Here is a 144,179-nt window from a genome sequence, read left to right as displayed (position 1 = left end):
ACTGAGTTCAAAGAAGCGTGGGATGAACACAGAGGATCTAGAATCAGAAAATAATATTAAATATTGAACTAAGGCCAGTACTGGGCAGACTTGCACGGTCTGTGTCTGTATATGGCCATTTGGGGGAGGATGGGCTGGAGAGGGCTTCAATGGCTGGGAGGGTGTAGATGGGCTGGAGTAGGTTTTAACGGAGATTTCGGCAATTGGAACCCAAGCACAGTACCGGGTAGAGCTCTGGATTCTTGCCCAGAAATAGCTAAGAAGAAAAAATTAAAAAAATTTAAATTGAATCAGGTTGGGCAGACTGGATGGAGCATTCGGGTCTTTATCTGCCATCATCTACTATGTTACTATTTCAACGTCATGGTAGCGATGCTGCTGCGATAAATGCACCAAAGCCCATAGGAATTGAACGGGCTTAAGTGCGTCTACTGTAGCAGCATTGCTACCATAGCTTCGTAAAAAGGGCCTCAATAGGACTGACGTTTATGCAGTCCTATTTACATGGTTAACCTGGCCACCAAAACAGCCAGTTTTCAGTACCTGAACTCTTGTTTCCTGCTTTTCCCTTTTCCCTTTTGTTATTCATTCTCTCTGTTTGCCTGTGTCCTGAGTTCAGTGTGATTGCTACTATCCTAGCCGAAAATTAAGAACATAAGAAGTTGCCTCCACTGGGTCAGACCAGAGGTCCATCTCGCCCAGCGGTCCGCACCCGCGGCGGCCCATCAGGTCCACGACCTGTGAAGTGGTTTCTGAACACCTCTACAACCTACCTCAAGTTCTATCTGTACCCCTCTATCCCCTTTTCCTCCAGGAACCTATCCAAACCTTTCTTGAACCCCTGTAAAGAGTTCTGGCTTATCACCTCCTCCGGAAGCTTGTTCCATGTGTCCACCACCCTCTGGGTAAAAAAGAACTTCCTAGCATTTGTTCTAAACCTGTCCCCTTTCAATTTCTTCGAGTGACCCCTAGTGTTTGTGGCCCCCCACAGTTTGAAGAATCTGTCCTTATTTACTCTCTCTATACCCTTAAGGATTTTGAAGGTTTCTATCATGTCCCCTCTAAGTCTCCTCTTCTCCTCTTCTCCTGTTTCTGCTAGTAGACTATGCACCCCCTTCCTCTGCCGTCAAAGTTAAAGACAGTATAATAATTGTTAGTGTCGGCCGGGACAGGAGACAGGAGGGATCCCTCCTGTCCCGGCCTAATGGCAGGCCTGCAGGAAGTCTGGGAGGGTTTTAGGTGGTCACTGGGGGATGACCCGAATATAGGACGAGACCCCCTTTTGGGGTCATTTTTTTGGCCCCCAAATCTCATCCTATATTCGAGTATATATGGTAAGATCAAGGATTGGATAGGATTTCAGTATTGAAATCTTACAGATCGTTACTTGATACTATTTAACCAGACAGAAATGGCCCTCGTAGGCTTAATCACCTAGCTGGGGGCTAACCACTCATTTTCAGTGTTATGTAACCAGTTAGTACTGCAGAAAATAACTTCCTGCAGGCCTGCCATTAGGCCGGGACAGGAGGGATCCCTCCTGTCTCCTGTCCCGGCCGACACTAACAATTACCACCCTCGCTCTCTCGCATACCTTTTCCCTGGTGGTCCAGTGGTGTATCCCAAGCTGAACCCCTCCTGCTGATTTCGAAGCTAGTAGCCAGCGGTGCACCTGGGCCGTCATGCAGGAGCAAATTTTTCGTGCTCCCGGCTAGCCCTGCACTGCTCCTTAATAGGCTGCCGCCAGTTCTCGTGAGATTTGTGGTTCTTGCGATTCTCACGGCAGCCTATCAAGGAGCGGTGCAGGGCTGGCCGGGAGCATGAAAAGCTTGCTCCTGCGTGATAGCCCTCCTGTCCCGACCTACCACCAGGTGGTTTCAGTTAAGTGGAAGGGTTAATCTGCTGGCTGGGTTGGAGGGCAGCGGGGAATACAGAACAATCAAGCCATTGTGACATCACTGATGAGGTTGGCTTTTTTTGGTGGGAAGAGGGTACAGGGAAGGAAGGTGGGACAGGGTATAGAGCCTGGCAGGGAGGGGGGACAGTGTTCAGTGCCTGGCAGGGAAGGAGGCTTGGTTCAGAGCCTGGTAGAAATTGGGACTGAGTGCAGAGCCTTGCAGGGCAGGGAGGGAAATGGGCTGGGTGCAGAATCTGGCAGGGAAGGGTGTGAGGGAGGGGACACTGAGTGCAAATCCTGGCAGGGCATGGTACTTGAATATTAAGTCCCCATCTTATATTCGAATCAACCATTTTTCCTCCTTTTTGAAGGGAAAAATTGGGGTCTTGACTTATATTCAAGTATATACCGATTCTTCCCATCAATAGAGCTCGATTCGGTTTACAAAAAATTATATAACACAAGGAAAAACAAGATATTAAGGCACAGGAATCCTTAATTGTTATCCAATTTATATTGAAGAGTCTTAAAAATTCTGAATTGGAAATGTTTTTAAAGTTTTTTGAAAAATTGGTAAAAAGGGGAGAAATCTAACTTCAGCAGGAAGATAATTCCAAATTTTAGCAAAAGAAAAAGCAAAAAATCGACAAATGTTACCTTTAGTTCCCTAAATAGAAGAGAAGGCAAGTTTATACTTATGGATTTCCCTGGAATACAGAGGTTGCTGAGAATTAAATGAAAGAATAACCAATGGAGAACAAATCCCATATTCAATTTTAAATATTATTCTGGCACATTTCAATTGGATTCTCCAATAAACTGGAAGCCAGTGCAAGGCTTTCAACAGAGGAGTAACATGCTCATATCAGTTTGGCCGCTTTATTTTGAATGAGTTGAAGCCTTTTCATATTACACTTGCTTAAGCTGATATAAAGAAAATTTACATGATCCAAATGAACCAGTATAATTGCCTGAACCAAAACAGCAAAATGTTGATGAAACAAATGAGGAACCCTTCTCAACATCCAAAGATTATTTATTTTAGTATTTATAGACCACTTATAGTCTAAGGGGTTTACATTCAGGTACTCAAGTATTTCTTCCTATATGTCCCAGTGTGCTCACAATCTATCTAACGTACTTGGAAAAATGGAGTGTTAAGTGACTTGCCTGGGGTAACAAGGAGGAGTGCTGGGATTGAACCTTCAACCTCAAGGTGCTAAGACTGCACCCCTAACCACTAGGCTACTCCTCCATTCCAGATCCATCTATGCAACATGAAAATCTTCCTGACATTCCATGTGAAATAGAATGCATCTCATTGATCTATGTGTCAAATACATAAGTCAATAGGAAATAAGAACATGAAGTATGAAAATATATGTAGGAATAAATATCACCTATAGCATTACTTGTTAACCCAGTCTTTGGGGCACACGCAGCCAGTCATATTTTCAGGATATTCACAATGAATATATACATGACATAAATTTGCATTCCAATTAGACAGTGCTTGAAAATTTATTTCATGCATATTCACTGTGTATAAAACAAAAAAAACGGCAGGTCAAAGCCGGCAAAGTGGAGTTGATGGACTTGAAACTCCCAGGTCTATTAATAACATAAAATCAAATACATAAAACAATCAATAACAATAAAAACAATGAAACAAATACAGCTGGCAGTAATAGCAAATAGTCCCAGGTTTATACCAGTCTGTAAAGAGAAATCACCATCTGTGTGCAGATGATTTCACCTTGGTGAGCACTAAAAAAAGAGTCCTTCAACTCATCTGATGAATACAAACAGAATTCTACTGTTCAACGACTCCCCCTTCTGCTTCTATTCCTTTCTCTCCTCTCTTCTACCTTCCAAAGTATTTAGATCAATGCTGTCTTGTTAAAATGTTTATTTTATTTTTATTTTTCCTCTAACTCTACTTTTCACTTCTCTATTATCCTCCAGGTACTTTAGTTAGATTGTGAGCCTTCGGGACAGTAAGGGAACTTTTCAAGTACCTTTCTTATTTCTAATCTTAATGTATATTTTCTGTAAACCGCTTAGAACCTAACGGATGTAGCGGTATATAAGAAATAAATTACATTACATTACATTACATTACATATACAAGATATTGAACCAATAAAGATATTTGTATTCATCAGATGAGTTGAAGGACACTTTTTTTAGTGCTCACCATTCTGATTGGGACAATTCCACTTTGTCTTTTTGCGTTTGAGTTTGTGGTTTTGTTTCCCCTGTTTTATTTGATGATCTCACCTTGTCATATGCAACTGAAACAGTCAATAAATCCCACACGCTGAGCAAGGAAAATCAGCTGACAAATGGTGTAGCAAAATGGTAAGAAAGTGGATGAATAGGACACTACAAGGTCTGTGTTTTGACGTGTAGAAATGTCTTCATCAGGGGTCCTATTGAGTATACAGAATGGAAAAATGAAAGCCATAAATAATGATGTAAAGTGAATTTTTGATTCTGAATAAATGTGATACCATAACACGTTTATGAGAGAGACCATGGGCTCCTTTTACTAAGGTGCACTAGCGTTTTTAGCGCATGGAGCAGATTAGCGCATACTAACCCCGTGCTACACAGTTAGAACTAATGCCAGCTCAATGCTGGTGTTACCATCTAGCATGCACGGCATTGTAGCGTGCGCTATTCCACGCGTTAAAGCCCTAACACAGCTTAGTACAAGAAGCCCCATATGTAAACCTATGTGACTGTGGGTGTAGGAAAACATGAGGATTGCCCATAGAAAGTGAAAAAAGAGAAAAAAAATAAAGTGGGGATGCTAAGAATGCATATAAATGTCTGTGGCTGTGAATGTTGCAGAAGAATAAAATAAAATAACTGCATATCCAGAAAACCCAACTGGCTGGATATGTCAAGAACCACCAATCTATAGAAAATGTGTTTTTATAAGAAGTGTGATGATATGTACAGTGGCCAAGGAAGCAAGAAATTTCAAACCATTTTTCCGATATGTGAAAGGGAAAAAGCCAGCGAGGGAGGAGGTGGGACCCCTGGATGAGGGTGACCGGAAGGGAGTGGTGAAAGAGGAAAATGAGGTGGCTGATAGGCTAAACGAGTTCTTCTCGTCGGTCTTTACAATAGAAGACACATCCAGTGTGCCAGAACCAGAAAAAATCTTCAGGGGAGATCAAGAGGGGAAATTATCATGCATGGAGGTAAGCGTCGAAGACATTCTCAGGCAGATAGATAGATTAAAAACTGACAAAGCTCCAGGCCCAGACGGGATCCACCCGAGAATACTGAAAGAGCTCAGAGATGAAACAGCAGAGTTACTGCGGCATATTTGCAACCTGTCATTGAGAACAGGGGTAATCCCGGAGGACTGGAAGATAGCGAATGTTACACCGATCTTCAAAAAAGGATCGAGAGGCGACCCGGGAAACTACAGACCGGTGAGCTTAACCTCTATTCCGGGGAAGATGGCCAAATCACTGATCAGGGAAGGTATCAATAAGCATATAGAAAAAAATAATCTGATAAGATCAAGCCAGCATGGTTTCTGTAAAGGCCGATCATGCCAGACAAATCTACTGCATTTCTTTGAGGGGATAAGTAAACAATTGGACCAAGGTGACCCCGTTGACATCGTATATCTAGATTTCCAAAAAGCCTTCGACAAGGTGCCCCATGAACGCCTACTGAAGAAACTGTGGAGTCACGGGGTGGAAGGGGACGTGCATAGATGGATCAAAAATTGGCTGGCGGACAGGAAGCAGAGGGTAGGAGTAAAGGGGCACTACTCTGACTGGATAGGGGTCACAAGTGGTGTTCCGCAAGGGTCAGTGCTGGGACCACTGTTGTTCAATATATTTATTAATGATCTAGAAATGGGGACGAAGTGCAAAGTTATCAAGTTCGCGGATGACACAAAACTCTCCAGCAGGGTCAGAACTGTTGAGGAATGCAAAGAACTGCAGAGCGACCTGAACAAACTGAGTGAGTGGGCAAAAAAATGGCAGATGAGCTTCAATGTGGAGAAATGTAAGGTCTTGCACATAGGGAAGGGGAACTCCATGTACAGCTATACGATGGGAGGGAGGGTACTCGAGTAAGGCAGCCAAGAAAAAGATCTGGGGGTATTGGTGGATAACACAATGAAGCCGGCGGCACAATGTGCAGCAGCCACAAAAAAAGCGAGCAGAATGTTGGGCATTATCAAAAAAGGTATCACTACCAGAACGAAGGAAGTTATCCTGCCACTGTATCGAGCAATGGTGCGCCCACATCTGGAATACTGCGTCCAATACTGGTCGCCATACCTCAAGAAGGACATGGCAATACTCAAGAGGGTCCAGAGGAGAGCAACGAGGATGATAAAGGGTATGGAGAACCTTTCATATGCCGAACGGTTACACAGGCTGGGGCTCTTTACCCTGGAAAAGCGGAGACTGAGAGGGGACATGATACAGACTTATAAAATCATGAAGGGCATAGAGAAGGTGGAGAGGGGCAGATTCTTTAGACTAGCAGGGACAACTAAAACAAGAGGTCATTCAGAAAAACTGAGAGGAGACAGATTCATAACAAATTCAAGGAAGTTCTTCTTCACTCAGCGGGTGGTAGACACCTGGAACGCGCTTCCCGGAGAGGTGATAAGACAGAGTACAATTCTGGGGTTCAAAAAGGGACTGGATGACTTCCTGGAAGCGAAGGGGATAACAGGGTACAGATAGAAGTTTACCTTACAGGACATTGAGCGAATAGAGTATGGACATTTTAGGTTAGGTAGGGAACACTTTCAGGTCATGGACCTGGAGGGCCGCCACGGGAGCGGACTGCCGGGCACGATGGACCCCTGGTCTGACCCGGCAGAGGCAATGCTTATGTTCTTATGTACTGTTTTAGAAGTGAAAAAGGGGGTCAACAATTATGAGGGCTCAGTGATTTACAGTCGGCGATTCGCAGTCCCAGTCATTTGCAGTATTTTCCGACCGCGAATGACCGTACAGGAGAGGGCAACCAGAGAGGCAGGAGAGGGCAGCTGGAGCGCCGGCAGGTGAAGGAAATCACTCGCAGTATACTCCGACCTCCTCTTCCTGCACTAAAGTTGGGTCTCACCAATCAGGAGCTGCTTTGATACACAGCTCCTGATTGGTGAGACCCGACTTTAGTGCAGGAAGAGGTGGTTGGAGCATACTGCGAGTGATTTCCTTCACTCGCTGGCACTCCAGGTACCCTCTCCTGCCTCTCCGGCTGCCCTCTCCTGTCTTCCCTGCTAAAACCTGTATTTGCGTTTTTTCAACATTCGCGGGGGTTCCTAGAATGGAACCCTTGCGAATATCAGGGGAGTACTGCATAGGAAAATGAGAAAAACTGTGAATTTCAGCGGGATGCAGTAAGTTCTACCTGATGGGAGAATTAGGATAAGAAATTTAATCAGTAGTTCTAAACCTGGTTATCAAATACTTATTAGCTAGTTTGGTTCCCAGATACCACAATTAGAATGCACAATGTCCACTGTGTGTAAATAAATTCCATGATATGTAGTAGATATCCAGAAATTGACTCAAGGTATTTTAGACCTAGTTGAGTATCACTGTTATAGATTATGTGAATCTAGGATTACCATATGGCTCCAGAAAAAAAGACAGATTGAAACATCCTGGTTTTACTTCCACTGAAAGAAATTGAAGTAAAAACCTTTTTCTAGAGCCATATGGTAAAGATAATCAATCTCTGATGAAGACTGAGGACTGTATTTTATATGAATTTTATATATATATATAAAGAAGAACACTTGCTTGGTTTCTTTGTAAAATATAAAGGTTTCCAAAGAATTTCTTGGAAAATACACATCTAATGTTACTTGCTCTATGAGTATATTCAGAGGTTCTCAAGGAACAGATGGATAGGCAGAGCAGATATATGAATAGGTCAAGACATTTACAGTAGGCAATTTCAGGTTACCAAACTGGGAAGTTTGATCTTCTGTTAGTTACAAACCAATACATTTCATAGGCAGGTAGGTCCAGCCCTGGCTAATAGCTGTGCCTCAAGGCCTAAAATTCCAGGGCAAGAAATTTGGCAGACTTCAAATTGTTGAGAACACTCCCAGCTGAAAGGTAGGCTGAGGCCTTTCACTGTGTTGTAATGACCAGACAACTGAAGCACAGATGCTTTTTCATATAAATGTTTAATTAATAAAACAAAGTCAGCTTACATGATTTGGCATCAAAAGTGATTACACAGCAGTGTGCCAAGTGAAAAAGTCAGTCAGAGGCTAGCTTGTCTGATAATGACCCTCACTCTGGTTTGGATACGTTAAGCTTGATCTTTTATAGAGTACTAGCTGATGCCCCGGCGTTGCACGGGTATTTAATTATAGCAGTAACACTGTAAATGGATTCAAATAAAGATACTTTATAGTGGTGAATGAAATTATTTTTTTACAGCTTAATAAAAAGTACAATATTCAAATTATAATGTGAAATATTTGACAAAATGAATACAATACAACTAACGCAAAACGTGATTATAAACAACAATTTTAGTTTCACCTCCTGGAGCAAGAACATATAAATTATTGGGTGAACCCACCCTTGAGCAAGCAACATAGAGTTGTGGGCCGCGAGACCCCCAGAACATATCACCCCAGGTAGTGAGGGATCTACATATCAAGTTTCGTTCAAATCGGTCAAGCCGTTTTTGAATTACTGTGAGAATGGCAGCTTTTTACATATTTTCCATTGACATGAATGGGTGAAATCTGATTTTCTATTTGTAGCTCCACCCACATGTGCAGGTGGGCCGCGAGACCCCCAGAACATATCACCCCAGGTAGTGAGGGATCTGCATACCAAGTTTCGTTCAAATCGGTCAAGCCGTTTTTGAATTACAGTGAGAATGGCAGCTTTTTACATTTTTTCCATTGACATGAATGGGTGAAATCTGATTTTCTGTTTGTAGCTCCGCCCACGTGTGCAGGTGGGCCGCGAGACCCCCAGAACATATCATCCCAGGTAGTGAGGGATCTGCATACCAAGTTTCGTTCAAATCGGTCAAGCCGTTTTTGCGTGATCGCGGCACATACACACACACATACATACACACATACATACCTCCGATTTTATATATATAGATTACATGGTTACTTTGATTGGTGAATACATAGTTGGTCTGATTGATTATTACACTATCAAATTACTGATTGGTTGTCCTGTCAGGTATCTTTGGGTCATTCCAAGGTTTGGGTTGTGTCACAAATGACTTCCCTATCTTCCATGACAGGGTGTTTTTGATGCTTTTTCTGAGACCATCTGGACATGTGCCCCTCCCATCCTAGTGGCCATTCTTGCTTCTGCTTCTTGGATATTATAGTTATTAGTTCCTTCAGCTTATTGTGTTCTTAGGTCATATGAGTTATTTTCAGCCTCCGCCCTGTAAAAATCTGTACAGGGCAGGTCACGTTGACCTGTTGTAGTAACTTAATTTTGTGACCAGTGTTTTTTCTTGGAATTTTCCACAGCAACTGTCTGCATGCTGTTCATAGTTTATGTAGGTTTGTGTGTCAGAGATGAAGTCTTTAGAATCCATTTTGTTCTTGGCCTGTTTTTCCAGTTAGGCCTAGTTTCTTAGTCATGTGTGTCAGGGGTCTCATGAGGGGTCATCTCTCACATCCTCACTGATAAAAAATAATGACAATAGCAAATCTAACGTGACTTCCTTGCCTTCCTCTCACTGGATTTTTGTTCCAGGCCTTCTCACTTGCAAATAATACAGACTTCATTGTTCAGGTTTGAATTCACAAAAACAGCACATCTCTCTTACCTTACCCACACTTGCATTATGCCCAGCATTGACCCACTCAGACCAACATAGACAGGTAAATGGAATTGGCTCTATGTCACATTGGACAGGCAAATTCCATCCAGTTTTTACCCTACAGCATACTGTTAGGGTTACCATATTGAAAACAATGGAAGTAAGGAGGACTGAGATATCTGGGTTTTAGGGATTTGTAATTTTGATTTCTTTGGGAAACTCAATGTGATAGTCTGACCTTCAAGTCCAATCATGGCATAGCATAAAACTGAAACTGAATTAATCTGTTCCTAATCACATGGTGACAGGTGGCATCTGTTTTCAGATAATGCACAGCTCTGGCAAACCTGCAGAGTCCTATCTATACTATAACTTCACTAACCCCTCCCCCCATTTACTAGTTTGCTGTAGAGGTTTCTACCAAGGCCCGGTGTGCTAAATGCTCCAATGTTCATAGAATTTCTATGAGCGTCAGAGCGCTCCAGGCCGCGGTAGAAACCTCTACCACAGCTTAGTAAAAGAGGACCTTTTATATTCACTGCTTTCCTTTCCACTTGCAGACTCACTGAGGAAACATGGTGCTCCTTCTCTCCCCACCCACAAGGAGGCTCCAAATTTTTAAAATTGAGGCTACTTAAGATCTTTTGAATAGTTTTTTTGGTTTATAGTTTATTATTTATATTCTGCCTTTAAACGAGACAGATTACAACCAAACATACACAAATACAAAATAACAAAACAAACGTCAAAAAACCATCAGAATTGCCAATTCATATAAAAGGCATCACCCATCATACTTCAACTTACATAAAAGATGATACGTAAAAAATTTTTAAAATGTACACAAATCTTTTTGTTGCTTGATGTATTCTGGCAGCTTGTTCCACTCAGCAGGTCATAGAAACATAGAATTAGACGGCAGATAAGGGCCACGGCCCATCCAGTCTGCCCACCTTAATGACCCTCCCCTACCTTTCTCTGTGAAGAGAACCCACAAGACGATCCCATTTTGTCTTAAAATCAGGTACGCTGCTGGCCTCAATCACCTGAAGTGGAAGACTATTCCAACGATCTACCACTCTCTCGGTGAAAAAGTACTTTCTGGTGTCACCGTGCAGCTTCCCTCCCCTGATTTTCCACGGATGCCCTCTTGTAGCCGTGGGACCTTTGAAAAAGAAGATATCTTCTTCCACCTTGATACGGCCCGTGAGATATTTGAACGTCTCGATCATGTCTCCCCTCTCTCTGCGTTCCTCGAGTGAGTATAGCCGCAACTTATCTAGCCGTTCCTCGTACGGGAGGTCCTTGAGTCCTGAGACCATCCGGGTGGCCATTCGCTGGACCGACTCCAGTCTCAGCACATCTTTGCGGTAATGAGGCCTCCAGAATTGTACACAGTATTCCAGATGGGGTCTCACCATGGATCTATACAATGGCATTATGACTTCAGGCTTATGATTGACGAAACCCCTATGTATACACCCTATGATTTGTCTAGCCTTAGATGAAGCCTGCTCCACTTCATTGGCAGTCTTCATGTCTTTACTGATGATCACCCCTAAGTCCCGTTCTGCTACAGTCCTTGCTAGGATCTCGCCATTAAGGGTGTAACTTTTGCATGGATTTTGGCTGCCAAGGTGCATGACTTTGCATTTTTTGGCATTGAAACCTAGTTTCCAGATCCTAGACCAGCGCTCCAGTAGGAGTAGGTCGTGCGTCATATTGTCGGACATTGAGTTTTTGACATTGCACTCCTTTCTACTACATTGCATAGTTTGGCATCATCTGCGAATAATGTTATTTTACCTCGAAGCCCTTCAGCCAAGTCTCTTATAAAGATGTTGAACAGGATCGGGCCCAAGACCGAGCCCTGCGGCACTCCACTGATCACCTCCGTCATTTCAGAGGGGGTGCCGTTCACCACCACCCGCTGAAGCCTACCTCCAAGCCAGTTCTCAACCCATTTTGTCAAAGTGTCACCCAATCCTATAGAACTCATTTTGCTCAACAGCCTGCGGTGTGGTACGCTATCAAAAGCTTTGCTGAAGTCTAAGTATACGATGTCCAGGGGCTCCCAACATCTAGCTTCCTCGTCACCCAGTCAAAGAAGCTGATCAGGTTGGATTGGCAGGATCTCCCCATAGTAAATCCATGTTGACGGGGATCCCGTAGATTCTCCTCATTCAGGATCGTATCCAATTGACGTTTGATTAGAGTTTCCATCAGTTTGCTCACTATTGATGTGAGACTCACCGGTCTATAGTTTGCAGCCTCCATTCTGCAACCTTTTTTGTGGAGTGGAATGACCTTAGCCGTTTTCCAGTCCAACGGGACTATACCCGTACTAAGGGTGAGATTGAAGAGCGAGGATAGTGGTTCCGCCAAGACATCCCTTAACTCCCTGAGCACCCTGGGGTGTAGGTTGTCAGGCCCCATCGCTTTGTTAACCTTGAGTTTAGACAGCTCACAGTAGACACTGCTTGGCATAAACTCGAAGCTACTAAATGGGTCTACTGAGCTATCCCTTGTCTGTAGCTGAGGGCCGGATCCCGGCTCCTCGCGGGTGAAGACCGAACAGAAGTATTCGTTTAAAAGTTTATCCTTTTCCGAGTCCGCTTCTACATAGTTCCCGTCTGGTTTCCTAAGGCGTACTATCTCGCATTTGTTTCTGTTTCTGTCGCTAATATACCTGAAGAAGGATTTATCGCCCTTCTTGATGTTCTTCGCTAACGTCTCCTTGTTTCGGAATTTGGCCTCTCTAACTGCTGTTTTGATGGCTCTTGCCTTGGCCAGGTAGTCTTCTCTCGAGTCCTGATTCCCTGATTGTTTGTAAGAAATGAGCGCTCTTTTCTTCTCTTTTATGAGGCCCAAGATCTCCGCAGAGAACGGCCTATTGTTCCTTCGCCGTTTACTTACTGATTTTATATATCGGTTGGTTGCCTCCTGTATGGTATCTTTCAGAGCTGACCACATTTCTTCTATGTTATCTGTTGCTGCTTGGTTTTGTAGCGCTTGATGGATGAATTCCCCCATGCCCTCGAAGTTGATGTCCTTGAAGCTTAGGACCTTGGTCAATGTGTTAGATTTGGCGAACCCCTTTTTGAGATTGAACCATACCATGTTGTGGTCACTGGAGGCCAACGTTTCGCCCACTGAGACCTCTGTGACACTTTCGCCATTGGTAAGTAACAGGTCCAGTATTGCCTGCTCCCTTGGCTCCAGTACCAGTTGTTTCAGTCTTGCTCCCTTCATAGAGTTCAATAGCCTCCTGCTGCTGCTGGATGCAGAGGAAAGTGTGTTCCAATCCACACCAGGCATATTGAAGTCACCTAACAGTACTGTATCCCCACGAAAGGTGATATTCTCTATGTCTCCGATCAATTCCATATCCAGGTCCTCCTGTTGTCTTGGGGGTCTGTATATTACGCCAAGATATAGGCATTTGTCTTTCCCCCTGGCCAAATTTATCCAAAGGGATTCCCCTGTGTACCTGACATCTGCGATTCTGGTGACTTTAATGTCATCTTTAGTATATAGTGCTACACCTCCTCCCATAGGAAATGCTAGATCTTTTAGTCTGTAAACATAGAGGTCCTTTTACTAAGGTGTGCTGGCCATTTTAATGCGAGCTAAATGCTAACATGTCCATAGACTATGGGCTCCTTTTACAAAGGCGCGCTAGGGCCTTAACGCGCGCAATAGCGCATGCTAAATTCCCGAGCGTGCAAGCCACTACCGCACTCTATAGTGTGCGGTAATTTTGTGCGTGCGCTAAAAACCCTAGCGCACCTTCGTAAAAGGAGCCCTATAATAGACGCATTAGCATTTAGCGTGTGCTATAACGGCTAGTGTGCCTTAGTAAAAAAAAACCATAATTTCTTATGAATTGGAATAACTAAATTACAGTGTGTAGCAGAATGCAATGGTTGAGAGGCCATATAGGGCGTCACATAATCCTGTATATATTTTGGTGATAAATGATGTACACTTAAATAAACCATCAATAACAATTTACACTTCACTCTGTACTCCATAGTCAGCCAATACGATGATAGGAAATATGAAGTAATATGCTGAACCAGAACGTACGCAGGTAGGGCTAGTCTCAGTTAGGGCACTGGTCTTTGACCAAGGGCCGCCATGTGAGCGGACTGCTGGGCACGATGGACCACTGGTCTGATCCAACAGCGGCAATTCTTATGTTCTTAGACTTCCCAATCCCAAACAAAGTTTGAATAATGGAATTTTGAACAACTTGTAACACACACATATCGGAAGATGTCATTCCTAAATACACAATGTTACAGTAGTCAAACCAGCTAACACAACAGATAGAAGAATTAGTTGAAAATCACAGCCTGATAAATACATTTGAAGTTTACTCAAAACCGCAACTTAAAATAAATCTTTTTAATCACATTCTGTAGATGTAACGTAAAGGTTAATTGGGGATCCAAAATCACACCTAAATAACGAACCTCCGGGGAAAAATGCATAACTGTGTTCAGTACATTTAATGCAACTTTAAAATCTGGATCAAGATATCTTTGTTTTAGAGATATTCAACATTAACTTAATGGCATCCATCCAGTTCTTAATATTGCTCATTACATCATTCAATCTCTGCATTGCAGTCAGTAATGAACCTTTAATAAAGAAAAAAAAATGAATATCATCAGCGTACAATCTATATGAAACATTATGCTTTCCCAGAAGTCTGCATAACAGAAGAAGGTAGAGATTAAGCAAGACTGCCAAAAGAGCAGAGCCCTGCGGCACCTCTGTCTTAACATCCCTACATTTTGAGGCACTACCTCTTACATAGACCTCCTGTTTTCGGTCAGTCAAAAATGACTGAAATCAGTGAAAGACATTCCAACAAAGTCCAGAATCAAAAAGTCTATCCAGCAATATATTATGGTCTAACACATCAAAAGCAGCTGTGATGTCAAGAAATACCATCAAAAAACTACCTACTGGCTGGTATCCTTTATTCAAAGATCTATCATTTCCTTTTCCACTGTTCCTCCATCAGATGTAATTCATTTCATTTCTTTGCATAATCCATTCTCTACTGCAGACCTCCTTATTTCTTCCTCCTTTAGTTCTGTTTTCCCCAGGAAAACAACAGCTTCCACTTCTGTTTTTAACAGTCATACTTCAGTTTTCAGTACAGATGTCCTTCCAAATCTCTGAAGTTCTAACTCAGGGGTGTCCAACCTGCGGCCCAGTGAAGTATTTTGTGCGGCCCCGGTCTTGGGCGATGCAGTGTTTTCTTCTGCTGCCCCCCGGGTGTTTACCGTCTTGCCGGCTCCCTCCTCTGTCATGCTGCAGCGTTTGCGCATTTGTGCGGCCCCCCAAAAATATTTCTAGCCAATCCGGCCCAGGGAAGCCAAAAGGATTGGACACCCCTGTTCTAACTCAACTCCACTCCCCGGCATTCTTTCAGTTGTAGGATTTCCCATGGCTGAAAATAGATTGAGTTCTGCACCCTACATCACTGCAGTGGAAACTTTCTTGCTTTGTGTACAGAATTCCATCTACTCCAATTCCAGAATAGGAAGTGGTCTTTTGTGCTGCCAGGGATCTCTTATCTAATGCCAGGTGACTACTGATTACTAACACAATGTTGTATAGATAAACTGTGTTGCACAAACTTACCTACTTTGTGCAAAATAATTTCTGCCAAATGCTGTTGAATACATGAGGCTATATTTTGAAAAGGAACAAAAAAGCACAGTGCAAGCTGCTGGAAGTCATTGGACAAGCCTATTTAATAAAATCAAATAGGTTACTATTGAGTCATGAGCCTTCCAGAAGCAGAGCTTTTCATCCACAAAAGTTCAGGCCTCAGTAAGTTGGTTGCTCTATAAGGTTTGCAAACTATATCTCCACAACACTCATTATTCAAAAAAATATATATAAATGTGTTATAACATTTACAAACAAGTGTATTATAAATATAAGTGCTCAGTCACCAACCATACAGTGTCAAATAAAATGCCAGCTATGGTTGAAAAGAGGGACCATCATCGCACTCTGAGAGTCCCTCTACCCGCCCTCATTGCAATGCTTATATGATAATGCTGAATATGCTGGTATCCTCTGAGTTGCAGGGATTCTTTAGGCCGCTGCCCCCTTCCTGACGACGCTTCGAGCGAAACTCGAGTCGAAGGGAGGCCTTTAGCTTTCTGAACAGAGTTTTCACGGGTTTCTCAGCACTTGAAATGGACTAATTGATTATCTAGTTAATTTTCTGCCAAGCTCCTGCCCTCCTTTGCAATGAATCTAATGACAGATAAGTTACTGTTTTATAACTACTAGATAATAATCATTTGCATATTCAGCATTATCACATAAGCATTGTAATGAGGGCGGGTAGAGGGACTCTCAGAGTGCGATGATGGTCCCTCTTTTCAATCATAGCTGGCATTTTATACGGCACTGTATGGTTGATGACTGAGCACTTATATTTATAATACACTTGTTTGTAAGTGTTTTAACACATTTATATATTTTTTAGAATAATGAGTCTTGTGGAAATATAGTTTGCAAGTATTGTTGTTTAACACAAGCAATTTATAGATTAGCTCCTTGCTTGATTTAGTATTGCTCTATAAGGTGCCACCTGCTTCTGTCAAGTTTTCTTATACCAGACTTAAATGGTGACCCCTTTAGGTGTTTTGTATCATAGGGTACTGTGTTGCAGTATATTGACTTTCCCCCTAGGGTACCATATTATGAATGTTATGAAATTGTCTCTATTTCTACAATAGTTAGAGCCTGCTTAAGAGATAGTGGCACCCTGAGCCAACTTGTTTTGTCAGTGCTCCCCTCATTCCATCGCTTCTGACATCCCCTCCTTCCACCCCAGTTTTGTCATCTCTCCCCTTCCCCCCATCCACCTCCTCAGTCCAGTCTCTCTTTCCCTCTCCCCATGAGTCCAGCACTGCTCCCTCACTCTCTCACTTCCCTGTGGTCCTATAAAATTTACATCGATTGCCAGCTGTCTTCAGCTAGCCCCTGAAATCTACCCTCTGCCACATCCTGTCCATAGGAAACCATCAGAGGAAGCAGGACATGGTAGTCGGAAGACCTAGAGTCTGGTTGAAGGCAGCCTGTCAAACTGCTGCTGTTGCTGCTACTACTGCCTCCAACAACTGACATAGACTTTACAAGACCATAGGAGAATGAGAAAGGTGAAGAAGCAGTGCCAGACCTGGAGGAGGGGGAAGAGAGAAAGGGAGATACAAGGGGGTGGGAGGGAGTGGGGGGGGGGGCGAAAAGGTTTAACCTATAGACCAGATGAAGGCAGAGGTTGGGTATTTGGGCACCCTTAATCACTGGTGCCCTGGGCCAGAGCTTCTCCTGATCCAATGGTTAAGCCAGCCCTGACTAGTTTTATTATTTCCCAATTTAAAATTTAGCTTTGCCATATTTTTTTGACCTGGTAATTTCTCCTTTTCTCAATCAGAACTACATCAAAGATCGTATCACCATGTGCCTTAATTCACAATCATACAGATTTTTTTTGTACTCCTATTTTAATACAGTCTCCCGCTCACCATTCCAGATTTTGTCATTCGATTAATGCTCCTCAGGCTGGAAGCCATGATTCTGGGCTCCTTCTGGAACTCTGCATTATGGGCTTTTACTCTGACCCCAGGAGTCATTTTATTGATGACATTCTCTCTCTCTATTCAGGGACTGTTAATGTGACTTTTGCAACATCTCCAGCTACTACAGATCTAAACATACAGCAGACAAGATCCAGGAATCAATCCAGGGACCCCAATCTGTGAATTAGACTAAATGACGTTTCAAACATCTACAGTAACTCTTTTCTGAATATTGTTTCTCAAATTGGTTTTTTTTTTCTTTCTCAACAGAAAAGGCGGTCTAAATTATTCCAGAACATAATTCATCAGGTAGGAAAATATGTTTCAGTTTTTCACATTATACCTATGCATTTGATATAGCAAAGCATGTTGCATTCTAAATTTTAAGGATGGATATAGTTGGTGTGTTCAAAAGCTCTTTCTTTCATCCTACAGTACAGTATAATGGTCAATCTACGGCTTTGGAAATTCTTAAAAAAAAAAGTGAAGGATTTTCTGCTCACAAATATGCTATTAATTTAGGTGGATGTGCTTTCACGCCTGGTGTGAACATAGAGGCGCAAATGTTCAGCAGGTTTTAACTGGGTAGGCAAGTGCCTACTTAATTTTATCCCACTTGCTAGATTTGCCACTGATATTAAACAATATTTAATCATTAGTGCTGCTGAAAATCAGTTCAGACTGCTGCAGGCCCATCCAGTTATTGCCTAGGCAGTGGTGTAGCAAAGATGAGCAGTGCCCGGGGCGGTGGCACCTCTCTCCTGCCTTCTATTCCACCCCTCATGCCCTGCACATCCTTAAATGCTCCATCATACTCATCCTGTGCTCATCCCCAACAAAGTATGACAGAGTATTTAAGGATACCGATGTGAAAGTATGGATCAGAAGATTTTGCATGACCTTCCACGTTATCACTCTTTTGCTTATGTGGCAGTGTATAATGATACCAATGTGGAAGTATGGACTGGAAGATTACGTATGACCTCCTGTGTTATCAGATAAGTCACTCTGCTGCGTATGAGGTGGGGTGTTGTGGTATTTTTTTTCCTTTTAAGATTTTTCAAGCAAATCAGGGTGAAGTGTTTTATGCTCGTGATAGTAACATAGAAACATGATGGCAGATAAAGGCCAAATGGCCCATCCAGTCTGCCCATCCACAGTAACCATCATCTCTTTCTCTCTCCAAGAGATCCCATTTGCCTATCCCAGACTCTTTTGAATATGGACAGCTTTTTTTTAACCATTTGTGTATAACACTGTTGGATGTGTTTTGAGGCTTTGTCTCCACCTGATAATTTAAAAAAACTATTTGAAGTCTCTAATGATTTACCCCTCCATTGACACAAACATATGAACCCTGATGCAACCTGCTCTGGCAAAATGTGGCCATGTTGGGCTCTTCCTGTATTAAGGGTGGTCCCTTTTTAATAAACTTATCTACCTGATAATGAGACCGCTACCTCCTGTGTCCACAGCGATCATGGATCGTCAATGCCGGGGCTGTATCCAAACACTGGCATTGAATATCCAAGTCAAGGATCACCGCCTCACTTAGTCAACATTCAGTGGCTGGCCAGCTAAGGCCTAGCAACCAAAGATAAATCTGCCTTTTAGATGGGTCTATCTAGCTACTAGCCTTAACCGACCAGCCACTGAATATTAGAGGGACTGGCTATGTCGTGCAACAGAGCCGGTCACCGGCCAGTCTGGGCAATGGGAGTGGGAGATACCTGGCTTGGCTGTCTCCCATTGAATATCAGCTGGTGAAAGAAAGCCAGGAGGGTTTAAGAGGAAGGCAGAGTAAAAGACTCAAATTTTCCCTGTCTTCTCACCAGCCTGTAGTTGCAAGGAAAAAACACAATTTGAAGTGTCTGTATGCGAATGCTAGAAGCCTAAAAAATAAAAGAGGAGGGTTAGAATATATAGCACTAAATGATGAGATAGATAAAATAGGCATCTTGGAGACCTGGTGGAAGGAAGACAATCAATGGGATACTGTGTTACCTGGGTACAAATTATATCGCAAAGATAGATTGGATCAAATTGGAGGGGGGGGGGGGTTGCGCTATATGTTAAAGAGAGAATTGAATCATATCAAATAAACATTCTGCATGACATAGATAACAGTGTGGAATCCTTATGGATAGAAATTCCATGTGTGAAGGGAAGGAATATAAAGGTTGGGTTATACTATGTAGTATAATATAGGATGAGAGAGAAACACAGTATTTTACACTAAGCTAAACACAGCATATTAATATATGGAGAAAAAGCCTCAGTTAATGCTTCATGGGCTCAAAATATCTCCACAGCAGTGTATACTGCAGTTCTGTTACAATGTCCATATAGTGTTTCATCCACAGGATCCGTCAGCATCAATATCAAAAAGCAAACACTACAGTGTACTAAGCAGGAAAAACTTATCTGTATTTTCATTCAGGCACAACACTATTGCTTGTTTCTTCCACACACCAATACCCCGACAGGGAGTCCCCGTTTCACCGGTCAGGGCTGCGTCAGGGGATAACAACACTCCAGCTGCAACGCTCACACACGCTGCAGCAAGCTTCGGCTAATCCACACCCAATTTCAGGAAAAATGGCTCTGGTGCTCAGAGACGCTCAGGCAAAGCCTCAAATTGAGGTACAAACTCCTCCCACTCAGGGGAATTCACCAATGGGCTAGTTGAGGCAGGGCAGACTAAAAATATAATCGTATCCTTAAAAAAATTAATCTTCCAAAAAGGAAACCACTCCCCCTTATACCAGAAATCCAATCAGATCGCTGAAGATAATGTTCAGGGCTCTCAAAGTCCCTCCTTGAGGGCCGCAATCCAGTCAGGTTTTCAGGATTTCCACAATGAATATGCATGAAATCTTTGTGCATACACTGCTTTCAACGCATATTCATTGGGGAAATCCTGAAAACCCGACTGGATTGCGTCCCTCAAGGAGGGACTTTGAGATCCCTGTTAAGTCGATTGCATGGGCATGTCTACAGAGATGAAAAACACTCCCACTTATAGTAGGAGTATCCAATCAGGATTAGAAGGGGAGGGACCCAGCATGTAAGGGATTATAAACACATCTTCCTAAAGAAATAGCTGAAAAGGGCTGAAGTTCTTATCTTAATTTTATTAAAATAACTCTGACCACTCAACCCTGTTATTTAGTCCATTCGGTATGATAGCATTTAAATTATAGATCCAGCACTGTTCTCGCTGGCTCAAGAATCTTCTCCAGTTACCTCCTCTTGCTGATTGTGTACCTTTCTCCAACACTGTACATTTAAGCATATTGAAATCATGTCTAGCCTGTTTACAATGAATCACCAAAGGTTTATCAAACCTATCAGTCTGTATACAGGATTTATGTTCCTGCAATCGAGTCTTCAAGACTCTCGATGTATGTCCAATGTACAATAATCAGGGGCATTGTATGCAATAAATGACCCTACTAGTTCTACAGGTCGAATCAAAATCCAGTTCATATTTCCTTCCAGAGGGAGCGATAGAACAGAGTATGCTATTGGGTTTCAAGAAGGGATAAGATGATTTTCTGAAGGAAAAGGGGATTGAAGAGTATAGATAGAGAATTACTATACAGGTCCTAGACCTGATAGGCGACCACATGAGCAGACTGCTGGGCACGATGGACCTTTGGTCTGCCCAGTAGAGGCATTGTTTATGTTCTTATGTACTCAAATACTTTCCCTTTCATCATGTTGGTAAACATAGAGCAATTCCCACATTTCAACTGTTCTGTAAAATTATTGCATGTTTTATCTGGAATTGCAGATAAGCAATTAGGGCTCAGAATGTCCCCAAAGTTACTGTTTCTATGAAATGCAAACAAGAATGTGGAGGAATTAAAACACGGATGAAGTCGCAACACAGAAAGATGAGGGCGTATTGCCCATTGCAGCTGGACCAATGAATCAGAATATTTCATCACAAAGGGAAACAGATCTTTGTCACATTTCTTCTCACGGTATTGTAGCAAAACCCCAACATTGACTGGTTAAATGTTACATCAGGGAGTGCTAGGGAGGTAAAATTCCTAGATGTCATAAACGACTGCTTCTTGGAGCAACTGGTACAGGAACCGACAAGAGGGGGTGCTATTTTCGATTTGGTCCTTAAGTTTCAAGTTTAATACAATTTTGATTTGATCGCAAAATCTTACTTCAATGCGATTTACAAAAAGTGTTGCAAATTAGGGTAACATAAAAACGAATAACATTTTACTTGGACAATGATTTACATAACTATATACCAACCAAACAAGAGGAAAAAATAAAATGGATTAAATACAATTTATAAAGTAAATATAACTGGGTAGGAATTTGAAACAAAAGGAAGGGTAAAAGATTACCTGCTCGATTTTACTTATAACTCTTTCTAAAGAAAAGAAAGGGGGAATTTAAAATGTATATAGCTTAATTAAAAGCTTCCTTAAAAAGCCAACATCAGTTCTTACAAGACTCATGATGATTGAGGAAGCAGCACAGGGCCAGACTGGATGCTGGAAAAATCACCCCTTCCCTGCACTGCTGGCTGCAACATTGGAGGAGGCAGCTGGCAGCCATCTAGCGATGAGCCATGGTATTTTAAAAAAGTACGGGGGACTCCACTAGTGCCACGGCTGATCTACTAATGGGGCGGCTTATCTACGATGTCTTTAGATAGGTCGCCCCATATAAGGAAGCTGCACCCACTTCATCAGTTTGTAAAATCCATGTATAGGCTATGGCTTTACATTGGAAATACGGTAATGTTTTTAATTTTTGAAATTAAATCTTGGATGTCTCATTTCAGCAAGAGGATTATGTTATATTTATATGCTGAGCTAATCGGGCATTGGTTTGAATATTGTTTATCGCTTATAGCTGCAACACAATTCAAAGTGGTTTACAATAAAAGGTATCATTAAAATTGAAATATAACACTATTAAAAAAAGTAGGATAGCATACTTCCTTCATACAAAAAAAACATTAAAAACATTCATTCAAAGACCAACACTGCAAACATGTGCTCTCCACTAGTTTTTTTTTCCAATTAAGCTAAAGCTCATTTGAAAAAGGTTAGTTTCCAAAAGTACACAAAATCGAGTATATGAAGATTCTAAACTTAAATTTGCAGGTAAAGAATTCCATAGTGATGGCGCAACAGCAAAAAACAAAAACAAAAGAAAACAGCTGATGCCCAATTAATTTTGGAGTGACCACAGATACCCAGATATTCAAAGCCAGAGCCTAGACATGGTCTTGCATTGAAAATCCAGATGTAATTCAGTAAGGGACTGATAGCAACTTAAAAAACTGCTGACCAGTACTCAATGCTATTTAGATGGCCGGGAACAGTTCCCAGCCATCTAAATAGCACTTAGCCGGCTATCCACTGATATGCTGTGGGAGATAACTGGTTATCTCACACTAAATATCCTGGTCTCTGGATTGACCAGTGACTGGCTATGTCACGTGACATAGCCAGTCATTGCTAATATTAAGTAGTTCTCTGGCTAAATTCAATAGCCAAAGACAACTACCTAAAAGGGTTGAATATCTTTGGCCATTGAAACTTAGCTAATTAGATGCTCAATATTGGCATAGCCAGCTATGTCTTGGCCAGTCAAAAATAGACTGGAAATTTGATGTCAGTGATCTCCCATGGTTTGAATATGAGCTTGTAAGTGTCTACATGAGCGTGCAAAATGCTTTCACTTTGAGTGGATACATGAGATTATTGCCAGTATAGCGATCAGGCTTCTAACAGTGTCAATTGATTGATTTTTTAGATGAGACATATGCGATAAGTTGCACTTCATTAGAAAAAAGACCCCTAAGGCAGGCCTTATGGCTGAAACACATACGTGTCGGGTCTTAGCAGTGAATAAAAAGATTGAGCATCACAGGTCGCCTCTTTTGTCTACTTGCTTCTTAGGAATAATACCACCTTAAAATGGCTGTCTCCCTTCAAAAGCTGAATGGTTTCTTTTTTTTCTGAAAATGGCACTGTTGTATTGACGTCTGCTGGCTTTCCATGTGACTGACCAGAAAAGAGAGAATCTGATTCTGTTTTGCTAAACAGTTTGCTAAAAAATAAAAATCACACTCTACCATCTGGTCCTTCAGTTATATTTAGTTATTGATGTGATTTTTTTGTGTAGACAGTGCCAGCAAATATACACCCTTTTACAGAGTTTCTTTTCTTTTCTTTTTTTATTATTTATTTATTTATTTACTTAAACTTAATAAGATCCATTAGAAGATTGCAGATTTTAGAATCTGGAAAAGGCATCATGGTTTTTGTCTAAAAAGACTCTCAAATTGTTAATGGGAGTTATTTGATCATGCAAACTGCATTAGGAAATCTGCTGAGGCTTTTAAAATGTATTTCAGCTTGACTCCTGTAATTGCTGCAAAATAAACAATTAACATTCATTCTGCTCCTTGCCAGACCTGATCTTGATCCAAGAAGTGAATTGAAAGTAATCTGATCTACTATTTATTTCACTAACAGTTAAACAAATATTAGAGCATTTATAATGACATTTAATTCAACTGTTTGCTGTTTAAAAACACATTAAATGCTGCAGAGCATCATTTTAGATGATTTTACAATGAAGCAGATGAGAAGTTTCTTATGACATTCCATAAGGATATCTTAAATCAGGTAGTTTTTATACATGGTTGAATACTGAAACTTTGCACGGATTTAGCAAAAAAACAGTACATTATATACAATCTGACCTATATTTAGCGCAGGTTAACTGGTGAGCGACCAATTAACTTTTGTCTTGGTGAATAACCAAGCATTTTCAGTGGCATTTAACTGATTATAACCACTGAAAATGCCTGGTTTGTGCCAAAAAATAAGCCAATGATGTTCCGAGAGCGTGACCACTTAAGTCCCAATATTCGGAACTTAACCAGTCAGGCTTAGCCCACAAATAAGGCTACATAAAAATCAAGCTTATCTTTTCCCACTAAGCTCTGGCAGATTAAGTCTGAATATTGCCTTAACTGGCTTTGTGCTAACCGGCACTGAAAACTCCAGATATTCCAAGTTGGTCACAGGAAATGGCCACCACTGGCTGAATAGAGGGCAGAATGTTTCCTTCAAACTATGTGAGTGTTCCCAATTCTACATTTCTGCCATTGGGGGTGCTGTTTCAACATCACATTTTTTAGTTTAGAGTGCATGTGTTTTAGTGGTGGATTATCAAAACAGCTTACCATGGTCTTTTCCGAGTTTCCCAGCAGTCTCCAACTCAGTCATGTAAATGTACTACAATGAGATCATTAATATTAAAATGAGCAATTCTCTATCATCGCCAAGTGATTCTCTAACCTCATTGTGCCACATTTGCGTCCAAAATTTGTCGACACATCTGAGCTGTTGTAACATTACTTTATAATTAGTGCCTGAGCATTGATTGGCTCAGGCTCTGACAGGAAAGTAATGTTTGACAGCTCAGACCCCCCATTCAAATAAAATAAAAAAATCCAACCAAAGAAACCCCAAATCGAACCAATCAAACCCCACTCTCTTCCGCCATGTCATTGCCAGAGTGGGACATAAGACTCTGATTGGCCCAGGAGTTTAAGGCCCTTCTTAGGAGGGGCTTTTAGAACCTGGGCCAATCAGAGCCTTAGGTCCAGGATTCACTGGGAAGGGGCAGGACTGCCATTTTGTAAGAGGTGGGCCTGCCCGCAGGTTGGATTTCATCAACAAGGTAAGGAGAGGCAGGGGGATCATTGGGGCAAAGGGGGAGTTGTCAGGGGTGTTGGTGAATATAATTGGGACCAGAAGAGCAACCATTTTTTCAGTACTAGCCCCTCAACAGTGGAAAAATTTGCCAATCTATTTACGTAACGAATCATCATTAGACAAATTTAAATGTGGTTTAAAGAGTTTCCTTTTAAAAGATGCATTTAATATAGACAGAACAATCTAATAAACATAACATCTAGTCCCCAAAGAATTAAACAAATAGGACGTCAATTTGAAATTATAAGCGTTTTTCTAATCTTACTCTTCTTATTTTTCTTTTCCTTTAAAAGGCCATTAATATTTAAACTGATTAACCAATCTAAACATTATCTTCATATTCTGAAAGATTTCAAAAATAATTAAAGTATTTTTAATCAATTTTTATTATATTCTTTCTTAGATGACCCCTTCCTTGTGTGCAAACCTTAAATGTTTCTTTTTTTTCTATAAATTGTAATTCTACCCATTACCCAATTGTTCCAGTTTGTATTCATTTGTAATAGAACAAAATGATTAGTATGTATTATTTTATCTTATTTGTATTTGTCATTCCTGACTTTTTTCTATATATTAGAAATATGTAATACGCATTAAAATGTTGGATATTGCGTAAAAATCAAAATTTATTAAACTTGAAACTTGAACTTGAAACTTGGTCATTGCCAGGAGGGAGTGGGTATCTCTCCTGCTGCAGAGTAGGGAGTGGATAGTGAGCTTACATGAATGTCTGCAAACCTCATTTGCATGCGGAGTCTTTTGAGAATGACTCACCTTTTTGAAATTGTTACAATAGTGACCTTGGTAGCAGCCTGTTGGATTTTACCATTAAGTTTTGAGAATCTTCCCCCTAGTAAGGTTTGAGGCTGTTGTAATTCTATTTGAGGTGCACTAAGTGAACCAATGCTATAGAGCATGGCTTTGATGCTCCTGGATGAGCTGTAAATGAAGAGATGCCACTCTTTCAAGCTACAGGTGATTCCAATTGCCTCATACTGGTCACATTGTGGCAAAAGTAAAACTCATCTTAATGGGTGAAGGTGGAAAAAGCTGGAAGAACAAGCATGTATCTGTGCTGTTTTACTGTGCTTTTAATATGAGCCTTTCAAAATTTGTTTGCAGTCTACATTTTTGAAATTTTAAATTTAAGTGCAGAAAAACAGGGGCTGATTTGTGCTTCCACTTTCAGTTTTGATCAAACATGCATGTGTGTTTGTTTCACACTATCTAAACTTCAAGCTTCCAGTGGTGCACCAAGGGGTGGGGGTGGGGATTGGGGGTGGTCTGCCCCCAGGTGCAGACCATAATGGGTTGATCCCATAGTTGGCATCATGGTCCAGAAACTTCGCTGCTTTGCTGGCATTGGGCTTTCTTCTTTTCTGGGTCCTGCCTTCATGGAAGCAGGAAGTAGGCAGAACCAGCAGAGAGGAAGGCCTGACACTGGCAAAGCAGCAAGTTAATGCTGCTGATAAAGAGAGAACTCGCATATCTACGGGCCTGCCTGATGATGCGACAGAGGGAATCCTTAGTGGAGCAGGCCACAAACTGCCCTGGGTGTCACATATGCTAGGTATGTAAACCAACACTTTCAATTGGTGACTACTATAGTTGTAGGGCAAAGTAGTAATAAAGTTTTGCAGAAAAATGTATGTGAGACAAGTGTTAACTCTAGATTTACTCAAAAAGAAGGAAAAAGCCTCAGAAAAAGGCCCTCCCACCGCCACAAAGGTGGATATCAAGGTGGTTAGACGGTAACCTCACAGGCAAAACCTTCATTGATATGAGTTATTTGAGCAAAAAACTTGTGCTTCACATATATAAATTTATAGATAGAGGAAAAACCACTTATCTTCAACTGATCGGCACACCGACGGAGGCCAGCGTTTCACCGACAAGCTGCAACAGGGTGTGACTCGACCGATCAGTCTTGAGAGAGCGGAAACTACCGCTTCAAAAGAGTCCAAAAAGAAGCCATCTTTTTGGACTCTTTTGAAGCTGTAGTTTCCGCTCTCTCAAGACTGATCGGTCGGGTCACACCCTGATGCAGCTTGTCGGTGAAACGCTGGCCTCCGTCGGTGTGCCGATCAGTTGAAGATAAGTGGTTTTTCCTCTATCTATAAATTTATATATGTGAAGCACAAGTTTTTTGCTCAAATAACTCATATCAATGAAGGTTTTGCCTGTGAGGTTACCGTCTAACCACCTTGATATCCACCTTTGTGGCGGTGGGAGGGCCTTTTTCTGAGGCTTTTTCCTTCTTTTTGAGTAAATCTAGAGTTAACACTTGTCTCACATACATTTTTCTGCAAAACTTTATTACTACTTTGTCCTACAACTATAGTAGTCACCAATTGAAAGTGTTGGTTTACATACATTGGTTTTCAATATATCTGTGTTTCTATAGCTATTACATATGCTAGGTATGCCACTGGGGCACGGTAATGTATTTAAACTGCTTTGGGGCCCTTGACATTTTATATTACCTCACTATAGTAGTATTTGTTTATTTTTGTACACATCCTGGGAAAGGTGGGAGGAGGGGGGTTACTTCTGTCCTTATTTGATCTTTAAATATTTACACTTGAGGTGGGTGGGAAGATGGGAGGATATTATTAATTTGAATAGGTTATTGGGAAAATCTATGCTTCTGTGTTTTATTGAATAAACATTAGGTGGGTGGGAGAAAATGGTTGATTATGTATATTGGTAAGTTGAATGTGCTTTTATTGACTTATTGTATGTGATATATTTGTGCATTGTACTTCTGAAGTTTGGAAAATCAATAAAGAACTTTAAAAAAAAGTTTTTGGCATATAGGCCATCATTTGCTTCTGCACACTGCAGCACTTCTCTCTGAGCATTGGGAGAAAATACCTACTGACCTCATTAGCATCCATTTAAATACATACTATATTAGAATGCCATTTGCAGCCATCTTTGGTGCATACATTAGTTCTGACACTTGAGCCATCTTGAACATATGACAGAGTCATTTACATATCTCTAAGGCATTAAGATACAGGAGGTGAGTCTTTTTCAAATGAAGGAAAATTCCAGAAGGAGAGGGCATAGGATAAAGTTAAGAGACAACAGGCTCAGGAGTAATGCAAGAAAATACTGTACAGAAAGGGTGGTGGATGCATGGAATAAGTTCCCGATGGAGGTGGTGGAAATGAAGACTGTATCTGAATTCAAGATAGCATGGGACAGGTTTGTGGCATCTCTTAGGGAAAGGAGGAGATAGCAGATGTTGTGGATGGGCAGACTGGATGGGCCATTTGGCCTTTATCTATAGTTAAGAGTTATATTCTCGATTCCCAAATATGAAAGGATTACACCTTATTTTGTTCAATTGCATTGGTTCCCAGGATAACTTAAAGCTCTGTGAATTGTTTTTTAATATTTTACATGGACTAACACTTTATTTGCTGGATTTTGTTTCCTTAATGATTGTTAGACAGGGTCTTATACAACAAAATCAATTCTGTTTATAATTTTCATTGCCTAAATCAATTAAATTAGTCTGTCAACTTAATTCTTCTTTTTGTTATCAAGCTCCGACTATTTGGAATAAACTTCCTCTCATTGTTAGATCAGAAACTAACTATTTATATTTTAGAAAGCTTTTTTTTTCTCAATAAGATTTTATTGAAAATTTTTGAAGAAAACATAACACAAATATAATATAATACCCTTTGACTTTATTTATTGTGTCATAACATACAATATAAATTAAATACAATAACATTCAAGGTTCCTTTTACTAAGCTGTGCTAGCAGTTTTAACGCGCGCGCTAGGCGCTAACACCTCCATTGAGCTGGCATTAGTTTTAGGCGTGTAGCGTGGGGTTAGCGCGAGCGGCAATATAACACATGCTAAAAATGCTAGCGCACTTTAGTAAAAGGAGCCCTCAATCTGTGAATTTAAGTAAACAATTCCTTATTTTATTAAATTGTCTCAAACTACCACGCTTAATCGCATATATTTTTTCATATTTGCTATATAAACATAAAGTATTCCACCATGTATTATATTCCAATTAAAAAAGATCCTTCCAATTAATTAAACAATTTTGTCACAGAGGAGCTTAATGAAAATCATAAAGCCAAACCCCCCAGAATAATTATTGAATAAGTTATAGGCTCTGATATAGGAAGTACAGTGGTGCCTCGCTTAACGGACGCCTCGCACAGCGAACGCTGCGCACAACGAACTTTATGTCTTGATCCGTACAACGAACTTCGTTTCACACAACGAAGTCGCCCGAGCTGCATCCTTCCGCGCAGGCACTGCGCTTAACTGCCCTCTCTCCGCCTGGTTCCCTCTTGCCCCCCCGACTCCCCGACACGATCGGGGCAAGAGGGAGCTCAAGCCCTCTTGCCCCCCCCGATTCCCCGACACGATCGGGGCAAGAGGGAGCTCAAGCCCTCTTGCCCCCCCGACTCCCCGACACGATCGGGGCAAGAGGGAGCTCAAGCCCTCTTGCCCCCCCGACTCCCCGACACGATCGGGGCAAAAGGGAGCTCAAGCCCTCTTGCCCCCCCGACTCCCCGACACGATCGGGGCAAAAGGGAGCCCAAGCCCTCTTGCCCCGCCGATTCCCCAACTCCCCGACAATATCGGGCCAGGAGGGAGCCCAAGTCCTCCTGGCCACGGCGACCCCCTAACCCCACCCTGCACTACATTACGGGCAGGAGGGATCCCAGGCCCTCCTGCCCTCGACGCAAACCCCCCCTCCCCCCAACGACCGCCCCCCCCAAGAACCTCCGACCGTCCCCCCCAGCCGACCCTCGACCCCCCTGGCCGACCCCCACGACACCCCCAACCCCCTTCCCCGTACCTTTCTGTAGTTGGCCGGACAGACGGGAGCCAAACCCGCCTGTCCGGCAGGCAGCCATCGACGGAATGAGGCCGGATTGGCCCATCCGTCCCAAAGCTCCGCCTACTCGTGGGGCCTAAGGCGCCTGGGCCAATCAGAATAGGCCCGGGAGCCTTAGGTCCCTCCTGGGGGCGGGGCCTGAGGCACATGGGCCCAACCCGGCTTGAGCTCCCTCTTGCCCCGATCGTGTCGGGGGTGCCAGGGACCACACGGAGTCACCCACCGTACCACCCGATTCGGGTAAGCGCAGGTATCGGTGGGTGGCTTATTTGCGGGGGGGTGCCTTATTTTACATTTTTTTCTAAAAAGGGGGGGCTGTCTTATTTGATGGCCCTGCCTTATCATCGGGGGAAACACGGTAGAAAAAAAAAAAAAATGAACAGTTAAGTCCCAGTTTTTGCCGCTGAGACTCTGCCCTCTCACTGTAAAATTAGACTCTACTTAGTCTGTCTTTAAATTTAAAAAATGTGTGTTGTTTTAAAAAACAATTATGTTTTTAGATGTATCTAAATAAAAATAATAACCAAAAATTTATCTTTTTTTATGTCATCTTAGCATATTTTATGCTACAGAACGAATTATTTTTTTTAACATGTATTGTTATGGGAAAACGCGTTTCACACAACGAACGTTTCACATAACAAACTTGCTCCTGGAACGGATTAAGTTCGTTGTGTGAGGCACCACTGTATAGTGAAGATGTCTAACTATGAAGGAATGTGTCTCAGAACACCACTTTAAGGGATCACAAGAGCTTTCATCCTAATTATCACTGGTAATGGTTATCTTTCATAGACCAAACCTTCATTTTATTTAACTACTCTTACATATGTAATTTAATAATTTAATATTTTATTCATAGTCTATCTAACTCTTGTCTGAACTTTTCAAAATCTAGCTAGTTTATAATTTAATTTTAAATATTTTTCATAGTTTTAATTTCTAAAAGGTTTTTCTCCTTACCGAAAATTTTTTTTGCCAACATCGTATTTGCTGTCAGAGAACCAACATACATTAAGCCCTCTTTTACTAAGGTGCTAATTCTGATTATTAATGTATGTACAATTTTATGCACTTTATAATAGTATTGAAAATTTAATAAAGTTTTTTTTTAAAAAAAGAACAGCGTTTTTATGCAGTAAAATGGCACCACTATTATATATTTTAAATATATTTGAATTATTTATACATTCGGCTACTTTATCATATTTCCCTTTTGTCCCGGTGGGCTCAAACTTTTATCTAGTGTACATGGGGTAATGAAGGGTTTGAATCTACAACCTCAGGGTGCTGAGACTGTAGTTCTAACCACTGCAGCACACACTCAGCTTATATCTTCTTGATTCACAAGCAGTCATTTCTCTAGGATAAATATCAAACACGTACCTTCAACACTTGTCCAGTTCCTCTGCTATTTTCCCCCAAAAACTTATTTGGCCTCTGTGTTCCTCAATCAAAGCACATGAAAAAATATATATATATGTTGCATACTAAACCTTCTATTTTTGGGGTATAGAGAACTGCAGTTTGATATTAAGGTCAAAAATTGTTTAATAATGCATTACTTAAGCAAAGCACATGAAAAATATATAGCATATTAAACCTCATTCCCAAAAAGCTAAGAAAATAAGAAGATAATCCATACTCACTAGCAAAATAAAAGGAATATGTGCTGGGATTCCTGACCATACTAGGGATTTGAACTCACCACCTGAGGAAGATGGAAGAAGTGCCTTTAACTACTGAGCCATAGGAGATTTACTTTAGGAAGGGGTTCCTGGCATGTGAGATGATACCTTAGGACAGGGGTGTCAAAGTCCCTCCTCGAGGGCCACAATCCAGTCGGATTTTCAGGATTTCCCCAATGAATATGCTTGAGATCCATTTGCATTTACTGCTTTCATTGTATGCTAATAGATCTCACGCATATTCATTGGGGAAATCTTGAAAACCCGACTGGATCGCAGCCCTCGAGGAGGGACTTTGACACCCCTGCCTTAGGAGATCATAGCCATCTCAGGAAATAAAAAAAAAACCAAAATTCCCTCTGGATTCTGGAAATGATGGGATGTAAATGTAAATGGCAAAGCCCACAACCCAAAACTGAGCCACAGGAGCTTCCATTTAGGCAGGGGTTCCTATTAATTTTTTAGTGACATTCTGCCATCTAGGTGCATATTGATGATGTCATAATGATATCAAGATTGTGCCTCAGACTGTCTACTTGCTCTGAACCACAACTATTGTGAGTAGGGTTTCTCTTCTTATTTTCTTAAACTTTGGGAATGAGGTTTGGAATGCAATACATTTGTTCATGTGCTTTGCTTGCGTAATGCATTTTTAAATATCTTTTAACCATAATCAAACTGGAGTACTCTTTACCCACAAAAAACAAAACCTTTTGGGAATGAAGTTTAGTATGCAGTATATTTTTTCATTTGCTTTGCTTGAGTAACGCATTATTAAATATCTTTCATCAAACTTTAGTATTCTTTATCCCCCCCCCCAAAAAAAAAAAATAAAGCCCATACCACTATATCAGGTCACCTCCAGCATGCTTAACCCATATCTAACTCGTGCCTAGCTAGCACCCAACTCACATCCAAAAGTAGACCTGGTTTTGCAACACCTACATTTTAGGCAATTCTGTAAATGGACGTCCATATTAAAACTACACCCACACCTATCTTGTTAGCCACAGCTTTTTTCAAAGGGCATCTATGAAATTCTGGACACCTATTCTGTGAGACATCCAAAGGGTATGCGTGATTAACTTCCAATTATTGCTTTTTAAAGTTGTTAATTGTATTTATTATTCAATCTATTTGATGGCTAAGCCATTAGCCATCCACATTTTGGCGTCCTTTACAGAATTTGCCCCCTGGTGTGTGTGGGGGGGGGAGGGGAGGTTTTTTACATTTTAACAGACAAATTCCTCTTTGCAAACATTTTATACAACATTTGTTTTTTGATTTTTTTCATTTCTCCTTTAAATCTAAAATTAATCAGCTGGTGTGTAATGAATATCATGCGGTGTAGCTTGTTAATTTGAATTCATAGAAAACCAGCATGTAAGAATATCTATGTGGGCTGATTTTTGCAAAACAAGATAAATATGCCAATGAGCTACAGTTAACTTCTTTTTTTTTTGGTCTCTACAGCAGAGACTTGCATGCAGTTTTGGTGTCCTTTTCTCTTCCATGTGCAGGAAAGTTGTGAAAGAAAAATGAGAGGGAGAGCATATACTCTGGTGTCAGAAAGAAAACCAGTAGGTTGCGATAGAATATGCACCTTGGTATATGATGTGTTCAACATTAGAATGTGCAAACACAGCTTGGAATAAGGGATGTTACGGTGATCCTGAAGCAGAATTGAATCAAATTGAATAGGGAAGTATAGATGAAGTGAAATGCACTGTCATCTGTGAAATTTATGCAAATCTGCAGTGAGACTTCATGTCTAATATTTTTCCATAGACTACTCCTCTTAAATCTATCAACAGAGCAGATTCAACATGATGGAAACTTGATTCAAACAATTGTTAAAGCCTCATCTGCTTTAACAATCATCTGGCATTCAAATTGTCTTGACTGGACTGATAGTATTGTTTTGTTTTGTTGTATTCACAGGTCTAGTTTACATGGGGAATGTTTTAATTTTATTTAATGTGTTTGTACAGTAGAATCTTAGTTAACCAGTATTTAATTAACCAGCATTCTCAACCAACTAGCAAAAAAAATTGTCTCCCATGCTCCTCAGACAACGTCCAAAGTGGTGCTCCTGACCCAACAACCCCCCCACCTCCCTCCCACCAGCCTCAGAGGCATCAGAAAAAGCCACAAACGTCCCTCCAGCTCCCAAAGCCCTGCAGCAGCCACAAATCTCCCTCCCTCCATTCCCAAAACAACAGAGCAGGTCCAGAATCAAGTCCCCCTCCCTCCTTTACACACCTGAAGCTGTTGTAGGGGACGGCAAGCAGAGGAAGCACCAGTAAACAGGCTGTTTCTGGCCAGCATTGACATGGCCTTTCCTCTGCTGTGTTAGTTCCAACGTGACAGAAGAAAGGTCCTGCATGGCTGTCCAGAAGCTGCCTGTTTACTGCCGCTTCCTCTGCTGGCCAGCTGCAGCTACAGCTTCGGGTGAGGGAGGGAGGGAGGGAGGGGGATTTGTTTGTTCTCTGTAGCTTCAAGGTTTCTGCAAAACAAAAAGTACAGAAAGGCCGCTGCAAAATCACAGCAAACAAAGAGAGAGCTGAAGAACACAACCTACCATTTCAAATGCACGTCTTGTACTTTTCACTAACTCATGGAGAACATCTCTCACCATTGTGAATGTGCTACAATATCCCCTAGTTGAGTCCTCTTCACATTCATATTAATTTGTGCCTGCTTGCTCACCTTTCTTCAAAACTAATAGAAAACATTCCTAAGTGGTTATAAATGTTTTATCTTGGGGCAAATGCATTATGGAAACACAACGATCAATGTATTCTTTATAATCACATTTTCACCTGTTTTAGCAGTGAAATTTTTGATATCCTACATATTTATATGAATGGATGTGTACAATAAGGGTGGAGGGGGTGAAGGGGAGAAATTGGTCAAGGTATATAATATTATTTCCAGTTCTGCAGCTTCTGTCTTTAACAATCAAAAAAACCTGTTATCTCTCTCTCTTTTTTTTTTTTTAAATAAGAAACAGCGTGATTGCCTTATAGCTTTATCCCCATGAATATGAAGAAAAGAAAATCACTGTAAACAGTTGATGTGATGTAGTAACCATCTTGAAATTATCCAGTACATCAAAGTGTGAAATTGGAGTCCAGGCTATAAAACAGTTTTATCGCAAAAATTAAGGTGATAGTAAATGAGTCCTGTTTGTCTCTCAGCTTGTTACATTAATTCGACTTTGGTTTGCCCAGCTTGACTTTCTCCTGTGCTCTCATTTCATTTCACTGTCTAGAATAAAATTGTGTCCTAAATAAGACACTCACAGGTTAGTGTCTGCTATTCATAAATGGGAAATGATAAGCAAACTTTCTCTTTGAAAAGTATCCCAGGCAAAAGTACCAATGGAGCTGCCTTTTCTGGCCAAAACAATATACATAGTTCTGAAAATTCAAAATCATTTGCAATGTTTCCTCTGCAGTCAAATCCTTCACACACAGATATAAACACACACAGATACTTAAAAGCAGGTAATGTTACATTCAAAACGACACTCTGGCCGACATTTGGCTCTGGCCGACATTTGGCTCTATTTAACTGGCCAGGGGGTGGAAAGGGAAGGAAAAACAGATGCTGCATGGGCTGGGGGAGAAAGAAAGGAAGAAAAGAGAGATGCTACACGGGCTGGGATGGAAAGGGAGGGAAAGAGAAATGCCCACCCGCTTTGGGTTCAGACCTGCCTATTCAGCAGCCACAGGTAACTGGCAACGGTCCCCACATGCTGCCAGCAGCTGACCTCTGATGCCTTAAGGGTCAGTCACCGGCAGCATGTAGGAACCGCTGTCAGTGACCCGAAGAAAAACAGAAATGCTGCATGGACTGGGGAGGGGGTGGTAAGGGAGGGAAAGAGAGATGCCCACCAACTCTGAACTCAGGCCTGCCCAATCAGCAGCCACAACTGCAGACAGCGATTCCTACGCACTGTTGGCAGCAGAGCCGGAAGTCTTCCGTCTTATGCCTTCATAGTCTGCCACCGGCAGCATGTAGGAACTGCTGTCAGTGACCTGAAGATAAACAGAAAAGCTGTATGGGATGGGGGGTGGGAAGAGAATGAAAGAGAGCTGCATGGGCTGGGAGTGAGGGTGAAAAAAAGAGATTCTTCATAGACTGTGGGGTAGGAAGGGAGGGAAAGAGGGTTCATAGTCAGTGGCGCGGAAGACACCAGCGCCAGTGGCGTACCTAGGGGGGGGGGGGGGGGGGGGGGGGGCGGGCCGCCCCGGGTACCAGCCCTAAGGGGGTGTTCCCGGCCTTGCCGTTCAGTCCCCCGCCACCCCCGAAGGACCGCTCGCCCCCCTGGCCTCCCCGCACCACCTATGAACAGCCGCAGCAGGATCGCGAAGTCAGCGTCAGCATCCCTGCGCTGCTTCCTACGACGCGATCCCGCCCCTCCTCTGACGTCAGAGGAGGGGCGGGACCGTGGCGCAGGAAGCAGCAGGGATCGCTGACGCTGACTTCGCGATCCTGCTGCGGCTGTTCATAGGTGGTGCGGGGAGGCCAGGGGGGCGAGCGGTCCTTCGGGGGTGGCGGGGGACTGAACGGCAAGGCCGGGAACACCCCCTTAGGGCTGGTACCCGACGCTGACTTCGCGATCCTGCTGCGGCTGTTCATAGGTGGTGCGGGGAGGCCAGGGGGGCGAGCGGTCCTTCGGGGTGGGTCGGGGCATCAGGCCTTCAGGGTGGGGCGGGCGGGCAGGCAAGCAGGCTTTCAAGGGGGGAGGGGGTGACAGGCAGGCAGGCAGGCCTTCAAGGGGGGACAGGCCTTCGGGGGGGGTGCAGACATTCAAGGGGTGCAGGCCTTCAAGGGGGGCAGGCAGGCCTTCAGGGGGGTGCAGACCTTCGGGGGGGGGGTGTAGGCCTTTGGGGGGGTGCAGACCTTCAAGGGGGTGCAGGCCTTCAAGGGGGGAAAGGCAGGCAGGCCTTCAAGGGGGGGACAGGCCTACAAGGGGGGGGACAGGCCTACAAGGGGGGGGACAGGCCTTCAAGGGGGGGTGCAGGCCTTCAAGGGGGGGTGCAGGCCTTCAAGGGGGAGACAGGCCTTCAAGGGGGGGAAAGGCAGGCAGGCAGGCCTTAAAGGGGGGACAGGCCTACAAGGGGGTGGGACAGGCCTTCAAGGGGGGGACAGGCCTTCGGGGGGGTGCAGACCTTCAAGGGAGTGCAGGCCTTCGGGGGGGGGGGTGCAGTCCTTCAGGGGTGGGGTTTAGGCCTTCAGAGGGGGACAGACCTTCGGGTGGGAGGTAAAGTCCTTCGGGGGGTGCAGGTCTTCAGGGGTGGGGTGTAGCCCTTCGGAGGGGGGACAGACCTTCGGGGGAGGGGGGTCCTGGTGTAAAAGTACACAGAGGGAGAGAGGGAAGGGGGGGTTCAAAGATACATGCATATGCCAGACTTTGGGGGTTAGAAATAATGGGTCTAAAAACAGAGGAGTGGGAGAGAGATGGTGCATAATGGGATTTAGGGAGGGAAGGAACAGAAAGGGAGAGAACGTGGAAACAGGGGATGGTGTGGAGGGGGGATAGAGATACTGGATAGGAGGATAGTTGGGAACAGAAAGGGAGAGATGGTGGATCCTGGGGTGGTGGGGAGTTGAGAAAAGGTGAATCTGTGGATGGAGACAAAAAAAAGGAAAGATGCCAGATCTCCGGGAGAGGGAAGGGAAACGGAAGGGGAGAACAGAGATGGCAGACGGATGGTTAGCACGGAGAAAGGAGACCCTGGCAAGCAAGACAACAAGAGCCTGGGACCAACAAGATTTGAATATTGATCAGAGAACAAAAGGTAGAAAAAATAATTTTATTTTCTGTTTTGTGATTACAATATGTTAGATTTGAAAAGTGTACATGAGACAGCTTGAAATGGGAACTTTTCTATTTTTGTGAATGGCAAGGCTGAGTTCAGTTAAAATATATGCTTTATAAGAAAATATAATAATGTGTTTTATAAAGTTTATAAGCATTGCTGGCATACTCGGTGAGGTGTTCCTAGTGTTGGTGGTGGTGGTAGCATGTCAGTGTGTTGAGAGGAAGAGGTAGTCTGGGAAATTCTGCTGAGCAAACTCTGGGCCCATTTCCACCCCCAGTTAGTCCACTCCACTCAACTGGTTCACACACTGAGTGGGTCTTTGGGTGTTATTTCTGGGTAGTTGTTTTAGAATCTCTTCCAGTGGTTTGTCAGTATCTCCTTCTGGTCCAAGGAAGGAAACTTTGTCAACCTTAGCATTGACCTTCAGAATATGTTTGTAACAGCGCTGCTTGTGTGGCATTAGGCTATGTAGTGATCGAAAGAAAAAAACAGACCTTTGCACATTTTTGCACTATATGGTGGGTGTATGAGGAGATTCATTTCCTGCACAGTTAAGTCCATTTTTTCTACTGAATAATAGTATAGGTACAATGAAAGTAAATAGCAAAAATGTTTGAGTAGATAATTAAGGAAATCTTTTTCATATTGCTTGCTTATGGACTGGGAAAAAAGACTGTTCAAGCAAATGTCTCCAGAACTGCTTTAATGGAAAAATGTGATTTTTTTTTTTTAAGTACTTTGTGAAATTTATTGTTGTTGTGAAATTTATTGTTATACTTTGTTTAAACTTAAAAAGCGGTGTCATTAACAGTGAATCTAATCGAAAAATCGATTCAACAGGGTGAATCGGATCGAATGAAATATTTTTCTCTGAATCGGGCAGCACTATTGGCTACCATGAGAATGGGCTACTGGGCATGATGGACCATTGGTGTGACCCAGTTAGGCTATTCTTATGTTATGTTCTCATCTGTAGGGGCCTTTGTTTTCACTTCTTATTTTAATGTATTTTTTTCCTGGGAACTTATCAGTGTTTTTTTATAATGGGAACAAAAATGGAAGAGAATTAATGTGTGTGGAATGGGGGGGGGGTAACTAATTTCTTCAGCTAAATAATTCAATCCACTTCAAACAGACATAGGAGAACTCACGCACCATTCACACACCCTCCAACCAAAAACGTCAAAAGAAAAAAACTGTTCGACAACCTCCTAGCCATTCGAGCTGCAACACTTGACCCCCAACTCTACAACCTATTGACCTCGACCACAAACTACAAAACCTTAAAAAAAGAAATAAAAACCCTTCTATTAAAAAAACACATAAAACCAAACTAACATAATCAGAACTGTCCCAAGCATCACCTGCAACTACTCCATATGTACTTCTGATGTCATGACAATTCAGACATAATTTATGTTATGTTATGTTTGGAATAATGGTTACATAAATGAGGTTCAATAAAAGAAAATTTTCTGTGGGAGCATTTGTTGGAACTTCTGTTATCCTGATTTCTTCTATCTGTGGGCTTTCTTTAGCTAACCTACTTATCTGGGGCTTTCCACTTCTGCAGCTGCCCTTTTCACGGTCCACTTTGCGCTTGCACTCTCTGGGGAGGGGGGGTTGGGTCTGGGCTTGGTGGGGTAGGTGTGTCTGGTAGTTTTGTCTGGGTGGTGGCTGGGTGTTTCTTGGGTGCTTGTTGTGCGGATTGGTGTGTCTGGTGAGCGATCTGGGTGTTGTTGCTTGTGGGGGTTTTTTTCATTATAAAATATGGCTGAGGGTCTAGTCCGGCTTATTATTCTTGTGGGTTCTGGGGTGGGATTTGTTTGCTTGCCCCAAGTTTTGGCCTTTTGTTGTGTATTGCTATGCCTCTCATTGGCAATTTTCTCTTGGGAGAGGCTTGTTCATGCTTGTTGTTGCTGTTACTCTCATTCTGTGTTCTTTTTGATAATGTATAAGTTTCTGTACAGACCATGGTTGCTTGTCTGGACCTTTTGCCATTCTCAATAAAAATACTTTGGAAAAAAAAAAAAAAGAAAAATTTCACTGCCTGTTTCTATTCTGACCATTTATTCCATTTCATGGTTATTGCAAAAAAAAAAAAAAAAAAAATTTTACATGAGGGGGGGGGGTGTCAAAAAATGATGGGCCCCGGGTGCCACATACCCTAGGTACGCCACTGACCAGCGCTCCGACAATCCAGCGCTGACAATTCGGCGCAAGAAAGAAGCGAGCCGCCAAAAAACTTATTTTTAAAGAGCTCCGACGGGGGGTGTGGGGGGAACCCCCCACTTTAATGCATAGTGTTGGCGCTGCTGTTGGGGGTTTTGGGGGGTTGGAACCCTCCATTATAGAGAAAACTGAACTTTTTCCAATTTTTTTTCAGGAAAAGTACCATTTTCTCTATAATGGGGGTTGCACTTCCCCCCCCCCAACAGCAGCATGAACACTATGCATTAAAGTGGGGGAGTTCCTCCCACACCCCCTCCATCGGAGCTCTTTAAAAATAAGTTTTTCGGTGGCACACTTCTTTCTTGCGCCAAATTATCAGCGTTGGATTGTCGGCGCGCTGGTGTCTTGCACGTGATTATCCTGTTACCAGGGAAGAGAGATGTTGCATGGGCTGTAGGGATGTGAAGGGAAGGAAAGAGAAATATCCATACACTTTGGGCTGAGACCCACCCACCTAAAACTGGCTCTCTGGCTATGCTACTGATTGAAATGGTTGTTCATTCACAGCTTCAAGACTTTCTTTCTGTATCAGACAGGTTTTTGCATCACTATCTATAACATTCACTGTCATCTGTACCAAAATACATCAGTCGTCCCACTTTCACTTGACCTTTCTGCCGCATTTGATTTGGTGAATCACAGATTGCTGGTAGGAATTTGGGACATGTTTTTGCTCTTATCTTTCTGATCATTCATACAAGAGTTCATTCTCAGAATACCCCTTCTACTTTATTTTCACTGACTACTGGACTCTCTAGAGATCTGTTCTGTCTCCTATGCTCTTTAATATCGTTCTTACCTCTCGTCTCAGTTTGTCCCACTCCTTAGACTTAATAATATTTGTCTATGTGGATGACATCCAGGTTTTAAGTGCCTTAGATACCACTGATGGTCACAGCATTTGCTGTCTCAGCAGTAAGTTGATACAAATTACAAGCTGCCTTCAGCAGAATAAACTTATACTCAATCAGGATAAGTCAAGATGTCCCTAGAGATTCCAGCATCAAGTTGACTTCACGTATTCTGTTATACTCCACACCTTCCCCTTGCCACTAGAGAGAAAAAGCGTAGACATTATTTTAGATAGTACACTTTCTTACCAGTTGCAGATCTCAGCACTTATGACAAAAATGTTTCTTTAGGTTGTGTCAGATTAGATCTATTAGGTCTTTTCTACGGACTTTAGCACTCAACATTTGTTTAGTCCCTTATAATTAGTAACTTAGACTACTGTAATACTCTTTACATTAGTGTTTGGGCAAAGGACATCTTTCATCTACAGCAGAGTTTCTCAGCTTCATCAAGCCAAGTATTCTCTCAGTCTAACAAATATCAACCAACTACCCCCGCCCAAGTTGTGCCCCAGACCCCCTATCCCTCTCTTCCCTCTCCACCACCATATCTAACATTTCTCCCTCTCATGCCAGAAAAAAATAATCTGAATCACAGATACAAAATGCTGGGTTCTGATTTAGAAGTCACCACACATGATTTTGTAGACTTCAATCATATCTCTCCTCAATTGTCTCTTTTCCAAGCTGAAGAGCCCTAACCTTGTATGAGGTTAGGGCCTTTCAGCTTGGAAAAGAGAAGGCTGAGGGGAGATATGATTGAAGTCTACAAAATCTTGAGTGGAGTAGAATGGGTACAAGTGGATCGATTTTCACTCCATTAAAAATTACAAAGACTAAGGGACACTCAAAGTAACAGGGAAATACTTTTAAAACCAATAGGAGGAAATGTTGTTCACTCAGAGAATAGTTAAGCTCTAGAACGCATTGCCAGAGGTTGTGGTATGAGTGGATAGCGTAGCTGGTTTTAAGAAAGGTTTGGATAATTTCCTGGAGGAAAAGTCCATAGTCTGTTATTGAGAAAGACATGGGGAAGCCACTGCTTGCCCTGGATCAGTAGCATGGAATATTGCTACTCTTTGGATTTTGGCAAGGTATTAGTGACCTGGATTGGCCACCATGAGAAAGGGCTACTGCGCTTGATGGACCATTGGTCTGACCCAGTAAGGCTATTCTTATGTTCTTATTAAGAAAATATCTAGCAATCATTATGACAATATGTTGAGACATGTCAAAACAATATGTCGTGAATGTGTCAAAACAAGCACAGTAAAACCTTGGTTTGTGAGCATGATTCGTTCCAGAAGCCTGCTTGTAATCCAAAGCACTCGTATATCAAAGCAAATTTCCCCTAGGAAATAATGGAAACTCAGACGATTCATTCCACAACCCAAAAACTTTAATACAAAATACTATATGTACTCGTATTGCAAGACATCGCTTGTTTAGAACAATCACTGCACTCTTGCAGTGTCCGCGAGAAGAACCATCGGCTCAGTTGTGATGATGTGACATATGTTTACTGTATGTACTTGTTTTGCAAGACCTTGCTCGTTAGAACAGTCACTGCACTCTTGCAGTGTCCGTGAGAAGAACCATCGGCTCAATTGTGATGATGTGATGTGTGTATACTGTATGTACTCGTATTGCAAGACCTCGCTCATTTAGAACAGTCACTATACTGCCGCAGCGTCAGAGAGTGAAGAACCATCGGCTTAGTTGTGATGATGTGATGCGTGTATACTGTATGTACTTGTATTGCAAGACATTGCTTGTATATCAAGTTAAAATTTAATAAAATGTTTTGCTTGTCTTGCAAAATACTTGCAAACCAAGTTACTTGCAATCCAAGGTTTTACTGTACAATGTTTTCGATAATATGATGAGGAATGGATGCTAAAACTGAGAATATCATTATGCCTATCTGTAGGTCCCTGGTCAGTGTTGAATATTGACTTAGCTTGTTAAGTTTGTCAGCCGAAATTAAACCAGATATTCAATTATGGTCACTGGCAATGGTCTGGCTTTGAATATCCATGGTCACTTCCAACTGCGGGATTTAACTGGCCAGAAACGGCTCCTGTCCGGTTAAATAGTACTTAGCTAACTGCTAATATTCAGACTGAGTTAGCTGGATATCTCTGCTGAATATTAGGGCTTAGCAGCTAGCTATTAGGCCAAGCACAGGCTATTAGGCCAAACACAATCAAAATAAGGCAACTCCCTTGTGGATTTCACCACTTATTAATAATGAATAATAAATACGTAGGTTCATGAATCCTTCAAACTTGCAACACAATATGCTCAGAGACCTGGAGACCATAACAGGGGAAAACTCCCCATATACAGCCTATCCATCCAATCATCACATATTCTCTAAATTAATTACCATATTCTTTATCTTAAGTGCCAAAGGTGGTAGACCTGGATTGTCACACTTAATTTGAAAAAAAGTAATGCACTTATCTCATTTAGAAGGTTCCGACATGATGAATCATGTGTCACCCCTGCGTTAGAGAACTTCACAATACTGGCATGGAATGATTTTAATAAGAGCGGACTTGGGTCTCTATGAAAGCAATACAAGTTTCAAAAGCATATTTCAATGGCGTATTTCAACCCTCTCTGCTTGTATTTGACTGAACAGGTTATTAGAGGCATTTTCAAAACAAAAAAAAAAAAGTTGTAAAATTGTCACTTGGATGTTTGTCTCTGCAAAACATTCATGTGCCGATAATCAAAATTAAGAACTTACCCCTCCCCCCCACCTTTTACAAAACCATACATGAGGTTTTTAGCACCGGCCGGCACACTGAATGCTCTGTTCTGCTCTGCCACTCATAGGAACTCTATGACCATCGGAGTAGCGCAGAGCATTCACCATACCAGCCAGCACTAAACAACTCTTGAATGGTTTTGTAAAAGGGGGAGTTAGATGTTTTGCAGGACATTTACCCTCCAATATGTCAAACTCAGAAAGGGGCAAATTAGAGGCATAATTTGGGCAGGATTTGGGCTGGCTGTGGGTGGGGTGCCGACTGAAAAATTGGGCCTCTAAAATATAAGATGTTATGAAAAAATATATGAAATCCCATATCTGATCATACTCATTTAGTAAAAATGCATGTGAGCATAATAGTTACCTCCACAGGTCACATTAATATAAATGAATTCTGGAACAAAGAATAAATTACTAGAGAATAAAATAAGTTAAAGCAAAGCAATGCATTTTTAATCATTGTTATACTAACATTTTCTTCCTCAATGATTTTTCACACTCTCTGTAGGTTTTTTTTATTATTACTATCAACCTTAGCTTGGAAAATCTAATGCACTTGCAGATTCTCTGTTGTTGGCCTGTGTGAAGATGAGTAATTTACACTTTCCCCACCTGAATGCTTCTCAGACAATTTTTTCTCATATTTCACTCCCTGTTGCTTGTATCCTGCATTTACAAATCTAATCAGCTCAAATATATCTTAAATTAATAAAGCTTCCTCTGTAGTATTTTTAATATCCCAAACAACATTATTATTATTTTTTTTTTTTGGGGGGGAAAGCATTTTGAATACAACCTTTGCAGAAGATATTTCAATATTGTTAATGTGCTTCAGACAATAAGAGATCTACAGTCATTTTGAAATTAAGCCTTCTGTGGGTCAGACAGTTGGCCATCTGGCTAGATATTTTTCCACAGAACACATTTTAAAATTTGGATTTGGAAGCTAAAAGGTTTGGTGGCAAAGGTTAGGACTGTAATCCAAAATCCATACTGGAGGGACAACTACAACATATGATACAAGTATGATAATATAAAGAGGCCTAATCATTTTCACAACTGACACTGGTGCAAAATTAAAAAAAAATAAATAAATTTGAATCACTAATGAATGCTTCTTTCCAAAGTGGTGTTTTTCTAGAGAAGGTAGCCTTACTTTGCTTGTTGCTTAAAAATATTAATTTGGATGTTAAAGACCCTAGCACTTACCAGCTTATTTCTGGAGTGATGTTGCTAAAGAAATCTACCGTAGTAGCATTTAAACCCTTTATTTGGCATTGTTGCTCAGAAGCAACATGTGCTTCTATGGCTTTTATGAAAGATCTGCATCTCCTAATGCTTGTTACTTGGCACTGTTACTTGGCTCTCGTTCAACATCAAGTTACATAAAGCAGCCATTGGTTAAAGGGTTAATTTTCAAAAGGGTGACTATGATAAACTGAGGAAAATGGTTAAAAAGAAGCTAAAAGTTTTGGTGGCAAAGGTTAGGACTTTAAAGCAGGCATGAATGTTATTTAAAAATGCCATCTTGGAAGCCCAGGCCAGATATATTCTACATATTAACTGAGGTGGAAAGAAGAGAAAGCGAGAGTCAGCATGATTAAAAGGTAATGTGAAAGAGACAATTAGAGCCAAGAAAACATCCTTTAAAGAACTAAAAAAAGGATCCAAATGAAGAAAATAAGTAGAGACATAAGCACTGGCAAGTTAGATGCAAAGCATTGATAAAGAAAACTAGGAAAAAATATGAAGATAAACTTGCCACAGAGGTAAAAATACTCATAATAACAATTGCTTTTAGGTATTTCATAAGCAGAAAACCTGGGAGGGAATATGTGGGATCATTGGTTGATCAAGGAGCAAAAGGGACACCCAGAGAGGATAAGGCCATAGTGGAGAGACTTAATGAATTCTTTGCTTTGGTCTTTACAGAAGTAAAATGCTGGCATCTAGAATCGCATGAGCAGTCTGGAATCTAGACGCCAGTGTTTTACTGCTTCAGTCTACTAAAGCATGTGCTGGAAAATTTTATGAGAATTGCACAAACTGATTTTCAACAAGATTCCTGAGGCAGGCCCTTATGGGCCGAAACACGATTGTGTCAAGTCCATCACAATAAAAGAGACTGAACACCAATTGGTCACCTTTGTTGTTGTGTTTGCTGTTCACTGGTGTGATGGCAGTTTCTCCTGTTGTTTCCAAGATATTTATCTGAACTATTAATGGTTTTCAAGGGTGATGATCTGAAGGAACTGAAAGAAATCTGAGATGTACTAAGCCAAATCTAAGATGTACTAAATCAAATTGACAAGTTAGAAACTAATAAATCACCTAGACCTGATGGTACTGAAAGAACCCAAACATGAAATTGCTCTCATGCTGTTAGTGACCTGTAACCTGTCACTAAAATCATCTGTAGTACTTGAAGATTGGAGGCTAGCCAATGCTATTCCAATTTTTAAAAGGGTCCAAACGAGATCCAGAAAATTACAGACTGGTAAGCCTGACTTCAGTGTCGGGCGAAATAGTGGAAACAATTATAAAAAATAAAATTGATTTCCTATGAGCATCGGAGCATTTACCTTGCCAGCCAGCAATAAAAACCTCTTTGCAGCTTTGTAAAATAAGCCCTTCCAATTTTATGAATATTGTTATGTACACTGCCTTGACTTGCTAGGTCAGATTAGGCAGTATATCAAATACTCAGACATAAACTACATAATGATATGCTAAGGCTATTCTTTGCTGCAGCGTAGTAAAGTGACCCCATTGTGCACTATTTGCAAACAGAGTGCACATATTACTCATGCAACAACAAAATGGCCAAGAAAATCCAAATAAAATTAAAACCCTTATAAATGACAAAAGAATAATTTTTTTTGGCTGCCTGTCCCTAGCCTTTATTAGATATATTTAGGGGGAAGTTTATTAGTTATTATTTTTTAAGTGTTTATAAACCACTTATAGCCTAAGTGGTTTACATTTCAGGTACTCAAGCATTTTTCTCTATCTCTCCTGGTGCGCTCACGCTCCATCTAATGTACCTGGGGCAACAGATGATTAACCCTCTTCTTTACAAAGCCTTGTTAGCGTTTTTAGCGCCAGCTGCTGCGGTAACAGCTCCAATGCTCATAGAATTCCTATGGACATCTGAGCTGTGACCGCCGCAGCCAACACTATAAACGTTAGTGCATCTTTGTAAAGGAGGGGGTAAGTGACTTGCCCAGGGGCACAAGGGTTGGAACCCACAGCCTACCAATGCTGAGCGACCAGGGCAGATGCACACACAAAATAATTACTTAACAAGGTGTCAACAAACAAGGTTTAGACATAGATGGCTTCAGTTTGGATTTGCGTGCACATCTGCCTAGTCGCTGTTCTACAACATCTGCACCTAACTTTTCTAGCATGGAACTCAAAAGGAGCATAGCCTTGGATGGGGTATGCATGGATCAGGGGATGTTCCTTGAAGCTAGGTGCAGTGTTATGGAATGGTGTCATTTCTATGACCAACTGCCAACAATTAGAATACTAGTTTATCCCAGATCATTCTGGTGCCTAACTTTGGGCACAACAACAAAAAAAAACCCAGAACAATCTATCAGAAATCAAGAGGCAAGCAAAATAGCAGTGGAGGAGACGAAGAAAAGCACAGCCTTTCCTTCTCTAATGTCTTGCTTGCCTAACTTTGGGCATAATTTGCTGTATCTGGCCTAGATCTCATTGTATAAAATGGACCTGTGCGAAAATATGATGAGTTAGTGGTAAAATAATGTTTTAACAGTGGTCCACATTGATAACATATCCCCTTAATTTCACTGCACAACAATTTTTTGGTTAAGTCTTGATTCCTGAAAAGTTTTTGGTGATTATGACAGGTACCAACTTGGTATGCTCAAATATGGTTTTGGTTTTACTGCATCACGTAAGAACTATGAGAAATAGACATTTTTATGTTTACTGACAATAAAATATATAGTCAAGTTTACGTTTCGCACAAGCGACTAAATGAAACAGAATTAAAAGTGTTTTGCTCCCGAGTTTCTTTTATATTCAGTGTCTGGTGCATCACGTTGTAGCATCCAACAATAGTCGGCAAGCATTGACGGATTCCAATTGCCCTGGTATCGTTTCTCCATCGTAGCTATGTCTTGATGAAACCTTTCACCGTGCTCGTCACTCACAGCACCGAGATTTGCGGGGAAGAAGTCCAAGTGTGAATGGAGGAAATGAATCTTGAGTGACATATTGCACTTCATTCTCTTGTATGCTTTGAGAAGTTTGTCTACCAGCTGAATGTAGTTTGGGGCTCTGTAATTGCCCAGAAAATTGTCAACAACGTCTTTCAAGGCTTTCCAGCCAATTTTTTCCGGCCCAACTAACAGATCTTCAAATCGCTTGTCACTCATAACATGTCTGATCTGGGGGCCAACAAAAATACCCTCTTTGATCTTGGCATCAGTTATTCTTGGGAACATCTGTCTTAAATAACGAAAACCTTCCCCTTCCTTGTTCATTGCTTTCACAAAATTCTTCATGAGTCCCAGTTTAATGTGAAGAGGAGGCAAAAATATCTTTGTCGGGTCAACAAGCGATTCATGTGCTACATTTTTCTGTCCTGGAACTAACTTTTTACGGAGTGGCCAGTTCTTTCTAGAATAGTGCGACTCTCTGTCTCGGCTGTCCCATTCGCAGATGAAACAGCAGTACTTTGTATAGCCAAGCTGCAGTCCTAGTAACAGAGCAACGACTTTGAGGTCTCCACAGATATTCCAGTTATACCTGGTATACTGGACATACTTTAGTAACATTTCCATATTCTCATATGTTTCTTTCATATGTGCTGCATAGCCAACAGGTACTGAAGGATAAACGTTGCCATTGTGCAACAGAACAGCTTTCAGGCTTAACATTGACGAATCAATGAAAAGACGCCACTCTTCCGGGTTGTGATCACAACCAAAGACCGAGAACAATCCTTCAATGTCACAACAGAAACAGAGACTGTCGACTTGTGCAAAAAATTTGGTTATATCATGATGCCGGTCTCGAAACACAGAAATTTTCGTACCTGGTGATAGCAAACACCATTCCTGCAGTCTCGAACCTAGCAGCTCAGCTTTTGCTTTTGACAGACCCAAATCTCTGACCAAATCGTTCAATTCGGACTGTGTTATCAGATGTGGATCGCCTGATGAGGATGGTTCAAAATCTGGGTCAATGTCACTGTTAGAACCCTGCACTGCAGTTTCTTCATCTGGTTCGTCTAAGGTCCAATCCTCTGGTGGTTTCGGAACTGGAAGACTGTCATCATGTGGCATGGGTCTCATTGCTGAAGGCAGATTAGGATATTCAATTGACTTCTTGTTTTTGGCAGAGAAACCAGACACATTAGTCAAACAGAAATAACAGTCCGTCACATGGTCTTTCTGTTCTCGCCATATCATCGGAACAGCAAATGGCATCGTCTTTCGAGTACCTCTGAGCCAGGCTCTCAGACTAACAGCACATGTCGCACAGCAAATGTGAGGCGCCCATTGCTTGTCTTGATCACCTATTTTGCAGCCAAAATACAGATGATAGGCTTTCTTTACAAGGGCAGTCATCGAACGTCTCTGAGGCGTAAGTGTATATTCCCCACAGATATAGCAGAATGTGTCGCGGCTGTTACGACACCGACGAGACATATTGCCCGACACCAAAACGTCTATAGCATCAAGCTTACTTACTGTTATATTGCTACAGCTACTATACTACTATACTTTACTATACTGATACTATATACACACACGGACTATCTATATTAACCAAATGAGAAGGATCGGTGTATGGAAGCCACCATTATAGCATGGTGAGACAGCGCAAGCTCGTTCAGACCTGCCCAGACATGCCCAGGATGTCATCTTCCATAAAACAGCTTCCAACCTGGCTAGATTTTATGCATGGACATACCCAGGCGGCACAAACCGTTGTTGATAAGACACTTATGGGAGAAAAAATTGTTTGCATCCAAATATAAGAAAAAATCACGACAAAATTGAAGATTTCTCTGAAATGGTACGTGATGGGTAATTTTTGATGTAATATTCATGATCAGCACCCAAAATTCTATAAGAAACACCCAGCAGTGTTCAGGAAGCAAAAACTTTGTTGTGCAGTGTTTCCTAAAGCTACATCCATATAAGGGATCTCAAAGTCCCTCCTTGAGGGCTGCAATCCAGTCGGGTTTTCAGGATTTCCCCAATGAATATGCATGAGATCTATGTGCATGCACTGCTTTCAATGCATATTCATTGGGGAAATCCTGAAAATCTGACTGGATTGTGGCCCTCAAGGACTGGGGGAGGGGGGTTGTTAACTAATAAGCTGTGGTAAAAAAACCCCCACAAAAAACAGCTTTTATGACAGGAGTCACTAATCTTTGGTAATTCAGTACCTTAGGTTAGTGGCTCCCATGATAAATGAAAAATGCAACTTGCCATCAATCTTGCAAGCTGCATCATTCAGCTCCCTAGGAGGCCAGTACTGAGCAGCCTAATGCTTCCAGGGAGCCTGTCTTAAAAAGGCCAGAACAGCACAAATAAAACAGTGTTGCCCCGCCCTTTCCCATGAAGGCCCCCAACTGTAGTAGTTTTCTTTTTTCTTGTTTCCATTTTGATACTTCTTTTTTAGTTTAATACTTCCTCTATCTCATCTCAGTTTTCTAGCTCTTCCTAAAATACAAAACTTTGAACTTTTGAACTCTGGCTTAGCTAAACCATACCACGTAAAGTAAATGTACATGGCTAAGATTTTGAGCCTAGGCATCACAATACTTAATTATAACCTAGGAACCGTAAGGCGTGTACATTCCACAGAGGTATTTGAAAATGCAGACATATTACGAATGATCTCTGCACTAAGCACTGTCATAATATGATGAAGTAGTTTTCATTTGGTGCTATAAATAGTCTACAGTTGATATATTTTGAAATATAAGAGCTGGGGGTTTGGGAGACTCTGATTTTCAGAGGATTGTATAAGTGAGGAGCTAGCTAAACTAAAGATGGACAAACCAATGGGGCTGTATGTGTACATCCAAGGGTACTGAAGGAATTTAAGGAAGTTCTGGTAGCTCCTCTGGTTGATCTTTTCAATGCGTCTCTAGAATCAGGAGTGGTACTGGAGGACTAGAGAAGGGTGGTTGTGGCCCCTCTTCACAACAGTGGAAGTAAGGAAGAAATAGAAAACTGCAGGCCGGTAAGTCTGTGGTAAGTAAACAGAGAAAAGTGCAGTTTCTGAAATCTTTTGGATTACAGAAAGCAACATGGATTCACTAGATGCAGGTCTTGTCAGATAAATCTGATCCATTTCTTTGCCTCGGTGACCAGAGAATTGGATAGATGGAATGAGCTAGATATGGTGTATTTAGATTTTAGCAAGCCTTTCACAGTGTTCCACACAGGCATCTAATAAATAAACTGAATGCCCTTGGGATGGGCCCCAAAGTGACGAGCTGGGTCAAGAACTGGTTGAGTGGAAGGTGAGGAAAGGGATGGTACCAAAGGTGTGCCTCAAGGTTTGGTTCTTGGGCCTGTTCTTTTTAACTTTTTTGTAAGTGATATTGCCGAAGGGCTGTCAGGTAAGATTTGTCTCTTTGCAGATGATACCAAAATCTACAATAGAGTAGACATCCCTGAAGGTGTGAGCGCCTTTGCGAAGGGCCATGAGAAGGGACAAGCCACCGCTAAAGTAAAAGCAGAAGGAGACCACAGCAGAGGCGCTGATAAAGGACAGCATCATTGATCACCTTGACGGACACGGGCTGATGAGGACCAGCCAGCATGGTTTTAGCAAAGGCAGATCTTGTTTGATGAACTTGCTGCACTTTTTCGAGGGAGTAAACAGACAGATATACAAGGGCGACCCAGTTGACATTGTATATCTGGATTTTCAGAAGGCGTTCGACAAGATTCCGCATGAACGACTACTTCGAAAAATTGCAAGCCATGGAATCGAGGTGAAATACGTGAATTAAAAACTGGCTGGAGGATAGGAAACAGAGAGTGGGGGTAAATGGACAATACTCGGACTGGAAGAGCGTCACCAGTGGGGTACCGCAGGGCTCGGTGCTTAGACCCATGCTCTTCAACATCTGTATAAATGATCTGGACGTTTGTACGACGAGTGAGGTGATTAAATTTGCGGACAATACAAAGTTATTCAGAGTAGTGACGACATATGGGGATAGTGAAGATCTGCAACGTGACATAATCAGGCTCAAAAAATGGGCATCGATATGGCAGATGAGGTTCAACGTGGATAAGTGTAAAGTGATGCTTGTCGGTAACAAAAATCTCATGCACGAATACAGGATGTCCGGGGCAATACTTGGAGACACCTCCCAGGAAAGAGTCTGGGGAGTTCTGATCGACAAGTTGATGAAGTCGTCCACGAAATGCACGGCGGCGCTGAAAAGGGTGAACAGAATGCTAGAAATGATAAAGAAGGGGATCACAAACAGATCGGAGAAGGTTATCATGCCACTGTACTGAGCCATGGTGCGCCCTCACCTGGAGTACTGCGTCCAGCACTAGTCACCGTACATGAAGAGGGACACAGTACTACTCGAAAGGGTCCACAGAAGAGCAACTGAAATGGTTAAGGGGCTAGAGGAGTTGCCGTACAGTGAGAGATTAGAGAAACTGGGCCTCTTATCCCTCAAAAAGAGGAGACTGATAGGGAACGTGATCGAAACATTCAAGATACTGAAAGATATAGACTTAGTAGATAAAGACAGATTGTTCACCCTCTCCAAGGAAGGTAGAACGAAAGGGCATTCTCTAAAGTTGAAAAGGGGATAGATTCCGTATGAATATAAAGAAGTTCTTCTTCACCCAGAGTGGTAGAAAACTGGAACGCTCTTCCGGAGTCTGTCATGGAGGAAAACACCCTCCAGGGATTCAAGACAAAGTTGGACAAGTTCCTGCTCAACGGGAAAGTACACAGGTGAGGCTGGGCTCATTTAGAGCACTGTTCTTTGACCTAGGGGCCATCACATGAGCGGACTGCTGGGCATGATGGACCACTGGTCTGACCCAGCAGCGGCAATTCTTATGTTCTTATGAGGAAAGAACTAGTGAAGCTTGAAAAATGGTCTGAAATTTGGAAGCTATGATTTAATGCTAAGAAATTCAAGGTCATGCATTTGGGATGCAAAAACCTGAGGGAACGGTACAGTTTAAGGGGTGAAGAACTTTGCCCCATGTACATTAGATTGTGAGTCCATCAGGAGAGATAGGAAAAATGTTTGAAGTACCTGTTTGTTAACCACTTTGAGTGTGATTGTATAACTGCATAAAGGTAGTATACAAGTCCCAAACCCTATCCCTTCCCCTTTTAAAGATTTTGGAATACTTATTTCTTAAGTTGGCTTATAGCACTTAAGCATGAGAAAGAGGACTCCTGCCAAAAAAACTGGGAATCCTTTCAACACTGGGCAGCTGTTCGCCTAGAGCAGCACCTATCTGAACTTTTTACCTTGTGTTTATTTATTTATTTTTGGCTTTCGGCGTTCTGCAAGCTGCTTGATGCTTTTTGGTTTTTGATCTGCAAATGTTAACACAGAGGGTACACCTCGGATTGGTAGAGGGAGGGGAGGGGAGGGGACTTACATACATCATTACCATGGTTTTTGAAAATCCTGTTCAAAATCTGCTGATTTTATGCTCTGATTACCCTGGAATTTGCATTTGAATTTTTGAAAATGAATAGAAATAAAATTGAAAATAAAAAAGGGCATATGTTCATCCTTACAGCTAGGTATCTATTGAAAGTTTATCACTCAAAGCCTATTCTCAGTGGTTACAGTCACCAGTCCTTTATTCCTATGATAGCCACATTTGTAGAAATGTGAGTCTTTTTTTCTAACTGAAGACTTAGAGGGAAGTCCATTTTCCAAACTGACTTTTCTATGCTATTGCCTTCCTTGTATTTATAGGGTTGTTCTCACATTGTGTAATCCTCTTCCTACATCCTCAGAGACAAAATATAATTACCTCCACATCCCATTCAAAAGCTCTAATGGTCAGATGAAAGGAACTTATTGTCTCCGTAGTGCATTATCACATGCAAGCACAACTAGCATTTTTCATCATCTATGAAAAACTGTAATTTGCTTAAAGTAGCTAGGTGGAAATCCCTTGTGCTTGTTTATAGTCCCTGGAGGCTTGCAGACAGCTCTTCACACACAGGACAATGAAGCTGGAAATTGCAATTCAGAAAGGCCGGACCAATTGGATTGCAGTTGGCTCTCTTCTGTGCACTGCAATTTGATTGACACCGAGCCTGCGTTTGTTGGCTTGCTTTTCTTTTGCCAATGAAAAAAAAAAACAAATTTTATTAACTGTAGTGAATAAAGGTGCAATGCATTATTTAAAGATGATAAATCTCAGTTTCTCAGGCTTATTAGTCTAGTGAAAATGAAGAAAGTAGTTAGGGGCAAAATAATGCTGTTAATAGAAATGCCCTGTTGAGAGGAGGAGGAAGATGTGAGGTAAAATATTCTAAAAGTAAAAATAGACTATGCAGATTGGGAATGGAAAGCATGAGGAAAAGGGAAAGATACTGTTTACAGTGGCTCTGCATTCCTAAACCACAAAACATTTATAGTTAAAGAAAAGAATCAGAATCAAGATTTTTGTGGTGCTTGTTTTCAGTAAGTTGTGGTTTTTTTATTTTTTTATTTAAAGTACTAGAATGTCTTGCGCCTGATTGTGAGGCTGATGTTCTAAAGGGCAAATGTTGGCTTGTTAAGGGAAGTTAAATAGAGTATAAAGATAATGTGAACCTAGGTAGGGTTACCATATGTCTCTAGAAAAAGGAGGATGGCTTGAAACATCCGGTATGTCCATTGCTTTCAATGGAAATTATATCTGGATGTCTTAATCCGTCCTCCTTTTTCTGGAGCCATATGGTGACCCTAGAAAAAAAATGATGCTTTGGATTTTGACTTACCACACGTTAACAGCCTCTAGACTTAGGGTTACCATAAGGCTCCAGAAAAAGGAGGATGGATTGAGCCATTCGGGTTTTACTTCCATTGAAAGCAAATGGAAGTATAACCCTGATGACTCAATCTGTCATCCTTTTTCTGGAGCCTTTTGGTAACCCTACCTAGGTTCACATTATCTTTATACTCTATTTAACTTCCCTTAACAAGCCACCATTTGACCCTAACAAGATTAAAGCATCACTAATTGAGGCTCCTATGTCCAGATCTTTCATCAGGTGGCTCTTTTGACTATCACAGAATCAGCCTTTTCTTATAAGCAAACCCACAGTTTGAACTTTGTGACATGATCCATGATACATTTACTAAGCTGAGGTAAAAAATGGCTTTCGTGCACCCTTGAGAAGGTTTTCCCCCACACATTAAGGCCATTTGTACTGCTACTGTACAAATAGGGTTGCCAGATTTTCCTTTTGGAAAACCCAGACCCCTAGCCCCGCCTCTAGACCCGCCTAATTCTGCCCATCTCCACCCTAATCCTGCCCCAAGCCCGCCCTAGCCCCGCTCCCACTGCCTGCTCTTGTCGGGCAGGGAGGAAGTCCATGCATGCGCGGATGCTACGTGATGACTGAGGTGGATAGACTCTGGCGGTTTTGGGTAGACCCTTGAAAAAGCAAATAGGCGAAACATGTCGGGTCCAACCTTCCCAAACCGAAAAAATTGATTCTGCTAAGCATGCTATGAAGAGAGATGATATGAACTCTAAAACAAAAGCTAAGTTCTTGAATATATTTATATATTTAAAAATTTTATAAAAAGCAATTGTTGGATGAATTGAATCACAATTATACATGAATGAAATTAAGCACTCAGCACTTTTATAGGAAAATGATAAGGGAGTTGTAGCAATAGCACAATGCACTTTTAACATTTAAAAACCAAAGAAGAAGAGCCGATGAAGAATTGACCACGTAAAGCTTGCTGCGATGAAAGTTATTTGATGCGGTGGAGTGGTGGGGCTGAGGCTCATAGGTTCTTATAAACTGTCTTCTAAATAATATAAAAGGTGTAATGAATGCTCAGCTGCTGGTGGAATATTAGTCTTTAGAGTATAGCCATTAAAAAATAAAAAATTAGCACGTATCCATTTACTCCTACCCATTGTGTAGGTGGTAAAGTGTAGGGGGGCGAGTGTGATACAGTGGTTAAAGCTACAGCCTCAGCACCCTGAGGTTGTGGGTTCAAACCCATGCTGCTCCTTATGACCTTGGCAAAGTCACTTAATCCCCTATTGCCCCAGGTGCATTAGATAGATTGTGAGCCCACCAGGACAAACAGGGAAAAAGGCTTGAGTACCTGAATAAATTCATGTAAACCATTTTGAGCTCCCCTGAGAGAACAGTATAGAAAATTGAATAAATAGTGTGAAACATTTAAGCCTCTGATAACCAGAGCTGGTATTGTGATGTCATAATGCCTCATTCCACCAATAAGAGCCAACCTCATCAGTGATGTCACAATGGCTTCATTGTCCTATACTTGGCTCACTTCTGCTACATTTTGATTTCTAGAGTGGCACAGTGGTAAAAGCTATAGCCTCAGTACCCTGAGATTGTGGGTCACTTAATCCCCCCATTTCCCTAGGTACATTAGATAGATTGTGAGCCCACCAGAATATATAGGGAAAAATGCATGAGCACCTGAATAAATTCATGTAAACCGTTCTGAGCTCCCTTGGGAGAATGGTATAAAAAACTGAATAAATAAATATTTATTTATTTATTTATTTTATTTATATACCACTTATATCCTAAGTGGTTTACATTCAGGTACTTTATCATATTTCTCTATTTGTCCCAACAGGCTCAAACTCTATCCTAGTGTACCTGGGGCAATTAGGGGATTAAGTGATTTGTCCATTGACACAAGGAACAGCGAGGGATTTGAACCCAAAACCTCAGGGTGCTAAGGCTGTAGCTCTAATCACTGCACCACACAGTCAGTGTATAGTAATGTAGCTATACTAATTGATTAGTGCAGACATGCCCCCTCAAAAAAATTGCAAATATTTTTAACACACTCTTAGTGCGCACACATTTAAGCCTGGATTCTCTAAATGCCATCATATTTTTAGGCGCCAGTAGGTGGCCAATCTCAGTGAAAAACGCTGTTTAAAACAACATTTTAAACTGATTTTCAAGGCATCTACCAGCGCCTAAAAAAAATTGGTGCCAGAATCGTGCGTCTGTAGGCATTTTATGGTGCCTATCACCCCTGAAGGTGTGGATAATGCCAGAAGTGGCATTAGGTGCCGTAAAGCACCTTCAGTAGCACAATTCACATCAAAAGTAGGTGCCGGAAATGTAGGTCTAGAAAACCCTGGTCTACATTTCCGGCACCTACCTTTGCCGGAGGTGCGATTCTCTAACCAGCATTGGTGTGTGATTGACACATGATCAGTGGATGCTTTTAAGGCAGCTACAACAACAACACTGGTTAGGGAATCCAGGCCTTAACACTTACCAGAGGATGCCTGAAAATGTCCCATGGTAAGCCATTTTAAGCTGTGTTGGGCACACATTAGCACATAACACACAATAAAAGGGCCCCTAAGTGAGTAGAAAGGTGTCTATAAAGACACATGTGGTGCCTATTCTATAAAGACAAATGAGTTAGCTGGGTTTAAAAAAGGTTTGGATAATTTCCTAAAACAAAAGTCTATAATTTACTGCTTATTCCTAGGATAAGCAGCATAAAATCTGTTTTACTCCTTAGGATCTTGCCAGGTACTTGTGACCTGGGCTGGCCATTGTTGGAAACAGGATACTGGGCTTGATGGACCTTCCCAGTCTATCCCAGTATGGCAATCCTCCTTCCAGTCCCCTCCCTTCCCAACTTGCAGACCTCTTCTGATTCCCTATCCCCCTGAAATGACTCCCCACAACATCAATATCTCCAATCCCCTCCCCTGGCCCTCCATCACCATAGACCCTCCACCGGGCTTACCTGGTATCTCTGGTGGTCCAGTGAGGGTGTTGGTGGTAGGAGCAAAGCCCACTCACTCTTTCCCCTAGCAGTGGCTTCCACCAAATGGTTGCCACAACCTTTAATGGTAACCTCACCGTACTGCAATAGAAAGCCTGCTGTTCATGGGGGAAGGAGATCATAAGGGTCCTGATGGCTCAGGCAGGGATCAGAAGGGGGAATTTTAAAAGTTATGTAGATGCTGGCTTGACATTCAGTGCTGGAACCCGCATAGCTAAGTGGCCAAATTTAGGGCAGCTCAGGAATTGTGTATTCAGATTAACGGAGGGGGGTTGATTTTTTTTTTTTTAAGAAATTTGAAAGGCTATGTAATCCTTCTGTATTTTGGTTTTCTGTCTCTTGCAGGACCCTAGTTGTAATGGAGAGCTCTCATGCCTTAAGTTCCAGCCAACTGAACAGTCATTTTATTTACCTGTGCCCTGCTAGCTCAAGAAGCGCATTAAAGCTAAATTGTTTGCAGAAGTTGCCAGGTGCCAGGAACTGCAGAGTCTTCTGCCCTGGTCATTTGGTGATTGGGCTTAAGAAGAAGGGGAGTTTTACCTGTTTATATATCTGCCAGATGTCTGAGAAAATCTGGACATGTCCTCTTTTTAGATGACTGTCTGGGTGCCTGGAGGGATTTTCAAATCATGGCAGTTCGAATGAGTTTAGGAAGTCTCCGAGCTCGAGGCTGCATCTGAAGGCCTTCTGCACGTGCGCAGACATCGATACGATGACATCATACACACATGTTGTCATCGCATTGACGTCCACACATGTGCAGAGGTCCTCCAGATATGGCCCCCAAGCTTGAAGAAGGAGACAGGTTTGTGTAGGGGTGTGGCTAGGGGTGGAACTGGAGGGGGAACTGTGTAGATCTTGGAAAGAGCATGGCAAAGCTGGGGGCAGAATGGGGTGGGGCCAGGTGTCCTCTTTTTTAAAAAAGGAAATCTGGCAATCCTACCCTTGGCATCTCTGCTCCCCCCTCTAATGGCTGCAGATGCCATCTCCTGCTGCTGTAGGATAAGCTGCAAAATCTCATAGCACTTATCTTGAGACAGGTTCCAAAGCAGCAGGAGATGACATTGTATTAAGGTGTATCCTGCTGCTGATGGAGGGGAGGTGGCTTAGGTGCTGCAAAGAATTTGGGGAAGAGAAGGTCATGGAATTGAGGTAAGTGGGTTGGAGCCAAGAAGTGGAGTGGGTGGAGCTGGAGGCAAGGATGGAAAGTGTGGGGCAGAACTGAAAGCATGTCCTAAAATCTCCATCTCAGAAATTGGGCCCCCATGGCAGCTCTGGAACACCCTGTTCTCATCAAAGTAGAAGCTGTAGATAGTGCAGCTTTTGTAAATAACTCAGTGCCTGCCTTTGCTGAAGAATTATCCCTTTTTGCATTAACTTTGTGAAAGTATCCAGTAAAATAATTGGTTCAGAATTGGTGAGAATGAAGATTTGAAGCCTCCTGGGAATTCTCTATTCTTGGCCCATACCCCTCAATAAATATTACTGTCTACCAGGCTCTCTCTCATACTCACATCTCTAATATACTTAAATGTAATCTTAATCCATCATATCTTTACCATCTTTTCTATTCTCTTTCAGATGTTTCACCCCCTAATGCTTTTCCTTTTCTTACCACTGAAGATTTTGCTTCTGGCTTCTGGCTTCTGGCTTCTGGGAACAAATTCACCATTTTTTTTTTTGTCATTGGGTCTCCCCATTTTTTTTTGTTTTGGGAACAAGTTACCAGTATAAGACAATCATTACCTTCTGCCCCTTCTGTCGTTTCTGACCTGCCAGATGATACACCTTTCACTACTCATTCTATGGTTCCAGTAGTCTCGTTAACATGTTTCAATCTTCAGTCTAGAGAGTTGCGCGGGGACAGAAATCCCACCCGTCCCCACCCGTCCCCGCCAAAGTCCCACCCGTCCCCACCCGTCCCCATGAGGAATCCCTCCGTCCCCACCCGTCCCCGTGAGGAATCCCTCCGTCCCCACCCGTCCCCGCGAGGAATCCCCTCCGTCCCCGCCCGTCCATATAAACTTCAGAAATAGTTATTTCATTTAATTATGCTACTGAATTAAAGGCTCTGGTAGAAACCCATTTACAAATAAGCAAAAAGACTTTATTAATTTGAAAATATTAATTGGGAAGAATACATACTTTGCAAATGGGTTTCTACCAGAGCCTCTAATGTTTATAAATTTTTATCAACACAACTAATATACTACTTTATCCTGAAGCAAAATAAAAAAAAAGAAATATAATTCTTTTCCTACCTTTGTTGCCTGGTTTCTGCTTTCCTCATGTTCTCATTCAATTCCTTCCATCCACTGTCTCTCTTCCTTCTGCATCTTCCATTTGCTCTGTTACTGTGCCTCTCCCTTTCTTCCCCCTTCCAAATTGGTCTGGCACCCATCTTCTTCTCTCCGCTCCCCCATAGTCTGGCATCCGTCTTCTTCCCTGCCAGTGTCTTCTCCCTACTCTCTCTTCCCCATTTCCTTTCAGCGTCCTTCTCCCCCCCATCTTCCCCATGTCCTGTCAGTGTCCTTCTCCCCCCTCTGTCTTCCACATGTACTTTCAGTGTCCTTCTCCCCCCTCTGCTTCCCCATGTCCTTTCAGCGTACTTCTCCCTCTCTGTCTTCCCCATGGCCTTTCAGCGTCCTTCTCCACCCACCCCCCCGTCTTCCCCATGTCCTTTCAGCGTCCTTCTCCACCCCTTTGTCTTCCCCATGTGCTTTCAGCATCCTTCTCCCCCCTCTGTCTTCCACAAGTGCTTTCAGAGTCCTTCCCCCCCCCCCCCGCCCTTCCCATGGCCTTTCAGCGTCCTTCTCCACCCCTTTGTCTTCCCCATGTCCTTTCAGCGTCCTTCTCCACCCCTTTGTCTTCCCCATGTGCTTTCAGCATCCTTCTCCCCCCTCTGTCTTCCACAAGTGCTTTCAGATTCCTTCACCCCCCTCCTCCCGCCTTCCCCATGGCCTTTCAGCGTCCTTCTCCCCACTCCTTCTCTACCGCCCCGGGTGCAGTACAGCCGGCCAGGTCCCCTTACTTTTGTGGCACTTCCCCGACCGACTGACAACAGCCCCGGTCCGACAAACCTCCCTGCCCTTAACTGCGAATCTAAATTACCTTATTACAGCTGCTGTAAGAAGATAATTTAGATTCGCGGCTACAGGGCAGGGAGGATTGTCGGACCGGGGCTGTTGTCGGTCGGTCGGTCGGGGAAGTGCCACAAAAGTAAGGGGACCTGGCCGGCTGTGCTGCAACCGGGGCGGGGTGTGGCGGGGCGGACCGCCCCCTCCCTTGGTAGCCACTCGAACCGCGAGGCTACTCTCCTCCTTACCTGCACTGCCTGCAGCACAGAGCCAAACGGAAGTCTTCCCGACGTCAGCGCTGACGTCGGAGGGAGGGAGGGCTTTGTTTAAGCCCTCCCTCCCCTCCGACGTCAGCGCTGACGTCGGGAAGACTTCCGTTCGGCTCTGTGCTGCAAGCAGAGAAGGTAGGGAGAAGAGCCGCGCGACTGAGTACATCCAGCTTTGTTTAAGCCCTCCCTCCCCTCCGACGTCAGCGCTGACGTCGGGAAGACTTCCGTTCGGCTCTGTGCTGCAAGCAGAGAAGGTAGGGAAAAGAGCCGCGCGACTGAGTACATCCAGCCCCGCAGGAACCCCGCGACCCTCGGAGGCGTCCCCACGGGATCCCCGCGACCCTAGGGGGCGTCCCCACGGGATCCCCGCGACCCTAGGGGCGTCCCCACGGGATCCCCGTGACCCAAAGGGGGAACCCGCGGGATGCCCGCGGGTCCCGCGGGATTCCCGTCGTCCCCGTTCCCGTGCAGCTCTCTACTTCAGACTCCTACATCTTTAAGGAGGATTATCAAGCTCCTTAAGTTTCATCAACTACAAGCGATCCCATTCCCACTTTTCTTCTCCTGCGTTTTCTAGATCCATTGCTCAAGCCCTTACTGTCAATGATTAACACCTATCTTTCAATTGCTGACTTCCCCCTTACTTTGAAGTACACAATCATTACTCCCTTGCTTAAAAATCCCATTTCTGACCCTAACATTGTCACTAATTACAGACCCATTTCTGATCTTCTATTTGTATCGAAAATTGTTGAAAAAGTTGTTACTATCCACTTTCTGATTTTTTATCAAACACAAATGCTCTGCATCCCCATCAGACTGAACATATTCTTCATGATCTTTTAAACTACCGCATTTCCCAGAAAATAAGACAGTGTCATATTAATTTTGGGGCCAAAAAACGCACTAGGTCTTATTTTTGGGGTATGCACCTGATCATCTCTCCATTCCTCTCCTTCACTCTAATTCTTCCTCAGTCCTTTCTCTCCCCCACATGTGAAGCATCTTTTTTTCCCTCCCTCCCTCCCTCCCATCCCCCTGTGCAGCAGAAGTTTGCCCAGCTTCTATCCTTCCTTCCCTCACATCTCTTGTGCAGCAGAACCTTTGAGCACCCGCCGCCCCCACAGCACAGCCGAACCCCTGCTGACCCTCCATCCTTCCTTCACCGCCGACAGCAAGTGAGCCCTACCTTCATCCAAAGCAGCATTGGGCCGGCAGCACTCTAAACAGGCTGCTTCGGCCTTGTCCATTGGGGAATTCAATCTGCCGCGATACTGATGGGTTCGGCTGCGGGGTGGAGGCAGGTTGAAGACTTGCTGTCGGTGAATCCCTGGACTAGGGCTTATTTTTGGGGTAGGGCTTATATTAAGACCTATCCCGAAAATGATGCTGGGGCTTATTTTCAGGGTAGATCTTATTTTCAGGGAAACACGGTATATGACAAATTCTTGACAGCAATTGTGACACTGTTCTTTTTTCTTTAGATATGTCCACTGCTTTCGATTTGGTGTACCATTATACTGTATTCTTCTGATTAGTTTGAAAGACCTACAGATCACAGGGACAGCCCTTTAGTGGTTCTGTTCTTACCTGTCTGATCATTCTTATGCTGTACATCACTCTGGTACTTTCTCCAGATCACAACCGCTTGAATCAGGTTTTTCTGGCCCATTTGACACGTTTGCTTCAATCTCTTGGATTTACATTCTTCATTTATGCTGATGACATTCAGCTTTTGCTCCTGTTGGACAATTATTCTCTTATCTCTGAAAAATTGGACAGTGTGGCCGATTGGCTGACAGCAAACAAACTAAAAATCAATTTACAAAAAAATAGCAGTAATACTTTTTTCTTTTGGTAAGCCATTTCCAAATCTACCAAGTTTCACTATGAAAGGTACCTTCCTTCTATTCACTGCATCTACTAAGATTCTTGGAGAGGTACTGGATAATACTTTATCCTTTCACTCCCATATTTCTAAAGTGATTTCCTCATCATTTTTCACTCTTCGTCATATTCGTTCTATTTGCTCATTTCTTCATAGAAACTCTTTGGTATTGTCTAGACTTTATTATTGTAATTCCATTCTCATAGGTCTTCCAAATTATCAGCTTCAAAGATTACAGCGTGTGCAAAACATTGCAATGAAACTTTTGTGCAAACGTTCAAAATTTGATCATGTTACTCCCTCTCTTAAAAGCACAGCATATTCTTCCAGTTACATTTCAAATTCTTTTCAAATACAATATATGTACTTTTCAGATTCAGTCATCATATCTTCCCTCTTTGTTGTTCAACCTTTTGTTCAATACGCCCTACAAAGAACCCTTCGCTCTTCCCAGAAACAAATGTTGATTGCTGCTACTTACAGAAATTCATCCTTTTCAGTTTTGGCACCAATTTTATGGAATTTCCTTCCTTTTTACCTGAGAACAGAAACTTAGGGCTCCTTTTATCAAGCCGCGCTAGAGAGGTTAATGCATGCGTTAACCCCAGCGCTGGCCTAAAAATTACTGCCTGCTCAAGGGAGGTGTTAGCGGCTAGCGCGGCCGGCGGTTTAACATGCAGTATTACGCGCATTAAACCGCTAGCGCGGCTTGATAAAAGAAGCCCTTAATTCTTAAGATACAAAGCTCAGTTAAAAGCTTATTATTTTTCTCAGTCAAAAATTAGAAAAAGGGCAGGAAACTCAATCAATATGCTGATGTTGAGTGACTCAAAGTGAATATATTAAGTATTGTAAAGTAGTCACTCTGTTCCTTCACATTGAACTAAAATAAGTATCCTTCAACTGCTATTGAAACTAATGCTCAGAGACATGAAGGCGGATGAAACCGCCTCACCACCCAATCATCGCATTGCTCAATACAGTGTCGGAACGGTAATAAAGATAGATGTTAAATTTGCAATTGCCAAGCAGGCTATACGCTCTATATCTTGTATTGCTGGCTTAAGAATGTAAAACTTAGCTTCAAGTTATTTTTTGTACATCGCTTAGAAGTCGATATAAGCGATTAATCAAATACCGTATTTTCACGCATATAACGCGCACGATATACACGATTTTTATAAACCGTGCATAACCGTGCGCATTATACGTGTGAGTGCGTTTTACAACTTTTTTTTCAATCCGATCCGGCATCCTCCCGCCTCCCGCTCGCGTCACCCCCCTTCCACCATGATCCTACATCCCCCCCAGCACCGCAAAACATCTCTTACCCAATTGGGCACCGGCACCGGCACCAATGCACAGGATGTGCCAGTGCCAGTGCCCGAAGATCCTCCCTCGTTGGGTTGGGCTGGGCTGGGCTGGGCTGGGTGGTGCGGTGCGAGAGAGATCCTCATTCTTCCTGCGCTGGGCTGGACTAGGCTTTGAGCATTTGCGCATGCTCAAAGCCTTCTGGTCTCGCTCTCTCCGAGATTAAGATTATCTCGGAGAGAGCAAGACCAGAAGGCTTTGAGCATGCGCAAATGCTCAAAGCCTAGTCCAGCCCGGCGCAGGAAGAAGGAGGATCTCTCTTGCACCGCACCGCCCAGCCCAGCCCAACCCAACAAGGGAGGATCTTCGGGCACTGGCACTGGCACATCCTGTGCATTGGTGCCGGTGCCGGTGCCCAATCGGGTAAGAGATGTTTTGCGGTGCTGGGGTGGATGTAGGATCGCAGGGCAGGTGGGGGGTGACCCGAGCGGGGGGGGAAGATGCCGGTTCGCTGGGGGAATGCCAGATTCGAATGAAAAAAAAAATGCTCTCTCGGTTAAGCGAACGGGAGGGAGGATGCCGGTTCGGAGTAGGCGGGAGGAGGTTTTAGCATGCGCGATATACGCGTGTGCGCGCTATATTAAATTTTTTTAACATAAATTTGTGTTCCCCGCGCACTATACCCGTGTGCGCGTTTTATACGGGTGCGCGGTATATGGGTGAAAATACGGTACATATTAAACTTGGAAACTTGGTTCTGACGTGATACGTTTCGGTACTGCTTCAGGGAACCGACATTGCACTGCTATACCACCTCAAACTATGGGTAATGAAGTCTCTGAAATAAACATTTAAAATAATTATTACTTTATTTATAAATCAATTAAAAGCATAAATTACCACATGCTACTAACTAATCCTAGCTCCAATAAAGGAGAAAGACTCATCATGCAGCGTCGAAAATCACATTCTCACCATTAAAATTTATTTCTTCTTAGCGTTACAACGGCTAAAAAGACACCAACGAGCTCTCTTTAAACGTCACCACGCACTCGATCACGTGGGTGCGTCGTAGGCACACTACATTAAACAAGGGGAATCCCAACTACACACAAAAAAGAATTCAAAGGGCTAACTTGAAGCTAAGTTTTACATTCTTAAGCCAGCAATACAAGATATAGAGCGTATAGCCTGTTTGGCAATTGCAAGTTTAACATCTATCTTTATTACCATTCCGACACTGCATCGAGCAATGCGTTGATTGGGTGGTGAGGCGGTTAGATCCGCCTTCATGTCTCTGAGCATTAGTTTCAATAGCAGTTGAAGGATACTTGTCTTAGTTCAATGTAAAGGAACACAGAGTGACTACTTTACAATATTATTTTTCTCAAGCTTTCAATACATAGACTCTTTTTAATGAAAAATAGTTTTTATTTAATCCTCTTTTTATAAAGCCGTAGTAGCGGCTACTGCTGTGGTAATTGCTCTGAGACCCAGAGAGATTTAATGGGCATTGGGGGCGTTTGCCGCTTGGTAGCAGCTACCGCTTCTTTGTAAAAGGGGGATGTGGGGTTTAATGATTTAATTCAATCTCTTTTCTTTTCTTTCTTCTTAGCTAAACTTAATTCTCTTTTCCTTATGTTTTTACCATCCTCCCAGGAATCGTAGAATTATTGTAACCAATCCTTATACTTTATTCACATGTTCCAGTTTGTTTTATGTTGTCTGTGTTTATGTCTTAGTTAATTTTTGTTATCTCCCTACCCCTCATATATATATTTTTTGTAAACCGCTTAAACTAAACTAAACTAAACTGATTGGTTGGAAAGAGGAATATATTGGGAGAGTGTAGGGAGGAATGATTTGTGTGAGGGGGTGAGAAGGAGAAGTAGAGAAAGAAAAGTGAAAGGGAGTGGAAAAGAGAGGGAAGTACATAGAATGGTGCATGAGGGTGGAGTGGGAAGGGTGCATTTCCCAGGGAATAAATACACTCATTTCAAAACCTGCCAATTCCCCCATCCCCCTCCCAGGGAGGAAGGTTTGTGAAAGTCTATGGTGGCAATATTTCATTTTTTCTGTATCTTGTACTGTGGAAACTCTCTTTTTTTTTCCAGATGCAAGGGAGGAACGGCCCAGGACTTTGGAGTTTTTGTGGGAAGTGGACTTATTTTCTTTAACAAATGACTGATTTGGATTGACTGTATTTGCTTTGTTGGCTATAGCAGTGGTTCCTTAGCTATTATTAACTTGGACTGAGGCTTTTTTTTTTCTCAACTTCATGAGTATACTCTAGCCCTGGTACTGGTTTTTTCTCCCTTTGCATTTGAAGGGGGTATATTTTGCATTATAATTTGTGATTTGTTCTAGTCTGCCTCCTTTTTAAAAAATATTCCTTGGCAGTATTTCATCCCAATTATCAGGTGCTGGCGGTAAAGAGTGCCTCTTGGAAATTTTCTTTATTCCATTGACTACACTTTTACAACTTTTTTTCCATAAACATATTGTAAATTCTGTCCTGAACTGTTATTTTATAATGGAACGGTTGCTGTTAAGTGTTCACACGTCCTTTGAAATCTTGAATGCAATGATGTGAACTATAAAATTTCCCATTTACAGCTTGTAAACTGAGCTTCCGAAGCAGACTAGGCAAACAATTGGCACTTTATACTCATCTTCCCTAGCTGTTCTAATATATTACCAAGTGTGCAATCAAGCATGTGGGCCAAGGTTTTTCCATATTGTTTTCTGATTATTATTTGTCTCTTGTTTTCACTTCTATTTATGATTACCTGAATGAATGATACAGTTATTAGATAATCTGTTTATATGCTGGGCTCTGTTTTTCTTTATCTAGTCACAATAAACAATACAAAATTTTTAACTTTTTTTTTTTTTGAGTAGTCCAGTCCTGGCTCAGGGACAAATGCTCAAAAGCTTACCATGCAAGTAGACTGATTGTAGCTAGTCTAGTTAGCAAGTAATTTCGGCCTCCAATGCACAAAAAGGTTCTTGAGGGATTTGCCAATTGTGGTAGTAGACATGGACAAATGCATTACAAGAAGCTAGTTAGTATTAAAATGAGCATTCCATGTAATGGACAGCAAGGAACGCCCACCTTTTACCATGCAAACTTTTCTGCAAGGCCTGGAGCTGTCGGCAACTTCTCTGGTAGGAGATGTATGCTTGGATTTTCGATGTGTGTGTGTGTGTGTGTGTGTGTACTGTATATGTGCATATTGCCCAAAGTAGATAGGTATCATGACCATGATGAGCATCAGACAAAGCTAATCAAGGAGAACTTGGATTCTAAGGCTGTATATGTGTACATCATGCACCTAACAACCACATCCAGAACTACCGTGGAGTTTAAAAACAAACAAACCAAGAAACACCTTCTAAAATTGCTGTAGCAAAAGAGACTGCAGTTGCAGCTGGATTTTCTTGTTTTTCCTTTTTTGCCCTTGTCGTTTCTTATCTCTTCAGAGGTCCGGTGATCATAGTCCTGCAATCTACTGGGTCTGAAGCAATGCCTACTTCTCAGCTCTTGTGCACAGGCAGCAGGCACAGTTCCTCCCCCTTTCATTGTGATACTCAACACAAACAGCGTGCATATTATAAGCTTGCTGTTTGTGTTGAGCTTTGTCTGTCAAATGAAAATTGCTCCCAACCCAGTGTTTTCCACCGGGTTGCTGGAGTTCTGCGCATCGAACCCTCAGTAGAACAAAGGCTCAGCATTCCCGCAGAGAGATCCCTCCGAATGAGTACGGCGTACAAAAGATCCTACAGCCATTTCCTACCCCAGCTATGGAACCAACTACCCACACAGATCAGGTTGCTAGGCTCACTAATGACCTTCAGCAGAGCAGTGAAGACCTTCATCTTCCGCCAATTGGGCCATTAAAAATTACCTTCTCAATATACTTCTCCTAGTACTCTTCGCTATGACCAGTCTGGTCTCTAGAATAAGCTCTGTTATTGTCTACTGTAACCTATTTGTTATCATGACTAGCCTGTTTTCAAACGATTGGGAATGTCTACTTGTAACCCGTTCTGAGCTTCTGGGAGAACGGGATAGAAATCGAAATAAATAAATAGAGCAGATCTTAGCTGGGCTTTGTCAGTTAACAATGATGAGATTCTAACATGGCTTTGGTCAGTTTACCTGTATCCTGATTGGGATGCAGCCAGCTTTTCTACATAGACGTATACATTTTAGAGAAAATGGAGAATGTCTTTCTAGCTGTTTAAAGAAGAAGAAACATTTCTTTAACTCATAAGCAAGGAAATACAAGATTCCTCACTCCTTCTGAAGCTAACTGAAATTTTAGAGGTGTGTATCAGATCGCATTCAGATCGCTTGGGTGGCTTAAAGGTTTATTGCATGCAAAATTTATTTTGCATAAACCTATGATGCATACTAGGTGATTAAAACAACATAGGAAAAAAAGCACCCAAAACCCCTCAATGTTTTAGATTATTTTTTTTATCTTTTACTGTATTAACTATTTTGTAAACCATTTAGATACTTGGGATAGACGGTATAACAAGAAATTAATAAACTTGGAAACTTACCCCCTCTTCTACTTAACCACGCGCGTCGGGAGCAGCGTGGGACATTCAGCGCGGTTCCCCACGCTAAAACCACTAGCGTGGTTTAGTAGAAGAGGGGGTTAGGAAAAACATTTCAGAAAAATCTAAAAATGAACCAATAAAAAGGCTATGCTGAGCACATCTCTAGTTTGGCATCAGGTGTAGTTAATATTGTAAAACAATTGACAAATCAATCTGGCTGTCCTGTTCCTTTTGTAGACTGATTCCTGGTAACCTCACCGGCTACTATGAGAGTATTTTTAGTCTACCTTCCTAGAAAAAGAAAATGTAATGAGGCCAATATGTTTTCTCTCAGGATCAATTTCTCCAAATGGGTTAGTTCTGAAAATACACTATCCACAAGGAGGTAACAGCAAACGCAGTTAACGCTGTAAATGAAAATTGCATTTCCACATAAATGTCCTCAACAGACAACACCCCAAAGCAATCGAGTCCACAAAGCTGCAAAGTCCACTTATCTGAATTCAACAGTTGCCCTCAGACCCCATAACCTTCAGGCACAGCACAGCAAAATCCACAGTGGAGTCCCAGTTTACGTTATATCCAGGTTCCCTTCGTGGGATTACCAAAAAGACTGTGGTACGCTGTGCACCAAGCATGGGTGTTGTCTATTATGTGGAAGTGCTGATGAAGGTTTGTTTTTTTTTTTCTGTCAATACTATTTATGACAGCAGTTGAGAATTGTTTTATACATTTAAGGAAGTCGTCACTTAATGCTTTTCCCCCCACTTTTTTCCCGTCACTTTTTTCCCCCCATTTTTGCACTTTTTTGTTCCTCTTTAGTTACACTCATTGAGAATATTAGTTCTGTGCAAACCATGACAGAAATGAACCTTCCTCCTAAACCAGGGTTTGTGGTCTCTCAGTCTCTCAAATTTACTGCTAACTGCTCACCATAGTACTTGCATTGTGCCAAAGAGAGCTTACTTCTGGAGTTCATAAGTAGAGAACAACACGGGGACAAATTTGTCCCCGTCCACATAGTAACTCAATTTCTCTGTCCCATCCCCATGAGTTTTCTCACTGTCCCTGCCCGATTTCCTGTAAGCTCTCTTTAACCACACTGGCCTCAAACACTTATGATTTTAAAGTGTTTGAGGCTTGTGCAGATGAAGATGGAGCGTGCAGGAATCGGGCAGGGACAGGAAAAGAACTTGCGGGGAAGGGTCGGGAAAATGAGTTCCCGCGGGGACGGAGAAAATTTGTCCCCGTGTCATTCTCTATTCATAAGATGCAACATGTATAGGCAATTTATCTAGGTGCTCTTGGAAGTTTTTTTATATGCCTTTGTGTGTGTGTGTGCATATGTGTGTCTATAAGGAACTATGCATTCACAACCCCTAATATTTCCATAGCACATGAGCTGGGGGTAACTCTGTAAGAAGGGCACCAGCATTTAACCCAAGAAATGACCAGAATACTGGCATATACAGTATATGCAAATGTGCACACACATATGTAGGTAAATACCAATATTCCAGATATGTGCTGTTGTATAAAATGATGCTTAAACACTATGGTACACAGTTTAAAGGTTGGTGTATACATGGGTAGAGTATGGATACATTGTGGGTAAGGTGCAGACTTATTCATATCAGTTATAGAATGTTGCGATATGTAGGGTTACCATATGGCTGCAGAAAAAGGAGGACAGATCGAGATATCTGGGTTTCATTTCCACTGTCAGCAATGGAAGTAAAACCAAGATATTTCAATCCATCTTCCTTTTTCTAGAGACATGTAGTAACCCTAACGATATGTAAGGTAATTTTTTTTAGCAGTCTAAGCATGGACATTTACACCAGATCTATGAGGGGGTGCTGAAAGGTTCTCAGCCCAGTCAATCAACTTCCTAAATTCTGAGTGTTATTTTATCACTGCAGCGGAAAAGAGTGTTATCTTAGTTCATTAAGTGCCAATTTGCAGAAACAAAATTCAGTGCTTTGATGTTGATGTGTGAAGGAGTGGATTTTGCTTTTTCCCCAGCTGCTGCAATGTGCTAGATATGAGTGTGTGGCCCACTGTGGCCTTTTAGATTGCTGACTGATGGTGGGCAAGTTCTCCCCACTTCCCCCGAGCCATACCATATCATCTCATTGTTTCTGGTTCTGGGAGTTGCAGATACACTGAAGCTTGACGACCATCAGAGGGCCTGGTGGATGTTTGAGAGACCAGGCGAGTGAGCAACTGGGTGAGGCCTCAATGAGAGTGCCGAGTGGCTGGGAAGGGTCTGGAAGAAGGAGTGAAGTGGCCGGAGGGCCTGATAGAGCTTGGGGGTGACCAGGAGATTACCCCAGGCTTGACGACCAGTGGAGGGACTGCTGAAGAGCATCCGGGACTGATGGGGATTTAAAAGTCCTAGGAGCAAGGGACTAGTAGTGGCCCTACAAACAGTTGGAAGAGTACAAAGGCTGAGGGGGACTGGTAGCGACTGGTGGAGAGACTGGTAAATGGTACCAGGAGCTATCAGATGACTGAGTAGGATAACCTAGAGAGGTGGCCCGAGAGTGAGGGACGGGTGATGATCAGAGGGACTGGTGAAGAGATGGACCAAGAGATCAGGGAAGTCGTGTAGATGTTAGAACAGTATGACCGAAAAGAGTCCAGAAGCACCTGGGAAGTAGAGAGGTGACAGGTAGTGACCGTTTGGCCCAATCACATGATCACACCCCAATATTGCTCTAACAATGTGGGCATGGGATAGGAACAGCGAGTGAAGGGGACTTGCATCTATGGTGCCCCTCATGTTAGCATGACAAAGGTGGGCCGGGTGAGGGAAACTTGCAAGCTCCTAATGGCTTCCTCTATGGATTGGGCTTTGTACGGTGGTGTTTTCTCCTTTGTTAAGTCTTGAGGAGTTAGACATTTTGGAGCCACACCCTGCCTGCATGTGGTGCTTGCACATGAGCATTGCTGTGTTTCTAGGAAGCACAGTTTAACAGCACTAGGGCATCATTCTCCTGGGGGAGGAGTATTTAAGCTCCTTCCTAAGGGACATTCTCCTGTCTTGTCTCATCTCTCTCCTACCTCTATCTACCTCATTCGCTCTATCCCTCCCTCTCTCTCTTTGTATCACATGCTCTCTTCTTTCTCCTTCCTCATTGTCTGTCTCAATGCTCGCTACCTCCACTGCCTACTCCTCTATCTCCTCATTCCCACAAGGAAACATTTCTACACATGCAGTGCTATATATATTTGTTCAGCACAACATAGGAACATTGTTTTACTACCGCAGTGACTTGTTGACGTCATTACTGATGTTCTCTGTGCACAGTAAAACTGTAGATGCTATCCATGGCATATTTTTGATGTACAAGAATGTTTATCAGCGAACACCAATAATGCTTCTAGACAACAATTTCCAAAAGAAGTTTGATCATGTGTCGCCACTCCTCAAAAAATCTCATTGGCTCCCGGTGTCGCATCGAATAACTTACAAAAATATGCCTGTTAACCCTTAAGTCACTACTCTATAAAGCCCCATCTTTTATTGATAAGAGTCTTAATATCCTATGCTCCCACTAGATTACTTTGATCTAATGATCAACATTTGCTGGTTATTCCTTCTCTCAAATCCATGAATACACGTAGACAATTATTTCAGTTACGGCCCCGCAAAAGTGGAACTCCCTCCCAATATTCATAAGGGAAGAATGCCTTATTGACAGATTTCAGAGCAAGTTGAAATGTTTTCTTTTTAAAGATGCTTTTTTGACTGCTAGCTCTCAAAGTTAGGTCACACTTTCTAATTCTTCCCCTTCTTTCCTCTTGGCCCTGTCTGTACTGTATGTTTCATCTATGTTATTTGTATCGTTTCCCCAAATGTTGTAATATATTATTTTTAGCTTTGTTCATCACTTTGTATTACGATTAAGCTATTCATCAAATTTTAAATACATTTGAAACTTTTTTGTTTATAGCTGCTGACTTTTGGACATCTTCCGAGAAACATCTATTCTCATCTTTGGACATCGTATCGAAAATGCCCCTCTATATCACATTATCATAACAAAGTGTGATTTTGTATGAAAGTTGATATTTCATTTATAAATTGCATAGCAATGCAGTAAGATGAAAAGCAAGGATATTGAAAAAAAAAAAAAAAACCCAACATATTTGGAATGGCCTTTAGGTTTAGGAAGTTGTGAATCCTTGTTGGCTTAATATAGTTCCTGAGGTAAAGCAGCTCTTTTGAAGAAGCTACTTGTTTTTAGTTTCACACTGGAATGATATTGACATATCCTACCCTGGGATGTTGAAGATATGCTGACATTTCTGAGCTTTGTTCTGCTGCTGGCATAAAATTAATGTTCTGAGTACCGGCAGGGAGTACTTTACAAAGCTGGCTCATATAAATTGCATGAGTCCAAAACAGTGCTTTTCAGCTCCTTTCTGGAGGCACAGCTGACCAAACAGGTTTTCAGGATTACCATTACTATTCATTTAGTTGTGTCCAACCCTTGGATACTCCGTAGGCCAGTCCTTGCCATGCTTCCCTGTTTTCCACAGCTTCTTACAATTGCTTGATGTTCCTGCATGCAATAGATTTGCCTAAAAGGAGTCTCATATATGCAAAATTAGCTCATGCATGTTTGATTTAGTAATCCTGAAACTCAGCTGGCTAAGTGTGCCTGTGGGAAAGAGTTGCAAAACACTGTACTAAAAGACACATAAAAATACTTTGTTTTCACTAGACCCCAGATTGTGAATATGAAATGGTTGATTAAAAAATGACCCCTGCTGAAATCCTTGTGTTCCTCCGCCCCTTCCCTCCGACATGTCCTGAAAAATTGGTGCCGAAAGAATACCCAATACCCACTCACAAATATATGTGACCTTTTTTGGGCAAAGGTAACTATAATAGTGGATCCATGGATTTGATATAACACCTTTGTCTGGTTTACATATTCTATGCAGATACTTTCTCTGTTTTTCTACTCAGCTCACAATCTATAATAACGTTGAGAATAGATGAGTTTTCTTGTAAGCAATCTGCAAATTTGCATGTTTGAACTTCTGTAACTTTGTATTTATTTTTTTCCACATAAAAGGATAAGGTTTAGAGTGTTGTATCACATATTGTTTGTTCTAATAAAATTTGTTAAAAACTCTCTTTTTTTTTGTTTGTTTCTGTCACTTTTTTAAAAAATTATTTAAGTATTTATATATCACTTATAGCCTAAGTGGTTTACATGCAGGTACTCAAATATTTTTCCCTGTCTGTCCCAGTGGGCTCACACTCCATCAGTGGGGGTTAAGTGACTTGCCCAGGGTCACAGGGGAGCAGTATGGGATTTGAACTCACAACCTCAGAGTGCTGAGACTGTAGCTCTAACCACTTTAGTCGCCTTTTTTCAAAGATGGTCGGATATAGGTGGCAATTCAATATGTGTGTCTCTAATTTGGCACTGGAAGGGTGCATAGTAGGAGCTTAAGCTTTAGTATCTGACACTTATATCAGCCAGTGATGTGGAAGGATGAAAGCAAAACACAGTGTGCTGTAAGTTATGTTCATAAGTTGCCGCTCTGTCTATATTCTACCCATGCTCTGCCCCTGTGTGGCCCCCTTGCAAATACAAGCTTTGTAAGTTAAAGTGGGTATTTGCAGAATAGCACTTAGGCGACTCACTAGCATTTTCATGTGTAAATATGCACAAATGCTGGAATTCTAAACATTTACATGCATAGCATTAGCATTCACGCTCTGTCACCTGCTACCAACCGTATGACTCACCCACCACTAAATAATCACACAACTCATATTTGTGGAAAAACCATTAGGCCGCAGCTTTATTAATTATCTTAAACATCATCAGAAAATCACAATAAAATCCATATCAACCACCACAAACCCCAATGTGGTTTCACACCCCTGGGAAGTTATTCGGTAACAAAACTAGCTTCCTCTAAGTTCTTAACCGTAGAATATCATGTCAATCACAATCCAATCCATATCAACAACCCCAATGTGGTTTTTCACACCCCAGGGAACTATTCTGTAATGAAACTAGCTCCCATTAAGTTCTTAAACTGTGTAACCTCATTCACCCATGACCCATGGTAATGCCAGGCTATGCCTCCCCTCACAGCGGTATCGCCTGCGAGTGTTAAATTTAATTATTTATTAACTTCAGATGTCCCAGCTGAACTGTGTCCAATACCAACTTTTTCCGCCCCCCCCCCCCGCATTGTCAGCTGCGACCCCCCCCCCCAAGCATTCAAAACACCCCACCATTCCCTAAGTCTTGAAATCCAGTAATAGCCCACACCACCCATGGGAGGGAGAGAGGGTGGGATAATTTCTCCTTACCCTAAACCCGTAAACCTTTTTTAACATGTGTTGTGTGCTTGCACATATTGTAATTTAGTAAAAGAACCCCATAGAAACTCACATACAAAGACACAAGCAGATACGCACCACAGACAGATGCACATACTGAAGGGTTTCAAAGAATTCCAGAAGCCATGCTTTCCCAACTTGTTGGCCACTTCTAAAATATTTAAATCAGACTTCTGGAGTTTAAAAAAAAAAACCCTCTCTCTGTAAACTATGAATTACTTAATGAAGTGTAAATTATTCTTCATTAGCTATCGCAGGTAGATAATTACATTTTTATTATAACATATGAAATGAAACTAATCAGGACACCTTCTTGTTCCTGAGGCATATTAATAAGAGAGTCTTCTGAGCTTCTCTTGCATCTATCATATAATAAATTTAATGTGCACTTTAAACTTTTTATTACATTTTATGGGGCTGTTGTATAGCGTGCATGTCATGTATACGAGCAGTCTGCCTCATATTTTATTGTTCTGGGAGTAGAATACAAGGGGCTGCTGATAAGTTCTCAGCCCAACCTAGAAGAAAATGATGTGGAATCATGACACATACAAGTTATTCCACACTTTTCATTTCAATGATATGAAATGAAACAAAAAGTGTCAAGAAAAGTGTGGAATAACTTGTATGTGTCATGATTCCACATCATTTTCTTCTAGGTTGGGCTGAGAACTTTTCAGCAGCCCCTCCTATTAAAGTTGATTGACCCCCTCCCTCTTTTACTAAGGAGTGCTAATCGAATTAGCGTGCGCTAAACGTTAATGCGCCCATAGACTAACATGCACACGTTAGCATTTAGTGCACGCTAAATCGATTATCGTGCACTAAGGGCTCCTTTTATCAAGGGGCGGTAGAGGTTTAGCCCGTTAAACCGCCTGCCGCGCTAGCCGCTAACGCCTCCATTGTCGAGGCATTCGTATTTTGGCTTGCCGCGGAGGTTAGCGCGGGATGAAAAGTCCGACACGCTTACCCCCGTAGCACACCTTGATAAAAGGAGCCCTAAGTTAGCGTAGATTCCATCCGGGCCCGGTGATTTGTCAGTTTTTAATTTTTCTATCTGCCTGTGTATGTCTTCAGCCATCTCTTTTCCAGGCAGAAAAGCCCTAACCGTTTTAGTCTTTCCTCATAGAGGAGTTCCATCCCCTTTACCATCTTGGTCGCTCTTTTGAATCTTTTCTAGCACCACTATATCTTTCTTGAGATAAGGAGACCAGAAATGAAAGCAATACTCCAGATGAGGTCGCACCATGTAGCAAAAGAGGGGTATTATAACATTCTTAGTCTTGTTAACCATCCCTTTTTTAATAATTCCTAGCATCCTGTTTGCTTTTTTGGCAACCACCACACAATGGGCGGAAGGTTTCATCATATTGTCTACGATGAAACGTAGATCCTTTTCATGGGCGCTAATCCCAATGGTGGATCCTAGCATCCGGTAACTGTGATTCAGGTTATTCTTCCCAATGTGCATCACTTTACATTTGTCCACATTAAATTACATCTACCATTTGGATGCCCAGTCTTCCGATTTCCTAAGGTCCGCCTGCAATTCTTCACAATCCGCATGCATTTTAACAAATTTGAACAGTGTAGTGTCATCTACAGGTTTAGGGCAGCATTCACTAAACCTCCAAACCATACATGATCCGTTTCCTATTGCATGCCGGCCGACTGATTCAGTAAAGGCATGCATGCAAATGGGGACCATCGTTAGCAGGCCTCCTACATGCCCCCTACCCACGGCCAGAGTGATCACTGCTCATGCGCACACCCTGACAGTAGTGACAGGAGAAGCAGCCTCCTGTCACTGCTGTCAGGGCTCAGCCCAGATCTCTCTTGCCTGCTCCTGGATTCTCCTGCTCTCTGCCGCCATGGTTTTAAAGCGGGCCTGCACTGCAGAGAACGGCAGCAGAGAGCAGGAGAATCCAGGAGCAGGCAAGAGAGATCTGCCTGACACACACCCAGGCCCCCATCTCTCCTGCCTGCCTTGCTCTGCCATGCCTGCCCCTCCCCCATGAAGGAAAAAGCAGGAGGGATATCAACTCCCTCCTGCCATCGGCGTTTAAAAAAAAAAGCATGCATGCAGCACGGCCCTCGCCCCCCCTTGCCCCCTGACTGGCACAGCCCTCCCCCTCCCCCCCCCCCCACTGACCGGCATGACCCACCCCCGACAGTAAAAACTTGTGAGCAGGAGGGGTGCTCAGTCCCTCCTGCTCCTAGGCATCCCACCCCCCTGACCTGGTCCTGGTCAGTTTGTTTTGGCCAATCAGGGACTTCCTTAGACTCCTCCCTAAGGAAGTCCCAGATTGGCTGAGGTGCCCCGGCCCCTCCAAAGGGAGGAGCCTGAGGTGCCTCAGCCAATTAGTGCCTTAGGTCTCTCCCTGTGCATCAGATGATGCGCTGGGGCAGGGCCTAAAGCGGCCTAAGGCGGCGGGCAGTAGAGTACGAGCAGGAGGAGTTTCCTCTTGCTCCAGAAGATTTTGGCGGTGTGTAAGAGCAGGAGGAGGGTCCGGGCACCCCTCCTGCTCCTGAAGATGTTGGGGAGCCTTGCTCAAGGAGCAGGAGGGACTGGGCACTCCTCCTGCTCCCAACTATTTTACAGGTACCAGGGTGGGTGGGCCGGGCCCGACCGCCTGGGCCGACCAGGACCGAGGTGGGAGACCTAGGAGCAGGAAGAACCGAGCACCCCTCCTGCCTCCAAATTGGATGTCGGGTGGAGGGGTGTCGGGCCCGGCCGAGGGGTTGGTGAGCCTAAGGGGCAGGAGAGACCGAGCATCTCTCCTGCTCCCAACTTTTGGTCCATCGGACCCGCAATCTTTTTTTTTTTTAACTTTTAACTTTTTTTTTAGTAGTTTTGAGCCCTGCAAGCCTGTGGTTTTAACCTGCTTTAAACTTGTAGGTTAAAACCACGGGTTCGAAGGGCGGGGAAGGGCAGTGCAGGGCGGCAGGACTTCAGGGCAGAGAGCAGGACCTTGGGGCAGTGCAGGGCGGCAGGACTTCGGGGTAGGAGATTTGTGCTTGAGTTGGGGCAGAGAGATTTGCAGTTGGAAACCACTGAATGACTCGTCCCCAGCAGTCGCTTCTTCCATTGATCAGCCAGCCCTGTCTGATGTGAAATTTTGTGTAGTGAATCGGGTCGCTGTCCAATTTGCATGCCTTTCTCCTCATTTGCATGCACGGATTCAAAGTGGATCACAGGAGAGGTAAGTGAATCAGGCCGGAGGGAAATTTTCTCATTAAGGGGTCGCAAACCGATCGTTACATGATCGGTTTGCTTCGTGAATATAGCCCTTAATCACATCACTTGTCGTTCCAATTTCCAGATCATTTATAAATAAGTTAAATAGGTCTGATTAGATCAGCTGGTTGAAAAACATTGGTGGATGTCCAGAAAGAAGACAGCTGATGGAGTACTCCTGTTCTATACATTTAGCAATAAAAGGTAAATTATTTAGTAGGTATGTGCTTTCCTTTATAGAATAGGCTTCAAATAGGTTTCCTTTTATAGAATTGTGCTTGTAGTGAACAGTCCTCCGAGTTTACAATTTAGTCAAGATAGATGGACAGAATACACAACAGACAATTGGGGAAATCATGGAGAACATGGCTGAAGGAATCCTTTTCAATCCTTCACTTTTCCCCTCTTTTACTAAGGCGCGCTAGCCGATATAGCGCTCACTAAACACTTATGCGTCCATTATATTCCGTGGATGCGTTAGCGTTTAGCATGTGCTATTATTTAGCACTCACTAAATCGGCAAACGCGTCTTAGTCAAAGGACCCCTTTGTGTTTGTGCATCTTTGCATCCATGTTTAAGGGCATGTCCGTGTATGCGTGTGTTGGCTGTGTTTACGCTTCTGTCCTTTTGCGTGTATCTGCGCGTATCTCTGATCTGGAGGGGGAGGGGAGGTTTGAATGGAGCAGTTCCCCCACATTCCTTTGGTTTCAATAGAATACTGATACTGAGTTACACTCGTACTTAATAATAGAACCCGGGCACCCAGGTATCAGTATAGAATGCATCCAGTTACAGAACTGCGTTTCGCATCTGCAATTTCTTTCCATCATTCCTTTGTATTCAATCCACCTATTTCTTTAACTTGTTGCTAATCCGCCTTTTCTTATTAGTGTAACAGGTATAAAATACCTTTCGGTCCCAGCTCTGTAAGAAAAGTGAGAGCTAATGTGAAGTAGGTAAGGAAAATCTATTTTCCTCAGTTCTGCCAAATACAAGACGAGACTGAAAATTCTGATACCCGAGCAGAATTTAAGTATTAAGGTATAAGGTTTAAATTACTTTTTATATGGTCTATAAAATATATTTAGAACACAAAACTTTGCATTAAAGGGAATTTGATAGAGCGAAGGAAGAAATTATGTTCTTGGTCCTTGCAGCCTCTGAGTCAATCCAACTGGGAACTGGTTAGGAACAACTGTCTAACCAGGTTATCTTAACTGAAATATGATCTGAAAGCCTAAGTAGCCAGATCCTGAAGGCAATCTTGAAACAAATATATGAACTCTTTAATCTTAAATCAAGGGGCTACGTATTCCATAGTGTAGATGATATAACATAAAGATCCAAACCTCAAAGAAGTCAATTTGGATATGAAAAGAGGTAGCTTGACACACACATTCAGGATGCTGTTCCAAGCTCCCTTCTCATGTTTTAATCTGTGGTTCTCATCTCCCTCCTGACCTATTCTCTGTCTGTCTTCTGGGGATTAAGGCCTAGATTCACTAAGCCCACCGATCTAACCCAATTCGTGGGTGATCCGAGGTAGGCTGACCATCTTCATGCAAATGGGAGCGATTGGAAGCACGCATCTCACCGACGACACGGATCGCTGGAGAGCAATCCCGACACGTGTGCAGACCATCTACTTTGCCTGCAGATGGTCTGCACATGCGTTTGCTGTCCGTTTCATTTTTGGGGGGTTTTTTCACTTTTTTTTACTCTCCACAACTCTCCTGCTCTCTGCTGACCTTCCCTGCAGTGCGAGCCCGTGGTTTTAACTCACGGGCTTAAAGCGGGTTAAAACCATGGGCTCGCACTGCAGGGAAGGGCAGCAAGCAGGAGCAGAGAGCTTTTATCGGTAGAAGAATCACGGCAGAGAGCAGGGAGGGCACAGAGAGCTTTTTTTGGCAGGAGAATCGCAGCAGAGAGGGAGCAGAGCTGTTGGAAGAGCAGGATCATGGCAGAGAGCAGGGAGGGAGCAAAGAGCTAAATGGAGCAGGGCTGGTGGAAGGTGGCTGAAATTTCAGGACGGCATGGAACAGGAGAGTCAGCAGGGAAGTGGGCAGTCCTCAGCGGTCGCTTGTTTTGGGATCGGCCAGCCCAGTTGGTGTTCCTCTTTTTTTTTTTAGTGAATTGCTGCCTGCCTACATTTGTATGCCGTTTCCCCTCATTTGCCTGCATGGATTGGATCAGGTGCAGGAGGAAGGTTAGTGAATTGGTTGGTGTCGCAAAGTGGTCAGGACACGATCGGTGTCCTTAGTAAATCTAGCCCTAAATTCTCTGGTCAGAATTTCCTCTGTCCTGAGCTTCCAGGGTTTCAGTGATGGATTTGCATCCCATCACAGGGAGTTTGGATGATAGATTATTTTCTTTTCCTGTTTTTAGTCTGTAAACTGCCTAGACAAGTTTGATAAGGCAATATAGTACATCTTTACACCAAAAAATGAGAGAAAATATCCCTAGATCAAAGGACAAACACAGAGACTTCAGAGTAGGGATGAACCAGGACCTTCCACAAATAAAGAGGTATTAAAGGGTTCCAATAAGAAGTCTTTATTTAAAGATGTGTTGAATACTAGAGACCATCAAGATGAGATGAATAGGACCTGACCATATTTCAACACAAGACCTACCTCAGGAGTCACAAAATATAAACAGATAATACATAAAACTTTACATATATATATATATATCATTACATCTCACCAAGTCTGCCATATCAACAAGCAATGACCTATAGTTTTATATATGACAATATTAAGAAAACACAAATAAAAAAATAACATCTAATGATGCACACAAAAATGCCATTTATAACTCAAGTTGTATATAAATATGTGAGATGATTTATTTTAAAAATATTATATACAGTAAATGAAAAATATATAATAGAAAATTAAATATTTGGAACAAAACAATTAGAAGTTACTCCACATAGAAATAAACATCTTCTTATCGGAACCTCTCGTTACCTCTTTATTCGTGGAACAGCCTAGTTCATCCCTAATCTGAAGTCTCTTTGTTAGTACATCTGTATAAACATAAGCATAAACATACTGTAATCTATTTGGATAGTGCAAATGCAACTTTTGGTCCAGAATATGGTGACCAGGTTACCCATTCCAGAAAAGAGACTTTTTGGCTAGTCCTGGATTTCTGTCAACCTCATCCTGGTGCATTATGGGACAATCAGCACTGATTTCAATGGATAGAATCATGGACTACAAACACCACACTGCTTTGGGATGCAAGTTTAAAACCAGGTCTGGCCAAAAAGTTTCCCTTCTGGATTGGGTAACCTGGTCACCCTAGTCCAGAAACACTGTCTCAACTACTTGCTTTATTATTAATCACAGGAAGAACAGGATTGATGTATTCTACCTAGGTACACTGTCTACTTTCTAGAGAGATCATAGAGACATACACAACTCACATCTCCCTCTCTGATTAACAGTTTTCTACATAGCAGGCCAGCTTTCTTAAGTCCTAGTAAATACCATGATCTGTGATAATTCTAGGACTGAGTACTGCCTAAACATTTGGTACAGTTTCTAGGTATACTGGGCTCCTGGGTGGAGTATTCTTTTGTAGGGAGCTAGTAAAGGTTCAAAGAAGAGTGACCAAGATGGTAAAGGGGATGGAACTCCTCTCGTATGAGGAAAGACTAAAATGGTTAGAGCTCTTCAGCTTGGAAAAGAGACGGCTGAGGGGAGATATGATTGAAGTCTACAAAATCCTGAATGGAGTAGAATGGGTACAAGTGGATTGATTTTTTCACTCCGTGAAAAAATCTCAATCTGTATACTTTGGAGGGAAGGCAGGAGAGGGAAGATATGATAGAGACATTTAAATGCCTAAGTGGCATAAATGTGCATGACTCGAGTCACTTTTATTTGCAAGGAAGGTCTGAAATAAGAGGGCTTAGGATGAAGTTAAAAGGTGATAGGCTCAACAGTAGTCTAAGGAAATACTTTTTTTTAATAGAAAGGGTGGCAGATGTGTGGAAGTCTCCTGAAAGAGGTGGTGGAGACAGAGACTATATCTGAATTCAAGAAAGCATGAGATAGGCACGTGGGATCTCTTAGAGAGAGGAAGAGATAATGGTTACTTTGGATGGGCGGACTAGATGGGCCATTTGGCCTTTATCAGCCATCATGTTTCTATGTTTCTAAATGTCCATATCAATTTAATCATTGTTACACAGTTTTTCAATATTTTATTTTATATGGTCTTATTTTCAGTTTGTTGATAATGAGTGTTTTTAAAGATTTTTTTCAAATTGTTTTCTGATATACTTGATCTATTATTAGCAGTATTTCTAATTTTTATAATTTGTATATCTCTGTATGCAATATGTTATTATATGATTTCAATTTTTTAATAATTGATGTTTTATGTACACTTCTGAGGCCTAGAGGCTGAAAAATGTCTGTGTCTAGTCTTGATGGAAATTCTACAACAAAATTATCATAGTACCTCTGGTGTCTTGTGGTGCTTCTCAGCCATCGCCACTGAATTTGGTGTCACTTTAAGATCATCACATATGATCACATCCAAGTCCCATGCTTCTTTCATGCATAAAAGCTATTCACCCCCTTAACTGTACTGTTCCCTCTGGTTTGTGCAGCCAAATGCCTGATCTTGCATTTCTCAGCATTAAATCTTAGCTGCCAGATTCCAGACCATTCTTTAAGCTTTGCAAGGTCCTTGTTCATGTTATCCACACCATCAGGAGCGACAATCCTATAGTAGATTTTAGTATCATCTGCAAAGAGGCAAATCTTGCCATACAGCCCTTCAGCAATATCACTTACAAAAATGTTACAAATAACAGATCCAAGAACCAAACCTTGCAGCACACCACTGATAACATCCCTTTCCTCAGTGAGCCCCGTTTACCACTACCCTCTGTCACCTTCTACTCAACCCACTTTGGGCCCATACTGAGGGCACTCAGTTTATTTATTAGTGTCAAAGGCTTTGTTAAAATCTAAATATACCATATCTGGTGCTTCCCCTCTTTCCAACTTTCTGGTCACCCAGTCAAAGAAATTGATCATATTTGTCTGACAAGACCTGCCTCTAGTGAAACCATGTTGCCTCGGATCCTGTTATCCATTGGATTCCAGAAATATCACTGTCTAGCACACAGGCAACTGGATTTGGATTTAGCTCATGCCTTTTTTAGTAGTAACTCAAGGCGAGTTACATTCAGTTACATTAGGCATTTCCCTGACCCCAGAGGGCTTACAATGTGAAGTAATGAAGACTTAAGTGACTTGCCAAAGATCACAAGAAGTGACAGTGGGATTTAAACTAGGCTTCCCTGACTCTTAACCTGCCACTCTGTTCATTAAACTATTTCTTCCTAACCTGGTTGGCTAAGCCATAACTTGTGGGTCAATATTCTCTGGTCAGCATTTCAATAGATCATATGTTTGCAGTGACATAGTAAGGTGCAGAGTGTCCTGGGCATTGTCTTTGTGGGGGGCGCTGGTACCTCCTCTCTGCCCCCCACGTATCTCTTTAAATGTTTACCGTCATGAGCAGTATTTTCCACTTGCTATTTGTGCTGGCATCAGCTCTCTTCTGATGTCACTTCCTGGTCATTTTGGGGTGGGGGGAGGGGGGTAGAGTAGCGGGGAATATTGGAGGGGGCCCAAGCGGTGCGGAAGAATGGGAAGCACACAGCAATGCTGGGCACCACCACCCTGAGCACCAACCTCCCTCATTATGCCATTGTATGTTTGAGCTTGTATTATTGTTTCATTTCACTCAGGATTATGAATTAAATAGTAGCTGAAGTCAGTGATTGTAAACAGGTTTCACACATCTAATATTGCAGTTCTCTTTGAAATCATACTGCTTTTGCAATCTCTCCATCTGTACTATGTATCTGGGTGCTAAATGACAGGAGTTGACAACAGGGGAATTTCATTTGGATTGATGATAAACTGAAAGGTCACACTGTTGTTTTCCCATTTGGGAATTTGATTTAATCTCACTATTTAGATTGTACTGTTTTGTTTTGGCCTTGCCATGCATATGTTAGTTTCTGATGCATATGTCCTCCACACTTAAAATTTTGTTCTCCATCATGCTGGTATACTGCTCGAAAAATAATTTACAAAAAAATAGCATTTAGTTATTCTGTGTCTGAAAAAATATGACTGATAGCTTAGGTGCGTAATAACTAGGCTAGCTCTCCCAGCTGAAATGCAAATTGTTTTCTACAATCTTAGGTACAGGAAGAAATAAAGTTTTATGGGCTTGGAAAGGGATAAAATTGCATGCCATCACAGTTGTTAATTTGGGGATTGATTCTCCTCTGCTATTTTCAGAAACCCATGGGTTTTCCTGCAAAAGCATTTAGTCAGGAGATATGCAGAGCTGACAGAAAAAAAAAAAGAAAAGAAAGAAAACCCCTGAGATTTTCACCACAGCTTAAGTAAAGATGTCTGCAATGTGCAGCAGGCCGAGCCACTGTAAACACCCTGTTTCTGCCAACTACATCACCCTGAATCACCTCCAAAGAAGTGATTCATATTCACATTAATACTGTTTTTTGTTTTGTTTTGTTTTTTAAAAAGCTTCCTAGAAGCCTCACTGACCAGCATCTGTTGCAGTTTTGGAAAAGGTGAAGCCTAGTGACTAGCGCAGTGGGCTGAGAACCTGGGAAACGAGTCAATTCTCACTGTAGCTCCCTGGCGCATGTCACACAACCCCCATTGCCTCAAGTACAATACCCAAATTGTGAGTCCACTAGGGACAGAGAAAATACTTCCATGTAATAATTGTAAGTCACAAAGAAATGGGTCAAGAAAATCCCACTCAAGAAAAGGGGGAAATCAACACAACTAGGTGGGAGAAAGGAAAATCCAGTATTTAGTTAGATACAAGAAAGTTTATTACAGTATTGTCCAAATCAAACTTTTAGTGCAAAAATGTCCATGTGGTTTAGAAAAGCAAGGACCCCACATGGTCCATGCTTCAGCAAACTGCCTTCCTCAGGAGTCCAAATCAATCCACAATGGGTAAATGAGCATTAGAGACAAACAGTAGTTGTTTAGGGCTAACCAACCATTTGGGTAGGAAAGCAACCAGCAGTGGGATTTGAACCTGTCTTTGCTGGTTGTCAGTGTTGTGCTTTAACCACTTTGACTCTATCACAGAAAGACAGTATATCAAACTGCATTGCCTTTATTTAGTTCATTCCTTTTTCAGTAGTAGCTCAAGGAGAATTACATTCAGGAACTGTGATTATTTTCTTTTCTATAGAGGATTTACAGACTTGGGGGGCCCTTTTACTAAGCTGCATTTTCCTTCCATATGGCATCTTCTCTCTTTCTATGCCCTTTCCATGAACTGTATACCTGCACCCTCTTAAATCCAGCCTGTGACCTTTCTCCCCTTTATGCATAATTCATTTATGCTTCACCCCTCACCATTTTCTCTCTCCTCTCTCTGTTTCCACCCCATCCTCCATGTTGTGGCATCTCTCTTTTCTTTTCTTTACTTCCCTTCACTCCCCACCTTTTCTGTCTCCTTCCCTTCCCTCCCCTCCTCCTCCTGGCATCTCTGTCTTTTTCCCTTCCCTCCTTCCCCAGCATCTTTGTCTCCTTCCATCCCCTCTCCTCCCCTCTGGCAAGTTCTTCTCTTCCCTTTCTCCTGGCAACTCTCTTCTCTTGCCCTCCATGCTCTGGGAGGCTGGATAGCTGGCTTATCAACCTCCCTCCCCTGGTATCCATCTATTCATCCCTCCCTCCCTCTCTCCCCTGGCACCCATCTATCTATCCCTTCCTCCCTGCTCTAGCATCCGTCCTTTCTTCTTTCCCTCCCTCCCTCCTCTAGCATCTGTCCTTCCTTCTTTCCCTCCATCCCTCCCCTGGCATCCCTCCCTCCCTTCCCTCTCTGCTCTGGCATTCATCCTTCCTCCTTCCCTCCCTCCCTCCCTTCACTCGAATCCTTCCTTCCTTTCTTCCCTCCCTCCTTTGACAACCCTCCCCCTGAACTGACCCCCCTGTGCCCTACCTGAACATCCCTGATGGCCTAGTGGCTTATTCGAGGGCCGAAAAGAATCCAACTCTTTCCTGCCTCTGACCTTGCTATAGCTATTACCGCAACAGTGGTTCCCATTCCCATGGCACTACTGTGGAATAGTCTACAGTTACTGTGGTAATACAAGGATCCAGCAAAATTTGATGGTACCGCAGTCCTTGCCTTAGAGTGGGGTAGAGAGTTGGAGACTGTTGTGATGCGATTAATTTGGTGCCCTCTAACCGTTACAGTTGTGACTTGGAAATTCATAAATAGTTGAAAGATGGTTTGTACAAATATTGGATATGGGGAATGATATGATATTTGTATGTTCAACAGTTTCAATAAAACTGTGGCATGTTATTGCCACATGCCTAGTTCTGTTTATTGAACTGTAGCTTCAGCATTCGGAGTGTAAACACCAAAGCTATGCTTGGTCAGTGATCACTTAGCAACATGTTACATAAAGAGATACTCATCATGCTGATTTGCAGTGTTCTAACTCTCTAATTTGGCAATCTTATCATGGGAGTGTCATGGCTTCCAGGATGATAATATGAATCACATTCTAAAATGTTTGATCTGAGTTGGAAAAGTGGAACTGTTATAGAACAAACTGCAGCTAATAGATACCTATATGTAGGTAACAATACATTTTAAAAAGTGATATAATTAAATATTGGACTCAATTCTATAAATGGCACCGACATAAATCGCACTAAGTGCTATTCTATAAATAATGCTCAAAGTTAGGTGCCATTTATAGAATAGCGCTTAGGCTCAGATTCTATAAATAGTAGCTTATGTTAGGTGCATAGATCAACACATTTAGCCAATCTAGGCATCTAACTTAATTATTCAATTAGGCTTAATTGGAGCAGTTACTTAAAAAGTTGCCATTAACAAGCAATTTTAAAAAATATATCAATTAGCTAGTAGGTACCTAACTCGGGGCTAAATGCACAAATCATGGTTGTTAAGACCATGTGAATCGCTGTTGGCCGATTTTATGGCTGACTCTGGAACAGAGATTAATGTTCCAACAAACCACCATGCATATTATTTGTACAGAGATTCATGGTAATCCCTGTCTAAACAGTCACTGTGAGAGCAACTGACACATGGGCAGAGCCATTTTGGGGAAACCGAACAGCTGAGTGGCAGAAGAAGCCCCAAAGCTGTTGGGGCTTTTTTCTTTTCTTTTTTAATGGCACAGATATTGTGCGTGTGTTACACATGCACAATATCTGCCCCATTAAAAGAAAAAAATACTGTGTTGCCCCCCCCCCCCCCTTGCTGATGATGGCCTTCCCCAACGATCACCCCTGAAGAACTGGCACTGGAACCCCCGCCCCAGAAAAAATTGAAAGGAGGGATGCCCACTCCCTCCTGCCACTGGAAGCCTTCCCACACACACACACAGACCAGGTCCCTCCCCCAAACCATTCCCTCCCCCCCAAAAAAAAAAAATCAGCAGGAGAAATGCCCACTTCCTCCTGCCACCAGATACTCTACCCGGTCCCCCTACCGCCATACAAACATGGTTTTACTAAAGGTAAATTGTGTCAAATTAATCTGATTGAATTTTTTGATTGGGTGACCAGAGTTGGTGCTGGGGCCGATCCAGTTCAATATATATGAGAGCGACATTGCCAAAAGGTTAGAAGGAAAGATTTACCTTTTTGCAGATGATACCAAGATTTGTAACAGAGTAGACACCGAAGAGGGAGTGGAAAACATGAAAAAGGATCTGCAAAAGTTAGAGGAATGGTCTAATATCTAGCAACTAAAATTTAACACAAAGAAGTGCAGAGTAATGCATTTGGGGATTAGAAATCAGAAGGAACCATATGTGCTGGGAGGTCAGAGGCAGATATACATGGATGGGGAGAGAGACCTGGGGGTGATAGTGTCCGAAGATCTAAAGGCAAAGAAACAGTGTGAGAAGGCAGTGGCTGTTGCCAGAAGGATTCTAGGCAGTAAAGAGAGAGACATAGCCAGTAGAAGAAAGAAGGTGTTGATGCCCCTGTACAGGTCACTGGTGAGGCCCCACTTGGAGTATTGTGTTCTGTTTTCGAGACTGGTTCTGGCAAACAACATAAGAACACTTGAAGCAGTGCAAAGAAAGGTGGCAAAAATGGTAGGAGGTTTGTACCAAAATATGTATGAGGAGACACTGGAAGCCCTGAATATGTATATCCTAGAAGACAGGAAGGATAGGGGAGAAATAATTCAGGCGTTCGAATACTTGAAAGGTATTAACGAAGAACAAAATATTTTCTAGAGAATGGAAAATGGTAAAGCCATTGGGCATAATTTGAAGTTGAGGGGTGGTAAACTCAAGAGTAATATTAGGAAATGCGCTCCCAAAGGGAGGTGGTGGAGAGGAAAACAAACATGGGATGAACATAGAGGATCTCTAATAAGAAAATAATGGGTATATATTGAAGAACTAAGGCCAATACTGGCAGACTTATATAGTCTGTGTCCCGTATTTGGCCATTCAGTTGAGGTTGGGCTGGGGAGGGCTTTGATGGAGACTGCAGTAGATGTAACCTAAGTACAGTGCCTGGTAGAGCTCTGGGTTTCTGGCCCAGAAATATTTTAGAAAAAAGACAATTTAAAATAAATCATTAATGTATAGAGAGTGTATGGTTTGACAGACTGCATGGACTATTTGGGCCTTTTTCTGCCGTCATTTACTACTATGTTACTAATTATTGGCACTGATTGGCTTAATTAAACTGTGCATAGAAATTAGGTGCCCATCCAAATTTAAGCATGCCATTTATAGTTCCATTTACAGAATTAGGCCAATTTAGCACAAATCAGATGATTTTCACATACAAGATAACCATATGCATTATTTTTCATTGTCAGCTTCTTACACAGCTAAAATTCTTGCATTCACTTGTTAAATGGATCTATAAGAGATAGATAGATATGCAACTGATTTTCAGTCACACCATCAAAGTGCATCCTGCCTCTTTACCTCCCTTATCCCTGTCCCTGGAACACCTCTTCATTATTGGGCCAAATAAGTTTATGGCAAGGAAATATTCTTACCTGCGTACCAGTTACCAAAGTCCTTGACATAGGCCTCCTCAAGCTTTTCTGAACAGGATAAAGAAAATGAAATGGTGCCTGTAAAAATAGAGAGATCCTTCAGTTCTGCTTTTATTATTTTGCAAAATTCATTTCCCAGTAGACAGATTAATGCTTTACACTGTATAATTTGCTCAATGTGTTAACTTTACATTTTTGATGTTAGATTTAATGGTGATGTTTTTTATGCTAGACGTGTATAAATTCTCTCCAACACTAAGGAGATGCGCTTCCTAAATTTAAAATTTAAAACATGCTATATGAGTCAATGTGATCTAATAACTGATGTAGGTGAGGAGAGAAATCGAGACTATACATGGTTGAGATCCTTGTCAGTTTTCTTTTTGCCACCTTCCGAGATATAAAGATGAACAGATAAAAAGCTGTATTCTGTCTTCACAGCTGGTGCAATGTGCCATTATCTTGTCATCACCTGCCTACACTTAATTAATAGACATCTGTTACATGCTTGTATTTGCATAAGAGGACAGTTTTTTTAAAAATGTGTCTTATTTGTTCATGTTTTTACGATGATGTCTGCTTATCACCTCTGTTCCTCTTCTGCACATACAGATTGTCATAATTGTGAGCGATTTAAATGTGTTCGAGCACATAAATTACAAAAAAAAAGTGGGCTGCATATTTTTAAAAGGAAAATTAAGATTGCTAAAATGTTCATGAGGTATTTATGAAAAAAAGCTAGCAAATGCCGGTCTTCCTCCCAGCTCGCGTCCAGAGCCTTTCCGCCCCCAGCGAGAGGTTGAGTGTCGTCGTCTTCGCCCCCCCTACCCCCCTCCCCGGTGCACCCGATCCCCCGTTGAGCCTCCCATCCGACCCTCCAACCGCGGTTTGGCTGGCTCCCTTAGTCCCTTGCCGCAGCCCCCCTTCCCTTCCCACGGTCCCGACAAACCTCTTGACTCCAGCAACGGCCACAGCACTCTAAACACGCTGCTTTGTGGCCTTCTACTGCCCTGATTTGCTCTGCCGGTGATGTGGCAGAGGGAATCACGGGCAGTAGAAGGCTGCGAAGCAGCGTGTTTAGAGTGCTGCGGACGCTGCTCGAGCCGGGAGGTTTCTAGTCGTCTCGTGGTGGGAGGCTCGGATGGGAGGGTAAGTGGGGTCGGCTGCACTTTGGCGGTAGTGGCGGGGGGGAGATGGAAACATGCTGCTCAAGGGTTCTACTGCACAGAGGGATGGGAGGGAGGGATAGAAAAATGATAGGTTCTACTGTACGGGGGGGAGGGAGGGAGGCAGGCAGGCTGGTTGGCTTTGGGGGTGGGGGACAAAGTCTGGAAGGCAGTGAGGGGGGCATAGGAAGGAGGCACTGTGGGCACTAAGGACATAGGAAGGGGAACTGGGGGCACTAAGGACATAGGAGGCACTGAGGGCACTAAGGACATAGGAGGCACTGAGGGAACTAAAGACATAGGAAGGGCACTAAGGACATAGGAAGGAGGCACTGAAGGCACTAAGGACATGATAGGATGGGACACTAAGGACAGGAAAGAGACACTGGGGGCATAGGATGGGACACTAAGGACATAGGAAGGTGGCACTGGGGGCACTGAGGACATAGAAGGCACTGAGGGCACTAAGGACATAGGAAGGGGCACTAAGGACATAGGAAGGAGGCATTGAGGACATAGGATGGGACACTAAGGACAGGAAGGAGGCACTGGGGACACTAAGGACATAGGAGGCACTGAGGGCACTAAGGACATAGGAAGGTAGCACTGGGGGCACTAAGCACATAGGAGGCACTGAGGGCACTAAGGACATAGGAAGGAGGCACTGAGGTCACTAAGGACATAGGATGGGACACTAAGGACATAGGAAGGTGGCACTGGGGGCACTAAGGACATAGGAAGGGGGTCACAGAGAGTCAGGCAGGCATGGCACAACAGAGAAATACAGGCAGGCAGGGGGCCAGGGAGACAGAGACAGAAAGAAAGACAGACAGGGAGCCATGGAAAGACACAGACAGAAAGAATGACAGACAGACAGACAGCGTACACGGAGAGAGAGAGACAAAGAAAAAAAAAAGATAGACAGACATCTACTCTAGCACCCGTTAATGTAACGGGCTTAAACACTAGTACTTATATATCAGTCAACTAGTTATACTGCAATTAAATGAAAATGTATAGATATAATTAAAATAAACATATTCTCCGACACCAGATGCACAATCAGGGTAGATGCCGACAGGTCCCTTTCTTCCCCTTACCCCACTCTCCCCTTTTCCCTTTCCTTTTTTCCCTCTAAAGGATAGTCCAGCTCAAATCTTCTAATATGTTGAATTTATTAATATGACACATTTACAATGTAATTTTTCTAATATCAATTCAATTAAACAGAAACAAACACATCTATTCAGCTTTCTGGCAATTAGAACTAACTAGAAATGAGAAGTACCCTCAAAAGACCTAAAGGAAGGAAGCTGTGAGGGGTCCATAAGCATTTTGTGATCATAACCAACATTCTTGCACACAGTGCTTTACAAGGTACCCTCCGTATAAGCTGGTTACTTCCTGCAGAATGTATCTTCACCTGGACTGTCATTATAAGATCACCCAGTCCCATCACAGCTTGCCACTCCCCCAATCCCAACCATCCAAGTCAGGATGGAGGTCTCGGTAACTCTCGCAACCTCTCCAGTCATTATTGCACAATCAGACCCTTGGGTCCATATAAGACTAGAGGCCACCCATTTGTCATTTTTGTAACCATCTCAAAAGGCTCCCTCTTCCCTTCCATTATACTTTTTGACTACCTCTCCCATTAATATGGCCCACTACAATGACACATCACTTGTCGTGGACTCCTAGAGAGTTTCACGGGGACAGAAATCAAACCTATCCCCACTGGAATCAAACCCGTCCCCATCCGTTCCTGCCCATCCCCACTGGAATCAAATCTGTCCCCACCTGTCCCCACAAGTAATCTCTTCCATCCCCACCCATCCCCATAAACTTCAGAAGTAGTTATTTCATTTAATTATGCTACTGAATTAAAGGCTCTGGTAGAGACCCATATACAAATAAGCAAAGTCCAACATCTCTCCCTCTTTCATCCCCTGGCCCTTGGGCAGTATCTCCCCCCTCCCTACCAGCCCCATGCCCAATATTTCTCCTTCTATCACCCCTCTCCAACACATGCCATGTTTTTCCCTTCATTCCCTTCACCTTGTCTAACATTCTTCCTATTTGCATCCCTTTCCATCTGTCCCACCCTTCTCTCTTCACCACAAAATCCAATATTTCTTCCTTCCTCCCTCCCTTCTCTCGCAGGTCTCTGCATCTCTCATCTCTATCTCCCTCCCTCCCCCACAAACCCATAGCCAAGGCCCTCTCCACACCCCAACCCTTTTTTCTCCCTCCCAACCCACAATTCCTCCCTCATCCCATACGATCATTCTAAACCTACCATGACAGACAAACTTCACCAAACACTTGAAACAGTCACAACCTGGATGAAAAACCACAAACTTAAACTCAACCAAGACAAAACCAAATTCATCCTTCTCGAAAATGACAAGGTCCAAACCACAATCAACCTAGATATAAACGCAATCAAATACCCCATCCAAACCACCATAAAACTACTTGGCATGACCATAGACAGACGCGGCACTATGCAACCGCAAATAAATAAAACAATTCAGAAATCATTCGCAATCATGAGAAATCTGAGACAAGTCCGAAAATTCTTTGAAAGAACACAATTCCAACTTATAGTGCAATCCCTAATACTAGGTATATTGGACTACTGCAACATCCTCTTCCTTCCTTGCCCTGCAACAACGATTAGACAACTCCAAACAATCCAAAATACAGCTTTGAGACTCATCTATTCATTGAGAAAACATGATCACATCACTGAAGCCTTCATCAACTCACATTGGCTTCCAATCCAAGAAAGAATCCAATTCAAATTCTACTGCATATTATTTAAAACCCTACACGGAGACAGCCCATCATACTTGAACAATCGCCTCATCCAAGCACCCACTACCAGACACAGAAAAACGCACTCCCCATTCATACCCCCCCCAATCAAGGAAGTCAAAAGAACAAAACTACATGACGGCCTCCTAGCCACTCGAGCCGCAAGACTGGACAACCAGATCTCCAACCTTCTGATGACCACCCCAGACTATAGGACGTTCAGAAAAGAAATAAAAACCATACTTTTCAAGAAATTCCTGAAGCAGCAATAACATCACGACCTCCTAGTAACTCTAAAACTGACATTAGATCTACCCATTACCGCACTAATAATAACAAAAGAACCTCCACTGTGACCACCTATTAATTCTTTTACAAACCACCTCACCCACAACAACACGTTAAATGTTTATAAGATCTACAACTTACCTCTCTAGCTAATCATTGTAACTCTACTTTTTTAATTAACCTTTTGTAATCCGCCTTGAACCGCAAGGTAATGGCGGAATAGAAATCCCTAATGTAATGTAATGTAATGTAATTCCCCTCCCCCCAAGGGCCTTCTTGGACACTGGGTCCAGTGGGGAAATCTTGGGGTCAGGAACCTGGCCCTCATAGGCTCAACCCTAAAATACCCCTTCCCCCCTCAACTCCACCATATTTAAGGTAGCACCTTCCCAGACTACTGAGGTACCTGGTGGTCCAGTGGGGGTCCTTTTGGTAGGAACACAGCCCTTTTGCTCCAGCCTCCTTCTAAAATAGCTGCTGCAACTTTTCCTGCGAGAGGTCATAGCAGCCATTTTAGAAAGCAGCCGCACGGAAGCAGGAGCAAAAGGGCCACACTCCTACCTCAAAGACCCCCACTAGACCACTAGGTACTTTGGTAGGTCTGGGGGCAGAAAAGCTGAAGGTTACCGACTCTGCCCTAGCCCATGCAGCAACTCTTCCCTCACTCCTCACACCCCCTCGCAATGCATGCAGCATCTCTTTTCCTCTCTTCCCATTCACCCCGAGCCCAAGTAGTGTCTTACCAGTCTCCCTCTTCAGGCTGCCGGCAACGTTCCTTCCTTCTTCAATGCTACCAGCAGCTGACTTGAAGCCTTCCCTCTGACACATCAGATGGAAGGTTTCAGGGTCAGCTAATGGTAGCATGGAGGAAGGAACACTGCCTGTGGCCTGAAAAAAGCAAGCAAGTGCACTAGAGAGGTACCATCCCCGCGGGATCCCCGAACAAAGGTGACCCATCCCCTCAGGATCTCTGTGAGTCTGGAGGGAATCCCCACAGGATCCCCGAGGACCTGGAGGGGATCCCTGCAAGATCTCTGTGTTCCCTGTTCCTGTGCAGCTCTCTACTCCTCACCGCAATAGAGGTAGCTGATAGTAAGCTATCAATAGCATCTTGCATGCCACTTAGGAATATATTTATCACTGTGTCTGAAAAGTGGGTTCCATCGGGACAGTATAGGTCCAGGCATGACTCAACAAACAAATAGTGTGTGTTGCAGGGCCCCCCCTTCCTCCCCTAATATTTGCATGAATTTAAACATTCATCTTCACCTGATCTCTATGGTGCTATGTTTTATCTCCTCCCTCCATATTCAGTGTAGAATGATGCAGGATCTTGAGGCAAAACCTTGAGATGTTTAGGATATCCTTATGAATCAGCTCACACTAAGGGGGAAATTCTGTATAGGATGCCGCAGCCACCAAAGAAGCAGCTGAGAATTGCACACCGGTGTTCTATACAGAATCACATTTGCCCTAATAGACAGATGCCTAACTCTACCTAACCACCCTGATTTTCTAACCAGTGCACATGTCACAGGTGTTGATTCAAGAATTGTGCCCGAGGGATCCCTTGCCATCAACTGATCACATTAAGGACATCCCCCCCTGCTGCGATTAGCTGAGTGTCTGCCACAGGGAACCCCTCCTTCAAAGTCCTCCAGCAGGAAGGATGCCCACTCCTTCCTGCTGGAACCACTGATCCCCCGAGAAGTCCTCCAGCAGTAAGAATGCCCACTCCCTCCTGCATCCCTCCACTCCCTCCTGCCTCTGCCAACCCCCCCCCCAGAAGTTCACAACCCCCCCTCCCCCCCACACACACACTCTAGGGACACCCCTTCCAGATCCCCCCAGATGCCTCCACACTCCTCCAAATGCCCCTAAGTACCCTCAACACTCCAACCATCCCGTACCTCAGTAGTAGAAAGTCCGATCGGAGGGATGCTACACCATCCAGATGGCAGGCTTGCTACTCCAAAATGTCAGGCCTTCCCCTTCCCAGTTCATTCTGGGATGCATTGGGAAGCGGCCTAAGGCCCATCCCATAGGAGGGAAAGATGGAAGGAGAAGATAGGAGAGAGATACCAGGGCATGGGGGAAGAGAAGTTGACCAACTTAGATAAGTGAATGTTTGTAGGAGCTGTGGATTCTGTTTTGTCGACTAAGAAGTGAAATTTGTGGTAGCTCCTACGTTTTTGCCATTTTTTCTGCTGACTTGCTGTTTGTGTCAAACACAGCACATATAAATTACCTACCGTCTATTTCTATGTTTCTATGTTACTGTCAAACTAACTGGGGGACCTAGTTTATATATATTACCTTACACAATGGAGCTTTTTTAATGGGCTAACTTTGATATGGCTGCATGCCATTTGTTAATGCCCCTGGAAAACTTTGAGGTCTTTTTCTCGATTGCTTTACTTGCTGAGAGGGTCCCTCTGGTCTTTTGCAGTAGAAGAGAGTTGCTTCAATTGTTGATTTAGGGCTCTTTTTACTAAGCTGCGACAGCAGTTTTAGCGTGCGCTTAGCACGTGCAGAATTACCCCATACACTAGACGCTAACGCCAGCATTGAGCTGGCATTAGTTCTAGCTGCGTAACACGGGTTTAGCACATGCTAAAATTCTGCATGCGCTAAAAACGCTATCGCAGCTTAGTAAAAGGAGCCCTAGTGATTCTTCCAACTCTGCTCAGTGAATTCAGTTCTGTCAGAAGTAGTAATTTAAATCACTCTTATTGTGTTACGCAGTTTGTTAGCCTCTCTACTATCTATTAACATTTTAGTTTCTGTCTGTTTATCCTGGCCAGGTGGATGATAATACACTTCTATTACTATCCTTTTCACCGTTACACATGGCATTTCTACCCATAGGGATTCCAAGGTGTGTTTTAGTTCCTGTAGAATTTTGAATCTATTTGATTCAAGGCCATCCTTAACATGCTTATAGTGCTACACCTCAACCAATTCGATCCAACCTATCACTGCGATATAATTTGCATACTGGCATCAATGTCTCATTGATTATCTTCCTTCCATCATGTCTCAGAGATGCCTATTATATCTATCTTTTCATTTAATGTAATATATTCTAATTCTCCCAACTTGTTTCTTAGGCTTCTGGCATTTGCACACAAACATTTCAAACAATGTTTGTCATTCCTATTTACAACTTGCTCAGCAGTTGAAATGGATGATTTGCAAAGTTTAAAATCTGCCTGTATTTAAAGACATCTGGTCTACTATGGTCTCTATTGCAACCTCGCTATCAAGATGCCCTATCTTCCCTTTTAAAGATACCTTGTTCCAAACCATGCTCTTTTGAGTGACTGTTGGCCTTCCACCAGTTTCTAGAATGCAATCTAGGTGCCTAGGTTCATTTATAAATTTAGACTATAAGTGGTATATAAATAATATAAATAAATAAATACCTCCTCAAGAAGCCAAAATGGAGGCATGCACTTCTAGAATTACCCCTTTTAATGTCTTAATTTTTGCTATTAATGCCTATGAGGTGTAGAATCTTGGTATAGTTTGGTTAGTTTGGTAAATAGGCCCTGTATAATTTTTACAGTATTTTGTTCCTTACAATATGCAAACCTGAACCTTTAGTGACATTGTATAGCACCAGCTTGTATAATTCAGCATGCCTGCCAGCAATGGACAGGTACAATGGCTAAGAGTGTCAGTGCAGACACAACATTCTAAGCCTAAAATGCTGAAACCAATCTTTCCAGTGCAGTTGTGAGAAACAAAGCCTTTAATTACCATTTGATTATTCCACATGCCTTGAAGCAGAAGGACATTACTGATAGAGACTTGGCAAGTGCAAAATTGTGAAAGTTAGATCCAGGGATTTTTCCCCTGGAAAATGTGGAACTGCAGATCAAACACCTTTCAAATGATTTTGTATTGACCAATTATCTATGTTCCTATTTCCAAAAATCAAGTCAGCATTCACATTTCAGCCATATTGAACGGTATTTTTCCCCTGTCTCTACTAATGATTTTTTTTCTATGCCTCAGCTTTATAGATTTTGTAAATAAAATAAAGATGTAGCATTATTTCTAAGAAGCTAAGAAACAGATGTTCAAAATAATTATTGGTCTGATATTCAAAAGATGTACAGATTTAGCAGGCTGTTAAACCTTCCAAATTTTTGAGGGCAGTTCTATAAAGGGCCACCTATATGGAGTCTACTACATAGGTGTCAGAATGGGGAGGTCAAAGGGGCCATGGACTCCCCAAAAATTAGCGGTCAGTTATGGATAATGTGACCATATGTCCTGTTTTGAATAAGACTCGTCCCTTTTTCAGATCCCCTGTCTTGTTGTCTCCACGCACAGCTTCAGGACGACGAAATGTCCCGTTTTCAGAGACAGTGTCCCGAAGCTGTGTGGGGACAACGGGACAGGTGATTGCGGAGAATGGCTGGCCTGGAACTTCTGATCCCATGCCTGGACATGCCTTTCTTGTGGTTGTTGCAGCAGCGGGGGGGGGGCAGGAAGCAGTAGCGGGCAGTCGACAGGGTGGGGAGAGCAGAGGAATTGGTGGTAGGCCAGGCTTCGGAGGGAGGGAGGCAGACAGACAGGCTGGCTGGCTTCTGTGCAGCAGGGAGCAAGGTAAACTGGCTGGCTGGCTTCGGGGGAGGGGATGGGACAAAGGCTAGAAAGCAGTGAGGGGGACATAGGAAGAGGAAGGAAGGAAGGAGAGAAAGAGGCAAAGAAGGGGGAGGATTGTAAGCATAAGGAAGCCTAGAGAGAGAAAGGCCTGGACCAAAGGGGAAAGACAGGAAGCAGATACAGGACTATGGTAAATGCAGACAGATGGGGAGAGACCCTGAGGAAGAACAAAGAGATGCAAGATCATAACAGAAGAGGGAGAGAGAGGGAGACTTGGAACAAAGGTACAAAGGAGAACTGACACTGGATCTGGGGAGGGTAACAGAGGGAAAAGAGATAGAGACCTGGACCCAAAGGGGATGGGGCTGGATTGTGAAAGAAATGTTGGATGCAAAAGAAAGTAAGAAAGGAAATAAATATTAGATGCACAGTCAGAAGGAAGTGTAACCAGAGACTCATGAAATCACCAGACAACAAAGGTAGAAAAAATTATTTTATTTTCGATTTAGTGATTAAAATGTGTCTGTTTTGAGAATTTATATCTGCTGTCAATAATTTGCACTATATTTTTCTGTTTCTATAGTTACTGAGGTGACATTGCATATTTTAAAGCCATCTGCCTTGACATCTTTGAAAAAAAAATGAAACTCGTAAATGATAATTAACGTTTTCTCTGTGTACAGTGTGCTTTGTGGGTTTCTTTAAAATTTTATGGTTACCATTATGAATTATTAAGATATTGTGTGTACATGAAAAATGAATGGAAGAAATTGGGGGTGGGGCTGGGGTGAGATTGGGGGCGGGGTTAAAAATGAATAGATGTCCCGTTTTGATGAAAAAATAAATGCTCACGTTAATTATGGATCTACTCCCCCACCCACCTCCTCCCGGTCACTGTAAATGTTAAGTATTCCAGTATCTACCATGTAGCGTCACTCCAGAATGAAGACTTCCAGGGCAGGCCTACTCATTGGCACTGCGTGATGGCTGCCAGAAGATTTAAAATTACAGTGACCAGGGAAGATAGGTGGGGTGTTGGGAACTGGAGAGAGAGGTCATGCCACAGGATTCTGCTGAAGCTCCCCCCCCTAAAAAAGCATTTTACTTCCTAAGGCCTGTTCTGCATAGGAAAGCCGGTGCCTGTTTTTCCTTACAGAACAGTAGTGTATGAGGAGCTGCTGAAAAGTTATCAGGGCACCAGCAAAGTTGGGGCAGTCTCCATTGAGGGCTATACATTTAGTCCAGCGATTTTCTACTTTATTTGCTCCATATTTTTCCAACAGAATGAAAAAAGTGGAAAATCAATGGACTAATTGTATAGCCTTGATGGAAACTGCTCCAATTTTGCTGGTTGGTCTGAGAACCTTTCAGCAGCCCCTCATAACTGGTTATAATGGCGCTTATATGTTCATATCTAAGCAGATAAGTCTGCTGCACTAGTGTAAGTACTTATGAATAGATTGTTGAAAAATATAAATAATATATAATGTTGGGATGCTTCTTTGAGTTTGCCTGGCTGTCACGATCTATTGTTTTGACTACAGCTGCCCCCAAAACTAGGCAGTCACCATTGTCCCAGGTGACTGCCTAGTCTTGGCTAATGGTTAAGCTGGCCCTGCTCCCAACCACCCTTTTTGGTTGGCTTTTTTTAAAAAGGTTAGATTTTGTTTTGTGAGGTCATGTCTACAAAAGGATGAATCATTCTGAAATTTATTTATTTTTTTTGTAAATCTTTATTCATTTTTATACCTACAATAAGTGTGATAATACATAAACACATTTGCACATTGAGAATTTTGAAATTTGAATGGTTTGTTTGTAGAAGCTCAAGATTATGGGTGTTTGTTATTGATATACTGTTTGGTTGAGGGAAACATGCCAGTGGCATTTGCATTGAATACAAATAAAAGGGGCTACTGAATAGTTCTATGTCCAATCAACAAAGTTGGGGCAGTCTCCATCAAGAGCTATATAATTAGTCTAGCGATTTTCTACTTTTTTCATTATGTATTTTTTCTAACGGAACGAAAAGTGAAAAATCACAGGACTAAGGGTCTGATTCTGGAAACGGCGCTAGATGCAGTAGGCACCTACCATGTGCCAATCACTGATAGGTGCCATGTCTAGAATCACGTCTATTTTCTTCTATAGACGCCATAAATGAAGGTCAGCATTTTACATACTTACATTTACGGATGCCTAAGGCCACTTCTGGTGTAAACCACACCTATGCTGGCCTTAGGTGTCCATAGGCATGCCTAGACATCTCCATCTGCATGGAAACAATGCCTACATTGTATACGTCCATCACCCCATCAATTTATTTATTTTTTTTAAGTGTAACCCTATTGGTTGGTTAGATGGCGGTAGGATGCCTACCACAGCCTACAATTAGGATGCCATTTTTAGAATCAGGCCCTGAGGAACAGATTCTATAAATGACATGCTGATTGTAGGCAGAGGTAGGCGTCCTACTGTTGTCTAACCAGTCAATCGGGATGCACATTTATATATTTTTTTTAAACCAAAAAACCCCAAGGCAGGCTGCTTACACTGTAGGTGTCTATTGCGGGTGCAGGGAGATGCGTCAGAACACAAGCTTTCCCAAGGCTGGGCATGTGTGTTGTTTCACCCGGAAGTAGCCTTGGGTGAGCTTAAGTGACCCTAGGCATCTCCCTAGGGCAGGGGTATGCAATTCCGGTCCTCAAGAGCTGGAGCAAGGTCAGGTTTTCAGGATAGAAGAGCAAAAAGAGAATACGAAGAGAGGCTAGCAAGGGAAGCATGAAATTTCAAACCGTATATCAGGTACACAGGTCAAAATTACAAAATACATGATGCCTCGGTATTTAAGTTTACAGTTGAGGCTCTTACCTGATAGGCTGGAAGCCATACATGAGCCAAGCCTCCCCTTTCATACTCTGGCATCTCCTCTCCTTCCTTTCCCTCTGGGCTAGCATCTGTCTCCTTAATTTCCCTTCCCTACCCCCATGCTCTGGCATCTTTCTGTGCTCCTTCTCTTCTATATCTCCCTCCCCCTCCATTATCTGGCATTTTCTCTCCTTCCTTTCTCTCCCTCCCTCCTTCTTACCCCTGGTCTGGCATCTGTCTCCTTCTCTTCCTTTACCCTCCATGGTCTGGTATCTCCTTTCCTTCCCCTCTCCCCTCATGGTCTTGGCATCTCTCTTTCTTCTCCTTTCCATTTTCTGGTCTTCCTTCTCCCTCCTTCCCTCATGTTTGATGACTTTACTTCAATTTTTTGAGACTGTGAACAAACAAATTGATAGTGGAGAACTGGTGGACATAATATACTTGGACTTCCAGAAAGCGTTCAACAAGGTTCCACATGAAAGACTTCTCAGGAAACTACAAAGTCATGGAATAGAGGGAGATATACTAAAATGGATAGGCAAATGGCTGGAGAACAGAAAGTAGAGAGTGGGGATAAATGGGAAGTTCTCAAACTGGGAGAAAGTGACTAGCGGTGTGCCCCATGGCTCAGTATTTGGGCCCATCTTATTTAATATTTTCATTAATGACCTAGAAGAAGGAACATCCAGTGAGATCATCAAGTTTGCAGTCGACACAAAGCTATGCTGGGCAATCAGATCACAGAAGGATAGCGAGGAACTCCAGAGTAACTTGTGTCAGTTAGAGAAATGGGCGGAAAAATGGCAGATGAAGTTTAATGTGGAAAAGTGCAAAGTAATGCATTTAGGCAGAAAGAACAAGGAACACGAGTATAGAATGTCAGGTGCAACTCTGGGTAAGAGCAAACAAGAAAAAGACCTAGGTGTACTGGTAGATAGGACCCTGAAACCGTCGGCACAATGCGCGGCAGCGGCAAAGAAAGCAAATAGAATGTTAGGCATGATAAAGAAAGGAATCACAAGTAGATCGGAGGAAGTTATAATGCTGCTTTATAGAGCAATGGTCAGACCACACTTGGAATACTGTGTCCAACATTGGTCTCCCAACCTAAAGAAGGATATAAAACTGCTGGAGAGGGTGCAGAGACAAGCAACAAAGCTAATAAAAGGTATGGAGAACTTGGAATACGAGGAATGACTTAAGAGACTGGGATTGTTCTCCCTTGAGAAAAGGAGACTGTGAGGGGATATGATCAAGACTTTCAAAATACTGAAAGGAATCGACAAAATAGAGCAGGAAAATAATTTATTTACAATGTCCAATGTGCCACGGACAAGAGGACATGAACTGAAGCTAAGGTGGGACAAGTCCAGGACAAATATCAGGAAGTTCTGCTTCACGCAACGAGTGGTGGACACCTGGAATGCTCACCCAGAGGAGGTTATTGCAGAATCCACCGTTCTAGGATTTAAAAGCAAACTAGATGCACATCTCCTTACGAGAAGCATAGAGGGATATGGGTGACTAAAATTATGCCAGGTGTACACCTGGCTGTGCCTCCGCTTGTGTAGATCGCCGGACTTGATGGACCGAAGGTCTTATCCGGAGATGGCAGTTCTTATGTTCTTCCCAATTGGGTGTATCAGCATTTCCATTTCTCTCCCCCCCTGCCCGCATCAACATTTCTTTCTCCTCCCCCCCCCATCAGGTGCTTCAGCATTCCCTCTCCCCCTCCCCCCCCCCCCGCCTGCCTGGTAAGGTCAGCTTCTCACCCTCCCTCACTGCCCTCTCACCCATAAGCAAATTAAACCAAGGCCGCAGGGCTCTAACACTGTATGCGCTGGCTTGCCTTCTCCACCAAAACAGGAATGATGGAACTTCTGTTTTGGAGGAGAAAAAAAGCAGGTGCACGCAGTGTTAGAGCCCCCCTCCGGGTTCAGAGGGCCCAGGGCCGACGTTAGCAAGGAAGCAAACAGGGCAGAGGGCCCCTGACTGCCTGAAGGTCAGATTCCCTCCCTCCTACTCCCTCACTGCTATCTCTCCTGCAAGCAAACTTAACTCAGGCCACAAGTCTCTAACTGCACGTGGCAGCTTCCCTTCTTTGAAACAGAAAGTTATGTCATTCCTGTTTTGGAGGAGAAGGGAAGGCGGCATGTGCAGTGTCAGAGTGAACTAGGGGTGGAAGTCTAACACTGCATGTGCGCGACAGCTTCCCATCTCCTCCGAAACAGGAATGATGTAACTTTCTGTTTCAAAGAAGGGAAACTGCCATGCATAGTTAGTTTGCTGAGTTAAGTTTGCTTGTGGGAGAGAGAGCAGTGAGGAAATAGGAGGGAGATAAGCTGACCTTACTAGGCAGTCGGAGGCCTCTTGTTCTGTTTGTGTTCTCCCTAACGCCGGCCCTGGGCCTCCCTGATATTTTCAGGCCCTTGGCACATGCCTACTGGGCCTACTACCCTTTAATCCAGCCCTGGCCTTGGTAGGTTCTCATATTTGTTGAAACAAAAATTATACAGTTATACATTTTATGAAGCAACTCTCTATTAGTTCATAGTATAATACAAATCAGCAATTAAGATGACAACTGTAAAGTAATCAATTAAGTTAAACATATCATGCACTCCCCCCCCCCCCTTTTTTTACAAAGCTTCATTAGGCTTTTTTTATCGCCAGCCATGGTGGTATTAGCTCCAATGCTCATAGAATTCCTATGAGCATCTAATCTAAACTAAACTAAAGCTTATCTTTATATACTGGGTCGTCAACCTAAGGAAGCTTGACTCTGTTTACAACAATTATATAAAAACTATAGAAAGTTTACAATGATGAAATAAAAAATAAGAAAGTAATAGCAATAGTTTCAAAGAGATTTGTTTTCTAAATGTTTGGCAAAAAGAAAAGTTTTTAGAAGTTTGCGGAAAGATTGGAAAGAACTAGGGCTCCTCAGAATTAAGGGGAGTTCATTCCATAGTTGAGAAAGTTTAAAAGCCAGAGATTGACTGAAGATCTTAGCTCCTTTAATTCCTTTTCTAGATGGAAGGGAGAATTTGAATTGTTGAATGCCTATTGCAAAGGAAAATCTATAAGCATTCCATAATAAGGGAACGAGGGGAATAAAAATGCCATATAAAATTATGAGAGAGATGCAGGCACATTTGAATTGAATTCTAAGATAAACTGGGAGCCAATGAAGATTCAGGAGCAAAGGGGTCACATGGTCAAATTTACTTTTTTCCAAAGATCAGCTTCGCAACAGTATTCTGGATTAATTGTAATCTTTGGAGACAGCTCTTTGTGATGCCAAGATAGATAGCATTACAGTAATCTAGTCAAAATAATATTTGTTTGTATACCGCATCATCTCCTAAAAGGAGCTCTATTCAGTTAACAAGTAAGTAACTGACAAAAATTGGTGTTAATTGACTTGAATATAAAGATATAATTTATTAATCCATAGAATTTGTTCCATCTGATAAAGTTCACTATCGACGTCAGAGCTAATACCACCGTGATCGGTGATAAAAAGACTAATGCAGCTTCATAAAAGGGGGAGATTAACATCTAATAAGGAATGAATTTCTAAATAAGTAGGCATAATTAATTAACTCTGAAAGCCTGAAACTCAGATATCAAATTCCAAGATCACATTCCATCTGCGCAGACATCAAGGATTCAACCTTATGCTAATCAAGTCCCTTCTGTGTCTGTTATCATATATCTAATATATGTGTATATATTTACTTCTACAATCAGCATATGTATCTATGTCAAATACGTTTATATTGAATAGCCAACAGATGCTAAATATTTTTGGTATTTTGGGGAAGGGGGCAGCGTGCTTAAATTACCCAAAAATGTTAAATCATCACAAAGCTGCCTTTTTCTGTGGACTATTTCCTGGCTTCTTTACAGAAGAATGATTGATTGGATAACCTTCTGCCAAAAGATTTGACGGAAAGTCACCTCTGAATCTGAATATCTTTCTTGAATTGTAAGGAATCACTTCTGCATTACAACTACATTCTCACCATATCTTAAGCGTATCACTTTTAACATGATCATACTTTACAGATGTTACAAACATATTTAATATAGTTTGTTCTAAGTTTCTGAATAAATGAGAATAACCTGTTTTACCCTGCTGAATCTGAAATCTGTAGTCATGTGTCCAGACTAGATCTCACTTCTCACCACTGAGTATCCATTGGTGCATGTATGCCATCACATCTCCACCATGAAAACTCTCTCGACAAATTCAAAACCAAACTTAAAACCTTTCTATTTCAAGACGCTTACCAAAATACAAGATAAGATCCTTTCTCCAATGAGAACCGATTTTAAGAAGTGATTTCCCTTCCCTATCTGTTTTTTTTTTCCTTTCTTGTCTCTCTTTAATTTTTATTTTAACTTCAATGTAATTTTGAATCTCCCCCTTCCCCAGCACCTCTCAAATCAATCTTGTCTATGTTTTTGTCTTTGTCCTGTCCACATATAGCCCTATAATATTTTTACTTTTTTTTTTTTTTTTTCAAATTTTGTTTATTGAAAATGGCAAACAGTCCAGACAAGCAATTACAATCAGCAAAGTAACAGACTCAATACAAAAGGAACACAGAGAATGGGGAGAACAACAAAAAACAAGCAGTAACGCGCCTCCCCCAAAGGAAATAAGCCAAAGAGCAGCACTCAACATGGGGAAAAACAGAAACCAAGTAATCATCGCCCCCAATGCTCACAAGGAAAACAAAGCCAGACTAGACCCCCAGCCATAACCTTTTGATAAAAAAACTCCCACAAGCACCAGCACCCATACCCCATACTGTACAGACCAGCCATCACAACAAACACCCAACAGTCACCCAACTACCACGCATACAATTTTTATCATTGTAAACCGACCAGACACTTGTCGATGGTCAGTATATCAAAGTGTAAATAAACTTGGAAACTTGGTGTGGAAATGTAGTTTAGTGCTTAAAGAAGAGTGCTGGAAGGTATGACAACTATGTTCCTTCCTGAGCGTGCTTTCTGTGACCTTGCTTAATCTAGTCACTTCACCGTTCAAATTCACAAGTATAGACTTTGGAGCCCTTTTTTACAAAAGCTTAGCAAGCACTTACAGATATTAGTGTGCACTAAGGCCCAGATTCTATAAACGATGCCTAAAGCTAGATGCCTAGCCAATCTAGCCACCTATCTTAATTATTTAAAAGTTTAATCTGTGCTGATAACCAACAATTAGCACTTCATAATTAGCTTAAATCAAAATTAATTGGATGTCATGCACCTAGATCGGTAGTCATCTACCACTCTCAGCTATGTGACTAGTTCAAAGGTGCCTACCAGATATAGGCATGGTTAGGGGGGGATCGTGGGTGTGTTTTGGAGTTAAGAGCCAGTATTTAGGCCAAAAAAAACCTGACGTAGATAGGGTGTTCTTAAGGTTCAGATGCCTACTGGCACCAAAGTCCACTTTAGGCACCGTTAGACTTGATTATATAAACGGTGTCTAATTGACATGTGCTATGCCCCATGTTCCTCAACGCCTATGTTTAAGGTTCCATTTATTGAATCAGGGTCTAAATGCTGAGCACCCATTAGCATGTGTTAAGCTTTAGAAAAAGGGCCATTTAGGTTAACTAAACATGTGGAACGGCATAATAAAAGAAAAGTCTAAGTCTGTTTTGGGCCTAAGGCGCTAGTTGTCCAAAGTCAGCAGCATCTAAAGTCCATTCTCAAAAAATATGTCCTAAATATTTTTTTTCGAGAATCGTTTACTTCTACATCCAGCTGTTTGATTGTCCAGATCACTAAGTCGTCTATCTTTTCAGCCCCTTCGTAGGCATGTACTCAAAAGAATCCAAATTTTAATTAGTGTAGCAAATTGCAAAGTGTGTGCTGGGTTTATTTAGCTTAGATAGTCATTATTTCCACTTTTCATTATTTATTCTTATCAACCATCGTATTTGAAACACCTGTTTATTTTTGTTGTTCAGCTCAAATGTTTATACCACTTAAACTCACTGACAGCTCTTTCTTTATTGCTTTTTTTTTTCCATTACATGCATGTGGAGTACAGAATTCTTTGCATTTCCAGAAAAAAAAAGTCCTTCCAACTGGCATCATTGCATTATCCAACCAGTTAAGAACCAGCATGTTTTTAGATTATCAGTAGGATCACTTTTATTTTAATTTAATTGGAAATTGTGGGAAGATGATAAATGATTTGCAAGACCTCAATTCTGAGGCCTCCATTTATCATACAGCTTGCTTCCAGTTAAATCAAATTATCAGCACTATTGTAATGTGATATGATAATGTATTTTTCTTGTTGCTTTAATGTTCCTTTCTTGTCTACAAGCCAAAGATGAAAATCAGAGCCAATAAATAGGGAAGTGAATTGTTAGGCAGTCTTTAATTGTTTAAATTATTGTTGATCCTTACATAATTTTGTTTGTTGCATAATATTCCAATTGTGTGTTGTTATGCAGTAGAGCTTAATATTGTAATATTCTGTCGGGATCCTACATTAATGAAAACAATTCTAATGTTTATTCTGCATTCAGTTTAAGTAGAACCATATACTGAGAATACAATAATTTTCATCATAACACGTAGTATGTTCTAATCTTTTACATTAAAAGATTGCTTCATTTATCATTCAGTACATATCTTCAGTACTATTTCTTACACATCTCTTTTAAAACATCCATCATGTGAAATGCACAATGCCTAAAATGTAGATGTGCTATACGAAGGGTCATTGAAAAGTTCTCAGCCCAACCAACAAAATTGGGGCAGTTTCCATCAAGGGTATACACACCGTTCAGCAATTTTCCACATTTTTTTATTCCGTATTTTTCTGACAAAACAAAAAGAGTGGCTCCTTTTACAAAGGTGCGCTAGCGTTTTTAGCACATGTACAAGATTAGCGTGTGCTAGCTGAAAAATTACCGCCTGCTTAAAAGAAGGCGGTAGCGGCTAGCGTGCAGGGCATTTTAGTGCGTACTAAGCACACGCTAAAACCGCTAGCACACCTTTGTAAAAGGAGCCCTAAGGCCCTGATTCTCCAAAGTGCATCCCGATTTTAGGCAGCTGTAGGCGTCCTACAGCTGTCTAATCAGCCAATCGGGATGCACGTTTTTTTTAAAAAAATGCTCCCCAGGCAAGCCTGAAGGCGCCTCCGGGAGCCTAGGGAGACCCGCAAGATGCCTAAGCTCGTCTAAGGGCCTTAGGCGGGCCTTAGGCTGAACCTAGGCGGCCCTACGTGTCTCCCTAGTAGAGGAGAAGCTTAAAATGTAGGCCAGCAAAATGCTGGCCTACATTGTAAGTAGACGCGGCCGCTATACTTATCGCGGCAAGGGATCTCTCTGCCGCTATAAGTATAGCGGGACACGGCCCCCTGACCAGGAGGGTGCCCAAACCCTCTGCTCAAAGACGCACCCCCCCCTCCGACACTACCGACCGCCCCCCCGACACTACCACCCGCCCCCCCCCCCCGACATTACCGATCCCCCCCCCCCGACAATATCGATAGCTGGCAGGAGGGTGCCCAATCCCTCCTGCCCGAAGACGCACCCCCCTCCCCGGCACTAACAACCCCCAAACCTCCACTCCACCAAACCTGTTCTTAGATGGGTCTTGCACGTCTTGAGCTGGCAGGCACGCCTCGTCGAAATGAAGCGGGCCCGCCCCTTCCCGGCCCATCCCGCTGAAGCCTAAGGCCTGATTGGCCCAGGCTCTAGGAGCCTGGACCAATCAGGCCTTAGGCATAGCGGGTCCACCCATCCCCACTTAATCTAAGGCCTGATTGGCCAAACAGACCTTAGACTTAATCTAAGGCCTGATTGGCCAATCAGACCTTAGACTTAGTGGGGATGGGTGGACCTGCTATGCCTAAGGCCTGATTGGTCCAGGCTTCTAGAGTCTGGGCCAATCAGGCCTTAGGCTTCGGCGGGATGGGCCGGGAAGGGGCGGGCCCGCTTCATTTCGACGAGGCGTGCCTGCTGGCTCAAGACGTGCAAGACCCATCTAAGAACAGGTTTGGTGGAGTGGAGGTTTGGGGGTTGTTAGCGCCGGTGGGGGGTGCGTCTTCGGGCAGGAGGGATTGGACACCCATCCTGCCAGCGAAAGATATTGTCCGGGGGGGGGCGAGATCGATAATGTCGGGGGGGGGGCGGTCGGTAGTGTCGGGAGAGCGGTCGGTAGTGTGTGGGGGGGGTGCGTCTTCGGGCAGAGGATTTGGGCACCCTCCTGGTCAGGGGGCCGCGGCCCGCTATACTTATAGCGGCAGAGAGATCCCTTGCCGTGATAAGTGTAGCGGGCCGTGTCTAATCTAACCCGTTTCTCTAACCTGCATCTGTAACATGGACACCGGTTACAGAATCGGGGTTTAGTTTAGGCCGATTCTGAATAGGACGCCTCTCCCGGGCGTCCTATTCAGAATCAGGGCCTAGGTGTCTTGCGGGCCTCGCCTTCAATATAGGCGGCCTGCCTGGGGAGCATTTTTTTAAAAAAAACGTGCATCCCGATTGGCTGATTAGACAGCTGTAGGACGCCTACAGCTGCCTAAAATCGGGACGCACTTTTAGAGAATCAGGCCCTAATGTATACCCTTGATGGAGACTGCCCTGACTTTGTTGGTTGGGCTGAGAATTTTTCAGTGGCCCCTCATATTATAATATGGAACACTATAAATCTGTTCTAGTTTACATTGGGATTCTAATGTACAGATGTATATTGGATTATCAAGTTTCACGTTTAAGTTTATTAAAAATTTGATATATCGTCCAATCAGGCTTCAAGGGGGTTTATACATAGTAAAAAAAAAAAAACAACAGAGAGACATAGAAATCAATGTTAAATCAACACATACTGAAATCTTTAAGACTTGGCTAAAACACAAGTCTACAAAAACCCAAAACAGGTGATATAGAGAGGTGACAGGGGGTCTCAAGCGCTCACAGCTATAAGCCCGACATTCTTTTCAAGGCTAATAACAACAACGTGAGCTATCATCGGTCCCATACGCTCTCTTTGAAATGATTTTTTAAATTTTTATACTTTTAACTGGTTTAGTGATCTTAATTTCTTATGCAATACTCTCCCATTGTAATATATAATCATGAAGTACTCAGCTTCAATATATATTCTTAACGACGGAAGATCTCCGTTTCGCTCCTATCACTTTTAAAGGGGCTTCATCAGGAAAAGCGCCAAAGGCAGTACTGTTTGCGCCGCCGACGCTGCAAAGTCAAATTAACAAATTTGATGAAGAGACTGTAAATTTCAAAGACACAGAATAGCTAAAGTGTCAAGCTCCGTCTTAGAGTTTGGAGAATTATCTAAATCAACACATACGACAAATAAACACGACACATATAATTGAAACAATGACAGGTACAAAAGGGTACAAAAGGGGACGGGGAGGAACTACAATATTTTGATAGAAAAAAACAAATCCTAAGAAAGATCTAAAAAAACTTTATACAAAGCTAAATAATGTTATGGTATGGTACTTTTGAAGTAATCTTGCAGATGTGTGATAATGATGCATGTGTTTTGCCTCCATGTATATCTTAAGTTGCAAAATTGATATTTTTCACTGAGCACATTACATATTTATATAAATGAATATCATACTATACCATATTGTTTCTTATACCCCCACAAATGTCAACAGGGAATCATTGTGGCTTACATAAAATTAATAAGGTTAGCAACATATATATTATGAATCATAGCAAGACTATAAAGAAAACAGATGTGTTTTTAGCACCTTCCTAAATTGAAAATAGGAGGAGGTCTGACGTAAGCAGATCAGACGGCAGTTCTAAATTTTGGGGCATTGAAACTCGAAGGTGGATTCAAAGAGTGATTTGCTCCAAACTTGTCGTAGAGAGGAAAGAGGTAGTTTATAACGTTGAGTCATTCTTGAGTTATAGAAGGAGTGTGAAACTTATATGGCTGATATTAGCCCAGTCGAGCTTTCTCCATATACAGTTTAGCTCTGTGAACTGTACATGCAATTTTTAAATTGAATTCTATACTTGACTGCCAGCCAGTGTAGTTCTATCAGCAGTGGACTGGCCCTCTCAAATCGGGTCTTACGGAAAATCAGTTTAGCCACTGTGTTCTGGAGTAGCTGGAACCTCTGAAATCCTTTATTTATTTTGAAATTTTCGACACCAACTAAATCCTAAATGGTTTAACATGATAATACATTCATAAATTTATAAAACAAAATAAAAACTCACAAACAAAATATACAAATCCTTGGAGAATCAGCAATAGAGAGATCAGTGCCAAAAAGGCCTATACAGATAGATGATTATAGATAGATTCGCAAAAATCAGCAATCATAAGAAATCAATACCTAGAAAAAGGCATTTACAAACAATTGTGTTTTAAGTAATTTCCTAAACGTGCCCTTTTCACCGTGTTTCCATATTTGGCTGACAAGTGAATTCCACAATTTGACTCCTGCACAACTGAAGGTCTTTGGACTGGTTTTCAACATATTTTGGATTAACATTTGACTTTAATAAGGCTGAATTCTCAGATCGTACTGATCTGTTTGGTAAATAAATAGACATATTTTTCTTGAATAATTCAGATATAGTACCATAAAGGAACTGGTGACAAATCATCACTGCTTTATACTGAATTCTAAAAGCAACTGGCAACCAGTGCAGTAGTTGGAGATAAGTGTGATGTGGTCAAGTTTTGACATACACGTTATCACTCTAGCTGCCACATTTTCTACAACTTGCAATGCTCTGCACCTCGTTTTGATTATTCCAAGGTAGAGAGCATTGCAATAATCTAGCCTCGACAAAACCATCGCCTGAACAACAGTATGAAAATCAAAAGATGACAACATCGGTTTCACACGATACAGTAAGTGAATCTGTGCAAAACATGCTTGGACTGTCTTAGTAACTTGACAGTTCATTGTAAGACCTGGATCCAGTTTTACACATAAAATGGTCATTGACTCACTCACTGAAATCACTTTATCACTTACCTTTAATTCTTTGTTATGTTGCAATATAAAGAGTTGCAATAATCTAGATATGGAAGTAGAACTGCTTTAGTCACTGTCTGAAAACTAGTTGCACTCAGGACTGACCTTATTGTCCTCAACTGCTTCAGTCTGAAGAAAAATCTTTTGAATAGTGAGGTAATCTGCTCACTCATGGTGAGATTGGAATCTAGAATTACTCCTAATACTTTTGATGTTTTATTAATCATGAGCTTATCACATGAGAATAGGATTAACTCTGAGTGAGCACCTTCATCTTCTGCTTGTTTAATTTAAGGAAGTTCCGCTATGATCGTGTACTTAGAACCTCAATCAGAATAGATATGTGTTGCAATGTATCCATGAAGAAGTCGGCTACACAGAGGATAAAGAGATCATCTGCATAAGAAAAAGTAATAATTTGTGTGGAGGAGAACTGCCTGCCCAATGCATTCATTCATATATTGAACAGTGATGGTGAAAAAGGGGAGCCTTGTGGAACCACACAGAAGGCATCCCAGGTTTGAGATTTCTTATGATCTTTCCTCACTTTATATGTTCTCTTGCTGAGGAATTCTGTGAACCATTTCAGCACTAACCCACACATTTCTAGTTCTTCTAGTTTTAAAAGTAGCAATGAGTGATCTACTGTATCAAATGCTGCTGAGATATTGAACTGCAACAGGTCTTTGCCGTTGATGTTAACTCTAGGAGAAAGGATTCAGTACTGTACATAGGCCTGAAGCCATGATGAGAGCTATGAAAGCCATCTACTAAGCTTAGAAATTCAGAAAGTTGTGTACTAATATAGAACTCTACCAGCTTAGCTAACCATGGCATACCTGCTACTGGCCTGTAGATTTCTACCTTAGATACGAGTAGATCCAAACCTGCGACTGTAGGAATGGGTGTCAGTGAGATGTCCAATAATGCCTTAGGATAGAGTCCTTTTGACAGGCCCTGTTAACAAGCTTCATCAGTCAAGTTATAAACTCAGCGGATGCTTGGTCCAGTAAGTTAATAGGGCAGATATCAAGGTGACAACGCTTTTTAGACAGTCTTTTTAATAAGCTAGTGACCTCAGCTGTAACTGTAGAGAAATCTTTCCAGCACCTATCTGCAGGAATCCCTTCTTTCATATCTATTTGTACTGAGTTCATCTCCATATAGTCTTCAAGTGTAGGGGAAAATGATTCTCTTACAATATTTTATATTTACATACACTTCCCTCTGATTCTGCGGTTTCAGCATCCGCGGATTCAGTTTTTCACAGTTTTTTTTTATCTATTTTCATTTTTTGGGCTATTTGTAAGCCCTCTTAGACACACCCCCTTAAGCCTTACCTGGTGGTCTAGCAGGTTTTCGGGGCAAGAGCGATCTTCCTATGCTCCTGTCCCTTACAGATCACTCATAGGAAATGACTGCCGTGAGCTGCCGTAGTCTCTCGAGAATACGATGGGAGCTCACAGCAGCCATTTCCTATGAGTGATCTGCACAGGGCAGGAGCGTAGGAAGATCGCTCCTGCCCCGAAAACCCGCTAGACCACCAGGTAAAGCTTAAGGGATGCTGGGGTGGAGGTAGTGGGGGGTGGATCAGAGCCAACCCAAATATTATTTGCAGTTTTTTAATATTCGTGGGCCGGCTCTTCCCCTAACCCCGGTGGATATGGAGGGAGAAGTGTATATATTGATTTTAATTTGTGTTACAATTGGTATCTTGGAGTGAGTATTTTAAGTAGAAATTAGGGGTCAGATTCTGTAAGCAGTGCCTAAATCGGCAGCCGCCTACAAAAACACTAGTTGTGTATCAATCATGCTTAGGCACTGTTTAAAGAATCACAGCTAACAGTGCCTACTAGAAAACTTAGGCATCTGCAATATAGGCCAGTTGCCTATGTTATTTTGAGAATTGTATCTTAATGGCACCTAAGGTCATCTCTGACCCTAACCACTCCTACTTTGACTGGCATCCTACAGTTCCCCCCCCATACACACACATACACACACAACTTGCCCTCCACAATTTTTCCCCACACATTTCCCCTCCAACATTCACTTCTATATTAAATTGCAATATCATAATCATTACTGACCCATTCCTGTAAAGAAGTTGCTTTTCGACTGCTCCTGAAGTCAGGTGAGCACCATTTCCTTTGCTTCATCATGCTTTGTCTTTTGCTCTCCGGGTTGCAGTGATGCACCCATGTCTCATCGTCAGTAACAGTTCTCTCCAGAATACTCAGAACTTCTTCATACCATCTCAGGAAATGGGTCGCAACCGCCATACGCTGTTGCTTGTGCAGATCAGTAAGCTGTTTGGGAACCCATCGTGCACAGACTTTCCTGTATCCCAAGTCGTCATGCATTATGGTAAATGCAGATCCATAGCTGATATCCAAATTTGTAGCCAATTGAGACAATGTTATCCGTCGGTCTTCTCTAATCAAGGCATCCACTCTGTCAGTGTGCTCATGTGTGCACAATGTTGATGGGCAACCAGAACGACCTTCAACAGTTACACTTGTTCTTCCTGCTTTAAACCTTTTAATCCACTCATAAACCTTCTGTTGATTCATGGTGCTATGTGCATACCGAGTCAATATTTGATGGTGAATTTCCACAGGTTTTACTCCCTCTGCCCAAAGAAAGCGCACTATTGCACATTGTTTTTCGATGATACAAATTTGCAATGTAGCATCCATGTTTCTGACCTTAGGACTAAAGGCTGAGCACTGAACTGTGCGCAGACGAACTATCCAACAGGCAACATAGAAGTACATATGTTGCATTTTGCTAGCTCTGTTCCACTTATCATGTAATTGCTATCAAATTGAGCCAAGATTTGAAATTAATTGGACTCCCATATATTTTACTTTGGCAAATTTTTACAGTATAAAAACAAAATATGCATATCTATATTTTTTACTACTTACAGAGCAATAGCTAAAGAACTGTGTTGCACAATAAATGTTTGGAAGTGATGTGAAGTCATATGAGAGATTCTTTTGGCCAAGAATTCAGGCACGGGCATCCTCTTGAACGCATGAAGCTGTCTCGTATATGGATGAGGTGGTCGCTCATAAATGCAGTGTAGGGTCTCGAGAGACTCCCCTTAAAGAAGTCCACCATCTGAAGCTCTGTCATTGCACTCAGATAATTATTTGTATGATTTATATCCCTCTGTGAAACTTTTGTTCTTGTTGAACTTTACTGATGACTGTGATTTTATAACCAGCATTCCACTTTGAAGCTTTGGCCTCTAATGCATCCTCTATAGGTCTTAATTTTGTTTGTCTGCAAGAGTAACGATAGGTATGTTTTTAAGTGCGGCATAATTTTTTTTTCCCTGAATCAAGAGAGATTTTGTTCTCTTTAGCTTGATGCTTTTTCATAGGAAAACTGTGATTATAGGGCAATTGGTGGGCTGCATTATTCAATAGACTGTATTTAGAAGATATGAATCACTTAGATCTGAGCTATTATAGACTGTTTGGCAACAGGAACTGTGTACTTCTGAAACTTATAGAATGATTACATTAGGAAGGGTAATCAAATTTTCAAAGATATCTAAAGGTGAATGGGATTTATAAAACTGCCCACAATATTTATAGGTAAATATATGCGTGAAGAGTGCGATTCTATATAGTGCCACTATAGGACTAATTTGTAGCCTACTCTGAAAAAAGAGAGTTGGCACCTACTTTCCTTTGTACAGTGGTAGGAACAAAACAACCTGGTTCAAATCCCACTGCAGCTCCTTGTGATCTGGGGTAACTCGCTTAGGTCCTTTTTTTTACTAAGCCATAGAAGAGGTTTCTACGGTGACATGGAGCACTAAATAAAAGGACTCCTAAGTATCTTAATAAAAAAATTTGGCCCGTGACTTAGCCTATGTTTTAGATTTTGGACCCTTTTATCAGTGGTTCCCAACCCTGTCCTGGAGGACCACCAGCCAGTCAGGTTTTCAAGTTAGCCCAAATGAATATGCATGGAACAAATTTGCATGCCTTTCACCTCCATTGTATGCAAATCTCTCTCATGCATATTCATTAGGGCTATCCCAAAAACCCGACTGGCTGGCAGTCCTCCAGGACAGGGTTGGGAATCACTGCATTATATGATTGAGTTTGACACCCCTGCCATAGTGTAACTAAATGTGACACCACTTCCAGAGCTTTTGGGGTTAATCAGGAGATACTTTGTCAAATGCCTTTTGAATCCAGATACACAATATTGACCGGATCACTTTTAGCCACATGTTTATTCACACACTCACTTAATTTATATGGCACATATTTGCATAGGCAGAGTGATTGGGTGTGACTCACTATTGGGTGCTAATAATTATTGGCATTCATTGGCAACATTTTTGGTTTGCGCACCTATCTTGCTAACTCTATTCTGTAAAGATCTGTACACAAATCTTATTGCATGCAACTCAGTAGATGACATAGCCATGGGAGGGGCATAGTTAGGTCAGGAACATTCACTAAAGATGTGTGCAGTATTATAGTTTCTTCTTCCTTTTTAACCCCTTCCTTTATGAGCATGCTACCAAAATGCTCAGTCACTTTCTCGTTATCTCTCAATAAGACAACTGCAACTTAATCCTCATGAGTCTCCTGCAGAGCCATCTTTCTTTACTGCAGTCTTTATTCAAAACGTAGTTTCAGAGCCATTATTTATTTATATATTTCTATACTGCACAAGAGAACATGCATAATAAAATAAACATAGTAATCTGCTTGAAGTTTCTTCCTGTAGGTGTCTGATATTCAAAACTGGAAGAGTTCATCATTTTGGCTGTTCCAAGCATGCCATGCTGCTGTTAATTATGCCGCTCTCTAGGCAGCGGGATCTTGACACAGGGCAATTTTTGTGACCTGCTCCAAGCTCTCATCCCCAGTCTTTCACACTAGTATCAAACTCGTAGTGGTCCACAGGCTCAGGTAGGTGGCGTGGGCTGAACACATGGTCAGGGCTACCACCAGCTCCAAACAGCTCACCTTATTTTTCTTGAGTGAATATTATTTAATTTCTTATTCTTCTACTTAGATGATAAATTAGGACAACAGTTAGCAATTTTGGAACAAAGTTGTGAATTTTTTACCATTAACATTGTGACTAGAAACAATAATAATATTACCACAATAATACACAGCTGTCAATATATATTATAATATATATAGGCAACTTTGGCTATGGTCATGTTTCCCGTCAATTCAAATTACGACGTACTCTCCCCATCCACAAACGTCTATTGCTCACCTACATTCATTCACTCTGCAGCTTCTGATTACTATTCTTTGTGAGCTCTGTTCAGATGGAAAGTCACTCTAATTTATGCTCTTCTCTTCCATTGTTCTCTCTTGAGTCTACATTTCCAGGTTACAGATACATGCCTCTGGCCTCTCCTTTCATATCATATCATCATTTTTGTCATCATACATCTCATCTCACTCATGCTCATGCATATCATGTGTTTGACTAAAACTCTCCCCTTGTGTACTTGCTGAGATTCTACCTTAGTTCTGGTATTTTTCCATCTGAAATTATACTACCATTATTTGGCCACTTATATGACCATCTGACGCCCCCAATAACAGCCTGCAGACTTCCTTGAAGCTCTGATTCTGATACACTTACAGCCACAGTGCAAAGCTGGGAAACGCCTTTGATGTGAATTGGACTTATTATTGGGTCGAGATTAGAAGGAAGTAGCAATTTGCAATGGACTTATTGTATAGTGGTGGAATAGCCTAATGGTTAGTACAGTGGCTTGAGAACCCAGGTAATAAGGCTTGATTCCTACTATAGCTCCTTGCAACTCTGGGCAAGTCACTTAATCCTCCATTGCGCAGAATATATGACCAGGACCAGGACCAGGTCTCCACTTCTCAGTAAAAGTCCCAGTAGGCTTTCTGGGATCTTTATACTAGTATGGCACTTTCTGCTGAATAACTTTAGGCTCATACCCTTCCTGCTTTACCTCACTGTCTGAGGGGTAGTCAGCCATTTCTATCTCATTGCTTTTAACCTGGTGAGCAATCCTGATAAGGGACTGTGTCATGTTCTTATCAAACACAGGGACAAAGCTGGCCATGGGTTTGTCACAAGAGCCACAGTATGATGTATCTCACTTAGTAAAACTAAATAAGCAATTCATCAAACTAAAATAAAACTTGAAACATATATCCCGTCATACCTTTTCAGTTCAAGATGGTGTACAATAATAGAAATATACAGGGCGATTACAGGATGCAGTGAAAACAGGTACATAGAGGTACATTGGTTTAAAGAGGGGAAAAAAGAACAGTGGGGAAGTGATGTAAGAGGAAGTAGGAAGAGGGAGCGTGTAGGGGTGGCATTAGTCAGGGAATTCAAACAAATTTGTCCAATAAGTGGGTTTTCAGTGATTTTCTGAAAGAATGGTATGTCGGAGAGTTCAGGAGGAGGTCATTTAGGGTGTTGTTCCAGATACCAGCCTGGAAGGAGAGTGTCCTATCAAGGAATCTTTTGTATTGGCAACTTGCTGACATCCCAGCTTATATAGCCACGAAATCCATGAGCAACGTGTGCACTCATTCATTGGCTGCGCATTTCTGATGTCAGAGGTAGGCGGTAGTCATAATAATGCGACTCCACTGTAAAGTTAACCATGAGCAGAGTAGGGTAGTGCATATATTTTCAAGAAGTATGTGAAGAATCTTTTACGAGGAATCTGGACTTAAGTAGCTGCAAAGAATATCAAGATGCTTTATTTCCTTCTGAAGTGATTTAAAAAAATTAAAAAAAAAATCAGCCAGCCCTGGGGGATGGTCTCATCTTCCTGGCTCCTGAAAACATTAGGAAAAGGTAACAGAAGAAAGAACATATGTTATCTATTTATATTCAGGTAAACTAAACCAAGGGCTCCTTTCACGAAGCCGCAGTAGCAGTTTAACACGCGTAATAGCGCGCGCTACACTACACTAGCCACTACCGCGTCCTCTTGAGCAGGCGGTAGTTTTTGGCCAGCGCAGGGGTTAGCGTGTGATGGAAAGTCACGAGCGTTAACCCCGCTAGCGAGGCTTAATAAAAGGAGCCCCAAGTGATAGTAGAAAATGAAACTTGTTTCACTTTAGTTCTACTGTACTTTTGCCCTGTCACCATCAGATCACATATTAAATTTCATCTTCTTTAAGATATTCATGAGATAACTGCACATACTGTACATGTCAGAATTTTCCAAAGAATGGCTATTTTTTGTTGTTGTATGTAATTCTCTATTGGAAGAAAAACAACAACTAAAAGTCCATGAGTTTAAAGGTCTATGTAAGTATGGACATTTTCTTTGTTTATAACGCCCCCCCCCAAAAAAAAAGAAAAGAAAAAAGAACAGGAAGCTATGTTTGATGATCCAATAAAAGGTGTTAATTAGCTATTTAATTGTTTTAAAAACAGCTAGACTAAAGAGACACATTTTACATCTCAGTTCTTTGAGTATTCCCTGCTCAATTTCACAGTAATTAACAGAGTGGTTCTGAAAAATGCCATCCCTGAAAATTGCTTATTAATGCATAAATATTTTATTTGTCTTTTGAAATGATTTTGGTTGCAAAATTATTTTCCTGAGACAGCTTCCTACTGTGACTATTCCAATCATTATTTACTCCAAGACCTTTTAACCTTATTTTGACAGCACCACAGTCAGTTGAGTTCTCAGATTATATATTACAAATGGAGGTAGTTCTATACCTGGGCAACTCCTTATACGCACTCCGATGACAGTACACCGGCCACTGCACGCTGGACATTTGCGCGCCAGTGCACACTGAGACCCGACAATTTTTTATTCCACTACACTTAAAACATTCAGTTGCTATCTAGTGTTAAGATAAGGTTTACATGATGATTATGGGAACCCTCACTCTCAAAAAAGAGGGTTATTTCGTAACCATCAAAAAAGAGGGTTACTTTGTAACCCTCAAAAGTAAAAATTTGCCGAGTATCAGTGCAGCGCACTGGCGCACAAATGTCCAGTGCAAGATTGTCAGCGCGCCATTGTCCTGCGCGTATATGACGGATCATCCCGATGACATGTGACGAGAGCCTATTCTATAATGTCAACTGCGCACCCTACAAGGGGGTGCTGAAAAGTTCTCAGCCCATTCAAGAGGAGAATGACGTGGATAGGGTTCAATCAATAATCTGAAACAATGTCAAAACATAGAATTTTGTTTCTGCACATTGGCACTTAATGAAATAAGATAACACTTTTTGCAGCTACAGTGGTAAAATAACGTTCAGAATTTAGGAAGTTGGTTGTTTGAGCTGAGAACTTTTCAGCACACCCTCATACATATTTTGTTACATAATGTAACCCAGCATTAGCATAGCTTACATATTCTGTAGGTGTCTGTAGTTACACCAGCCATAGGTTTAGGGCTCATTTCATGAAGGTGCGCTAGCGTTTTTAGCGCACGCACTGGATTAGTGCACGCTAGCTGAAAAACTACCACCTGCTCAAGAGGAGGCGGTAGTGGCTAGTGTGCATGGCATTTTAGCGTGCACTATTCCACGCATTAAGGCCCTAACGCACCTTCGTAAAAGGAGCCCTTAGTGTAATTGAGCAAGCCTAAATTCAGAAAGGGCACATTTAGGCCTAGGTTCTATATATGGAGCCTAAATAAACTAATAATAATAATAACTTTATTCTTGTATACCGCCATACCCAGGGAGTTCTAGGTGGTTCACATCAATTAAACAAAGATCTGAGATTACAAGCGGAATAAACTGGCACTGAAAAAGATACACTGAATGCTATTCTATAAATGACGCCTAAAGCCAGGCATAGTTTATAAAAGGGTAAACCAAAAGGTGAAAGCAAAATACATTTACCAACTTTAATAGAAGTAATTGTGAGCAATTGAACATATTTTACCAACATTTACCAACTTTAATAGAAGTAATTGTGAGCAATTGAACATATTTTTCCACACAGTCCACATGCAAGACAGCGCATCATTTAACTATGGTAGCTTCTTCATTCCTGCACAGAAGTCTTTCTGCTGCTCCCAAATCCAGGTGAGCAACGCTTCATTTACTTCATCATGCTTTGTCTTTTGCTCTCTGGGTCGCAGTGATGCATCCATATCTCGTCGGCAGTGACAATTCTCTCTAGAATACTCAGATCTTCTTCATACCATCTCAGAAACTGAGTCGCAACTGCCACACAATGTTGCTTGTTCAGATCAGTAACCTGTTTGGGAACCAATCATGCATAGACTTTCTTGTTTATAACACCACTATATCCTATATCATTTCCTATATCCCAGGGGTAGGGAACTCCGGTCTTCGAGAACCATACTCCAGTCGGATTTTCAGGATTTCTCCAATGAATATGCATTGAAAGCAGTGCATGCAAATAGATCTCATGCATATTCATTGGGGAAATCCTGAAAACCCGACTGGAATACGGCTCTTGAGGACTTGAGTTCCCTACCCCTGCTATATCCCAAGTCATCATGCATTATGGCAAATGCAGATCCATAGCTGATATCCAAATTTGCAGCCAATTGAGACACTGTTATCTTTCGACCTTCTCTAATCAAGGCATCCACCCTGTCACTATGCTCATGTGTGCACCATGCTGATAGGTGACCAGAATGACCTTCATCGGTTACACCTGTTCTTCCTGCTTTAAACCTTTTTACGCACATGTAAACCTTTTATTGATTCATGATGCTATGTCCATATTGAGTCAATATCAGATGATGAATTTCCACAGGTTTCACTCCCTCTGCCCAAAGCGCATTACTGTACGTTGTTCTTCGATTGTGCAATCTTGCAATGGAGTGTTCATGTTTTCAGACCTCGTGGCTGTCACATGACTAAAGGTTGAGTGCTGCACTGTACTTAGATGAGCTATCCAACATGCAATGTACATATGTTGCATTTTGCTAGCTCTGTTTCGGTTATCATGTAATTTAACAATTGCCTTTCATTTTTGTTTCACCCTTATAGAATAGTCCTTATGCCTGGAAACCATGCCTAATCTTAGGTACCTGATTTTAAATTAACTATTCAGTGGTCGGGTGAAGCGGCGTTAAACTATAGAAAGGGATATGATGCCTTGATAAAACCCCTTTGGGTGAAACATGTTGATGGTATGACCACAAATTTTAAGCTATGTATTTAAACTATTTATACACTAAGGCGGAAAAAAAGTACTTATAAATTGAATAGCAAAGTATGGATGATCCGGTGAGGAAGTAGTACATAAAGCCTGACACAATGAATTTATACGAGTGCTAGGTGGTATTTCTGAGGATCTATAAACGTTGTACTAGTTACTGTGAAGAGAGTTAGGAGGGGGTAAGAGAATATACGCCCTTCCAATCTAAAGTTTAACCTTAGGTACGTACATCCATTTGCACCAACTGAAATCCTCATATCTAGATTATGTGTGGTCCCCCCTTAGTCTATAACTATGTGCGTAAATCCAATCTCTCCGTGATTCTCATATTTCTGTGCCTCCTTTTTTGACTCGCACATAAAATTTACCATGTAACTTTTAATTAAAATTTGCATGTACAATTTTTCACGCTTTTATAGAATTTGGGGGGATAACTTATTCTATCACTTAAACGCCTAATTGGCACTGAAAAAAATACACCCATACATGCTCCATCCACATGTATATTCCCTTGCATTGGTGTGCTGTGCCACCTAAGCACCCTTACAAAACAGCTGTTATTGGTTTAAAGATGTAACTACATTTTTGTGCAGTTATACGTGAAAATGGTCACACATCCTTGAGTGCCCTATTATAGAATTATTCTTCATGTCTATGAGATAAATTTGGGATCTAGCTAGGGGTTTCATGTCAGTTAATCCCCAGTCACTTGGTCCCCAGTCAGTTAATCCCCATCACTTAATCTCCAGTTACTTAATCCCCAGTCACTTAGTCCCCCAGTTACTTAATCCCCAGTCACTTAGTTCCTGGCATAGCCTTCTGGGACCTGGAGTTCTAGAAACCACAAGCTACTGTGACCACCCTAGCTACCAGGATGTCACAAAAATACATACATTTATAAATGGCCCAGTTAGCACATACTAATTTGGGAGTTACTGTAAAATGCTTGAGTACATCCCACGGTATGCCATTTTAAGTTGCATTGGGCATGTATGAACACCTAATATAGCTTAATAAAAGGGATCCTTAGACATATTAGCTTGCAAAATGGTTTTGCTCTGGCCTTTTATTTCATGCAGCAGTTTACAAAAAAAAAGGTGGCATATTCATTACATATCTCCCTAAATCACTTTTCATTGGTATTTTCTCTGGCTCCTTTGTGAAGGGCCATTACGATTCAGCAAATTTCAAGATGAGCGGAAATCTATGCAAAAGAAGTAGAGTATTTCAAAATATTCCCCTGAGCTGGCTCAAATATTTTTCTAGCAGTGAGAGTAAAAAATGTCAGATGTGACCATTTGTGCAGCTTAGAATTTTAAAGGTCAACATGAATTAGCATCACTTTGTGCCGTGCGTCTGATGCATCTTTGAGCACAAAACAAAGGTAGATCTGAATTTTTCCCATTGTGCATAATAGGACAATGATTGTGCATGGTATAATGCAGGTCACAAACACAACAATATGGTGTATTGATAAAATTAGGTTAAACATTAAGAAACAGAACTATCACCTGCAAAGGTTTTCAGAAAATGATGAAAAAATATATACTCATATCTGAAGCGCTATCCACTTGAAATTAGCTGTGGTCAGATCATCACATATTCTCTGCATGTTACTCTAAATTACTGAGAAAGTAAACCTTTAAAACATGGGTTCTTAGCCTAGTTTTCAGAACATACCTAGCCAATCAGGTTTTTAGGATACTCATAATGAATATGCATAAAATAAATTTGCATGTACACGAACACAAGGAGCCTAAGGAATAAGATGGGTGAATTAGAAGCTATGGCACAAAAAGATAACGTGGACATCATCGGCATCACGGAAACATGGTGGACTGAGGAAAACGTCTGGGACACTGTGCTACCAGGATACAAACTATACCGCAGAGACAGAGTGGCTCAAAAAGGTGGGGGCATTGCCCTATACGTCAAAGAGGGAATTGATTCTACTGGAGAGAACATGCCACAACAGATGGATAAGTTAGAGTCTCTATGGGTCAAAATTCCGGGAACAAATGGACTGGAAACGAAGATTGGCATCTACTACCGACCTCCAGGGCAGTCCGAAGAAATTGATTGAGAAATGAGATTAAATGAAACTGCAAGGGAGGCAACGCAGTTATCATGGGTGACTTTAACTATCCAGGGATAGACTGGAACCTAGGCACCTCCGGCTGCGCTTTGGAGACCAAGGGCTCCTTTTACTAAGGTGTGCTAGTGGTTTTAGCGTGTGCTTAGCATGTGCTACAATGCCACACGTGCTAAACGCTAATGCCTCCATAGAGCTTGCATTTTTATTTTTCATTTAGTGCATGGTTTGCCATAAAAACCAACAATTTGAACATAGAACAATATTTAATTAAATCTGGTTTTGAGTTAAGCTTTGCAATAGATATACCACATTTGCGTATTGCTGACTTTAGTTTTAATCAACGAAAAAACTCTGAGTCTGCTAGGTGGTGCAAAGCTTGCATTTCAGCAAAAGATTTCCATAAAAAAGAGGGCTTATTGATCAACGCTTTAATATCCCATATACCCTTATTTTGCCATTTAGACCAAGAAATAGGTTTTTTATCAATCAGCAATTGGAAATTATTCCACAGTGAATAAAATAAAGTTTGAGATCATGGAGTGTCTAAATGAGAATCGAAGTCTCTAAGAACCAAATAAGTTTTTTTAATAATAGGGTTATTTAATTTATTATTATATTTAAGGAGTCACGGTAATCTATTTAAGGGAAAAAGAGAAATCGTATTCTCAAATAATAGCCAATTAGATGATGATAATTCTATAGCAGAAAACCATTCTGTACCCTGTCTGAGAAGAAAAGCTTTATGATATAGAAGCAAATCAGGAAAAGCAACACCTCCCCAATTTTTAGGAGCTTTTAGTTTAGCTAATGCTCTCTGTAACATAGAAACATAGAAACAGACGGCAGATAAGGGCCACGGCCCATCTAGTCTGCCCACCTCAATGACCCACCCTCTACCTTTCTCTGTGAATAGATCCCACGTGTCTATCCCATTTGGCCTTAAAATCAGGCACACTGCTGGCCTCAATAACCTCTAGTGGAAGACTATTCCAGCGATCAACCACCCTTTCAGTGAAAAAGAACTTCCTAGTGTCCCCGTGCAGTTTCCCGACCCTGATTTTCCACGGATGCCCCCTTGTTGCCGCGGGACCCTTGAAAAAGAAGATATCTTCTTCCACCTCGATGCGGCCCATGAGATACTTGAATGTCTCAATCATGTCACCCTTCTCTCTCTGCATTCCTCGAGTGAGTACAGCTGCAATCTATCTAGCCGTTCCTCGTACGGGAGTTCCTTGAGTCCCGAGACCATCCGGCTGGCCATTCTCTGGACCGACTCAAGTCTTATCTTAAAGACTTATTATTCCATAGAAATCTAGCCAAAACTTTTTCCACAGTTTTATAAAACGGAAGCAGGAATATAAGGGGAAACATGCTAAAAATATATATTATTTTGGGTATGATTATCATTTTCATAGAGTCCAACCTACCCCACCAAGAGAGATGCAGCGATGACCATTTATTAATAACCTCTTTAAACTTATTAACAATAAGTATCATATCAAATAGAACTCCAAGATATTTAATATGAGATGTAACCCAATGTAATGAACAATCTATTACCGAAAAAGGAGCACAAGTACTGTTAAGAGGCATTATCTCAGATTTATCCTAATTAATTTTATATACTGATATATCGGAAAAATTTGTAATGGTATCAATAAAGTTAGATATGGAAGTAGCTGGGGAAGGCAGGTATAGTAAAATGTCATCAGCATATGCTGAGAGCTTGAATTCCAACTGATTTACTTGAATTCCTGATATACAAGGATTACATCTAATTGATGCAAGCAGAGGTTCTAAAGCAAGATTGAATAAAAGAGGTGAAATGGGACAACTTTGACGTGTAGTGAAAAAGGAGTCGAGATGTTGTCATTAGCTACAATTTTAGCAATAGGATTGGTATAAAGCAAGAGTATCATATCAATGAAATCTAAAGGAAATTGAAAAGTATCAAGAACTTTGAAAAGATAGGCCCATTCAGCCCTATCAAAGGCCTTTTCGGCATCTAAAGAGACCGCTACATATGGCTGATTTTGTGAACAAGTATGATGAAGGATGTTACAAAATTATCAGAACCATATCTTTGTTTCATGAAACCAACTCGATCTCTGTGAATAAGAGAATGTAAGCAAGTTTCTAACCTACTACATAATATTTTTGCATAGATCTTATAATCAGCATTTAATAATGAAATCGGGTGACAATTCTTCACTAATTTTGGGTCTCTATTAGGTTTTGGCAATGCAATAACATTTGCTTCTAGAAATTTCCCCATCGAATCATTGTGTGTTATTAGTGCATTATAATACTTAAGTAATTTTAAAGAAAGTTTTGTAGTGAAAGTTTTATGGAATTCCGACGGTATTCCATCTGGCCCCGGAGCTTTTGTCAGAGCAAGTGAACCAATGGCCGCAATAATCTCTTCATTCATAATTTCCCCTCTCAGATGTTCTTGTTGCTCTGAAGATAACTTGGGAAGATCAATTCTTGAAAAGAATGATGTAAATTCCTCTTCAGATGCTTGGCATTCAGCTCTATATAGATCCTTATAATATGTATGAAATTCCTGTAAAATAGTTGCTGTAAGAAGAATTTTATTAGAAGAGGATGTGATACTAGCTATTCTCTGACTCTTTTTGCATTAACATAAGAAGAAAGGAGTTTGCCTGCTTTGTTAGATTCAGAATAATATGTTGCAGATTGCCTAAAGGTAACAGCAGATACAATGTTAGAAAACTTCTCATTATACTGAAATTTAAGTCTGTGCAGTTATACAGTGCTCCCTCACGAATTTGCAGTCCACGTTCGCGGTATGGGCCATTTACGGTATTTTCTGACCATGAAGGGGAGGCAGGAGAGGTCAGCCGGAGCACCGGCGAGTGAAGGAAATCACTCGCTGTATGCCCCAACCGCCTCTTCCTGTACTAAAGTCGGGCCTCACCAATCAGGAGCTGCTTTGACACGCAGCTACTGATTGGTGAGGTCCGACTTTAGTACAGGAAGAGGCGGTCGGAACATACAGCAAATAATTTCCTTCACTTGCCGGTGTTTCGGCTGCCTTCTCCTGCCTCTCCAGCTTCCCTTTCCTGTCTCCCCTGCCTAAAAACCATATTCACGATTTTTCGACATTCGCGGGCGTTCTTGGAACAGAACTCCCCCCCCTCCCTGCGAATATCAGGGGAGTACAGTGGTGCCTCACACAACGAACTTAATTGGTTCCAGGAGCAAGTTTGTTATGTGAAACGTTCGTTATGTGAAACGCGTTTTCCCATAGGAATACATGTAAAAAAAAATAATTCGTTCTGCAGCATAAAATATGCTAAGATGACATAAAAAAGATAAATTTTTTGTTATTATTTTTATTTAGATACATCTAAAAACATACATCTCCCTGTCCTTTTACTTCCACTATCTTCCTATCCCATCTCTATTCCCTTTTGTCCCTCTCCCCATGATCAATCATCTCACCACCTCTCTCTGCCCTCACCCTCAGGGTTCAAGATTGCTTCCACTCTTTTTCCTGTTGTTCTCTCTGCCTGTCACCCTATGATTTAGCATCCCTTCTGCCCTTGTCCAATATTTCCCCTTCTCTCCCTCCCTCTCATCCCCTGCTCCAACATGTGCTTTCAGCGGCCTTCTCCCCCCTTAAGCATCTTTTCTTCTCCACGCCACCTTTCCTCCCTCCCTGCCTCCACCTTTGTGGCGCTTTTGCACCCGACCGACAACAGAACAGGCCCGGTCGGACAAATCTCCCTGTCCTGTAGCCGCGAATCTAAATTACCTTCTTACAGCAGCTGGATTATTGAAGCTGCTGTAAGAGGTAATTTAGATTCGCGGCTACAGGGCAGGGAGGTTTGTCGGCCGGGCCTGTTGTCGGTCGATCGGGGGACCTGACCAGCTGTGCACATTCTTCGGGGCGGACCGCCCCCTCCCCCCTCTTTCGTTCGCCATTGCCTTCTTCCTACCTGCCCTGCCGCAGCCGCACACAGCCGACCGGAAGTCTTCCTGATGTCAGCGCTGACGTCGGAGGAAGGGAGGGCTTTGCTTAAGCCCTCCCTCCGACGTCAGCGCTGACATCGGGAAGATTTCCGTTCGGCTGTGTGCTGCGACAGGGCAGGTAAGGAGAAGGAGACTACCCTCGCGGCTCGACCAACCCCGCTGCGATCCAACCCCGCAGGAACCCCGGACTTCGTTGTGTGAAACGAAGTCCGTTGTACGAATCAAGACATAAAGTTCGTTGTGCGCAGCGTTCGCTGTGCGAGGCGTTCGCTGTGCGAGGCACCACTGTACTGTATTATATTTTGAAGTATTGTAAGCTATTACGCAATGTATAAAATTATTTTTTACTGTATTTGTATAGTTTTTTCTCTTTTAAACAGAGTGATCTCCTCATTTTTATTTGCTCAGAATCAGCTTCTCATTTTCATCTGATCACAGTCAGTTTTTGTTTTATGTGTGAGCTTAGCCTTTCTTATTCGAGGACAGCAAGCTTTCCAGCTCTATCTTAGTACCAGCTCTGTCGTAGTATATTCTTCCAAGTAAAGTCATCTTTATTTTTTGTCACAGATTCTTTATTTTTATTTATTTATTTATTTAATTTTCTATGCTGTTCTACCAGGAGAGCTCAAGATGGTTTACATGAGTTTATTCAGGTACTCAAGAATTTTTTTGTATTATTTTGTCACGTGCCACTCTAATTTTTACATTTTTGTTTTGTTGATTTCGTTAGGCTTAGGTCTCCTTTTATCAAGCCATGTTAGGGTATTTAGGGTTGTTTTTTTTCAATCACCGGTCATTGCAGTAAAAGCTCCAACACTCATAGAATTCCTATGACCATCGGAGCGGCAGGTGATAAAAAACCCTAATGCAGCTTGATAAAAGGTGGCCTTAGTTTTCAACCATAGCTCTTATCTTCACTTTAGTACTTTGTAAGGGGATTTATTAGTGAGTGTCTTAAGATTACTTGTTACATATGTTAGTATTAGAACTCTTAAATAATTGTCCATGTTATATGGCTTTTAAAACTTCATTATGTATGCTGAAGTGAATAGACTTAGGGTTCCTTTTACTAAGCTGCGTTAGCGTTTTTAGCACACGCAGTATTTTAGCATGTGCTAAATCTGCGCTATGTGGCTAGAACTAATGCCAGCTCAATGCTGGCATTAGCACCTTGCGCACGTGGCAATTTAGCGCAGGCTATTCTGCGTGTAAATGCCCTAACGCAGCTTAGTAAAAGGAGCCCTTAGTAGATAAGGACAGGTTGTTCACCTTCTCCAAGGTCGGGAGAATGAGAGGGCGCTCTCTAAAATTGAAAGGGGATAGATTCCGTATGAACATAAGGAAATTCTTCTTCACCCAGAGAGTGGTGGAAAACTGGAATGCTTTCCCGGAGTATGTCATAGGGGAAAACACCCTCCAAGGATTCAAGACAAAGTTAGACAAGTTCCTGCTGAACCAGAATGTACACAGGTAGGGCTAGTCTTAGTTAGGGCGCTGGTCTTTGACCAGAGAGCTGCCGCGTGAGCGGACTGCTGGGCGCGATGGACCACTGGTCTGACCCAGCAGCGACAATTCTTTTGTTCTTATACATTCATCGTGTATATATTTTATGTCATATTTCTTTCTATAAATTTATTATGCATTAGTTTTATAACATACATTTTTTGTTATGATCATATTGTTTTAACAGATTTGACTCCTGATGAAGGCTTGTGCCAAAAAACTGTCAGTGCTGAGTCATACCTAATAAAGAGCTTGTTTCTTTGCATCCCATTTGCTTGCCTTGCTTGTTCCTACTTTGTTTGACCCAAAAGTAAAAGTACATGTGATGGCAAAACTATACATGCTTGTTCACATGTTCTAGTGTATAAGAAATAGTCTTTCAAAACACACACAGAGATATATCAATACAGTACTCCCCTGAAATTCACGAGGGTTCCATTCCAGGAACCCCCGTGAATCTTGAAAAACTGCAAATATGATTTTTCATAGAGGAGACTGGAGAGGGCAGCGGGAGGACAGGAGAGAACAGTCGGAAGCACGGCGAATGAAGGAAATCGCTGTATGCTCCGACTGCCTCTTCCTGCACTAAAGTCGGGCCTCACCAATCAGGAGCTGCGTGTCAAAGCAGCTCCTGATTGGTAAAGCCCGACTTTAGTGCAGGAAGAGGCGGTCAGAGCATACAGCGAGTGATTTCCTTCAATCACCAGCACTCCGGCTGCTCTCTCCTGCCTCTCCAGCTGTCCTCTCCTGGTTGGTGGTCGCAGTCGGAAAATACCGCGAATGACTGGGATCGCAAACCACCGACCGTATATGACCGGGGGAACACTGTATTGATATTGAGAAAGATCACTCTCACTAATTTAGAAGGAAAGATAATTTTTTTTAATAAAGTGATAAAGGTCCTCAGCAATCACAACTCTTTTGCAGGAAATACCTGCACCTGGAGTTGTTATATCTTATCCCCAAACGGGGTAATTCATTGCGAGAACATTCTTGGACCTTATAATGTATGTTTCATAAACCCAAAAACAAAATGGTGAAAAACCTTCTGTGAAATCTCTTAATGTGTGTTTTTTTTACATAAGTATTATTCAGAAAAGAGCCCAATCTCCTATTCAAATTCCCATACAATTTGTAGTCCACACAGTGAATTAAAAATTGTACTTATCTTAAGCGATCATAATTCATTGACCATAGCGTGCCAGAAAATGAACCAGTTCTACAGAGCTCTGTTTCGGAATATATACCCCCTTCTTAGGTAGCAAAACTGCTGGGCAAGGTAGAAACAACAATCATGAGGAGAGGATCAAGGATTGAAGATGGCGCTCCCCGTGCGATCTACGGAGGTGGGTGGTTCCAGCAGGAGGGACTGGGCATCCCTCCTGCCATGCGATCTACAGGGGAGGGGGAGGGGATTCTGGCAGGAGGGATTGTGCATGCCTCCTGCCGCATGATCTATGGGGGAAAGGTAGAGGGATTCCGGCTGGAGGGATTGGGCATCACTTTTGCTGCGTGATCTACATGTCAGGGGTGGGAGTATTCCAACAGGAGTGATTAGGCATCCCACCTGCTGTATAATATACGGGGGAGGGGGTTCCAGCAGGATAGTTTGGGTATCCCTTCTGCCGTGCGATCTACGGGAGGTGGGAGGTGTCGGGCAGGAGGGACTGGGCATCCCTCCTGCCACAATCATTTGGGGGAGGGTGCCGGGCAGGAGGGATTTAAATGGTGGGGGGCGATAAGCTCAGCGGCTGCATCTACTTATAATGTAGGCCAGCATTTTGGTGGCATACATTGTACATGTCTCCTGCTGGCTTAGGGAGACTCGTACGGCTGCTTAGATCCACCTAAGGCTACTTCCAGGCCAAACCATGCCCACACCTAGCCTTAGGCGGGATTGCGCACCGCCCTAGGCTCCTGAAGGTGCCTCCAATGTAGGCAGCCTGGTTTGGGAGGTTTTTTTAAGGAAATGTGGGTCCTGATTGGCTGGTTAGGTAGCAGTTGGCCGCTTATAATCGGGACACCATTTTTAGAATCTAGGCCAAAATGTCCACTGCCTTCAGTGAAATCAGGAAAAGTCCTGCTGATTGTTTTACTACCTCCCCTCCCCACCATAGGATTAAGCTGTGGGGACCACTAGAGAGGGAAGACTGATAGCAGCAGTGAACAGGCGCTGCCACCATTTGCACATCTATAATTCCTGCTACACCAAACCTTGCGGCAAATACTCCTGCACCTGAACAGCAGCACTGTGATAGGTGCACCAACATGGGAGTACCAAAAGCTCACATACACCCCCCTCCCCTTCTCATACTGGGTTTCATCCATTACAGATGGTTTATTATCTTCTAACTTACATCACTAAATCTTGAGATGAGCAAGGGCATCCAGCAAGAACATTTGGAATTAGACTGAGGTTTTGGAAAGATCTGATGATGATGTAACTGAAAAGAAAACACTTTTAGAGTCTTATTTTTGCAAGAAAAGGAGGCTTTACTATGGCTCTATTGCTGCCGCCTGTTCTTTTCTAGGAGCGAGGGTTCATTGTTTCCTGACGTTTAGTGCAGGTACTACAGCTGGGTACCTTTTCTTGGCTGAATCAAATACATTTATTTGTGCAGCTCAGGGACTGCTATAACATAAATAGCACAAAAACACAATAGAGCATCCAATAGAGTAGAGGTGAAAAAGTCCTAGTGGAAATGATGGATTTCTTGCTGCCATCCAATAACCATAATTACACCTTATAAGCTTCAGAAGGAGGCCATTTTGGGCAAAATGCAAGAGCTGAACCAAACATTAGTGGTCATTTTGAGAGACTGAAATCATCTCCAGCATGCCCTGGTATAGAAAAGTGTTAGGGTATCCAAGGTGCTTTTCAATAGATATCATATATACAAAGGATCCCAAATGATCTGAATGAACTGTACCGTGTGAAACCAATGCTGTCATTATCTGACTTCCGTGCTGTTGTACAAGCAATGGTCTTGTCACAGCTGGACTACTGCAATATTCTGTACCTGGGAATAACCAAGACCAGGTATAAGGCATTGCAGGTGGTCCAGAATGCCACAGCCAGGTTAATAACTGGAACATCAAAATATGAGCATATTACTCCATATCTTCAACAACCGCATTGGTTGCCAGTTGCGTTTCAAATTCAGTACAAAGCAATCACGTTATGTCATCAATTCTTATATGGTACAATGCCTGAAATTTTTAAGAATATGATGTCTCGATATCAACCACACAGATCCCTGCATTCTGCAGGTGCTGCATTGTTGAAAACAAAGGCCAATCCTAAAAATGTAGATATGAATGCTATGACTTTTTATATGTGCAGGAGTTAAGCTATGGAATGGCCTTCTTGGCCAGATTCGAAAATGTGGAGAGAGGAATTCTTTTAAGAAAATGTTAAAGACTCAACTATTTGTTAATGCATTTTTCTGAGCAATTGATTTATGCTACACTGAATCTGTCTATTTTATCTTCTTATTTTGTATAGACTTTTAACATTTTATGTATGTAACCCCTTGTAAACCGTTTTAGATAAAAACGGTACAGAAATTTTAAAAATAAAATTAATAAATAAAATAATACATTTATGCATCTGCATACATCCATAATAATAATAATAATAATAATAACAATTTATATACCGCAGGACCGTGAAGTTCTATGCAGTTTACGATGATTAGAAATGTTACAGATTGAATGGAATAAACAAAGTATAAACATAAGTCTAAATGCAAGCACAGAGAGTGAGGGTGCAATGAATGAGATGAATATATAGACATAATGGGGTCAATCCCTAAGAAGCTACCTACTTTAGGTGGGAGGAAAGCACATAAATGACAGTATTATATTTATTTATGCACAACTGGTCGCTTATATAGTAAAATACTGCTAAGCAGAAATATATGCACCTTAATTTGAGGGCATTTGTCTCGCTGGTGGTCAAGCACAAAGGCAGAGCTTGAGTTGTACTTAGATATGGCACAGAGATACGAGCGTGAGTTATAGAATTCAATCATTTTGGTGCATATGGGCTAACATCTACAGTAAGTTTCAGCATTTACACCAGATGAGACAGCTGCAAGGGATCACACCTTAATGCATGCGTATTTTTGGCCATCTGTGTTAGCATTTGCTAAAGAAAATTAGGTGCCTATTTTTCTATTTAGAATAAATTTGAAAGAAGTAGCATAACCAGTACCTATAGTGGGTGCCCTGTTATGAAAGTACTCTTTCCATGTGAGCAATTTTGCAAATGATTTTTGTGAGTAAAAAGCTGATTTATGCACACAAACGGCCTCATAAATTACTAACTGGTGTAAAAATACACAGCATGGCATGGTGGGTGCCCACCTCATCATTAAGCATGCATTACGGCAGACTTTGGCCAGAGCATGAGGAGTTCACAAGTAGAAGAGGGAGGTTGGAAAGAGAGAGAGAAGCACCCATGGAGGAGGAGGGTTGGAGAAATGGAGAGAGAGAGGAGCATTGAAAGGGTACATTCTAGGAAATTGGTGGAGAGCGGGTGGGACTGCGGGTGGGGGTTACATGTCCTCTTTATTGTCTTCACAAATACGGTAACCCTACTTCTGTATACCCTCTCAGAGAACAGCTAAGAAGAGATGGGCTTTAATTTCCTTCTCTGGCTGATGTTGCTCAGTACCTCTCTGGCTTCTCTGATCCACAAATTGAATTTAAAAACTTCTCTTTCATTGAGTAAAATCCATGTTAGCTGTAGCTGTTTCGAGGGAATCCTTTCTTTAGATTGCGTTTATCCTCAGGATTTCTTTTGGATTGTCTTTATCCTCTACACTTGATATGTGGCGTTGCTAAAGATCCTAAGATTTGTCTTTTCTGTTTATGCCCCATTTCACTTCTGTCCCAGCAATCACAAGTGGCTACGTGTGCCTTTTATCTCAACTGCCTGGCGATCTTCACTGATGAAGTCCCTTGCTGTTCTGTCTCAAACTCACTCAAACCCTAATTTACCTCTGCAGGCATGGGAGAGAAAATGAAGGGGGGGGGGAGGTTAACCCAATCACTGCTGGTAAAGAATCCATTCTCAGCTTTTTTTCACTCTTGTATTGCCATTTAGGTGAATCTATTTCAGAAACTGCTAGCAGATGCATGCAAGATTTGCTTTGGTTTTGTAGCACAACTATGCCTCTGTGTCAGATTTTTACCCCAACTAACAAAACAAAAGCATCAGACATGATAATTACAAGCACTCAGTTCATTTGTAATCTGAGCTAGGGTGGAATCTGCATTTAATGGGGATCCTAACAAGTTTATGCAAGTAGAATTAAATACTACAGTGGAAAGTTATTAATGTGGGCCAATATTCAGATGGGATCGTGTTATTTTAGCCCAGGTCCTATTATATGCAATGAGACCTATTTACTAATAACTTGAGTTAACAGTAAAATAACACATTTTAAGAGGATCACAGGCTGATACCTCTCTCTCCTCCCCTAAATAATAATATGTCTATAACACAAACAAATTAATGGAAAAGATACTGAATGGCCCAGATATTGACAAAGTTAATTTTTGTTTCATTCCACTTTTTTTGTGAACCAGATATCTAAGGCCCATCCCATAGGAAGGGCCTTAAGCCCCCTTCTTAGTGCATCCAGGGATGCACTGGGAGTGGCCTAAGATTCTAATTGGTCCAGATACCAAAGGCCATCCCATGGTTAGGATGTCAGGGGGTATTGGGGTAGAGGTGTTGGGGTCTGCTAGTAGGAGAGACTGGGCATCTCTCTTTCTAATCTAATCTAATCTTCTATTTGTGTGTCGCTCATACCTATTCAGGCTCAAGAGGAGAGAAGGGAGAGGATGGGGAGGGAAAGAGAGGGGAGAGAGTAGGGAGGTGGATAGGTAAAAGGGGAGAGGATGTGGGAGAGTAAGAGGGAGCAGGAGAGGATGAGAGGATACAGGAGGTTAGGTGCCATACAGGTGGCTTTTCAGTTTTCTTCGGAGGATGATGTGGCTAGGTTCAGCTTCTGGTCTTCTAAAGGTATGGAAGGGTTCAGGGGGTTAGGTGGGGTGTTTGGAGGTTTGGGGGTATCAGAGGGGTGTTGGGGTGGGGTGTTTGAAAGGTCAGGGGGTGTCAAGGTGTGGTGTCATGGGACCAATGGGCTCCAGTGGCAGGAGGAAGTGGGCATCCCTCTTGTCACAGTAGGGGGTAGAGGTGCCGAGGTATATCAGACAGGAAGATGTGGGCATCCCTTCTACAGATCTCAGGGGTGGGTGTCAGGGGGTCCTCTGCAGCAGCTGTCTCAGCTGATCGTAGCAAAGGTATTTCCCCCAATCAACTGAGCTGGCAGGACTCCTCAAAGACGCAGTCCTGCCACTTCAGCTGATCGGGGATTCCCATGCCACGATCAGTTCATCCGGCCGCATATACTTTTCTAGTTGAAATGTAGGCCAGCATTTTTCAGGCCTACATTTCAAGCATCTGTCACGGCTGTAGGGAGAGGCATAGGGACGCTTAAACTCACTTCCAGGCAAAACCACATCAATGTCCTGCCTTGGGCAAACTTAAGTGTCCTTATGCATCTCCCTAGACCCACGACAAATCCCTATAGTGTAGGCATCCTTCCTCAGGAGTATTTTTTTCTAAAAATGTGCATTCTGATTGGCTGCCAGACAGCGGTAGGATGCCTACCACCGCCTACAATTGGGATATCCATTTGTAGAATCAGCCCCCTTAAAGTGCAAATTGGTGCATGCTCTTAGCTCACAAGTGTGGTAGTAGACTTTGCTGGAATGACAATACCCATAATTTTGTGCATTTATTGCATGCTGTATTAGCTAGCAGGAAGTGGGTGAGTTATGAGCAGAGAATGAGTGCAGACTGTGCATTTCAACTAGCAAACAGTTTTTATCATGCACGTAGTGCAGTTTAACTTGGGTACATTTATTTATTGGGATGTATTAACCGTCTTTATGAAGAGTTTCATCCAAACTACTTCTTCACAAAGGAGTTCACATTCATTCAAAGCTTGTGTTAATAAATTATGCCACAATTTCTCCACAAGTCATACTTAACCAAAATATAATGTGAATATCAGTGAATATATATTATGTGCAAATCACCAACCTTAGTGTTTACTGATAATAATACAAGCCCAGGCTATTTCAGGGACCATCATAGCACTTCTAAGGTCCTATACACTGCCTTATAGATTGCCCCTCTTTTTTTTAGAACAGATAATTTCACTCCATAACTTTTGCTTATCTTGTTAGTTTGAATTCTTAAGATGGACGGTGTCACACTCTGACTTCCTGCGCTTGTTTTCATCAATCCCAGGCCACCCAAAAGCTGTATCCACGCTTCCCAACCCCTCTACTCAAGTTTCACAAGAAACTGCTTCATCAGAAGGGGACGTTAGCTGCGTATCTTGTGGGAACAAACAAAGCGACCATCCAAAGCCATGTACAGCAAGTACAATTCAACAGAAAGCTTACAATTTTGTTAAGCGCATAACAATGGTAAAAAGACCAAATATAAACAAATACAATGAGTGAGGTAAACTCAAAATCAGCATGAAACAGTTTCAAAAATATATTTATTAACAGCACTGAAATTCAAATAAGAGTGATACAACACAATGTCAGCATCATACTTATAAACACCTAATAAGCACAAATCGAAACACTCAAATAGCACAGATATGATGCTATGCTCTTCAGCAATACAGTTTAGCATAGCTGAGAGACCAACTACAGATATTAGATGAGAACATGATGGGTGGTACAGAGTCCATTGGAATAAACACACAGCCTCTTTTACAAAGCTGCGCTAGCGGCTGCGCTGTGCTAACGGCCCCGAAGCCCATAGAGATTTAAAGGGCTTTGGGGCTGTTGCCGCGCGGCTTTGTAAAAGAGGCCGTCAGAGTGACTTGTCCTGGATCACAAGAAGCAGACTGGGATCAAAAGCATGAACTCAGGGTGCCGAGGCAGCAGTTCTAACCACCAGGCCACACCTCAACACATTTACATGTCTGTGTGCTGATTAGCTCAGCTATAGCACATGATCTCTTATTGCCTTCAAAATAGGTGTCAGTGAGGACTCAATAATTTTTTTTTTTTTATGCACGCCAGAAGTGCTATTTATAAAGACAATTCATATTCAAGATATCAAACCACAGTAATTCAAACAAAACATACTCAGAATCAAATATCTTTAAATATTCAACCCCTGATGTTGATGTTTATTTCTAATTACAGATTGATAATTATTTCTTGAAAACGGTTTTGTTTCTCCTTAACTACAGCGGATGAGTATTGATGATTGTATTGCTAAGTGCATTTTCTTGTGTTGATAGCTATATGTGTGATGCTTTTGCATTGTTATGTTTTAGTGTACATGTGTTTCATACCTTTATGTACGCAAATTATGCTTTTATGTACGTGAATTGGTAAACCGCTGAGATTTTTGGAGGTATGGAAATTTTTAAAATAAATATTAAACTCATGGACCTCAGTGGCTACCCTCAGATGACTAAAATTTGTTCAGACTGAGCTTAAGCAAGCCAGATTCTTCATAAATCCCAAAACTATTTTTTTTACAAATATCCATTTCATTCAAAAAAGAATTACCCCCTCTTCTATTAAGCTGTGCTAGCAGTTTCTAACGCAGAGAGCCACGCTAAATGGCCCGCGCTGCTCCCGACGCTCTCCACGCTAGAAACTGATAGTGCAGTATAATAGAAGAGGCCCTTAATGTAGCACTCATCTCATTTTATATACAGTGGTACCTTGGATTACGAGCATAATCCGTTCCAGGAGCATGCTCGTAATCCAAAATGCTCATTTATCAAAGCGAGTTTCCCCATAGAAAATAACGGAAACTCACTTTGATACGTTACCCCCCCGATAACCGGCATCGCTCCCCCCTCCGCTCGCAAAGGCCCCCTCGCTCCAACAGACACTCCCCCGTGCGAACCGGCCCCACCGCCCAAACAACTTAAACTTATCCCCCTCCCCGTCTGGTACCGGCACGCAGGCACAGATCGTGCCAGTGCCTAGAAGATCTTCCGGCTTCTGCCTGCCTTGAGCATGCATCTGCGCATGCTCAAGGACTTCTAATTCTCCCTCTCGCCGAGAATTAGAAGTCCTTGAGTATGCGCAGATGCATGCTCAAGGCAGGCAGAAGCCGGAAGATCTTCTAGGCACCGTCACAATCTATGCCTGCATGCCGGTGCCAGACCGGGGGGGGGGTAAGTTTAAGTTGTTCGGGAAGGGGTGCTGGTTCGTGCGGGGGGGGGGTGGCAGTTGGAGCGAGGGGGCCTTTGTGAGCGTGGGGGAGCAATGCCGGTTATCAGGGGGGGTGCTCGCAAATCGAATCAACACTCGGTTTGCGAGTCAAAAGTTTAGTGAGTGTTTTGCTCGTCTTGCAAAACACTCGCAAACCGAGGTTTGACTGTATTTTCTTCTTCGATTAATTCAATAGGTATACCAACATAATATCACATTTCGCTGACCAGCTATTTCAAGACATGTCCCCCTTTAACTAGAACAACGGCCCTCTCATCTTGAAGAATGGTTTTGATGACAGGGCCATTGTGCTAGTTAAAGGGGGACATGCCTTGAAATAGACAGTTGATAAAACGTGATATCATGTCGGAGTTCTTATTGAATTAAATAAAAAAGAGAATAACAAGATGAAAGAAAAAAATATATAAATTGAGATGAGCGCTACATTAATTCTTTTTTTGAATGATATGGATATTTGTAAAAAGAGGTTTTGGACCTATGAAGAATCTGGCTTACTTGTTTTAGTCATCTGAGGGGGGCCGCTGAAGTCCACAAGTTTAATATTTAAAGATATTTGATTTTGAGTATGAGGAGTTTTGTTTGAATGACCAATCTTTTTTTTAATGGCCACATTCTAATGGAAAAATTAGCATATTGCCGTTAATTAAACATAATAGGAATATTGGCCATTTTCCACTTACGATACAAATGTCTTTAAAGTGCAGTATAGACCTTCATAAGGGCACACTAAAGCCACTTTTTACCAAAGTTTAATAAAAGGACCCCAAAGAATTTAATATATGGTAAATAACTTTTTTTGTTGTTGCGTTATCTGCAAAGGTCATGATGGGCATACCCAAATAGTTACCACAAAGCCTTTGCACTCACAATGCATTAATATTTGCAGTTAAGATGCAGTAACCGCAAAGCATTACCTCATTTTAATACTCGTTAAAAACTCTCACAATTTTTATAAATCCACAAGCAATGGGAATAGTAAAATGTGTGCTTTTTTTGTCCTCTTTTTTTCCTGAAATATGATACTGGTTAGGATTGCCTAACAAAAAAATGTTCTCTCTTATCAGTGGGGCTGTAAATGAAAAGGCTGCACACCAGTAGAGAATGTGGTGACTGCATTCTTTGGTTACTGTAACCTTAACAAAACATATGCCCATAAATCGACTGAATTATATTTTCCTTTAAAATCATACATCCTGCTCTGCTACACTTTTCGCCAGAATAAGGTTTTTCTCTTTTATGAGGACAGACCGTCTTTGGCATTCCCTCAAAACCTTGGGTTACAGCACTCAAAGCTTTGTCAAATTGCACACCAGGCCTGGGCTCCATTCCAAGGCCCCTCTGAAAAGCCTTAGCACAAATATCTCCAAGACAATTTTCACGCCTGACCCCAGGAAGGCCTGGCAGAGGCAAGTACTGCTGCTCCTTCTCTTTCTTCATAATTAATTTTTGAAACCAAACCTTTCTATTATCCTTTTCTAAAGCATTCTAATCTCTAATCATGTGCTACCAATCTGCTGCAGCTGAGACACTTTTTAAGAGTTTAACATTTTAATGCCCTGACAATTTGTTAAAAAAAAAATGCACTTCATGTTTCTGGGCTTTTAGTATAGCTTTGTATATTTGCAGTTTCTTGCTAGCCTAAACACCTGCAAAATAATTTTAAAGCATTGTCTCTCTGCCATCTGGGTTCACTACAGTTTTTAACACAATTATACATGTCTGCAGAGATCCTCTGGAGCCTCTTGAGGTATATTATCAGTGATATGAGTTAAATGATTACCTGAGAGGAGATATCACCTAATGCCATCTGCTCTCTGACTGCAGGATTCCAAGACATCTGTTGAAAGTAGTCTACAATCGGTGACTCTCAATGGACATTTGTCATCAACAAGTTGAGTTTTGAATTTCTTTTTTTTTGCTACTAATAGAGTGAAAATGATTTTTCCACTGTATCTTACTGGATGAAAAAAACCCATAAAGATTGAGGTCTTTGTGAACTCACATTACAGCTCACCTTTTGATTTTGTCAGTACTAGTTCTCATTCGTCTAGCTCGGTGGTCTCAAACTCGCAGCCCATGGGCTGCATGTGGCCTACCAGGTACTATTGGACCTCGGTATGTTACTATTGTTCTGGAACGTTGCCCGCCTCACTGCTATAGCCTCACACAAGCGCTTTCCTGTGTCTGTACGCGATTGTGAGGTGGAATGGAGAGGACCATTGCGTACAGACGTAGGAAAGTGCTTGCGTGAGGTTACAGCAGTGAGGTGGGCAATGTTCCAGAACATAAGGTAACCATTGGAGGTAGTGCAGCTTCTGCAAACAGGAGGCAGAAGAGGAGAGATTGAGAGCAGGAAAGGGCGCACAGGAGAGGTAAGTTTTAATTGCTTTCCTGAAGTTCAGGAGCCCTTCGAGATATCTGATGTAATGTAATGTAATGTAATTTATTTCTTATATACCGCTACATCCGTTAGGTTCTAAGCGGTTTACAGAAAATATACATTAAGATTAGAAATAAGAAAGGTACTTGAAAAATTCCCTTACTGTCCCGAAGGCTCACAATCTAACTAAAGTACCTGGAGGGTAATAGAGAAGTGAAAAGTAGAGTTAGAGGAAAAATAAAAATAAAATAAACATTTTAACAAGACAGCATTGATCTAAATACTTTGGAAGGTAGAAGAGAGGAGAGAAATGAATAGAAGCAGAAGGGAAGAGTTCACACTCTTGGTAGGATCGGGTCTGTGTGCTCTCGGTGGTTGTGGCTGGTCTCGTTGCTGCTTAGGTGTAAAAGCAGTTGATCTCCACTGCTGCTGATATTTAAAAGCAGGCAGATTGATCTCTCCAATGGACTGCAGGGGGAGGAGTTCACGCTCCTGGCAGGATCGGGTCTGTGGGCTCTTGGTGGTTGCGGTAGGTCACGCTGCTGCTTGTATGTAAAAGCAGTTGTTTTTCTACTGCTGCTGATATTTAAAGCAGGTAGATTGATCTCTTAAACGGGATATAGGGGGAGGAGCTCACATGCCTGGCTGGATCGGGGCAAGGGCTCCTATTATAGGCAGCTGGTCTTGCTGCTACTTAGGTGTTAAAGCAGTTGATCTTCCTAGCGGACTTCAGGAGGTGTGGAGCTCACACTCCTGTCATGATCTGGTCTATGGGCTCTTGGTAGTTGCGGTTGGTCCCAATGCTGCTTAGGTGTAAAAGCAGTTGTTTTCCCACTGCTGCTGATATTTAAAAGCAGGTAGATTGATCTATCCAATGGAATGTTGGGGGAAGATCTTATATGTCTGGTTGGATCGTGGCAAAGGGTTCCCGGTAGTGGCGGCTGGTCCTATTGCTGCTTAGGTGTAAAAAACAGTTGATCTTCTTATCGGATTGTAGGGGGGACGGATCTCACATTCCTGGCAGGTTCTGGTCTGTGGTGGCAGTTGATTCCAGTAGCTTGATATGAAGTGGAGGTAGGGTTGTTGTCTGGCAGTTTGCAGTTGAAGGGCACGACCTGGGGGAATGTGAAGGTGTGTTTCATCCTGGGAGCGTAGTAGTCTATTTAGTACGTATACTGTAGAGGAAGTTTAGTTGACAAAATAGCCTGGTGTCATGTTGTGCAGGGTTTTGTACCCTAGTATCAGGTCATTTGTTAAAAAGAGAAGAAATTATAAGGAACAGAACTTATGCTTACAATAAGCTTTTCTTTGAGAGCTGGTGTCTTAAATAAAGAAATACCGTACAATCAAAATGGCTATGAAATACCTAATCCAAAAGTGCTTTTGTTAATGAGATGTATGAATTATCCAAAGGGAATGCTTATTCTGCTTAGCATTTATCAGTAGTGGAAAGTTCAGCTATGTGATTGCATTCAGATCTCTAATAAATGCCAGGCTTTTGTCAATCATAATTTGACATAGTGAGGGGGGATGTGTGATGTTACTTTAGAGTTAAAGGTAGCTATAGAGCAGTGGTTTCAAACTCAAACCCTTTGCAGGGCCACATTTTGGATTTGTAGGTACTTGGAGGGCCTCAGAAAAAAATAGTTAATGTCTTAGGAATGACAATTTTGCTTGAGGTAAAACTCTTTATAATTTATAAATTTTTCCTTTTGGCTAATTTTTAATAATAATATTGTAATTTATAGCTAAAGAGACATATGATCAAGAAACTGTTTTATTTTACTTTTGTGATTATGATAAACACACTGAGGGCCTCAAAATAGTACCTGGCGGGCTGCATGTGGGCCCCGGGCTGCAAGTTTGAGACCACTGCTATAGAGTTATCAATACAGTAGGCTATTGGAAATATAAACAGAAAGATAAAAATAATAATCAATTTCAATGATAGCCATACAAGACCATAACTATTATAAAGTTTAGGGTACTGCTAAACCAGTCTCCTGGTACAAATTTGGGAAAAGTTTGTATTCTTTTTATTTATTTATTTTTTGCACTTATAACCTAAGAGGTGTACATTCCGGTACTCAAAAGACAACAAACAAACTGCAGATTATGTACAAGATGCAGGCGTTGTTTTATTAAATGCAGTAAAATATACAACCTTATTACCAACCAGGTATGGCAGTATATGCCTGTCTATGTATTACTTAATAGAAAATAAGATATAATAAAATATGAATTAGAGTGCTCAGCGTGATATCTTATTCAAAACCAGCAGGTTTATGGAATAAAGATGTAATGTAGCTACATCATTGCACTCACCTGCCTACCAACCCTATAATATTGATTAAGTCTGATCTGTATCAGTTGACCTCTATATATCAGAGGAGATTTTGAACATTTTAACTTTTCACGTTGTGGAGTTTTTGGATACATGGTGATTTTTGTTGAAGCAGTTTTTTGTTTTGGGGACTCACGTTTATAACACTTTTTTCAAAGCCAGCTATAGCAACATGAATTAGCTTATTACACGATTGTCAGCACCTGCAACAACCTACAAGCATTTACACTTCTATTCTCATCTTGTGAAGATGAATGCAATGAAAGTGGATCCTATATTCTTCACCTGATAATCATCTTCACTAGGATCCAGCTAAGTAATTTTTCCATATTGTCTGATATATAGAGGTCAACTGA

The sequence above is a fragment of the Geotrypetes seraphini genome, chromosome 1 (genome assembly GCF_902459505.1).
Source record: "Geotrypetes seraphini chromosome 1, aGeoSer1.1, whole genome shotgun sequence".
Taxonomy (NCBI): domain Eukaryota; kingdom Metazoa; phylum Chordata; class Amphibia; order Gymnophiona; family Dermophiidae; genus Geotrypetes; species Geotrypetes seraphini.
Note: the sequence above shows the minus strand (reverse complement) of the source record.